This window comes from Mesoplodon bidens, assembly GCF_964165515.1.
Source record: "Mesoplodon bidens genome assembly, chromosome: 10".
Taxonomy (NCBI): Eukaryota; Metazoa; Chordata; class Mammalia; order Artiodactyla; family Ziphiidae; genus Mesoplodon; species Mesoplodon bidens.
The window spans coordinates 43,494,742-43,633,784 of record NC_138172.1 but is presented as its reverse complement, the minus strand read 5'-3'; the positions used below and the strand labels follow the sequence as shown (position 1 = coordinate 43,633,784).

At 43.8% G+C, this 139,043-nt stretch overlaps 1 protein-coding gene across 1 annotated transcript; it reads left to right on the top strand.

Annotated features, from left to right (window-relative positions):
• Nucleotides 1-27,944: 27,944 nt before the first annotated feature.
• Nucleotides 27,945-117,163, top strand: SCN10A (sodium voltage-gated channel alpha subunit 10; the record flags this gene model as incomplete). The annotated part of the gene is made up of 26 exons (XM_081247357.1): nt 27,945-28,214; nt 29,739-29,857; nt 33,806-33,886; nt 54,525-54,653; nt 55,243-55,334; nt 57,507-57,728; nt 58,130-58,193; nt 64,565-64,706; nt 64,851-65,048; nt 65,735-65,905; nt 72,173-72,281; nt 74,627-74,865; nt 77,503-77,676; nt 89,516-89,875; nt 92,102-92,548; nt 93,923-94,063; nt 95,695-95,818; nt 96,833-96,987; nt 100,029-100,202; nt 104,172-104,294; nt 105,561-105,845; nt 106,570-106,623; nt 107,463-107,604; nt 107,861-107,961; nt 112,949-113,219; nt 115,956-117,163. The coding sequence occupies 26 exons, from the start codon at nt 27,945-27,947 to the stop codon at nt 117,161-117,163; spliced, it is 5,595 nt and encodes a 1,864-aa protein (XP_081103483.1).
• Between the last annotated feature and the right edge of the window lie 21,880 nt (nt 117,164-139,043).

Sequence of the window (139,043 nt, the reverse complement as noted above, 5' to 3'; positions counted from 1 at the left end):
GTGGTGAGGCCATGGACATCATACTTTATGAGGTGCTATTATGTGCATTAGCTCCTCTGAGGCTCACAGCAGCCATGGGACATGGTCAAGCCAAAGGTATTTATTCTCCCCCAATATAGGTGCTTTCCTACCTGAGGCCAGCCCAGAGACAGGCTGTGCTATTGAGGCTGCTGCTGGAAAGAGTTTAAGAGCAGGGCCAGGCTCACCTCAGGTTTCTGATGGTCACGCCACTTACAGCTTAGTCTCTATGAAAGTGTTCCCCAGGGCTATCCTTAACTACTGGGACTGAAGTAGCCAAGGCAAAGTAAAGTTGTGGCAGAGGTGGTGAGGGGCTTACCCAATATCCACTCTCCTCTTTCGTTAGTAAAAGAAATCTGATTTTATTAGAAGTGTCAAAGTGCCTACCTTAAAAAAAATACAGGTTTAGGGCTTCCCTGGTGGCGCAGTGGTTGAGAGTCTGCCTGCCGATGCAGGGGATGCGGGTTCGTGCCCCGGTCTGGGAGGATCCCACATGCCGCGGAGCAGCTGGGCCTGTGAGCCATGGCCGCTGAGCCTGTGTGTCCGGAGCCTGTGCTCCGTGGCGGGAGAGGCCACAGTGGTGAGAGGCCCGTGTACTGAAAAAAAAAAAAAAAAAGTTGTTTTAAGTGCCCACCTTAAAAAATACAGTTTTAATTCTACCTTGAACCTAGGACTAGACTTGCTCTAAGTTCTGGCCAATGAGTTATAGGGACATTGCTGAATGAGGCTTCTAGATAAGCTCCTTAAAAGAGGGGGCTAAATCAGTTGATATATGCCTTTTTATCCTTTACCACCACCTCCTCCTACCTGCCTGGAATACAGATGTGATGGTGGGGCTTCAATAGTCATATTGTGACCATGAGGCGAACTAAAGAATAGAAGCCACGTCCTCAGGATGGCAGAGGAGAAAGATAGAAAGAGTGTGAGACCTGAGGGGATCATGGCTCTGCTGCACTAGCTCGGAACCACCTACTTCTGCACATCACATTACGTTAGAGAAAAAGAGATGCAGATTCTTTAAGCCAATCTTTAGTGAGTCTCTGTTTCAAGTGATTGTGGGGCATTTCTAACTGATACAATGGTTCTGTCATCAACTTTGAAGGGTGACACAACATTTCCTATGTATTCCATTCCCAGAATGAAATAATAGAATTTAAATTGAATTTAAAACGACCAGAAATAGATAAATTTGAACCAGAGAGGGTGCTGCTGGGTCTGTGAGTGCAGTCTTCTCCCAGCCCTGTGCCATCCTCATTGCAAGGACTCTGCTGCTGTCTCTGGGCAAGAAACATGGCAGACAATGGCAGCTGCATGGGTCTCACATCCACGCTACCCAATAGTAGCGGGGTGACCTTGGACCCACTCCTCAGTCTCTCTGAGCTTTAATCATTTTAAAAATGAAGACAATAATGACCATACCTATTTCATGAGGCAATTATGATCCTTAAGTGAGATATGGGTCAATTAGTATTAACATTACTATGTATTAAGTATTTATTGATGTATATTGTTAGATTTTGAAGGGTTTTAATGGGGATACAAAGATGGCAAAAGAGTAGTCCGGTTCCCCCAAGGAATCCCCAATCTCATTCCTTTAGTCTTCATTCCTTGCTCTTATTGTCTGTCTTTGATTGTTAGGAAATCATTTGGATGCTGCCAAAGAAACAGCTCTGCATCCTGGGACCCAGCCCCACAAGCCTCTGGATGGACATTCTCCTGAGAGTCCATTTCCCAGGGTCCCTGGGGACTCTGCAAGGTGAGTTCTGAATGGGTTTCTATAGTGCTCTGGAGAGTGCAGAGGTCTTTAAGAAACTGGTCACCTCAGTGTCTTGCCTGGTCTTTCCATTTTGTCTTAGAAAAGTTTGTCCCTAAGTCAGTTTCCTTGGCATTAGAATGAGAAAGATAAAACCACTAGTGACTCAGGGCTGCTGTGAGAGCCCAAGGAGGCTTGTAGGTGAGAGATTGGGTGTGCTGCCCATCACCCAGGGACAGTCAGTGTCCGTCCTCCTTCTGGTGAGTCTGCCTGTGGGTCCTGGCCCCATGAACCCCTCCTCTGCATCTCTCTGGCTGAGGGTCCACCTGCCAGGCCCCCCTGCTGCTGCCCAGAAGGTTGGTCGTGGAGAAATGCAGTAGCCCCCATGGTGCTGGGCTTAGAGGAACAGGAAGAAGGGGGAGTCACATGAATAATTGCAGCAAACTGACACTTACCCAAGTAGATGGGTCACTCCCTGGCAAGGCAGTGAGGGCAGCGCCGCCTCTGATGTCTGACTGTCTGAGGCCCATCTGTGCCCACCCCAGCACTGCTCCCCAGAGAAATACCTGCATAAGGGAACCTTTCCTTCCCTCTTTTCCAAGAGCTGCCTTGTTCTGCTCCAATGCCTGGTTGGGGCTGTCCCGGCACCAGCCAGGTCAGGAAGAGCCCCCCAGGTATGGGATGGAGGGAGAGCATGGTTTGGGGGCCAGGACCAGCTTCCTTCCCGTGCTCTCTCTCCACCCTGGTTGTTTAGCCGTGGCCAGAAGGACACATACACACACTTGCTTTTCCCAACCAGGGAGGCTCCCAGGTGATGGCTGAAGGGTTTTGGGGGTGAGTTCAGGGGACGACCCAGAACTTGCTTAGAACATTTCATCAGAGGAACCCGGGAGCCACTCTTTGTCCTCCTGGCCATCCCAGCCCCCCGGATGTCACTCGGCAGCTCCCTTCTCACCCGCAGCTCCACCACCTTTGTCCTCATTTCGTTCTGGGAATTAAGTGCAATAACCATGTAAGCCTCTTGGCATGTAATAAGCAGTGTCAGCTGGATCACTGTTAGTGTTGGTGCTATTCTCCCTGCTTTCACCATCCGTCATGGCCTCAGCCTTCCTCCTTGGGTCAGAACAGCTCACTGGAGAAGTCAATGCTGACTATGTCCCTGCCCAGGGCAGGGTGCACAGCTGTTGGGTCTCAAAGAAATGCATGAAAACGCTCCCCACTTTCCTAATGGCTCATGGACAAGATCTCAGTCAAGCACTGTAGTTTTAATGCTGCTGAGGGAGGGGTCTCTGGATCTTCTCCCCTGACACTGCATCTGGTGGCCACCCATTCCCATTCTGAGCTTGATGGTGAGAGCTGGATGCTGTGGTCCACGCTTATCATTAGAGGGGGGAGGACGTGTGAAGCTGCCCACTGGCGGGGCACCAGAGCTCTGGGCTGGGCTTTTTACCCCGTGTCCAGGGAGAACAGGCCTGCCAATGCTGACAGGGGTTACCTCGGTGTCTGAGAGTGTGTGCACATATGTATGTGTGTGTACGTATGTTTCCCTAGGGCTTCTAGATCTACCACACATTTTCTGATGAAGTACATGGTAATTTTATGGTTAGTAGAACCAAGTAAATTATAAGATATAGTTGGAGCAGAGGAACCAGCCCCACATCAGATGAGAATGAAAAGAGCAGGGCCAGTGTGGGAGTCATGGGTGTGGGGGATCTGTTCCTGCCCTGGAACCGGCCTGCTGTGTGACCTTGGGCAAGTACCTTCCCCTCTCTGGGCCTCTGTTTCCTCATCTGTGAAACAAGGAAACTGATTAGATGAGCTCTTGGTTCTCTCTAGCGCCAACATTCTGTGATCCTCTCATTCTGGTGGAGACACTCTGGATCTCTTTTGGTCCCGTTACTTTTCAGACAGTTAGGAAATATGCTCCCTGGCTCTTTCTTGCCTTCCAGGGCTGGGTGACCCTGCATATTGTGCCTCAGGTTCCAGAGACCTAAATACTCCAAGGGAGCTGGTAGGGATAGACCATTAAACTCTGCAGTACAAACTCTCAGCTTCCACCAAGTCACCAGCTTTCACCTGTTCCTCCCATCCCTCTACCCAAGGAGGAGGTACAGCAGCGTCCCGTCACAGGCCTGCTGGGCACAGATCACGGAAGATCTCCCCTCCCAGAGCAGAAGGCATGGAGTGGTGCAGGATCAATGGCCTGGGTCTAAGAATGAAGTGAACATTCCCTGGAACTAGGAAGGGGATTTTCTTGAATGATAGAGACCTCAGTGCTTTGTGCACTCTCTTCAGTTTGGCTGGGGAGAAATTTTGAGCTAGGAGTAATGAGGGTGTTCAGGGGTCAGGGCAGAACCAGAGCAAAATACCCTTGAGATGTTCAAGGGAAGTTGCGTTCCAGGCCCTAGGTGTCCCAGCCCTGGCAAAAGATGTCTTACCAAGCAGGGCACCAAGCAGTCAGTTGCCACCTTCAAGAGACCATGCAGGTTTAAACAATGAGCATGACCATGGTGACTGGTGCAGGTGCAAGACCAGGGCACCTTCCCAGATGCTCCAGACCTTGTAAGGAAGGCCTGGAGAGATCACTTGCTCCCGGGAGGAGGTAGAGAGAGGAAGCGCCCCAGGGATGACTGAGATGAAGTTCTCATTCCTCGGAGGGATGGATATATGTCATTTAATGTTAGGAAAATAAAGTCATATAGCATTACTTGAGTTATAGTGCAGTAAAGCCCCTGCTTGCTACATGCTGATCCTCAAATGGTCTGAAACAGGAGGCAGAACTGATATCAGTCATCTCCCTGCAGAAGATCCTTTGCCAGTCTTGGCCCATCTCACTGAACATCCTCCACCATCCTCGGCCAGGTATCCAGGCCCCACTTCCCTTCCACAGGAGTGGCACCCACTGTGGACTGGTTTGTGTCCCCCGAAATTCATAGTTTGAAACCCTAACTCCCAATGTGGCTGTATTTGGATATAGAAGATAATTAAGAAGGTAACCAAAGTTACAGGAGGTCATAAGGATGAGGCCCTAACCTGAGAGTACTGGACTTCTTATAAGAAGAAGAAGAAAACCAGAGATCACAAGTGCACAGAAGAAAGGCCGGGTGAGAACACTGTGGGAAGGTGGCTGTCGACAGCCAGCAGGCGAGCTCTCACCAGAAACCCAACCCTGCCAGGCTTGATCTGGAACTTCCCAACCTCCAGAACTGTGAGAAAATAAACTTCTGTTGTTTAAGCCACCCAGCCTGTGGTATTTTGTCATGACAGCCCACGCTAATACAGTATCCAAAGTCTAATGCTTGACACGCTGCATCAGAATCATCCAGAGTACTTGTGAAAAATGCAGTTTCTTGGAATCAACTGCAAACCTAAAAAAAAAAGGAAGGGCTTCCCTGGTGGCGCAGTGGTTGAGAGTCCGCCTGCTGATGCAGGGGACATGGGTTCGTGCCCCGGTCCAGGAAGATCCCACATGCCGTGGAGCGGCTGGGCCCGTGAGCCATGGCCGCTGAGCCTGCGCATCCGGAGCCTGTGCTCCGCAACGGGAGACGCCACAACAGTGAGAGTCCCGCATACTGCAAAAAAAAAAAAAAAAAAAAAGAAGAAGAAGAAGAAATCTCTAGAAATAGGGCTCTGGACTATACATTTTAGGATCACCCCTGGCAATTTTGACAGCGGCTGCTGGACAGGATACTCCTGTGAATGACATTTCACAGAGGGGCAGAGAGGCTGCCCCTCTGCTGGTCCATTGCCGGGTATCCATCCATCCTCGCTCTCTACCCGCCCCACCCAGAGGAGCCCAGATACAGCCCTGCCCCTTCCAGGAAAGCTCCAGCCTGTCCAGCCTGCTGTGACCCCCACTCCAGTGAAATCCTTCAATGAATTTTCTGCTCTGAGTGCCAGGAAGCACACCCTAGGGAGATCTGAGATCGTTTGTCATGTTCTAGTCATTTCTGACCAGTGAGAGGGGTTGTGGGCCAGGATACACCTTTCTCCTTTGCATCAACAGCTGTTTCTCAACAGACACAGTTCCCACCCATCTGCCAGCTGCCCTTCTTCAGCTCAGCTCCAGCTCTGCTGTTTTATTGGCCACAGATGCAGACAGGTTGTTCTAGAATTACATGTGACAAGTGCATGAACCTTCACAGCCAAAACTGTGAGGTTGTTGAGGGAGAGGTCATCTGGGTGCCTCCCCTGGAATGCCAGCTCCATGCACAACTCCTGATACAGAGAGACTCGGTCCCAGCTGGTTCACCACCCCAGCCTTGCTGACCAGCACCTGTCTTCATCTTTCTCCCAGTGGTTGGGTCACAGGTCAGAAGGGCACCATCTCTGGCCTGGGAGAGTAGATATCTCACTGCCCCTCACAGGAAACTGTCCCCGACCCAATTCTAATCTTATTCTGACTATTGAAGTAATTTCTTTTCACTGTAGAAAACCTGGAAAGCACAGGAAATTAACTGCATTATTAAAAGTACATTTCCAGAAACCTCCTCTACCAGTGCAACTTCATTCATTCAATCATTTATTCAGCAAAAACTTGAGCTAACAGTTCTTTCCCCAAATAAGCATTAGAGAGTGAAAAAATGAAGGTCACAGAGCAATTCTCTTTCTGCATGGAATCACTAACATCATTTTTGATTTTAGATATGTAGTTCATTTCAATTAAGTATATATTATACTGAAATGCTCCTTGGACTCATATTTCATCTTGGATTGAAATATCCATTAACATCCATTCTGTATTTCCTTTGTCCATTTAGATTAAGTTATATTCAGAGCTCCTGATTCTCCAGGGCCTGGCATAGCTCTTAGAGCACACCCTGCTTCTTCCATCCCAGCTCTGAGTTTTTCCTCCAGCCGAGGGCTAAGAGGTTTGAGATCCCAAATGTTTTCTCTTCTTATAAGAATTTCTTCGGCCAACTTCTACTGAATCCACATCAGGCAATGCATTCTCCTCTGAACAGTGTTTTGTAAAGTGAAATGCCATTGTCTCAGGCTGGTGCTTTCTGATTTCACTGCCATCGCTGATTTAGGCATCTTTTCTTCTACCTATTTTTTTTCTCTTACTTTGAAATTATGAAAGTAGTTATCAATTATGACTCTAAAACAATTGTCATTTTAATGAATGTGCACCTATTTCAGAGATAATGTGAGCAACAGCGCACTTCTCCTGCCAGCACCGCCCCCATCCAATCCTATTGTAGCAAGGAACTCAGGGTACAAAATAAAATCACACTTCCTTTAGTATTCAAATTCATGTAACTCCAAGCTCTGTTCTGTTCCCTGTGAGGGGGTCTTTCTTCCCCAGGGCCACTGGCTCATACAAAGTTCAAGAATCTCAATGGTGAGTTCACTGTACTTAGTTCATCCAGCCAACTTGGAACCCCAGGGGCAAAGTGATGGTATCAATCCATTTCCTCCCAGATGACTCCTAGACCCTATGCAAATTGTCCCTCTTTCATCCCAGACACCTTCCTATCTCAGGAGTTTTGGTGGGACGTGGTTCAATGAATCTCAGGCATGCAGAACCCCAGACCTCCCAAACAAATATCCTGTTATATCTTCCCATAAAGCAATGGGCATTCCAGGTCCTGAAGGGCCTCCTTAGTGCCTATGCCTTATCCCCTTGGGTCTCAGCTAAGCTCCAGGATTTAATCTTGGCTTTAGCACTTATTAACTGTGTAACCTCTGGGACTACCTCTCTGATATCCAGGCTTATTATCTGTAAAGTCTGCACAAAAAGCATATTGAAAATGGTAGCCACTCCCAGTCATAGCTCCTGGAGCAAGAGGGTCATTTCTCTCCTGCCTGAGTCAACAGCAGCCAGCCCTTGGGAGAGGGGCCCTGCTTGGGAAGCCGATCTCAGAGTCTCAGAAAGCCGGATGCTGGGGAGGAGGGGCCCCGTGGAAACCACCAAACCAGTGCGCCTCACAGCAGGGCCGGGACCTGCGTGTGTTAGGAACGGAGAACATGACCCACCCCCGACCTCCCCACCAGAGTCAGAACCGCTGGGGTGGAGCCCAGGAATCTAGTTGAACATGCCCTCCAGGTGATTCTAATGTACACTGAGATTTGAGAACCACGCTCTAAACCATCCCATCTCACCTTTCCCCTACTGCCACCTCCCTGGCCATTTTACACCAAGGAACCCCGAGACTCAGCCACAGGAGACCAGGTGTCCTGAGTAGTCCCCAGTGGGGTGCCATTGAGCACTGCCTTCTAAACCTGCTCTTAGACCCCCTGTAATGGTCACCAAGCCAGCTAATCTAAACTGCCCTTTGCCCACAACTCCAACTCCCCCTCTCAAGATTCTGCTTCTGAAGCTCACCTTGCCATGGCTTCCGGAACAACCAGGCCCCACATCCCAGTGGCTCTGCATGACTTTCCTCTCCTTCCTGCTGTAGCCCACAAGACTACATCCTTCTCTAATCCTGGCCCCTTTACCTGAACCCTCTCTCAATCCCCTCAACACCACGGTTGAGCAGACAGACTAGTTAGATTCAAGTCCTGTCCCGCAATGGCTATGTGACTCAGGCGAGTGACTTAATGCATTTGGGGCTCTATTAACCCCTCTATGAAATGGAGGCGACAGCCTCTGTCTCTCAGGGTTGTTGTGAGAGTGGGATGATGTCCGGGCACAAGTCCTCGCCTGTACTGGCCGCTCAGTAAATGGGGGTGAGCATCTTGCTAAAGAATTAGCTGTCAGGAGGTAGAGAAGGAGAAACAGTCCACCTCACGGGCAGTGTTTACAAGGGAAGAGAAGGGGATGCAGGCACTGGAGGAAGATTACCAAGTGAGTTACATTTCAGGTCCTCAGTGCTTGGCTCCCCACTCCTCCACTTTGACTGAATGGAATTCTGCTTATAAACCCGACAAGTGCATTTCTCAGTGAGGGTATCTTTTCTTTTACATGTCACTGCTCCACTCCCTAGGCCCCAAGGACAGTCCCAGGCCCTAGCCATGGATGCTTGAGTAGGCAGTAGGTGGCTGGGGAAGGCGTGCTGTAAGCCTCACCCTGGTACCTGGGGCTCCTGGCAGGTAGCGACACCTCATGGACTGGCCTGCACCTGCATGATTGTCACATCGTCATCCCTCAATCTTCCAGCGCAGTTGTGGGAGCTGCAGTGAAGGAGGCCATTCCACCTGGAGGTGAGACACTCTGCCCAGGGGCCAGACTCTGCCACTTAGGTGCTGGGGACCTGGTCATTTACTTCACCTCTCTGACGTTTGCAACCTCCTCTTCAAAGTGGGATAATAGGTGTGCCTATCTCATAGGATGAAACGAGATGATATAAGTAGAGTGTGAAGGCCTGGAGTCTGCACACATGTCATAGGCACTCAGTAATGATAGTTATTTTTGCTGTTATTATCATCTCCCTGACTCGGGAGGCACCAAGGCTGAGAGGACTTTCCAGACCTCCTACTCCAGACCCATCAATTTTCCAGCTGGGAGAGCCGCCCAGGGCGAAGTTGTAGATGTGGGCGAGGTATGAACTGTGCACAAGTCCCCTGCACTGAGGACCCACCACCCAGTTCTGGCAGTGCTGGAGGTGGAGGCAGCTCCCACCTCTTGGGACAACCTCAGCGGCAGGCAGCTGCCTCCAGGTCCTGCTCTTCTGGGGATGGCCCACCTCTAGCGACCCACTATGGGGGGGTGTAAAAACCTGGCCACCTGCCTGATGTAGGACGCCTCTGATGTGCATCTGAGTTCCAGAGCTGCCCATGGGTCGATCACAGCTGACCTTTCCTCCTGCCCAATCCTGCCACCGCCCCTTCCTCACAGGTGCTGACCCAGGGCTGTCTTCTGTAGGCTGACCTCCCTCCCTGAGAGTTTTCCTGACCTGTGGCAGGAGGTGGGCGAGGCATCTGTCAGCTGACGGCCACGTCTCCCGACTCCTGGTTCCTGCCATCTCCACGCGAAGGTACAGAATTGACACCTTTGGCCACACCTGATGGGTAGGAGGCCCCGGACTCTGAAAGATTAGTCACCAGCCTCTGCGACCTCACCAGAATTTCTGCAGCCACCTCACTGTCCTCCCCACTGCTAATCTCCTCCTCCTTAAATCGGTCCCTTCACAGCATCCTTGGTGACCTTTCTAAGTCCAGCCATGTTGCTTTCCTGTGTAAAATGACTCCTCTTTCCCTATAAGATACAGCCTGAGCTGGGCTCAGTGCGGGGCTCCTGCCCATACCCCAGCCGTGCAGCTTCCTCTCAACTCTTTCCCCAACACCTGGAACTTTGGTATTTCATACAGCATATTCTTTCCTCTTACGTTTTTGCAGGAGCCCCTCCCTCTGTTTGGGATGCCTCCTGCTCCCCTTCTGAAATGTTTCCCAGAATTGAGCAATCCCTCCGGCTTCTTGTTCTTAGTCCCACATTGCTCGCCCCTGATGCACTGTCATTGCCAGCTTGATGGACTGTCTTGCTCGCTCCCCTTAAGGGTGGGGACTGTGCCTCAAGTCATCTTGGTGTCCCCAGGCCCTGGCACAGAGGGAATGCCCTGTACATGAAACAGCCCCACCGGGCCAAGTTCTTAAATCCACCTTCGGCTGAGGGGTGGGTTAAAGGACTAAGGCATTTGAAACTCAGTCTTTCTTCCAAAGTCTCTGAGCTTAAGAGGAGCTGCCTGAATTGCAGGGCAGTTCTGATCTGGGGATCTTACTGCAGGCAGCGTGTGCCCACCGCCGTCCCCATGGGAACCGTGTCAGGCAAAGCTCCAGCTCAGAATGAACAGCGTGCCTCGGGCCTGAACCTGGCGGGAGCCAACGTGGGCACAGGACTGGCTCGGGTCACCCGCAGCCCTCACCTCAGGGGACCAGAGGGACTGCAGCTGTAGGAACCGGGTGGGCAGGTCGCCATGGAAACCAAGCTGCTCTTCTTTCCCTGGTATTTGGAGTTCTGACAGGAAGGCCAGACTCCACAGAGCGCCCTCACCCCTGGGCTCCTCTTCACCCTCTCAGTCTGTGTCCAGGGCACATCACGGGCTGGGACTCGGAGGAGCATGGAGAGCAGAGGGACCAAGAAAGTGGCAATGACTCTCTCCCACTGCCATGATTCCTGGGGATGGTTACTGCCTGAAAGAGTTGGCTTGTCGGAGGCAAGAATCACATCTGGGGAACGTGTGGTGTCAAGAGCCTTAGAGTGGGAGACCTTGTGTTCTCATCCTTGTCCTCATACTTCAGAGCTGGGAGTCAACCTCTCCATGCCCAGTCTCCCCACATGTAAAACAAGGGCCATTTGATCCACCAGATATCCATCAAGTATCATTATTGAAAGTAAAGTATAAGCTACAAAGCCCTCGACCATGTAAGGAATTGGTGCAATAGCAGGCTAAAAACGTTATCTGTATTCAAAACAATTAGATAAATGAAAGCATGACAACTCGCTAATGGATTAAAAGGAACAATTCCTTTATTCCTTCGATTAGCCTGAGCTTAGTACCTCTCTATCCAGACAGGCATGGTGCCAGGGGCTGGAGACCCAGGATAAATCCTGGACCCTGCCCTGGAGGGACTCCCAGGCTCACAGAAAGGGTTTTTGTTGACCTACTTTGTGGCCAGCACTGTGAAGCATGCCAGAAGAGACAGCCACACTTTTCTCAAGGAGCACAAATAAAACTTCTTAGGGCGATGAACACAAGATATATGAAACACAGAAGGAAAGTAGTAACTTACTGGGGAAGAAGTCCTCCTTGGGTGTCTACCGAGGAAAGGAAGGTTCCTGGGATGAAATGGAGATTGAGTTAGAGGGGGTGAAAAATAATTCTCTGGTTGTCTAGAGCAAAAGAAATCTTTGCAAAATATGTTACTTTCTGGAAAATAATTCTCCTTTAATACACTAAAAGTGAGCACCCAGGTCCAACGTGTGTGTGGGGGGAGGTTTCCCTCACATCAACAAGCAAGTCTGGTTTGACACCCAGCAAGCTGGGTGTCTCACAATTCAACTCAATTCTGACACCATCTATGCAGAGATAGCATCAGATTCCACATGCTAAGGGCTCAGACCTGCAAGACTGCCCTCCCCTTTAGATGCCAATTGCAAGCCCAGGTTGTCACTTGCCCTTCTGACCAACTGGCTATAGAGCAGGGGTTCCCACCACCCTCTCCTTGGGTTGGATTAATTTGCTAGAATGGCTCACAGAACTCAGGGAAGCCATTTGCTCACGAGATCACAGGTTTATTATGAAAGGATATAACTCAGGAACAGCCAGATGGAAGAGATACCCAAGGCAGGATATAGGGAAGGGGCACGGAGATACCATGCCCTCTCCCAGCCCCACTGTTCCAAATCTCCATGTGTTCACCAACAAAGAAGCTCCCCAAACCCACCCCATCCTTTTGGATTTTTATGGAGGCTTTATTACAGAGGCACTATTGATTAAGTCATTGGCCACTGGGAACTGATTCAATCTCCAGCCCGCTTCCCTCCCCAGAGGTTAAGGGGTGAGATCAAAAGTTCCAGTCCTCTCATACATAGATGGTTCTCCCTGCAACCAGCCGCATCCTTAGGTGCACTCCAAAAGTCACCTCATTAACATAGCAAGAGACACCTTTATGGTTCTCATCACTTAGGAAATTTCAAGGGTTTCAGGAGCTCTGTGCCAGAAACAGGGAGATGAAATATTTATTTCTATTATAAATCACATCACATACATGCACCGCAATGTTCAAAGCAGCACTGTTTACAATAGCCAAGACATGGAAACAACCTAAATGTCCATCGGCAGATGAATGGATAAAGACATGGTGTATATATACTATGGAATATTAGCCATAAAAAAGAAGGAAATAATTCTATTTGCAGCAACATGGATGCAACTATTAAGTGAAGTAAGTCAGACAGAGTAAGACAAATACCATATGATATCACTTATATGTGGAATCTAGAAAAATGACACAAATGAACTTATTTGCAAAACAGAAACAGACTCACAGGCATAGAAAACAAACTTATGGTTACCAAAGGGGAAAGGTGGGGGGTGGGGGAGAAACTAGGAATTTGGGATTAACATATACACACTACCATATATGAAATAGGTAAACAACAAGGACCTACTGTGTAGCACAGGGGACTGTACTCAATATCTTGTAATAACCTAAAATGGAAAAGAATCTGAAAAAGAATATATATATATATATATATGTATAATGGAATCACTTTGCTGTGCACTTGAAACTAACACAACATTGTAAACTAACTACAATTTAAAAAATCTTAAAATCACACCACATAATGCATTCACTAATTTCTTAGCTTCTTATTTTCTGCGCCCCCTCCCCCCAATTTAGAATGTAAGCTTCATGGGAGCCGAACTTCATCTTTTCATTTCTATAAGCTTAGCACTCAACAAAGACACATCATAGGTTCTTTTGAAGCACTAGTAAAATAAGTAAACACACAATGAGGGCAGATAGGTATTGAACAAATGACTTGAAGAAATGCTTTATATTCTCAGTGATATAAATTGGTCACAGAGTAAAATCCTGTCATCAGGCCTTATGCGAGGCCCAAAAAGTTCAGTCATGTAGAATGTGTGTTGCATTATCACGTCTCACCAAGTGACCAGGGTAAGCCAGCCGCCAAGGAGGGGAGCCAGTCACTGATCGTTGTCTGTCTGAATTTGTATTTTCATGGGATACGTCCTCACAAGGCACATTATTGTGGTCATTTTCAGAATTATTTGTTCGATGTCTGTCTCCCGATTAGACTGTGCGCCCTTGGCACTTAGTTGGTACTCAATAAATATGTGTTGAGTGAATGAAAAACTTCATATGAGGGTATAACATGAGTTTGGTTTGGAGAGTCAGGGATCTATTCTCAAGGGAGTAATATTCAGTCTGAGGAAGAAGGATCACTAGAAATGAGTAAGTGAAGGGAAAGGGAGGATATATATAAGAAAATAAGAAAGAACATCTGCAGAGTCTCCGAGTTGGAAGACTGTGGTGTGTTCAAGCATCTGTTAAGTGGCCCAGTACCACTGGGTCATGGAAATGGGGGTGAGGTGGGGGATTGTTACCCTGAGGCTAAGAGATCATGAGAGCTCATGAGCTACTTCTAGGATCTGGGACTTCCTTGTAACAGCGATGGGCAGACAAGGGGTTTTCGGCAGAGGTGTTTTCTGATCAGATTCTATTATAAAGAAAATCCCAGGTGCTGTGTGGAGAGTGTGTTGGAGAGTGGTAGAGTGGCAGTGGGAAAAACGAGGTGCAGAGAAATTGGATAACTTGTCCAAGGACACAAACGTACCAGCATCAGAGCCCACCTTCCCTGATACCAACCCAGAGCTGTTTCCCCAGACGATGCCGCTTCTGAGAATTCTGAAGCCTGGGCTATCAGCTGGGAGGAGGAAAGAAAGTGGGAAAAGGGTGATTTCTAAAAGAAGAGAGCAGCCCTTTTATTGCTGTGCAGATTCTGACACGTGGTGATAATGGTGCTCAGTCCTGAATGAAAGGACTCCCTGCTCCCAGCCACTCACTCTTACTCACCAGACCAGGACTTGCAAAGCAGAGATCCTGGGAGATGGAGCCCTAACCATGGTCCTCAAATATTGTCTTAAAGTACCGTGTTTGTTGTAGAAAAAAAATTTTAATACAAAGAGAGTTAAAAAAAAAGGAAAAAAGAAAAATTACTCATAATTCTGCAATATACATACAAACACATAAACTTTTGGTGTCTTACCTCCCAGACAATATTCTCTGCAGATAGCTAGAATAGTTTTATATTTTCATAAAATATAACAGCCTGTTGTTAACGCCTTTGTATGAACTTGTTTTTAAAACGTAAAAAAAATTTTTATTGAGGTATAGTTGATGTACGGTGTACAATATAGTGATTCACAATTTTTAAAGTTATACTCCATTTATAGTTATTATAAAATGTTGGCTATATTCCCTGTGTTGTACATTATATCCTTGTAACTTATTTTGTACAAATAGTTTGTACTTCTAATCCCTTACCCCTATATTGCCCCTCTCTCCTTCCCTCTTCCCACTGGTAGCTACTCTATATCTTTGAGTCTGCTTAAAAACTTTTTGTCATAGAGATTCAAGCATACACCAAACTGGAGAGAATAGTGTAATAAATCCTTACCTACCCCAATTCCACAATTATCTACTCATGGTCAGTCTTGTTTCATCTTCACCCTTCCCCTCTTGAGTTATTTTGCAGTAAATCCCAGACATTTATTGGTGGAATGACATCATGTCATTCGACCATAAATACTTTGGAAGTTTCATCTTTTGAGGCAGTTCAGGCAGTTCAGATGCCATTGCCTGGGTGGAGGCATCTTGAAGAGGTTGCCAGGGGCAGAAGAAGTGCCATCCTGCTTCCCTACACCCACGGAGCTGTTGTGATGCCCAAACCCTCTAGCATCCAGCCTTTCTACAAGCTATGCCTTAGAGCAGGGGTGTCGGCCCTTCTTGGCCTGTCCCTTCGAAAGTTTTGGTTCCTGCAGGGGGGGGACCAGCACTTCATAAGAACTGAATCCTGACCTGTAAAAGCCGTTTTTTGTTTGATTTGAGAAATTTTGTGTAAATGAAGTTATAATGCAATAAAACATCCAGCCAGTTTCTTGCAATATAAACTGGCCTTGAGAAATGACTCCCATGCCAGCCCAGGGTGAACCAGGCAGCCTCAGAGTAGTCAAGATGGGCTGGGACCCCTTGGCTTCACTCCTCCCTCCCTCTTGGTCCATGGCCATGTCGACAGGTTATTTTCTCCTGCTCTTTTCTTTTTACCAAATCTGAGGTCTTAGGCCTTTTTGGTAATTTCATTTCAAACTGTTCTTTCATAAGACCTGATCTATTTCTAAGTATACATGAAGAATGGGGAAATTACTCAAATACATTTTTCAATTAAATATTTAAAATGTTTAAAGTTTTAGTTGAGGAGGGGGAACAAAAACATTTTAATAAATGTGAGTGTTTGTTCTGGAGGCAGAATGTAGAGACAAGGAAGACACCCTGTGAATCCGTGCAGCCTTGCTCTCTGGGGTCAACGGTGGGGAGTTGCCTGTCCTGCTATTCAAGGCAGCTTTGCTCCAGCCTGGGCGGCTATTGTGGATGCCAGAGGCACTGTGATCTAAAGTGCAGCTTCTTTGCTTCCTTGGGTTTCAGCATTTCCCATGAGATCATTTAAAATCACATTTGTTACTTTACCATCTAATCACACATAAGCTTCCCCACCCCCTCCCCACGCCCTGCCTCCATCCAAGGAGAACACTTTCTGGAGCACCAGCAGCCAGGGTGGATCTCGTGACAGGAAAAGGGAATGACACCCAAGAAAGCAGGATTCCTTGCACTTCCAGTTGAACGACAGTGAGGTTCCCAGCAGACAGGCTGAACCACCTCCCTGAGGACAAACAAGTGTAAGTCTTCGCAAAACTGGGGGTCCTGGACTTGCCTCCCCTCCCAGAGTCGCTCATAGCCTCCTGGCAGAACAGACATCGGTCAGTGTCTTCTTACCTTGCTTGATGTTAAGCTGAACGTATGTTCCAGGAGCTCATGGTTTCCAGTGGAGGCGATCTGGGGTAGAAGAGGTGACCTCTCATCTAGAAGACAATCAAGATTGAGCAGCAAAGGTATGACTGTGGGACTTGGGGGCCTGTCTATGGCTAATGGTGTAAAGATTTGTTTGGGGTGATATGGGAAGAATTATAGGTTTTGTCCATGATCCAAAAATGAAGCATGTTTTGTAGGCTGTTTGAATACATGACCTTCCCCAAACACCCATAGTCCTTAGAAAATAGTTACAATTAATCTGTGTAGAAGACTCTGCTGCTGCCCTTCCTCTGAAGAATCAGGGAAAAAATATGGCTAAATCCAAAAACTATCAAATATATATGCCACATTAATGTCAAACTTATGCTCTTCAAAGAGTCACATTGATATAAAGAGATGTTTTAGTAGCCAATGTAATTTCAGAAATTTTACCAAAGCTGTGGTAACAGAGGACAAATATCCTAGTAGTATTGATGAAAATTTAAATAAGAATGGACATAGAAAGCAGAGAATGCATGGTCTTTGGGTAGGAGGTGATACACTCCTTCAGAGATAAGCTTTGCCTCAAACTTTAGGCAACAAGTCCTCTTGTTAGAGAAATACAAGTAAGGTTAAAAGCAGTGGTTTCCACTCTTGGTCACAAATCAGAATAACTGGGAGAACTTTTTAGAAGCAGACTCCTGGGACCCACTCGAGGCCTACTGAATCTGAAGGTCTAGGAGTGACTGCTAAGAATCTATAATTTTTTCAATGCTCTCCAGAACATTCTGATGGGCAACAAGGTTGAGGAATGCTTGTTTTAAGATTGTGGTGAAAAAAGACAAACCCGGGTGACCAAGGATGTTTTCCAAGCTTCAGGGAGAATTCATACATGCTCAGAAAGCTGACAACAGGTCAAACCAAAGCCACCTCTACTTCGTTTTTATCCCTGAATCTGCAATCCAGAAGAACGACCCATTCAGAAGTTTCTATGGTTCTGACTTTCTTTGGCTTTTTTTCCTCCCATAGTTCAAGGGCACTTAGTGTACATTTGATTCTTGATCGTGATTTGCTCTTTGAGATTACCTGATTGGATCAGTACCAGAAAAAGAGAGAAAAGTCTGCTATGATTTTAAAATGTAGTTTGAGTTGGCTTTCCTGGACTTGCAAAATGCAGCAGGCAGAAGCAACGCCACGTGTGTATTCTGAGTAACAGCAGCCTAAAGGTTGAGCTTTCCAGCCGCATGACGTGGGAGGGAGGAGAAAATGATGGTGCGAAATGAATTGCTTTCAGTTTGCTGGAAGAATTTGTTTTGAAATAGCAGAAAGTTGGTTTCAAATGTTAGGAGGATTTTAGAGTGGTCTTAAAAAGTAATTTACGGGTTCCCTGTCCACTCACTTAGCAATCAAATACTGGTGATAATAATAATAATGATAATAATAATAGTAATGAACAAGCATTTAATGTGAAACATCAGCATTTTTTTTTGCCCCAGGCATAAAAGTGGATCTTTGCAAGGATGGTTTTAAGAAAACTATCATCAGAAGGAAATGGAAAAAGAGAAGGGTCTGTAATGGTAAATGGTGGATAAAGAGTCGTTCACAAACAAATATTGCAAAAGAAATGCTGTTCTAGGAGGAGAAAAAGCACTGATCACTGACTCTGGGTGTGCATTCCCTTGTGTCAGAGCCCAATCATGCAGAAAGACTCCTGAGACATCAGCTTTCTTATGAGCAGCAGCCCCATGGTTCCCATTAGCACCCGCTCCACCCCAGAACAGACCTGTCCTGGGTCCCACATACAAACCAATACCATGAACTTGGAGTCCATGCCTCCTGGGCCCATGAAAGAAACAATATCCCTTCCCCCTCTGCAATTGCTGTGCCCTTTCTGGTACATTGCTCGTTAGAGGGCTTGCCCTTTCTGCATAATCACTTCCTGCCCAGATCTTACCTGTCCTTCAAAGTCCTGGATAGACCTCTTTCTCCCCTAAGGCCCTCTTTCCTCTTCTCTGCTTCTGTCTCACTGTTTCATTTATGTTTCTTTGTATGGTGTATGCCCCCTATTACAGCGCCCACCAGAGTGTGAGTTTCTGAATGGCAGGATCTCAGCATCCTTGATTTGTATACCCCCATCACAACTTTGTACACACTAACAGCTCAGTAAGTGTTTCCTGAATAAAAATCATGGCTTGGGGTTCTGGATCATTTGGGAAGAAGATTCAAATACAATAGCACCTTCTCTCACCTTCCTGCTTCAAGCAAATGTGTTCTCTCCCTTGCCTGCTGGTATTAATTCTGGGAGCTTAGAACTCTTTGTCCTTGGGGAAGATGTCACTTTGGTCCATCTTGCTCATTAGACCCCCATGGTCACTCTTCTTTCCTTGCTATTCATTATCATGCTTTCCCCTGGTGCTCCAGAGAGGACTAGAGTCATGTTTCATGAACTGGATCAGAAGAGCAGAAAGAGGTCACAGTGACCACAGGCAGGTAGAGAGAACAGTGGCTAAGAGCACAGGCCTGCCGACAGAGCTGGACCTTGGGTAGTGTCCCAGCTTTGCTATTTATTAGCACATCAGGCAACTCTCCCCCTTCCTTTTGTTTCCTCAACCGTGAAATGGCCATAATAATACCTATTTCACAAGATGATTGCGAATTTTAAACAGTGGTATGTATAAAGGACTTAGCCCAGCCTATTAGCTACTATTTCTAGTATTATTTAGTCCAATGCCCTCATTTTATAAAGAAATTGAGACCTGGAATTTCAGTTTTAGTGACTTATTCTTAAAGCCCACCCATTATTTAAGGTCATATAGCTGGTTACTAGCACAAGAAGCAGGGACCCATGTTGTGAGGTATTCCCCTGCCACGTGGCACTGACTGGCTTCGAGGTGACAAGAGGGGAGCCCTCTTGGAGATGCTTTGTTCACATTCTGTAGGGAAGGGCCAAGGCACTCAAAGCCCAGCATGTATGCAACAGCAGATGTGAGCTTGACCTTACATTAGTCACAGTTCTAGGGAAAAGGGAGATGGAGTGAGTCGTGGCATTATTATTATTATTATTATTATTATTATTACTATTATTATTATTACTATTATTATTATTACTATTATTATTGTTTGAGGGGCTCACAGAGCTGACAGGCAGGACAAATTAGGGATGCTTCAGGCAGAGGAAGGCCTTGAATAGTGGGTGGGCTTTAGATAGATGGAGAAGGGGGGTTTACTGTGCACAGAGGAGGGAGGGGTGCAGCGAGGAGACATAGGCAAAGAATCAGAGAAACCTAGAAAGTGCCAACTCTGTTGACAGAAGTCAGAGGAGTGGTTACACGGGGGAGTCTTCTGGGGTGCAGGAAATGTGCTCTATCTTGGTTTTGGTATTAGTTACACAGGTGTTTGCATATGTTAAAAAATATCATCGAACTGTAAAGTTAAAATGAGTGCCTCTTATTTACTTTGTGTATGTATATATTACCCCTTCATTTTAAAGAAATCACCAAAAATAATCCCCCCAAAGAATCAGTGTTAATATTTTTATTCTTCACCTTCTGGACAGAACAGATAAGAATAATGACTTAGATCATCGATAGGCTCTGACCTTGGCTATGTCAGCCTCAAGGCTTTAGTGCCTTATCTGTAGAAATGGGTTAATAATGGGGTCAGCTTGGAATGTCCTGGTTGGCCCACTGGTTCAGTGCTTATCCAGACACTGCACTATATCTCTTGCTGCCATCTATTCCAGTCCTGGCTCTGTGGAACATCAGTATGAGGGCAGGATAAAGGGAATCCTGGAGAAACTGACAGCATGATTGATGGATATCTGGATTGTTGTCCCAGCTCTGCCTCTTTCTAGTTGGAGGACTTGAGCGAGATCCATTATCCACCTGGGTCTCAGAGTCTTTACCTGTCATCTAGAGACAGTTGTCCTTCAGGGAGATTATATGTTTTGATGTGAAATCAGATGGATTGTGTAGCACTTCTGGATCAACTACTTAATAATTATGTTCCCTTGGGGAATACTAATGTTAACAGCAAACTTAATATATGTTTCCTTAATATATGTTCTAGTCATTGCTCTAAGCACTATAGATAAGCGTTGTTCTGAGCACTTATTTAATTCTCGTGATAATCTCTTAGTGCTCTTATTATGCCTGGTTTATGGATGAGAAAACTGAGGACAGAGGAGTTAAATAAACTTCCCAAGGTCCCACAGTTAGTAATTTTGTAGAGCAGGGATTTAAACCCAGATGGTCTGGCTCCAGAATCCAAGAACTTAACCATTACATGTTGCCTCTCTACATACCGGTTTCTTAACCAATGGAAAATATTTCATTATATTGAGGGAGAGGTAAAAATGTGTTAAAAAATTTTAGAGAAATCAAATATTAGATGAAATCACATAGTGCATTTTAAAGATCTGAAACACTAAGCATGCACCATATAGGTTTTAAAATGTGACAATTTCACTGAGACCCCATTTTTACCCAGTGACAGTACTTCATGCTTTACACTGTACCAGGCACTGGGGGCCACAGAGCTGTGGACAGAATAAATTTGTTTCTGCCCTCACAGGACTTACAATTGACTGAGGCAGACAGATATTAAACAAACACACAAATAAATTTAATTATAAACTGTGATAAGTGTCAGGAAAGGAAAGGATTCTTTGGGACATCATCTTGAAGGTACCTAATTTAGAAAGGCAACATCAAGGAAGGCCTCCCTGAGGAAGTGACATTTAATCAGTGGCCTAAAAGGAGACACACTATTTTTGTCAGAAGTTGCCATTTGAAAGCAGAATTTGAGGGCCAAATCAGAATGTGATTTGTGGAAAAAAGATTCCTTCAATGCCAAGAGCCATGCAGCAGCACCAGACTTTCTGAGTACCTTTTGCTTCCCTGGAGTAAACTGATGGGCTACATTATATTGGTTGGCATTTACATAATATTCACAGTGCTCTTGCCTTAGAAACTTTTCCAAAACCCATTTCTACCTGTCAGAATTTGCATATATTTTCTTTAGAAACCTAGCAAAGAAAAAGGGGGATTATTATTCATGAGAAACATGTTTGACTCTAAAATAATTAATGTTTAAGAAGAAGATTAACAGCCATAGAATTGCCTCATGGAAAGGGGCCTCATATAGGTGCCACTGCTTTCAGGAGGTGTTCAACCAAGGCCAGACAGAGAGAGAAAATACTCCAGGGGGAGCCATCAGCCTGGGTGTGAATTTGCATATTCTTTAGGGTCTCTTAGCCCACAGTGCACTTGTGCCTCTCCCAGCTAGAGTATGTGACATTCATATTATGATACATACAGTCATAAAAACACTCTAAAAACAGTAAGCCTTCACCAGTTTCTCTCATCTAGGTTGGTCCTGCTCTTCTTCAAAACCTTCAGGCACTTGTCTTTATGGCTTAAAAACTCCATGGTCAGAACCACATAATTTAGCCCTTATTTTTTCCCAATTATTTCCTAATTGTTAGGATTCTTTTCTCCCTGAGAAGTCTGAAAGGCCCCCAGAGCAAGAAACATGGCTTTTTGTCAAGATGGAAGGGCCTCAGTGTATACCTAGACCAATTCCCTCATTGTACAGATGAGAAAACTGAAATCCGGAGAAAGATAATATACAATGACTGAGCAAGGTTTATTATAGACCTGTGGCTGTGGTTCCAGTCTTCTAACTTTTGGCCCAATGCTCTTTCCTCTGCACCACCTCATCTTCCACAACACCTCAAAGAGCTAAATGCACATTAAGCCTTTAGTAATTACTGAGAATGGAAGAATTTCTGAATATTTGACAAAATGAGAAAGAGCTAAGTCTTCCTGACTCACCCTGCAACCTCCAGCAGCTCAGCTGAACACTTCCAGGCTATGGCAGTTTGAAGAGAACCTCTGAACCTTAAAGGCACAAGGCCATGTTCATATTTGACTGTAGCCAAGAGAACACAGATCTGTTGCCTCATTCCCTAGAGAGTCAAGAAGCAAAATAAATATGAAAGGCAATCCTCTTATTCCTCCAGGAGTTGCATCCAGAAGGAAACTGAACACATCAATCATGTCAGGGAGAAATACTTCTACCAGGTGCATGATCAAACCCAATCCTGATGTTTCCTACTGCAAAGTCAACCTGTCCTTAACTAGACAAAACCTTAGTTTCCTCACAAGATCACCCTCAAAATGAGTCAAAGCCATTGCATTACTTCCAGTTTCATAAGACACCAGCACTCATGAAATCTCTAGCTTACTTAAATATACCTGATCATGTTTTAAAAACTATAAGAACTCACAGCACTTGTCAGCCTCCCTCACAGAAGAATTCTGAAGGTCTGTTAATGATATGCTCTGATAGGGACCTGTTGAAGAGGATAGGAATTCTGTTGGGGAGGGTAATAGAAGTAGGAGAAAGAAGAAAGATTCTATATGTTTTTAATAAAAACTCTTATCCACAGCATGAATTCCCTTCAAATTCTTGAGTATACTGTAATTTGTATTATCTCATTAAATAAACACTTTTATTTTGGGCAGCTGAACCATATTAAAAAGTATTCATACACTAAAGGTGGGGGATGGAGAAATAAAGTGGAAACATTATGAGTTTTTAATATTGTGTTTAATTGTAAATGATCTCAAATGTTTATTTAGTTTGTATGCTGAGAACTAGTGGTATGGAATTGAAATAGGCTAAATGGCTATTGGCTATTAAGTCACATGTATAATGGGAAATTTTAAAGTTACATTGTGCCTTTGCACAGCATTTAGCTTACAAAATGCTTTCACATACATGACTCGATTCTCCCAACAACAGTGTCAGATTAGCAGGGCAGATGTTAGCATCTCCAGTTCACAACTCATGGAAATGAGGGTAAGACAATTCAAAAAAACCTAGTTAGTGTCAGAACCCAAGCTTCCTCCCTCCAATTCCAGTGCTATTTTTTTTTTTTTCTTTTTTTTTGCGGTATGCGGGCCTCTCACTGTTGTGGCCTCTCCCGTTGCGGAGCACAGGCTCCGGACGCGCAGGCCCAGCGGCCATGGCTCACGGGCCCAGCCGCTCCGCGGCATATGGGATCCTCCCAGACCGGGGCACGAACCCGTATCCCCTGCATCGGCAGGCGGACTCTCAACCACTGCGCCACCAGGGAGGCCCTCCAGTGCTATTTTAACAAAACCACACTACCTCTCTGTTTTGTTTTTGTTTGACTAATTATAACTTGAAGTCTCTAGAACTGACTCAATCCACCATCCTGAGTTCCTGGGTCCATAACACTCCAGATCAGGTGATGAGGAACTTGATTTCTTCCTTACTGACAAAAATATTTTCCTTCATTCTGATTCTGTTTTCAGTGGGTTGGGGTTGTGAGACAAAGACCCTTAAGAAAAGAATATTTTTCTCCTCTTCAGCTTCATTTGGATCTCTGTTCTGTTGGGCAGAGATGTTTTGATTAAATGCTTGTTAGGCACTTTCTCCCAAACTTCCACATTTCTTTCTTCCTTGAATTACTCCTTTCTTCCACTTTATCTCCCACAGAAATTTGATTATTCTCAGCACTATAGCCTGACACACTCATTGAGCCCTACAGCAGTTACTCACCAAGCCTGGTAGAAAGCCATTCCCACTCAGTTCTCTCACCCATCCCCACAATTCTTGTTCAGCACCATGGACAGCTCAAGGGCATACTAGGCATTGCCTTGCTCTTTCATCAACGACTGATGGTGTATGTCGTTTTCACCACACTGTAAATACTTTTTGTTGTACTCCATCCCTGGACAACAGATCAGCTAGCTATTATCTCTGAATCATTCAGAGGTAAATTATACTCAGCAAAGATTCCCATAGCCCCATTCCTTTAGCACCAGGGACAACTCAGGACTATTCAACTTCAAAGACAACTCAGTGATATTTTTCTGTTGTCCCAGGTAGCTGAGGCTCAATCTCTGACTACTGGGCAGGAGCATGGATAATGTGGTCTCACTTTCATCACCAGAAACAGCTTATTGCACTTTCCCAGTGGCATCGCTACTTCAAATTCTATCTCTTCTTTGGATAGCTTACTCACATGTCCAGTTTCCCTGTTGCTCCAATCAGATGCCTAACAATTAAAATTTTCAGGGCAATGGACAGCTCAGATAGACACATATAAGTATCACCAACTATCTAAAATGCTGATACTTTAGGGACTGCTCTAAGTCTTCACTAATATGGCCACATCCCTCAAAACAGGGACAGTTAATTCCATATTCCCATTAGCACAGAGACCCCCGCAATATCCCTAGTGCTAAAGCTAGCTATGTTGCTCATTACACTAACTAAAGAGCCTAACCACACTCTCAGTACCATGCACAATACAGTTTCACTCAGATGTGTCAATGGCTTGGTTACTATTTCTCAGCACCAGCTTAGTCACATTCACAATCCACCCATGAAATGTCCAACCACATTCTCAGTCCTAGTGACATCCTGATAATATGCTTGCTGTTCCACCAGGCATCCAAGTCATGGGAGCAAATCCTGAAGCTGCTTATTATCATGGTTCTACTTTTTGGGTAGCCCTCATAACTAGTTTAATCATGTTTGTAGTTACACCCATACCCAACCACTCTCTTTCAGCAAATCAAGCAATGTAGTCACATCCTTTCCACCCCATGGTACTTACTCATGCTCCCCATGAATCTCCATGACTAAAACCATTCCCACCCCTAGAATAAGGCTCAGCAGTTCTTAAAACTTCTCTTCTTGCTCTTCTATGACACTGACAGATTTTATTCTTCTTCCTTTCTGGCTATAGCATCTCTGTAATGTTCAACACCTCTTACCCCCATAGACCTCCAGGTTTCAGCCCTCACTGTTCTTCTTCCACCTTGAAGAACAAATTTTATCCAAATCAGGGTGGATTTTAGGAACACCGGCCTTAAGTTGTTAGTGAACAGAAATCACATTTTTCCCCCAGTAACTTGGAATATGGTCAGTTTCTGCCCACCCTGGTCTCACAATCCAAGTACCAGTGCTTTCTCTTCCCTTTTTCCTAAAACTCAAAACCACTATTCATTTAATAAATATCTGCCGAGTATTTACTAAATGCCAGACACTATGCTATGGCCTGGAGAATCATTGCTGAACAGGATAAATGTGTTCCCTCACTGAGCTTACAATTTAGTGAGAGAAGTAGAAAAGCAAACAGCAATTACAAATCAGAGGTTTATAGAGAAAACACAGTGAGTTACAGCAGCACAAAATGGGAAGCCTAACAGAGACTTCGTATGGGGTCAGAAATGGAAGAGTTATCTGAAAACCAACAGTTAAAGAATGAGAGGGGATTAATCAGGCAAAGCAAGGTGGGGGAGTAACTTCAGGCAAAGGAAATAGAACATGGAAAGGTCTTAAAATGAAAAAGAATGGGTCAGACTCAAGGAGAAACTAATAAAAATGGTATGCCTGGTAAACAGTGCTGGAGAGGTAAGCACACAGTTTGGGTTATCTTGAGGGCTGTAGGGAGCTTTAGAAGGATTTTAAATAAGAATATAATATAACCAGATTTGCATTTTAGAAAGATCATTTGGTTACAGTTGGAGAATAGATGAAAAAGGACTAAAGAGGAAGCAAATATACATAGGGGGTCATTGGATGACAATGATTTAACGACCAGTATGATGGAGAAGCTAAAGAGACATGGAGAGAAGATACTAAGGAGATGGAATCAACAGCACTGGATGTCTTGTTGGATGTGGGAATGAAATACAAAGGACATCATGATGATAGCTAGGTTATGGACAAGCACAGAAATAGGCTATTGGGGGCCATTCACAGAGGGAGAGAGTCTTAGAAGAGAGGCAGGTACTAGAAAGGGGTGGAGAGATGGTAATAAGTACAGTTCGAGGCATGTTGAGTTTGAGGTGCCCAGTAGACATTCAAGTGGAGATGCCAAATTTGGGTCTGATCCCCATGGGCATAATAAGAGCTGGAGATAAAGACTCAGGAGTCATCTGCATATAAATGAGAACTGAAGCCATGAGTATGGATGAGATGCTCTCAGGAGGTGGTGTCAGACAGACCTGGGATTGAGAGTACCTGTCCTGCCACTTATTAGCTATGTGATCTTGGGAAAGTTAACTTTGCCACTCTAGTTTCTCATTTCTATATTAGAGATAATACCTCATAGGGTACAGTGATGGTTAATATGTCAATGCATGAAAATTGCTTAATCCAGAATCTGGAATATAGTGAATCTCTGTAAATGTTATTATCAGTGCTATCGATGTTATTATTATTATTATCATTATGCAGAATTTTAAAAAGCATAATTTAGAGCCCCTAGAGTCATAGTCACATATGGGAGAAAGAGAGGAAAAGGAGATTGAGTGTGTCAGAGCAGTTGAGGAGAGACTGTGTTTCAAGAAGGAGGAAGTAGTCAAAATAACCAGTAACCCCATCAAGATAAGAACTGAGTTCTCCCTGAATTTAGGCACAAGAAGGTCTCTGCTGCCCTTGCAAGGAGACATTTTAGTGAGGTAGTGGACACAGATGTTAAGCTGCTAAAACTGAAGAATGACCAGAGACAGTGAGTGGAAATGAGTCCTTTATGAAACTCAGCAGAGAATGGGAGGAGAGAAGAGGGAAGAACTGGACAGGGTATGTACTAAGTAAAAATTTTTAAAGTTGAAGGAGACTTGAGCATCTCTAACTGCTGATAGGAGGGAACCAGCAGACAAGTCAGGAAAGAGAAATGAGGTAGTGAGGGGATAAGATCCAAAACAGAAGGAAAAGATTGGCCTTAGCCAGAATGAGGAGTGATGTTCTCCCTGTTGTGACAGGAGGAGGGAAGATAGAAGGGTGTAGATTGCAGGTAAGTTGGAGGTTTGGGGGCATGAAGTTGAAGGAACTGTGTTTTCTTCGTGAGGTAGGCAATGTGGTCATTGTCTTACTGGAAGGGGAGATGGGGAATAGCAGTCGGGAAAGACAAACAGTATTTGAAATATCAGACTAGAAGAAACTGCTGCCTAGGGAAACCATATGATTCCTAAGTGGCATTGATGTTCCTCGTCACCCCTCAACAGTACAGATTCAGAGAAACCTGAGTTATACTCATCTAGACTGACCTATGCTGGGTATTTAGGATAAGGACAAGGGAAAAATGGTGGACCACAGGATCTGATCTGGATATGGAAAGAAGTATTCAGCCACGGACAAAGAGAAAGCAGCCTGGGGAGTCCAAATGGAGTTCAGAGAGGGGGAGAAGCATTGAAAATGTCAATAAAAAAAGGTTGTGATCAGAAAGTAGGAGGAGACCCAAGATAAAGTAGATCATGAACCAACGTCTTTGATGAATGCAGGAGAGTGCCTGCTACTCAGTGGTCATAGAAATGGGGAGAGAGGGCAGTATGGCTGGATCTGGTGGGGGGCAGGGGGTACAAAAATATGAAGGAACAAAGACTATAAGCTCATGGACAGCATAGATACCACCCTGAGGTACGTGGAGTAAGATGAACTAACCAGTCTCCCTCGAGAATGCTGCAGGGCAGTGGGGTCCTGGGGGAGCTCAGTGTGAGTTAAGAAGGGAACTGGAGAGGTGGGGGGTCGGAGGGGGAAGAGTTCTAGCAAGCATGGTGGGAGGGAGAGAGCCAGTGGGCAGGCTGTTACCTCTCTGTGGTTATGTCCACTCTCATAAGAGTATAAATTCTTCCTGAAGAAGAATGAGAAGATGGAATTCCCCTTTGGGTCTCTGGAAACTACCAACTTCCATCGATTCACCCCAGAGTCTCTGGTGGAGATTGAAAAACGAATTGCTGCTAAGCAGGAGGCAAAGAAAGCCAAAGAGAAGTCCAAGAAACAGAAGGACCAGGAAGAGAAGCCTCGGCCCCAGCTTGACTTGAAAGCGTGCAACCAGCTGCCCAAGTTCTATGGCGAGCTCCCAGCAGAGCTGGTTGGGGAGCCACTGGAGGATCTGGACCCCTTCTACAGCACACACCGGGTAAGGGCTACTGGCCGGAATGGCCATTCTCAGCTCTGGGAGAGGAAACCTCTGTCCCACCCAGCCCAGGATTCCTCCTGCACCCTGGGTGATGTGGCTGTCAGCTGGACTCAATTAGTGAAAAATATATCTAATTCACCTCCTCAATACTCTCTTTGAACCTCTATGGTATTCATGATGGAGGTTAATTAAATCCAAATCCTCAAAAGCAGTGACAACTGCTGTGTTTTCAGAGGAAGTTGGCTATTCCCTTGGATGAGTTCTGGCCTCACATCTCCAGAGGTGTTGGCTTTCTATGCAAGTGGGGAGCAGAGATCTTGAGGCTGGGGGGAGGGTAGAATAGGGAAGGGGAACCAAAATCAGGATGATTTAAACCAGTGGTCCTCAAAGTATGATCTCAAAACCCCTGGGGTTCCCCAAACCCTTTTATTGGTTTAGTGGTTTAGTGTCATTTGTCTTTTTTACTCACATTCTTTTGTGAACATACAATAGTTAACATAGAGGCTATTGATGGAGGATCACATCTGTCTAACAGCTACTGGAATGTATGCTTGTATACTCCTGTGTTTTAAAAGGTCCTATCTTTTTTTATTTCTAATATTATATATATATATATATACACACAAACACACATATGTACAAACATATATATACACTCATATATACACACACACATGGTATAAGCAAAAAGGTATAAACATTAACAAGAGATCATTAAGGTCCTCAGTAATTTTCAAGAGTACAAAAGGGTCCTAAAATAAAAGTTTGAGAACCACCAGTTTAAACAGTTTCATGACAATTATCCTGTTTGTATTTTATCTTGGATGTTCTATAAAGCTGAAAAAGTGGTGTGTGCATGTTTGGGGGTTGAGAGGGGCAGGAATCAGCCATCTCAAATATGGTTTGTAGAGAAAATAAAAAAGGTACTGAAATGACTTTCTCTCTCCTCTCACCTGCCAAGAGCGGTTATCCCCCAAAATGCTCAGAGGAGGGAACCAGTAGAGGGTTAAAAGGGGAGACCTAGGAGGTGGAGAACAGAAGGACCATCACAGACCAGGGATGATCCACTAATCAGAAGAGGAATTAAATGCAACCAGAACTTCACCCCCCTGCTGCCAGAATCCTCTCCCTGGGCATGATGCATCTCACCAACCCTGGGTCAGCTGCCTGTTCACTGGGCAATCTCAGAGGCCCATCTTGATGCACAGTCAGCCGTGGGGCCTGGGGTCTTGCTAGAAGGGTGAGGATATGGCTTTTAGCCTCTGATCCTCCCTTACTCTCTGCCCCTCCATTTGCCTCTCATTGACCCGTGGTTCCCAGAGCCCTACTTGCTCCTGAGCCTGAGATGATCTCACTTATGCTCAAACCCATGGCTGGAGGAGGATGCATGTTTCTCACTGGAGATCCACCCTCTGTTGTGGTTTTTTTTTTTACATCTTTATTGGATTATAATTGCTTTACAATGTTGTGTTAGTTTCTGCTGTACAACAAAGTGAATCAGCTTTATGTTGTGTTTTGTTTTAGACATTTATGGTGCTGAACAAAGGGAGGACGATTTCCCGGTTTAGTGCCACTCGGGCCCTGTGGTTATTCAGTCCTTTCAACCTGATCAGAAGAACAGCCATCAAAGTGTCCGTCCACTCATATCCTTTGCACAGTTGCTCCTTCCACATGTTAGAATCAAGCGGTGCCCACTGTGTCCCGTACCTTCTTTGGGGGTTAACAATAGAGCCTTCCTCTAACTGAATCCTAAAACAACGAGATCATCAAATTGAAAAAAAATGTTTGTGTTTTTAATGTGTTCAACACCCAAAAGCAGTCCCAAGACAGAGGAGGTGTTCATGCAACCCACACCTGGTCTGGGATTCAACTAGACCAGTCTGGACACATGTGTGGATGCACAAGTTGAAAAGGGGAGATTGCTGATACACCCAGGTATATTCTCATCATATGTGGCCTGTTCTTCCCACAACATAATAACCCCCCTAGGCTTCTTTGGGCAGATATGATAGGTGTGGGTTGATATCCTGTGTCCTAGCCATGCTGGAAAGTGATTGCTTATTTGGCAAAAAAGCAACTCTTGAGAAGGCAAAGAGAACAGACTGCAACGGGCAGAGCGAAGATTGTCTCAATGGGACCCCACTGGTCATGGGGTACTGCCTACAGCACATTACCCCCAAACTACTGGCAGGTTAAAAATGTCAGTAGTCTGAGGTTCATGCCATTGAGGAACGTAGTAATGGTTAGTAAAACATTGGTCAAATGTCTGTATTAAATTAATTGCTTTATGTAGCTTCAGAAGCTGCCTTGAACTTTTCTCTCTTTTTTTTTTTCAAGAGAAGCCAAACTAGGACAAACAAGAGACTTTGGCTTGGTTTCCAAGGATCTTCCCTAGTGACTCTCCAAATTGGAAGTTCCTAATAACAAATTCAGCCTTGGCTTCTCGGAGGTTGGTTTGCAAGACCAGCCTTGCCTCAGCTGCCTGGCAGATGGTAGCCAGCCTCTTAGCAGGTGTCTAGTAAAAGAGCTCTCGCCTTGCACTCTGGGGTAGATTGTTGGATTGCTGGACAGCACTCAGTGAGCTGGTAGCTCACTACATTACATTTTCCCTTTGCATGTTTTACCTTTATGGCCAACCAGTGGGAATAATATTTTCTTAATTCAATCTCGGCTTTCCTAATTCTGTAGAAGAGTATTTAATAATAATAATAGGGGCTTCCCTGGTGGCGCAGTGGTTGAGAGTCCGCCTGCCGATGCAGGGGACACTGGTTCGTGCCCCGGTCCGGGAAGATCCCACATGCCGCGGAGCGGCTGGGCCCGTGAACCATGGCCGCTGGGGCTGCGCGTCCGGAGCCTGTGCTCCGCAACGGGAGAGGCCACAACAGTGACCACAAAATAATAATAATAATAATAATAATAGGCTCCTATTTGCTAAATACCTCCTAAGCATCAACACTGTCATAGGTACAGAAACCCTTGAAGAAGGGATTAGCACCTCCATCTTACGTATGATGAAACTGTTACTCAGAGGCATTAAGTTAATTGCCCAAGGTCACACAGCTAGTTAAAAGGTCCAGCCTGTGTCTTGCTTAGGGCAGTATCAGCAATAAGGAAGTAGGCAGTTAATGGAAATGAATTAGGGTAATTTTTTCTCTAAGTATGCCATCTCTACATAGGTTTTTTTTTTTTAAATATACAATTACATAAAAATTACAAATAAAGAAAAACAGCAAATATACAAACTCCTTTTCATCCATCCTGGTTGAATTACATCTAGTTAAGTAAGAAACAACTAATTAGTAATAAAATCCCTTTAAAGAACCAAGTAACCAGTAAATATTCTTTTTATCTTCAGATTTGATGAATAAATAATTGCTGGGTGGAGTAACAGCTGGACAGAAAAGCTGTTAAGGGTCTCCTTCTCTCAAAAGTCAGCATTTATATATTTAAATTTCATGAACTTGGTAGCTCCAGCCCCCCACATATTATTCAAGGTATGGAATTCTCAATCTCCTATTATTAATATTTCACCAAAATTATAATTCTAATCAAATTTGCTCTGAATGTTTTCACAAGTAATATTATCAGAATATATCATAATTCTTTAAAGGTTGTGGAGTTGGAGATATGATTTTAATTTAACCCTTGGGTTAACGTTTCCCCCCAACCTGAACACATTTCTTAATTTAATTGCAAGTCAACAGGAAAATGTGGTTTAATTAGTAGAATTTCCCTTTTCAAAATAGATGGGCTCCTAAGTAACTGTAAAACAGGGCACATTAAAGGCGTTTACAGAAAACTCTCTAAATAGATTTAGATACTTCTGCTCAAATTGAAATTATGACAGATGGGTGGTTCACTCTGTAGGTCAAGCTTATATCTTCAGGTGTTTTCTTTAGGAAGTAATTGTTAGGAATTCAGAAAAATGTCCAATGGGGGAAATCTATCTTTGGACTTCGCCACCAACATTTCTGCCCCATCTATTTACCCGCTTCCACTCACCTTACTTTTCAGTGTCTCTATCCCCTTCTTGTAATCCATTTGCCCCCAACCTCTACTTTAAGATTCTCCCCTCTTGCTATTCAGAGTTCTCCTCAACAGCCTAATCCTGTTTGGAATCTTCTCCTTGAGCCAGCATTTTACTCCCCTGTGCCTGCCTCCATTCCTAACCAGATATCCATTTCCTCAGTGTGCCTGATCTCAGCTAAATTGGAAAAACAATCTGACGAACCTGATTGCCATGGAAGCGTGTAGCCCTCCCCTTATCTCTAACTTCCTAGGAGTATAGTAGTCCCCCCTTATCCATGGGAGATACTTTCCAAGACCCCCAGTGGATGCCTGAAACCACAGACATTACTGAACCCTATATGTTTTTCCCTATACATACCTACCTATGAAAAAATTTGATTTATAAATTAAGTAAGAGATTAAATTAGGTATGAGATTAACAACAACAATAATAAAATAGAACAATTATAACAAAATACTGTAATGAAAGTTAGGTGAATGTGGTCTCTCTCTCTCTCTTTTTTTTTTTTTTTTTTGCGATACACGGGCCTCTCACTGTTGTGGCCTCTCCCGTTGTGGAGCACAGGCTCCGGACGCGCAGGCTCAGCGACCATGGCTCACAGGCCTAGCCACTCCACAGCATGTGGGATCATCCCGGACCTGGGCATGAACCCGTGTCCCCTGCATTGGCAGGTGGACTCTCAACCACTGCGCCACCAGGGAAGCCCTGGTCTCTCTCTTTATTGTACTGTATTCACTCTTCTTCTTGTGATGATGTGACATGATAAAATGCCCACGTGATGAGATGAAGTGAGGTGAATGATGTAGCCATTGTGACAGGACATTAGGCTGCTATTGACCTCCTGATAAGTCAGAGGGAGGAGCATGTGCTTTGGGTGACCCAGGATCATGGAGCCATGATGATGTCGATGGTTGGGTGTCAGAAGCAAACAATGTTGATGGTTGGGGATCCCTGGTGGGAGGGAGTGGGAAGGCTGAGATATCATCACATTAACTCAGAATGGTGGATAATTTAAAGCTTATTTTCAGACCACCATTGACCACGGGTAACTGAAACTGCAGAAAATGAAACCATGGATAAGGGAGGCACTACTGCATTTTCCTTGTCTTTTAGGAAAAAAGAGACATTTGCAGAATGAAATTTCAGGCCATATTGTATAGTGAAATACAGGTGTCAGGGCAGAAGGACAGTTTGGAAAAGGGATTCTGTTTCCTTTCATCTTGCTCAGGGTTCTATTTTCAGACAATCTGAGTCCACATCTCAGCACCATGGTTGACAAGCTATATGACCTTGGAAAAATATTTAAGCTTTGTCAGCCTGTTTGCTTAGCTCCAAAGTGTAGGTAATAATATCCACCTGCAGGTTAGTTTATTAGAAATAATGTGGACAAAGTATTCAGCTGAGGGTAGGCACTCAGTGTCAGCTGTTATTATGTGACAAGAACATAAAGTTGATCCTAGCTAAAGAGTTATGGATTTAATCAGTTCGGCATCAAGGTGATCAGAGGTGACCTCAGGAAAACGTGGTGACTCTTAGCTTTTCCTTAACACAGGCCTCTCAGGTGGTTCAGTTTATTTATAACCATCACTATTTTGGTCAATTGTGTGGGCATGACCCAAACCGAACTTCCAGAGAGAATGGAGTGAGTAGATTTGCTGTCATTCTTGTGCCTTTCCTTTCTGTCCTCTCTTTCTGTTCCTTCACTGGGTGACATTTTTCTCTTATTCATCCTGCTGGGTCTCATTTGGGTAATGTGGAATCCTATTGCCTATCTGACTTTGCAATGCTTAGATATCTTCTCTGTGGACTTTGTTTTGTAAACACACATATGATATTCAGCTTCAAAGAGCTATAGATGAGTGGTTCTCAACCTTGGCTGCCCATCGGAATCCCCTGGGGAGATTTAAAAAATATTGATGCCTGGGTCCCAGCCCCAGAGGGTCTGATTTCATTGGTCTGGGGTGGCTAGGGCAGATGAACCCCCTGCCTCCCCACTCCACTCACCTGTTAGGTGCACACCTGAATGCAGTTGAGGGAAGTCCTACTCAGAAAGAAAAAGAGATGCAGAACTAAGAACAAATGGTCCTGCAACATATTCAGAAAATAACCCATGAATGAAGCTGTTGGCTTGTATACCTCAAAGTGACCATAAAATTCCTGAGATTATTCTATCTCCCTGGGTTAATGATAGAATCTCTGTAGTTTCAGACTGTGAAGCCTTTCCAAAAACATTCTTCACCAACCCATCTGGGACGGTTGCCCCCTGCCCAGCTCAAGCAGGGCATATTTTTGGTATAATAACAGGAGCTTTGTAGAGCTTTCTCTTTTTCCAACTTTGTAATTTTTGTCTTTATTTATTTATTTATTTATTTATTTATTTATTTATTTATTTTTCTTTTTGCGGTATGCGGGCCTCTCACTCTTGTGGCCTCTCCCGTTGCAGAGCACAGGCTCCGGATGCGCAGGCCCAGCGGCCATGGCTCACGGGCCCAGCCGCTCCGCGGCATATGGGATCCTCCCAGACCGGGGCACGAACCCGTATCCCCTGCATCGGCAGGCGGACTCTCAACCACTGCGCCACCAGGGAGGCCCTGTAATTTTTGTCTTTAGCTGACTATAACTTAATACATGCCACAATAGAAAATATGTTCCATTTCTATTAATAAATTAAAGAAGAAAAATCAAGTGGTCATATTAATTGATGCTGAAAAGTCATTTGATAAAGTTTGTTATCTGTTTATGATTAAAAACTCTTAGAAAAGTAGAAGTAGAAGGAAATTGCTGCACTCTGATAAAGGGTAACCACTTTAAAGAAAGGAGTAAACATCATACTTAATTGTGAAACACAGCAAGTTTTCTCTTTGAGATCAGAAGGAAAAAAAGCAAAGATCTCTGTTACATCAGTTGTATTCAGCTTTGTAAAGGAGATCCTAGCCAGTGTAGTAAAGCAAGGAAAAGAAATAAAGGGTATAAGAATAAGAAAAGAAATATGTATAAAATAGATAACTAATAAGAACCTGCTGTATAAAAAAATAAAATTCAAAGAAAAAAATAAGAAAAGAAGTAGCAAAGATGTCATGATTTATAGATAATATAATTATGTACATAAAATAGCCAATGTAATCTAGAGGGAAACTATTAGAATTAATAAGAGAGTATAGAAAAGTAGCTAGGTACAAATTAATATACATAAATCAATCGTATATATATACTAGCAACAAACAGAAAATAAAATAGTTTTTTTTTTTTCTGTTAGATTCTATTTATATAAATTTGAGAATGGGAAAACTACAGTCACTGGAAGCAAATCATCATATCACTTTTTTTTTTTTTTTAATTAGTTTCTGCTTTATAACAAAGTGAATCAGTCATACATATACATCTGTTCCCACATCCCTTCCCTCATGCATCTCCCTCCCTCCCACCCTCCCCATCCCACCCCTCCAGGCGGTCACATAGCACCAAGCTGATCTCCCTGTGCTCTGCGGCTGCTTCCCACTATCTATCTACCTTACGTTTGGTAGTGTATATATGTCCATGCCTCTCTTTCGCTTTGTCACAGCTTACCCTTCCCCCTCCCCATATCCTCAAGTCCATTCTCAAGTAGGTCTGTGTCTTTATTCCCGTTTTGCCCCTAGGTTCTTCATGACATTTTTTTTTTAATTCCATATATATGTGTTAGCATACGGTATTTGTCTTTCTCTTTCTGACTAACTTCACTCTGTATGACAGACTCTAGGTCTATCCACCTCATTACAAATAGCTCAGTTTCGTTTCTTTTTATGGCTGAGTAATAAAATAGTTTTTAAGGATACCATTTACACTGGCAGTTAAAAATATCAAGTTTCTAGAAATAAGACTATCAAAGTATGAGTAAAATCCCTAAAAAGAAAATTATAAAAATATTAAGTAATATTACAGAAAACCCAATAAATGGAGAGATATATTGTATTCTTAGATTCAAAGTCACAATATTGTAAGGCTCCCCAAAATGACTAATAAATTTAACGTGATTCCAATCAAAATCCCACAGGCTTTTTTTTTTTTTTTTTTTTGGTGCTACGCGGGCCTCTCACTGCTGTGGCCTCTCCCGTTTGGGAGTACAGCCTCCGGACGTGCAGGCTCAGCAGCCATGGCTCATGGGCCCAGCCACTCCGTGGCATGTGGGATCTTCCCAGACCGGGCCACGAACCCGTGTCCCCTGCGTCGGCAGGCGGACTCTCAACCACTGCGCCACCAGGGAAGCCCCCAACAGGCTTTTTTTTATATAACTTGACAAACTGACTCTAAGATTTATATGAAAATGCAAAGAGCCAATTATAGCCAAGACACTTTTGAGATAGAAAAACAAGGTAGGAGACAATGATGTGCTCTACTGGATATCAAGGTTTACTATAAGCTCTAATGATTGAAACAGTATGCCATTGGCGTAAGATTAGTTAGACCAGTGGAACAGAATAGTTGGCCCATAAACAGGCCAATGCACATACAGACCTTGAATTGGTGACAAAAGTGTCACTGCAAAACAGCAGGGAAAGGGCAGTCTTCAGTAAATGATGCTGAAGAATTAGGAATCCCAACAGAAAAATTACATTGAACATCCAACTTTACACCAAACACAAAAATCAGTTCTAGGTGGATTAAGATCTAAATTTCTTTGTGAAAGACAAAGACATCAAACTTTTTGAAGGTTAAAAAAAAAAACAAACAAACAACAAAAACCACAGAGAAGTCTCATGACCTCAGGTTAGGGAAAGATTTATTACATATGATACAAGAAGCACTAACCACAGAGGAAAACACTGATACATTTTAGGATGTTAAAATTAAGAATTTCTGTTCATCAGAAGACAACTTTATGAGAGTGAAAAAGTAAGCCTACTGAGTAGAAGATATTTGCAACACATATACCTCAAAAGTGTTTACATCCGGAATAATGAGCCCCTACAAATCGATTAGAAATGTGTCAGAGCAACCAACTGGAAAATGAGCAAAAAATTAAATAGATATTTCATAAAAGTAGAAATCCAAATAGTCAATAAACATATGAAAATATTCTTAACCTTTTTCTTAATCAAGGAGATGTGAATAAAATCACACTGAGAGATTATTATACCCTCATCAGATGAGGAAAATTCTAAATTGTGACAGTACCAAATATTGAGAAAGATATGGAGCAACAGAAACTCATATCTTGCTGGTGGGAATGTAAATTTTTACAACCTCTTTGGAAATCAGTGAATATTATCAAATAAAGGTGAAAACACACATACACTGTGATCTTTTAATTATACTGTTAGGTACATACACTCAACAGAAATATGTACTTATGGGCACCAGGATACAGCTGCGAAAAGTTCATGAACATTCCCCATAAAAGTTAAAAATTGGAAACAACCAAAATGTCCATACATTTTTGAATATATTAAATATCTGTTATATTCTTAAAGGGGGATAATGTATAGCAATGAATATGAATAAACTATATCTCCACACAACACCAAGAATGAGTCTTAAGAACATAATATTGAACAAAAAAAGCCAGACACAAAAGATTACAAAAATATAATTCCATTTATATGAAAATTCAAAAACAAGCAAAACTTAACTATTTTGTTTAGGAATGCATACTCAGGAGGTAAAAATATAAATTAAAAAGGCAAGAAAAAAATATCAAAAATTAGGATAGTAGTAACCTCTAGGGCAGGAGGTTATGGGTGTTCAAATTGTTCCATTTTGTGACATGACTAGTTGTCATACAGCTGCTCTGTACTGAATAGTGTCCCCCCAAATTCATGTGTTGAAGCCCTAATTGCCCCCCATGTGACTGTACAGGAGAAGGGGCCTTTAAGGAAGTGATAAAGGTTAAATAAGGTTGTAAGGGCAGAGCTGTGACCCAGTAGAGCTGATACCTTTATAAGAGAGGAGTGGACACCAGAACTCTCTCTCCACCATGTGAGGACACAGCCAGAAATAGCCATTAGCAAGCCAGGAAAAGGGCTCTCACCAGAACCTGGCCACACTGGCACCAGCCCCTAGAACTGTGAGAAAATAAATATTTGTTGTTTAACTACTGAATCTATGGTATTTTGTTATGGCAGCCTAAGCTGACTAATACACAAGCATTCATTTTACAACTAATTTTTGTTTCATGTGCATTTTCATTATGTATGTTACATATCATAATGAAAAGCTTTAAAACAAAATAAATGTAAAATAAATGACCATTGCATTAAATACAGAATACTGAAAAATATGTCAGAAGACAGTAACTATGTAGATAAATTGCTGTTAGAATTGTAGTTTATTCTCTCTCTCTCTCTCTCTCTCTCTCTCTATATATATATATATATATACACACACACACACACATATATATACTAAGATGATATAGCATGTAAAATTTCTATCCTTTTTAACTTCTAATGCAAAGCATTTTCTATCAAAAGTAAGAGTTATTTGGGGATTCTGGTTAAATATGGAAGATAGCATGAATATGTTTTACCCCAACCCTCTTAAAATGCCAATGGAATGACAGCATAGGAATAAGAACAGTATAAATATACAAGAACAAAGAGAAGTAAAAAGGAAAGCACAGAGGACAAAAGATGTCAAAACAATCTCAGAAGACCGAAAGTGGGTGGAGGACAGTAAATGACTCAGCAGACGAGGGCTTGTTAAATGACAGTGCCTGCAGAGGGGGATAAAAAAGGGGATCAAGGCGTTTTACCCCCTAAAACTCCAGAGGCCCTGAAAACGTTGACATGGTACAAATAGCAAAAACTGGGACTAGAAAGAGGGAAGAACATGGGAGCAGAGGATGTTCACTTATTGTCACTTCTATAGTAGCAAGAAATTTTATTTTTTTATTTTTTTTTATTTTTTATTTTTTTATTTATTTTTTAATTTTTTTAATTTTTTAATTTTTAATTTTTTTAATTAGTTTCTGCTTTATAACAAAGTGAATCAGTCATACATATACATCTGTTCCCACATCCCTTCCCTCATGCATCTCCCTCCCTCCCACCCTCCCCATCCCACCCCTCCAGGCGGTCACAAAGCACCGAGCTGATCTCCCTGTGCTCTGTGGCTGCTTCCCACTCTCTATCTACCTTACGTTTGGTAGTGTATATATGTCCATGCCTCTCTTTCGCTTTGTCACAGCTTACCCTTCCCCTTCCCCATATCCTCAAGTCCATTCTCAAGTAGGTCTGTGTCTTTATTCCCGTTTTGCCCCTAGGTCCTTCATGACTTTTTTTTTTTTTAAATTCCGTATATATGTGTTAGCATACGGTATTTGTCTTTCTCTTTCTGACTTACTTCACTCTGTATGACAGACTCTAGGTCTATCCACCTCATTACAAATAGCTCAGTTTCGTTTCTTTTTATGGCTGAGTAATATTCCATTGTATATATGTGCCACATCTTCTTTATCCATTCATCCGATGATGGACACTTAGGTTGTTTCCAGCTCCGGGCTATTGTGAATAGAGCTGCAATGAACATTTTGGTACATGTCTCTTTTTGAATTATGGTTTTCTCAGGGTATATGCCTAGTAGTGGGATTGCTGGGTCATATGGTAGTTCTATTTTTAGTTTTTTAAGGAACCTCCATACTGTTCTCCATAGTGGCTGTACCAATTCACATTCCCACCAGCAGTGCAAGAGTGTTCCCTTTTCTCCACACCCTCTCCAGCATTTATTGTTTCTAGATTTCTTGATGATGGCCATTCTGACTGGTGTGAGATGATATCTCATTGTAGTTTTGATTTGCATTTCTCTAATGATTAATGATGTTGAGCATTCTTTCATGTGTTTGTTGGCAGTCTGTATATCTTCTTTGGAGAAATGCCTATTTAAGTCTTCTGCCCATTTTTGGATTGGGTTGTTTGTTTTTTTGCTATTGAGCTGCATGAGCTGTTTATAAATTTTGGAGATTAATCCTTTGTCAGTTGCTTCATTTGCAAATATTTTCTCCCATTCTGAGGGTTGTCTTTTGGTCTTGTTTATGGTTTCCTTTGCTGTGCAAAAGCTTTGAAGTTTCATTAGGTCCCATTTGTTTATCCTTGTTTTTATTTCCATTTCTCTAGGAGGTGGGTCCAAAAGGATCTTGCTGTGATTTATGTCATAGAGTGTTCTACCTGTGCTTTCCTCTAAGAGTTGGATAGTTTCTGGCCTTACATTTAAGTCTTTAATCCATTTTGAGCTTATTTTTGTGTATGGTGTTAGGGAATGATCTAATCTCAAACTTTTACATGTCCCTGTCCAGTTTTCCCAGCACCACTTATTGAAGAGGCTGTCCTTTCTCCACTGTACATTCCTGCCTCCTTTATCAAAGATAAGTTGGCCATACGTGCATGGGTTTATCTCTGGGCTTTCTATCCTGATCCACTGATCTATCTTTCTGTTTTTATGCCAGTACCAGACTGTCTTAATTACTGTAGCTTTGTAGTATAGTCTGAAGTCAGGGAGCCTGATTCCTCCAGCTCCGTTTTTCATTCTCAAGATTGCTCTGGCTATTCGGGGTCTTTTGTTTTTCCAAACAAATTTTGAAATTTTTTGTTCTAGTTCTGTGAAAAATGCCAGTGGTAGTTTGATAGGGATTGCATTGAATCTGTAGATTGCTTTGGGTAGTAGAGTCATTTTCACAATATTGATTCTTCCAATCCAGGAGCATGGTATATCTCTCCATCTATTTGTATCATCTTTAATTTCTTTCGTCAGTGTCTTATAATTTTCTGCATACAGGTCTTTTGTCTCCTTAGGTAGGTTTATTCCTAGATATTTTATTCTTTTTGTTGCAATGGTAAATGGGAGTGTTTTCTTGATTTCATTTTCAGATTTTTCATCATTAGTGTACAGGAATGCCAGAGATTTCTGTACATTAATTTTGTATCCTGCTACTTTACCAAATTCATTGATTAGTTCTAGTAGTTTTTCGGTAGCATCTTTAGGATTCTCTATGTATAGTATCATGTCATCTGCAAACAGTGACAGCTTTACTTCTTCTTTTCCAATTTGGATTCCTTTTATTTCATTTTCTTCTCTGATTGCTGTGGCTAAAACTTCCAAAACTATGTTGAATAAGAGTGGTGAGAGTGGGCAGCCTTGTCTTGTTCCTGATCTTAGTGGAAATGGTTTCAGTTTTTCACCATTGAGGACAATGTTGGCTGTGGGTTTGTCATATATGGCCTTTATTATGTTGAGGAAAGTTCCCTCTATGCCTACTTTCTGCAGGGTTTTTATCATAAATGGGTGTTGAATTTTGTCGAAAGCTTTCTCTGCATCTATTGAGATGATCATATGGTTTTTCTCCTTCAACTTGTTAATATGGTGTATCACATTGATTGATTTGCGTATATTGAAGAATCCTTGCATTCCTGGAATAAACCCCACTTGATCATGGTGTATGATCCTTTTAATGTGCTGTTGGATTCTGTTTGCTAGTATTTTGTTGAGGATTTTTGCATCTATGTTCATCAGTGATATTGGCCTGTAGTTTTCTTTCTTTGTGACATCCTTGCCTGGTTTTGGTATCAAGGTGATGGTGGCCTCGTAGAATGAGTTTGGGAGTGTTCCTTCCTCTGATATTGTTTGGAAGAGTTTGAGAAGGATGGGTGTTAGCTCTTCTCTAAATGTTTGATAGAATTCGCCTGTGAAGCCATCTGGTCCTGGGCTTTTGTTTGATGGAAGATTTTTAATCACAGTTTCAATTTCAGTGCTTGTGATTGGTCTATTCATATTTTCTATTTCTTCCTGAGTCAGTCTTGGCAGGTTGTGCATTTCTAAGAATTTGTCCATCTCTTCCAGGTTGTCCATTTTATGGGCATAGAGTTGCTTGTAGTAATCTCTCATGATCTTTTGTATTTCTGCAGTGTCAGTTGTTACTTCTCCTTTTTCATTTCTAATTCTATTGATTTGAGTCTTCTCCCTTCTTTTCTTGATGAGTCTGGCTAATGGTTTATCAATTTTGTTTATCTTCTCAAAGAACCAGCTTTTAGTTTTATTGATCTTTGCTATCGTTTCCTTCATTTCTTTTTCATTTATTTCTGATCTGATTTTTATGATTTCTTTCCTTCTGCTAACTTTGGGGTGTTTTTGTTCTTCTTTCTCTAATTGCTTTAGGTGCAAGGTTAGGTTGTTTATTCGAGATGTTTCCTGTTTCTTAAGGTGGGATTGTATTGCTATAAACTTCCCTCTTAGAACTGCTTTTGCTGCATCCCATAGGTTTTGGGTCGTCGTGTCTCCATTGTCATTTGTTTCTAGGTATTTTTTAATTTCCTCTTTGATTTCTTCAGTGATCACTTCGTTATTAAGTAGTGTATTGTTTAGCCTCCATGTGTTTGTATTTTTTACAGCTCTTTTCCTGTAATTGATATCTAGTCTCATAGCATTGTGGTCAGAAAAGACACTTGATACAATTTCAATTTTCTTAAATTTACCAAGGCTTGATTTGTGACCCAAGATATGATCTATCCTGGAGAATGTTCCATGAGCACTTGAGAAAAACGTGTATTCTGTTGTTTTTGGATGGAATGTCCTATAAATATCAATTAAGTCCATCTTGTTTAATGTATCATTTAAAGCTTGTGTTTCCTTATTTATTTTCATTTTGGAAGATCTGTCCATTGGTGAAAGTGGGGTGTTAAAGTCCCCTACTATGATTGTGTTACAGTCGATTTCTCCTTTTATGGCTGTTAGTATTTGCCTTATGTATTGAGGTGCTGCTATGTTTGGTGCATAAATATTTACAATTGTTATATCTTCTTCTTGGATTGATCCCTTGATCATTATGTAGTGTCCTTCTTTGTCTCTTCTAGTAGTCTTTATTTTAAAGTCTATTTTGTCTGATACGAGAATTGCTACTCCAGCTTTCTTTTGGTTTCCATTTGCATGGAATATCTTTTTCCATCCCCTTACTTTCAGTCTGTATGTGTCTCTAGGTCTGAAGTGGGTCTCTTGTAGACAGCATATATATGGGTCTTGTTTTTGTATCCATTCAGCCACTCTGTGTCTTTTGGTGGGAGCATTTAGTCCATTTACATTTAAGGTAATTATCGATATGTATGTTCCTATTCCCATTTTCTTAATTGTTTTGGGTTCGTTATTGTAGGTCTTTTCCTTCTGTTGTGTTTCTTGCCTAGAGAAGTTCCTTTAGCATTTGTTGTAAAGCTGGTTTGGTGGTGCTGAACTCTCTCAGCTTTTGCTTGTCTGTAAACGTTTTAATTTCTCCATCAAATCTGAATGAGATCCTTGCTGGGTAGAGTAATCTTGGTTGCAGGTTTTTCTCCTTCATCACTTTAATTATGTCCTGCCACTCCCTTCTGGCTTGTAGAGTTTCTGCTGAGAGATCAGCTGTTATCCTGATGGGGATTCCCTTGTGTGTTATTTGTTGTTTTTGCCTTGCTGCTTTTAATATGATTTCTTTGTGTTTAATTTTTGACAGTTTGATTAATATGTGTCTTGGCGTATTTCTCCTTGGATTTATTCTGTATGGGACTCTCTGTGCTTCCTGGACTTGATTAACTATTTCCTTTCCCATATTAGGGAAGTTTTCAACTATAATCTCTTCAAATATTTTCTCAGTCCCTTTCTTTTTCTCTTCTTCTTCTGGAACCCCTATAATTCGAATGTTGGTGCGTTTAATGTTGTCCCAGAGGTCTCTGAGACTGTCCTCTGTTCTTTTCATTCTTTTTTCTTTATTTTGCTCTGCAGCAGTTATTTCCACTATTTTATCTTCCACCTCACTTATCCGTTCTTCTGCCTCAGTTATTCTGCTATTGATCCCATCTAGAGTATTTTTTATTTCATGTATTGTGTTTTTAATCGATGCTTGATTCATCTTTAGTTCTTCTAGGTCCTTGTTAACTGTTTCTTGCATTTTGTCTATTCTATTTCCAAGATTTTGGATCTGGGAAATAGAATCTTGGATCATCTTTACCATCATTATTCTGAATTCTTTTTCAGGTAGACTGCCTATTACCTCTTCATTTGTTAGATCTGGTGGGTTTTTATCTTGTTCCTTCTCCTGCTGTGTGTTTTTCTGTCTTCTCATTTTGCTTATGTTACTGTGTTTGGGGTCTCCTTTTTGCAGGCTTCAGGTTCGTAGTTCCCGTTGTTTTTGGTGTCTGTCCCCAGTGGCTAAGGTTGGTTTAGTGGGTTGTGTAGGCTTCCTGGTGGAAGGTACTAGTGCCTGTGTTCTGGTGAATGAGGCTGGATCTTGTCTTTCTGGTGGGCAGGTCCACGTCTGGTGGTGTGTTTTGGGGTGTCTGCGGACTTTTTATGATTTTAGGCCACCTCTCTGCTAATGGGTGGCGTTGTGTTCCTGTCTTGCTAGTTGTTTGGCATAGGGTGTCCAGCACTGTAGCTTGCTGGTCGTTGAGTGAAGCTGGGTGCTGGTGTTGAGATGGAGATCTCTGGAAGATTTTCGCCGTTTGATATTATGTGGAGCTGGGAGGTCTCTTGTGGACCAGTGTCCTGAAGTTGGCTCTCCCACCTCAGAGGCACAGCACTGACTCCTGGCTCCTCAATTTGGGATGATTTGTTGTCTATTCATGTATTCCACAGATGCAGGGTACATCAAGTTGATTGTGGAGCTTTAATCCGCTGCTTCTGAGGCTGCTGGGAGAGGTTTTCCTTTCTCTTCTTTGTTCTCACAGCTCCTGGGTCTCAGCTTTGGATTTGGCCCCGCCTCTGCGTGTAGGTCGCCGGAGGGCGTCTGTTCTTCGCTCAGACAGGACAGGGTTAAAGGAGCAGCCTCTTCGGGGACTCTGGCTCACTCAGGCCGGGCGGGAGGGAGGGGCACGGAGTGCGGGGCGAGCCTGCAGCGGCAGAGTTCGGCGTGACGTTGCACCAGCCCGAGGCGCGCCGTGCGTTCTCCCAGGGAAGCCGCCCCTGGATCCCGGGACCCCGGCAGTGGCGGGCTGCACAGGCTCCCGGAAGGGCGGTGTGGACAGTGACCTGCGCTCGCATACAGGCTTCTTGGCGGCGGCAGCAGCAGCCCCAGCGTCCCACGCCCGTCACTGAGCTCCGCGCTTTCAGTCGTGACTCGCGCCCGTCTGTGGAGCCCCTTTAAGCAGTGCTCTTAATCCCCTCTCCTCGCGCACCAGGAAACCAAGAGGGAAGAAAAAGTCTCTTGCCTCTTCGGCAGCTCCAGAGTTTCCCCGAACTCCCTGCCGGCTAGCTGTGGCACATTAGCCCCCTTCAGGCTGAGTTCTCGCCGCCAGCCCCAGTCCTTTCCCTGCGCTCTGACCGAAGCCCGAGCCTCAGCTTCCAGCGCCGCCCGCCCTGGCGGGCGAGCAGACAAGCCTCTCGGGCGGGTGAGTGCCGCTCGGCACCGATCTTCTGTGCGGGAATCTCTCCGCTTTGCCCTACCCAGGTATGTGGGGAGTTTCTTGCCTTTTGGGAGGTCTGGGGTCTTCTGCCAGCATTCAGTAGGTGTTCTGTAGGAGTTGTTCCACGTGTAGCTGTATTTCTGGTGTATCCGTGGGGAGGAACAGTAGCAAGAAATTAAAGAGCATTCTTTAAAGTTGATACATCAAGGAATGAAAAATAATTACATTTAACAGTACAAAGGTAAGCAGGAAAAAGATATTATTAATACAATCAGGTGATGGATGAAACAGAGGGAAAAGGAAAGAGAATTAATGGAAATAAGAGATATTATTTAAAGAGATAGCATAGTAAAGGCAATGTATTACATAGTTTTGATTATAATTATAAATGTATATTTTAAGGCAACTACCAGAACTAAAATAAAAACTCTTCTAAATTCAGAATCATACAGAAAAAAATAAAGCAAATAAAAATATCAGACAATGAAATATTTTAAAAACTATTAAAAACATAACACAAGGACTTCCCTGGTGGCACAGTGGTTAAGAATCCGCCTGCCAATGCAGGAGACACAGGTTCGAACCCTCATCTGGGAAGATCCCACATGCCACGGAGCAACTATAAGCTAGTGCGCCACAGCTACTGAGCCTGCACTCTAGAACCTGCGAGCCGCAACTACTGAAGCCTGCTTGCCTAGAGCCTGTGCTCCGCAACAAGAGAAGCCACCGCAATGAGAAGCCCTCGCACCACAACGAAGAGTAGCTCCCGCTCGCCACAGCTAGAGAAAGCCTGCGCACTGCAATGAAGACCCAATGCAGCCAAAAATAAATAAATTAAAAAAAACATAACACAAAGTAATATAAACAAAGATCAAATAGATCTATCATGTCAATAAATATAAATGGATTTGACTCATCTGTTTAAAAAAAAGTCATGTTATATAACAAAGCAGTATTGAACTCTACGTTGACTAAAAAATATACCACTCAAAGTGATACAGAAAGGTCAAAATTAAAGAATGGGCAAAGATATAGGCAAAGACAAACAGAGCAGGAGGCATGATCTTAACATCAGAGAAGGTAAAATTTAGGCCAAAAATTATTAAACAGGACAAAAATGACACTTTGTAATGCTAAATAATCCATAAACGGTAATGTATATTTTTGCAACAAATAATGTGGCAACCATGTTTATAAACCAAAACTTATATACAGGACAAGAATAAAATAGACAAAAATAGACAAGAATATTGTAAGGATAGGGAAATGTAATTAATTTCTTTCAGCCCTATGACAGATCAAATGTATAAAAAAGTATGTAAAGATACAGATAACTGGAGTAACATAGTAAGATAGATCTGATTAATATCTTTCAAACTATATTCCCTGAAAAGTAACTGTACAAATTGACCAATATTAAACAACAAAACCTTAACAAGATCCAAAAAGTAAAATAATAAAGAAAATATTCTCTGATCACACTACAATAAAATGAGAAAATAATAACAAAATTAGAAAAAAAAAAGAGACCTTTCCACTTGATAATTTTTAAAACCTCTTTTAGAGAACTCTTAGATGGGAAAAAAAAACAAACAAAAATTATAGAATTTCTAGGGAAGATAAAAATTTTAAAAACACTATGTATGTATGTATCCATTTCATATATATTTTACTGCTATCTAATATTCCATAATATATTCTTCTGTATTTCCTTCTAAAAGTCATATTTCTTTCTACATTTAGATAATTCATCCTCCCAGACTTTTGTGTGTATGTGTATGATATGTGATAGGCTTTTCATATTTTTCCATAAAGATTATTCCAACACCAATTTTAATAGATTATCATTTCTCTAGTGATTCCTTCTACTACCTCTGTCATGCACCAGATTCCCATGCATACTCAAGTCTGTTTTCCTAGTAAGCTATTTGTCACTCCTTGAGTCAACACCATACAATCTAAAAGCTTTATAATAAGATTTGACCTGGTTGATCATAGCACCCCTCCTTATTTGTCTTCTTTAAAAGTATCTTGGTTCTTCCATATCAATTTAAGGGTCAGATTTTCAAGTTCTTGTCTTACAACTCTGTTGAAACTTTGATTGTAAATGCATTGAATTTATCTATTACCACAGGAAGAACTGCCACATTGACATATATAATTGTATCTCCCAATATATGTATGCCTTCTTTTATATTCCTCCATAACATTTGACATCTTCTATAAAGTTCTTACATATCCTATCTGTAGGTACATTATCATTTTGCTTGCCCTTTTGAATATTTATTTTTATTGCTAAAATAAATTAATGTTATTAAATTTCTGTACATTGGTTTTGCATTCAGCAACCTTGCAGAACTCTTTAACAATTCCTATTTAAACAAGTATATCATCTGCAAATAATGATGAACTTGTTTCTTCCTTTATGATTCTTATACCACTTGTTTATTTTTCCTGTCTTATTGAACTGGCCAGGACTTTCATCACAATGCTGAATTGAAGCTATAATAGTGAGCATATTTCTTTTGTTCTTGATTCTAAATAATATGCATCTAATATTTCACTATTATCATGATAACTATGGGATTCTCATAATTACTCCTTATCAAGTTATGGGAATTTCTTTTCACTTCTGGTTTAAGAGTTTCATTTTGAATGAGTGTTGGTTTCTATCAATATTTCTATATTTATTATCAAATAGTCTTTTATCTGTTAATATAGTAGGTTATATTAATAAATTTGCTAATCTCTTTTAATGGTTCTAGCTTAATCAATGCTAGATTCAGTTTGCCAGCACTTCATTTGACCTGTCTTGGTGAATGAGGCTGACTTATAATCTTCTCTCATAAGCTGTCCCTTTGGGTTGCTTTTCCATCTCTCTGACTCACTGTCTCTTTTCTCTCTTGTCCCTGAGAACTCCAAATTCTCACTCTGTTCTGCAGAGCAATTCAGCTCTCTATCCCCTGCAGTGTTTCTCAATAAGTAATAGAAGGATCTCTACTGGTCACTAGAAGTCTCTCAGTAGCCTCCAAAACATTTGACAGATTCAGAAGAAAAAGGAACGCAATCATTTTATGCACAGATAATTTAAAAATCTGAAATGTAAGATTATTTGTAATTTACATAGAATTTCTGACTTTTCGTGTCCTTTAGAGTAGTGTATGAATTTCAAGGACTGACAGTTCATACTGGTTAACGTGGAATTAATCATGGGTACTTTATCTTAACTAATGTATTTTATTGTCCTATGACATTACATTTACATTTGTTAAAATTGCATTTCTCATCTTTACCACTACATAATATTACAATTCAGAAAATGAACCATCATTTCAAAGTGGTTTGCAGAAATATAACAATAGTGATGAAAATAGAAAAATAAATCCTAAAAGTAATGAATGGACTCTGTCACAGACATAAAGCTTGAATCTGTATGTCATGAGACAAGTGGACAATGGATGTGGATAATATCACAAAAGCAGATAAAAATAAAAAAACAGGGAGCATGACAATCAATAATCATAATTAAATTTTATTGGATCAATGAGCCTTTTGTTCTAGTACCTAAGTTATTATCTCAACATTTTATCAAGTAATAATAGAAAGCTACCAAAACTTCCATATTATTTTCTAATAAAGTTTATCAACCTCACTTTTAAACCAACTGACTGTCTCTAGTACAAATAAAATAGGATTTCCAGTACAAAATTGTCAAAATTTGATGTTAAAAGTTGAAAGACATGAAAACTACAGAGTCATCATTTGCCCTCATAGCAAAAACAAGCACAATTATACCCTTGCCAGTAAGATATGAAACCAGCTTCAAAATCAATGACAAATATTGTAGTTGGAAAAAAAGCGAAAAATAGTCGATAGAATTCCTTCATCAGAAATATTGGATTTCTTATAATGTGACTGGCATTTAAAAATCAATGACTGTTATGTAGGTAAACAAGCAGACATTGTACTTTATAGTTGAATAAAATGGTGAATAAATCAGTTGTCAGTATAGTTTCACCATATATGTGAGAGAGAAGTGGTCAATGACTTTTTGTCCTATTTATCATGAAGCTGATTTTAAAAGATGAGATTTCTGGCTTAATTAAAGATTAGTTTGTAAACTATGAAACACAGTTAAAAAGGGATGTTAGCTTCTACACCAATGTTCATAGCAGTATTATTCACTGTCGTCAAAAGGTTGTTTCCAAATGTCCCATCAACAGATAAATGGATAAATGTCCATCAACAGATAAATGGATAAACAAAATGTGGTATGTGCATACAACAGAATATTCAGCTTCAAAAATGAATGAGATTCTGATATATGCCACAACATGGATGAACCTTTAAAATATTATGCTAAGTAAAATTAGTCAGACACAAAAAGGATTAATATTGTATGATTCCACTTATGTGAGGTACCTAGAATAGGCAAATTTATGGAGACAGAAAGTAGAACAGAGGTTGCCAGGGAGCAGGGGAGGGAGGAATGGGGAGTAGTTGTTTAATGAGTACAGAGTTTCTGTTTGGGATGATGAAAAAGTTCTGGAGATGGATAGTGGTTATGGTTGCACAATTTTGTGAATGCACTTATTGCCACTGAATTGTATACTTAAAAGTGGGTAAATTTTATATGTATTTTACCACAATTAAAAAGAAAAGGTAGTTGAATTGATATTGAAGAAGCTCCAGCTAGATGGTCAGCAAGGAAGGGCATCCCTATACCAATGGAAGATGTTGCTTCCAATGTGGTATGTACATTATTTGTGAAAATAGCAAGCGTCCATAGCATACTTCCAGACCCTGATTCGCTGTTGAGGGACATCATGGAAGTTGTGATTACAAACTGATTGTGGCCACTTAGTATATGTTTCTTCAGCCTACACGGCTGAAACAAGTGAGTACAGGATGTTTTTCTACACTGAATTGCTCTAGCTGGCAAGCAAGAAAAGGTTTGCAGTGTTTTCCAGCAAGATATTAAATCTTTTAAAATGACTATTTCTGTGAATACACATGGCATGTCTCAGGAATACATTTAGGATTTTGAATAGTCTGGATCTTTGACTTCAGGGTCTAAATATCAGAGTTTTTAAATGATTAGACATCATGCCTTCTTAAAACTGAACAGTGGTGCAAATGGCTCAGTGGCTGAGAGTTTGACTTTTCCCCAGTACCAATGATTTTCTTCATTCATCAGGAAAAACACTTAAGGTATGTCTTTGCATAATAAAGATCACATCCAAATGCTACAACTGAACATGCAGAAATACCTTGTGAGCCAAATGTCACCAGAGAGAGGATGTGACTCCATCAGCTGCTGTCTCCCAAGCCGAGACCTTTAACCTTCTAGCTTTCAGTGGCACTAAGCTGGGACACTTGTCCTCTGGTGAAACACTGAAAATAGTCTTTGGAGAGAACTCTCTCCATAATTTCTGGATCTGCATTTGACCTGAAAGGCCAAAATATCTGTCAAAGCTTCCCAACAACCTATAATTCTGAGTTAAGATTTTCTAATTTAGAAAACATAAAGAGTGGGGGGAAGCCCGACAAGCTATGGCAGCTGACAGCTCAAACAGCTACCCAGGCAGATATAGATTACTTTGTGAATGATTTCAAACACTATTTCTCCTCTCACAGATAGGAAAGAAACATTACTGCTATGCACTTTTAAATTTGATTTTTACTTTTATTTAAGATATACAGATCCATGGTTTAAAAGGTCACATAGCTCCATAAAGATTATAACAAAAACAGCAATTTCATGTTTCTCATCTCCTCACCCCTAATCCCATATTTCCAGAGGCAACCACTCTCACCATTTGTTTACTGCTTTCTTCTGATACCTCTCTAGCTCTAAAAATATACTCAGACTACTATTTAAAAATTTTTTTCCACATTAGATATTATCTATTAGCTTTCTGTTATGGAAAAAAAAAGGGATTAGGTCCACATACAAACACTCATTTTCTCTCACACTCCTCTTCCCATTATAGTTATATCATAATTTTTGGTTAGATAATCAGACAATATGTACATTGTCTGACTACATATATGATTATATAATAGTATTGCTAAGCAAATACTATTCACAGCTGTATCATGCAGTATACTTTGGTTACATTTCCTTTTTGCACAATGTTTTTGCTTTCTCTGAAGTTAATAAGGATTTCATTTCTTCATTTGCTCAGTTTTCTGTATATTCATCACTAATTTCTGTATTTTTATCACTAAACTCTTCTCCAGATATTTAATTATTGCTTAAATTTACTTGAACGTATCAGATTATCCATCAGTTTCCATTTTTCTTGGGAATATCCTTGGAGTCCCTCAACTCCTGCCTCAATCTGGTCTAGATGTTCCCTAGGCCTGATGTACAGCTCTTTTCCAGAGATTTTTCCTTCTCCGTCCTCTTTTGGATTCCATTTGTCACTCCCCTGCATCCCATATATTCCTCGTTATTTGTTTACTTCCTTGTTTTGGTGGAGCATATCCTCTGGTAACTTTCTTAGATGGGTAGGTGGGAAATAAATTTTCTGAGACTTGGCATATCTTATACTAGCCTCATCTAAACAGTTTAGCTGGGGAAGCAGCTATAAATTAGAAATTATTTTCCTCAAAATTTTGAAGACATTGTTCCACTGTCTTATAACCTCCAATTTTGCTATTAAGAAATCTGATGGTATTTTGATTCTCAATCTTTTGTATGTGACCTGTGATTTTCACTCCTTCAGAAAAAGTTAGGCTCTTCTCTTTGTGTACAGTATTCTCAAATTTTGTGATGTTGTGCCTTGATATGAACCTTTTTCATTCATTTTCCTGCACACTCGTGGGTATTTTAGCTGAATATTTAGAGCCTTCAGTTTAGGGAAATTTTCTTATATTATTTTTTTGGTACCCATGCCCCCTGCATTGAGAGAGTAGAGTCTTAACCACTGGACTGCCAGGGAAATCCCTAGATCACCTATTAATCAGACATTGTACCTATTAGTCTAATTCTCTAATTTTCATATTTTTAATCACCTCTTATTTATTTCTTTTTGTTCCACTTTCTGTGAGATTTCCTCAACTTTATTTCTAGCCCTTCTATTAATGTTTTACTTTTGCTATCATATTTTTGTTTTCAAAAGTTCTCTTTTGTTCTTTGAATATTCTTGTTATAGCCTTCTATATGTATCCAGTATCTTCTCATCTCTTAACTCTCTAAAAATATTAATGATAAGGGTTTTTTCCTGACTCTTCTTCTATCTGCATTGTCCTTTTCTCTTTTTCTTTCTTTCCTGTTTAGTTCTTTTAGTCTTTGGTGTTAGAAGTAGCCTTCAGATTCCTGATGCTCATTGGCTGGCTGTCCATATTAAAAGTGCAGCAACTTCTTGAGCTGTTAACCTGACTGACAGGCTTCTAGGAACTTACTGAGGGGAAGAAGTGGGTGGGTGGGAAGGTTGTCTGCCTTTTAGTACATATGTAAATTTTTCCTTTATACCCCTGTTTCAGGATGCAACTCTCTCCCTCTTGTTCAATCCAGTCTATTTCCAGATCAGAGGAGGCAGTTCCTCCCGGAATGGTTGGTGTGGAGGGGGATTTAGAAAGCCCAACTGCTTCTTGTAAAGATTTTCAAACTGCCCTTTCAGCCCCTCTTGCCACTGTCTCCCCAGGCCCCACTTTCAGAGGTATTTAGCATCCCTAAGTCCTAAGGAGCTCTGCCATGTGGGTTGGCTTGCTTCTGGGAACTCCCTACTTCCAGCTAAGATTTCAGCTTTCTAGGGTCTTCTCTGTCAGTTACCACTCATCCGTCTTCACTCTAATTTCCAGAGTGCTGTTATGTTCTCCATTATCATTGCCCTAGTGAATTTATGCTTTTAAAAAAATTCTTTTTACTATCATTTAAGAAGGATTTCCAAAAGGTTAGAGGTAAATACATGTCTTCAATCTGCCATATTTAATCAAAAGTCTTTTCATTTTTCATACCAGGGTTTACATTTAGAATTTTATAAGTTTTTAAAATGTAATGTATCCAAAATTAGGTGTGATTTATGCATGCATCTGAATCCCTTTGGTCAGTGGTTCTAAAAGGGTAGTTCCTCAGGCCATCAACATTAGGCTCTGCTGGGAACTTGTGAGAAATGCAAATTCTTGGGCCCTACCCCAGACTTAATGAGTCAGAAACTCTGGACTTGCAGCCCAGAAATCAGATGCTTGAACAGCTCTCCAGGGGGTCAGATGCGTGCTAGAGTCTGAGAGCCACTGCTGTTGGTGATGGAGGGATTCTGAACACTTGAGAAACACTACCCTACTCTCAACCTAAGCTTCAGATCCATCTCTTCAAATCCAAACCCACAGAGTGCCCAGCAGAGTGGCTGTTTTGAGATGACTTCCTCTAATAGGATCCATCCTCCTGAGAAAATGTGTGTGAGCTCAGATGCTTTTTTCTTCCATGACACCTAGTTGTTTACTGCCTTAGACAGTAAACAGACCAGGATCCCTGAGGCCAGAAATGCTGGCAGACCAGGCACGGTATGAGAAGAAAAGAGTCAGAAGTAGAGAAGTTTGGAGAGGAGGGATGTAGTTGGGCCTCCTCCCTCTTCCATATTTTCAGCCATCAACAAGTTGAGAGAGGAGTTGCCAGCTTCCCTCAGGGCAGAAATCCTCAGGGAGCCTCATGGAACAGTAGGAACTTTGTTCTGAACCTCATGGTGCCAGAGGTTCTCACCTGCCATCGCCCTCTGCCTACCTTCAGAGCAGCAGAGGCTGCCGATCATCCCACCCCACCCCGTACGTGTGACTCCTCTGAGTTCCTCCGTCTGCGTCTCATCTCCCTACCTTCCCTTCTTCCCCTTCCCCACCTTGGCGATGATCTTTGCACGTTCTCCTTTGGAACAATCACAGCCGCTGTCCCTCTGAGCTCTCTCCAAGGCACAGTTAATACTCCCTTTCCACCTTCCCTCCCAGGTATGTCTTCACTGTCATTTATACCTTTGAAGCCTTGATAAAGATACTGGCAAGAGGATTTTGTCTAAATGAGTTCACTTACCTGCGAGATCCTTGGAACTGGCTGGATTTTAGTGTCATCACCCTGGCGTGAGTATTTCTCCACACTGACTGGTATGTGCATCTGTGTAGGGCTTGTAGGTGTATCCAGGCTGCCACTCTGGGGATGTTTCCTTATCTCTGTCCAGCTTCCTCATTAGGGACTGTGTGGCCTAGGGTTTCTTTGCCAATGACTGTTGCTTTGGGAGTCATTTTCTAGGGTTAGTCCCATACACTCAGGGAGAAGTTGGAGACCTCAGATCTGAGCTGATAACTGGCCTGTCAAAGTGGATCAGACAAGGCTCAGCCTTGTACCTACCAGATATGAAGGTCTTTACCTGAGAACCAGTGCCTGAGAAGACAGGTTGGCCACACCCACATGCTTCAATATCCATCCACACATGTAGCACACGGAGCCTTCTAGATCACAATGCATCTTCTCAAAGGGGCCATTCTGGAAAATACTGCTTTAATTAAATCAGTGTTCGTGTCAGTCTATAAGTGGAAGTGCTAGTAGATTCTCAGTGTCTGTTCTGGGTCCTTCCTAGGCTGGTGTTACCCAAAATTGTCCTTATTTATGCTGCATGAATTCCCAAGTACCTATTCTTGCAGAGATGCTGACTGACTTCTGGTCCTACAGGTATGTTGGTGAAGCCATAGATCTCCGAGGGATCTCAGGCCTGCGGACGTTCAGAGTCCTTAGAGCTTTAAAAACAGTGTCTGTGATCCCAGGTGAGCCGCTTTAACCAGCACATTTACTCATAGAGCTTATGTTGGTTTCCACAGCCTAATGTCCCACTTTGATTTTCACAAGAGCCCTATAAATTTCTGGGACACGGACTACTGTCCCCATTTAAGAGGCAAAGAGACTGAGGCCCAGAGAGTAGAAAACACAATCCCAAATCCTCATCACTAGAGGCATTTGTGACCTGGAAACCTCACGTCCTGATTCTCAGCCAACACTCTGTCCACAGTACCCCATGGTGTCTGTAAAGGACAAGAAGGTCAAGTCTTCATTTTATGTTCTCATTGTGGGGTTCAGGCAAGCCTCCAGTCATATTCTCATTTATACTTTAAACCAAAATGTAAACTTGGAAACAGTGAAGAAGGAAAAAGGCAGTCCTAGGCTCTGGTGAGTATCTTCCCCATTTCCATGGATCTGAAAATTTGGGCCTCAGCCCTGTCTTTGGACCCACAGAAGAGAAAATAATTAGACAATTCTTGATTACAGGCAATTCAGAAACAAAAATAATGTACCAGGGCTCATCTTACCAGGCCTCCAATAAGTAGCCCAGTGATACTCATCATCTCCCACTGGGTTGATGGAGGGGATAGTGAGGCCAGAGACCAGGTAACAGCCCTGAGATGGGACTCAATGCTTCTGCCTTGTGGCCTGATGGGTTATCTCCCCTCCCTCACCCCTGAGAACCCATGCTGTCATCTGGGAAATAGAAATACGCTAGAGTGGAAGTCCCTTTCCACGGTTCTGTGACTGGTTCTGCAGGGAACAACTGAAAAGTCTTTGCCAACTTCCACTGGACAAGCTTCTTCATGAAGAAAATCACTGCAATAAGTAGTCAGTTCTGCTGCTTGGTACCTCTCTCACCTACTCCCAGCCAGGAAGACCCTGAGTCTTGTCTACAAGACCTGGCCTGTCCTGACCCTCCTCTCCCTGCCTCATCTCTCTCCTGTACCCACCTCACACCACATTCCAGAATCTGCCTGTGGTTCCACAGATACTCAAAGCTTTTGCTCATTGCCCAGCCCTGGGCCATGCTGCTCCTCTGTCAGGAAATCCCTCCTCCTTTCTTCACTCAACTCATATGCATCCTCAGGGCTCTGCCACGCTCTGACCTCCTCAAGGAGACTCCCTGGTCCTTCCCATCTTCCCCAGCCTCCACCTCATCTTACCCCGACTCCCAGGCTTCTGTGAGGGGCTGTTCCTCTGTGTGTCCACCTGCTCAATAATGCTATGGAGTTTCCCCTCACTCACCAGACAGCCCCACCACAGGCCAGTGCCTTAACCATTGCTCGGCTCCCAGAGGGGACCACATGGGGCAGGGTGTGCTCAATGGGTTATTTGTTGACCAAAATGACAACGCAAAGCTAGATCGCAGTCTGCTTCCCTGGTTAGAACTCTTTCTGCTACTTGGGAAGCTGCTTTCCCGAAGAAGGTGTTTTCCTTTGCCAGAGCAACAAATTATCTTTCCTTAAACAAGCAGGGGCCCCATCTTTGCTGCCAGCTGTGCTCCTTCTCAGATTCTCTGTTTCTTCCTCAGTGACTCTCAGTGTCTCTCATGGCTTCACACTGTTATGTTCATCTCTGTGTCTTTGCATCTCTGTCTCATTCTATCTCCCTTACATGTCTCTCTCTCCCCCTCCCTCCCTCCTTTCTTCCTCCTCCTCCTCCTCCTTTTCTCTTTCTCTTTCACTCACTCACACACACACACTCACACACTCACACACACTGAGGTACGTGTGTCCCCAGCCTCGAGCTGCCTCCCAGGACTGAGATAAGGACAGAAAAACAGATACCAAATGACTGGAATGAAGTTAGTAACCTCACGCCTAGTGTAGTGCCTGGAACATAGCAGGTACTCATCAATTATTTTTTAAATTGAATTGCTACTCTCCAGAATTTATTAGCTTTAAAATGAAATGCATTGCCTGGATCTCAGTTGCTTCATCTTTACAATGGGACAATAATCTCTGCCTGCCTCTCAGGCTTATTGCAAGGTTCAGATGAGAAACTGGGCTTGGAACTGCCCTAGAGTTTGTAAAATACCTCACACCTGTGTGTAGTGAGACAGTAGGATGGCTAAGATGCAAGCGTTTCAGGCACACGTGTGTGTCCTGCGTGTGGCACCTCATCCACGTGAGAGTATCAGTGTCATCTTCCCACAGGGCTGAAGGTCATCGTGGGAGCCCTGATCCACTCGGTGAGGAAGCTGGCTGACGTGACCATCCTCACCATCTTCTGCCTGAGTGTCTTTGCCCTGGTGGGCCTGCAGCTCTTCAAGGGCAACCTCAAGAACAAATGTGTCAAGAATTGCACAGTTGTCAACGAGACGGCCAATTACTCTTCTCATGAAAAACGGGAGTGGAATTTCTGTCATAGGGACCCAGGTCTGGTTGGCAGGGGGTGTGAAGCCCCTGCATACCTGTATAGACATATATTTTGATTCCTCTTTTCTGCTGAAATGCTTCTCATGAGTTCTGTTTTACTTTTGGGCCCCCCATTCTCTGTTGCCAAATTTCCTTTTACAAGGAAATGAGCTATAAATCCAGAGGCAGGTCATTCTGCCTCTGCTGAAGGAAGCTCAAAGCTGAAGCCACTGCTCAGCTTTTCTCTTCCCAGATGAGACATTTCCCCTTCCAGGCGTCCCAGCATATCCAGTGAGGGCACATGGCCAAGGGCTCTCTCCTCACTCTGGCAGAAGGCTCAGCAGGTGTTGATTTCACCACTCAAGGCTTGAGTTGAGGGTTGAGAACCATGTGAGGCTTTCAATTCTTCCTTTATTTTGCAGATTTCTACACCAACAAACCAGGCACTTCTGATCCCTTACTGTGTGGCAATGGATCTGATTCAGGGTGAGTGCCCAAGCCATGACATAGCACCAATGCCCAGCAGCCCTTTCTCCTTCTTGTCATCAACTTTTTCTGAGTGAAGCCTGGGTTGCAAGTCCTGAGGAAGATGTAGAAATTAATAAGTCTTGGCCTCTGCCATCCCAGGCTCATGAGGAGGGAGTGTATGAATTAGCTCTTGCTGTGTAACAAACAACCCCAAGATTTTGTGGCCTAAAACACCAGCCATTTACTTAGCTCAGGATTCTGCAGATCTGCACATTGAGCTGAGATCAGTCTACTGTTCTTCTGATATTGACTGGGCTCATTCATGCATCTGCAGACAGTGGATGGATTAGCAGGGGTCTGGCTGATCTAGGATGGCCTCAGCTGGGGTGTTTTGTCTCTGCTCCGTGTGGTCTCTCACCCCCGCATCAGACTAGTCCAGACTCATTCTTCTGGTGGAGGCAGGATTCCAAGAGAAAGAGTGGAAGTGTTCCAGGTCTCTTGAGGCCTAGGCTTAGAACTGGCATAATATCACTTCTGTTGCATCCTATTGACTAAAGCAAGGCACAGGCCAGTCCAAATCCAAGGAATGGGGGGATAGACTCCACCTGTTGCTGGGAGAACCTGCGACATCATATTAAAAGGGGTGTGGAGACAGAGATGGGAATAATTGTCATTTTTGCAAACAATCTGCCCCAGGAAGGAACAAATATTTATTAAATATGTTTTATGTCAAATGCTCTACATTTAATTACAACTCTATCACATGGGTTTCATTATCCTCACATAGCAGAGGAAGAAACACATGCATCAGACTTTGCAGTTTCAATTCTTACAGAGGCCAGACACATAACAACAAATGTGAGGAGTAGGCTGGGTGGGAACCATGATCATGAGAGTTCATGCTCCATCTAAAGGGGTAGCCACTTCTCAGTTCAGCTTTTCGTTGTTATGTGGAAATGTAGGTCCACTGTTTCCAGAACATCCAAGTTTTTAAGAGAGACAGGAAATTGAAATTTTTATGTAAACTCCCTTAACTATAAACATTGGCTACCAATTTCAGAAAATATCTACATATTGTGGGCCAAACAAAATATTTCAGCAATGCAAATTCAGCTAGCAATCTGCCAGGTTGTGAGCTCTGATGCATATACATAAAGATGCTATGCTGTGAAGTACCAGTGCTGTCCTAGAGGCTCCCTGGGCTGGGGAAACACAGTGAGGTGATGGTGTGAGACAGGGAGGATGTCAGGGAAGGTTTTCTAGAGGTGGTGACTGAGGTGAGATTGAAGGGTAAACAGGATGTCTCCAGGCTGGATGAACAAGAGATGGTTTGGATGGAGCCTTTATTTTTTTAATTTTTTAAAATTAATTAATTTATTTGTTTATTTTTGGCTGTGTTGGGTCTTCGCTTCTGTGCGCAGGCTTTCTCTGGCTGAGGGGAGCGGGGGCCACTCTTCATCGTGGCGCGCGGGCCTCTCATTGTTGTGGCTTCTCTTGTTGTGGAGTGCAGGCTCTAGACGCGCAGGCTCAGTAGTTGTGGTTCACGGGCTTAGTTGCTCCGCAGCATGTGGGATCTTCCCAGACCAGGGCTCGAACCCGCGTCCCCTGCATTGGCAGGCAGATTCTTAACCACTGTGCCAACAGAATGTGAGACAAAGCAAAGGGGTAGAGGGCCCCTTAGGTCTGCCTGCTGCTTTGGCCACAGGAACAGGTGTGAGCAGAAAGAGATCAGGCAACAGATCAGAAAGACTCATCCCTCCCATCTCCATGGCGAGGGGGTCTGGAAACCCGAGCCCACACAACCCCCTCCCTGGGTGGCTAACAGCCCTATATTGCACAAGTGGAGTTGGCTGGGAACTTTATGGAGTTCTGCCTTCATCAGCTCCCCAGGGAAACAATCTCAGCTAGAGCTGAGGGGTGGGACTAACAGGAGAATTTGAGCAACACAGGCCCCTTGGCCTGTTTCTTCACGAATGCACTTGGCATTTGGTTCTTGAGTTCAGGAAGAGGGTTGTTCTGATGTCAGTTTTCATTTGCCTTTGACTTAAATTGAAACCGAGGACCCATCAGTGTCCTCCTCCTGTCTGGATAATGGCATTTCTCATGAGGATGGTTCCACAGTAGCCCATGCACTGACTGTGGTAAAGCTGTGGGGTCCACCCATGGAGCCCCCCTCCAACTCTGAGAGAGACCAGCTATCCTGCTGCATAGGTCCTGACCAGGCGGGGAAGGAGTGGATAGGGCTGGGTTGTTAAGTAGAGGCCACCTTAGATGATGGGCAGAGTGAGCCCTGACAGGCACGCTGTGAGCACCGAACCTGGGTTCTGTGCTGAGCTGCAGAGAAGCCAGAGCCTTGAGCAAAAGCCCACACTGACCAGTAACACTGCAGGGAGAAAGTCCAGGGTCTCAAGTGGAGAACAAGTACCAGGAAATACTTGATGATTTTCAGCATTCTTTCACATACATTATTCTAGTCCATCTTTTTGGTAGCTTCAGATTAAAAACACCAAGAAATTTATTTCTGCTTTTTACATACAATATTTGCTATACTGAAGGCATCGTGCAAGAGCCTTTACACCGTGGTCTCATTTAATACTCTGAGCAGTTAGCTGTTGATGTGTAGCAGCTATAGAGGTGTTCTATGGCAGACATAGAAATAGGCTGCCCATAGTGTTAACTAGCAAACCTACAGGTAATGGGTTAACTAGCTCCTTGGGAGAGCAGAACCAAGAGACTGTCTTTATGTGTGGGTCTACAGAGTCCGGAAACTCGCAAATCTCCAACCAAGGTTGGAGACAGAATTGGGATTTAGTTATAATCAAGTTGTCGGGCCCTAATCAATTCTGTGGGTTCCTGGATGTGTGTTTGTATGGATGTCTGGAATAAGAAGACCCCCCAGGGCTGGTGTTGGTGGAGGAATCCTGAAGTAGAATCCCGAACTACAAAAAAGGCGTTACTGTCTCCTCAACCAGGCCATCTCACTGGGGTGCAGGGGAGCACTCACATGCCTCAAGCTTAGAGATGCTTCGCGATACCAACATACCCTCTTATTGTGAGAGAGAGGGCAGTGCAGCCCTCGCCATCCCAGTGCTCACCAGGCAGTCATCTTCAATTTGGCCTTCCTTCATAGGTCAGTCTTCATAAACTACTGGACAGTTATATTTCTCCTTTTAAATAAATCCATTGGCATCTGTGTGCTTTTAGACAGCTGACTTCTTCTCTCTGAACCCCAGCTTCCACATCTGCTTTTTTTTTTTACATCTTTATTGGAGTATAATTGCTTTACAATGGTGTGTTAGTTTCTGCTTTATAACAAAGTGAATCAGTTATACATATACATATGTTCCCATATCTCTTCCCTCTTGCATCTCCCTCCCTCCCACCCTCCCTATCCCACCCCTCTAGGTGGTCATAAAGCACCGAGCTGATCTCCCTGTGCTATGCGGCTGCTTCCCACTAGCTATCTATTTTACGTTTGGTAGTGTATATATGTCCATGCCACTCTCTCACTTTGTCACAGCTTACCCTTCCCTCTCCCCATATCCTCAAGTCCATTCTCTAGTAGGTCTGTGTCTTTATTCCCGTCTTACCCCTAGGTTCTTCATGACATTTTTTTCCCTTAGATTCCATATTTATGTGTTAGCATACGGTATTTTTCTTTCTCTTTCTGACTTACTTCACTCTGTATGACAGACTCTAGGTCTATCCACCTCATTACAAATAGCTCAGTTTCGTTTCTTTTTATGGCTGAGTAATATTCCATTGTATATATGTGCCACATCTTCTTTATCCATTCATCTGATGATGGACACTTAGGTTGCTTACATGTCCTGGCTATTGTAAATAGAGCTGCAATGAACATTTTGGTACATGCCTCTTTTTGAATTATGGTTTTCTCAGGGTATATGCCCAGTAGTGGGATTGCTGGGTCATATTGTAGTTCTGTTTGTAGTTTTTTAAGGAACCTCCATACTGTTCTCTATAGTGGCTGTACCAATTCACATTCCCACCAGCAGTGCAAGAGTGTTCCCTTTTCTCCACACCTTCTCCAGCATTTATTGTTTCTAGATTTTTTGATGATGGCCATTCTGACCGGTGTGAGATGATATCTCATTGTAGTTTTGATTTGCATTTCTCTAATGATTAATGATGTTGAGCATTCTTTCATGTGTTTGTTGGCAATCTGTATATGTTCTTTGGAGAAATGTCTATTTAGGTCTTCTGCCCATTTTTGGATTGGGTTGTTTGTTTTTTTGTTATTGAGCTGCATGAGCTGCTTGTAAATTTTGGAGATTAATCCTTTGTCAGTTGCTTCATTTGCAAATATTTTCTCCCATTCTGAGGGTTGTCTTTTTGTCTTGTTTATGGTTTCCTTTGCTGTGCAAAAGCTTTGAAGTTTCATTAGGTCCCATTTGTTTATTTTTGTTTTCATTTCCATTTCTCTAGGAGGTGTGTCCAAAAGGATCTTGCTGTGATTTATGTCATAGAGTGTTCTGCCTATGTTTTCCTCTAAGAGTTTGATAGTGTCTGGCCTTACATTTAGGTCTTTAATCCATTTTGAGCTTATTTTTGTGTATGGTGTTAGGGAGTGTTCTAATCTCATACTTTTACATGTCCCTGTCCAGTTTTCTCAGCACCACTTATTGAAGAGGCTGTCCTTTTTCCACTGTACATTCCTGCCTCCTTTATCAAAGATAAGGTGACCATATGTGCATGGGTTTATCTCTGGGCTTTCTATCCTGTTCCATTGATCTATATTTCTGTTTTTGTGCCAGTACCACACATCTGTTTTTAAAATAAAGGATTATTGAGATGATTAAATCATAGCATTTGTAAAGCACTTAGGAGAGAGAGAGGCACACAGTACATGCTCAGTTATTGGAAAGTGGTGGTTTTTTTTTTTTTTTTTTTCGTGGTACGCGGGCCTCTCACTGTTGTGGCCTCTCCCCTTGTGGAGCACAGGCTCCAGATGCGCAGGCTCAGCGGCCATGGCTCACAGGCCTAGCTGCTCCATGGCATGTGAGATCCTCCCGGACCGCGGCACGAACCTGTGTCCCCTGCATCGGCAGGCGGACTCTCAACCACTGTGCCACCAGGGAAGCCCAGAAAGTGGTGTTTTGATTGGTCAGTGAACTTGGCTGATTGTGAGTCCTCCTTTGAAAGACAGCTCTGCAGGTGATGCCAACTGGCTCAGGTTTTACTGACTCTGCCTCCCCTGGTGTCAATTTGCAAAGAGCTCACCATCTTATGGGGTCATGTCTGGGCAGCCAGCTAGCCTTCTCCAGGCCATTTCCCTTTGCATGAAACTCTGACGTGAAGGTATTATGTTACCAGGGTGGGGTGGGGCGGGGAGGGGTGGGTACCTCTTCTAGGGCCTGAGATGAGCTCTTGTCTAACGCTCAAAAATGAATTGTAGGGACTTCCCTGGTGGCACAGTGGTTAAGAATCCACCTGCCAATGCAGGAGACACAGGTTCAACCCCTGGTCTGGGAAGATCCCAGATGCTACGGGGCAATTAATCCCGTGTGCCACCACTACTGAGCCTGCGCTCTAGAGCCCGTGAGCCACAACTGCTGAGCCCACGTATCACAACTACTGAAGCCCGCACGCCTAGAGCCCATGCTCCACAACAAGAGAAGCCACCACACCTCAATGAAGAGTAGCCCCTGTTCGCCACTAGAGAAAAGCCCGTGTGCAGCGACGAAGACCCAACGCAGCCAAAAAAAAAAAAAAAAAAGTCTGAGGAAATGTGCATATTGACAAAATAAAACACTTTTTTGTAAATGAGTGCCTGAGCAGACAGCAGCAGGGTAGGGAACCCAGGAGAACTGTTCTGCCTCATGGCTCACGGTCTCAGGATTTATGGAGGTGGGGTTAGCTTTCTGGGTTGTCTTGGCCAATCATTTTGCTTGTGCCCATATTTGGTCTGACTCAGGGCCCTTCCTGGCTGCACACACATCTCTCAGTCAAGACAGTTTCCATCACGAGGGTTTCTGGGAGGTTTGCAGGACTATTATGGGTTGGCGCCTCCTCCGTCCTTTTTTCCCCTCCCAAATTCTTCTGGTTGGTTTTGGCGGCAGCTTGTTGGTTCTGTGTTCCTTATTGAGACCTCTTGTTGTGAGACAACTCATGTAAGCGGTTCTAACCTGGCCAGGACGGGTGGTTTCAGTCAGTAATTCCCTAACATTATCGTCCCCATTTAATGGGCAAGAGAAACAGAGACCTAAAGAGTCTGAATATCCAAGGTCACTCAGCAAATAAGAGGTAGGCTAGGCCTTGAACTCCAGTCTTTGACTTCAAACCCCCAGATCTTCCCACAGCCCTGGACTGTCTTGCCCCCAGTAAGTGGGAGGCTGTGCAATTGACAACCTTCTCTGTTCTTGCTGCAGCCACTGCCCTGAAGGTTATTTCTGCCTTAAAACATCTGACAACCCAGATTTTAACTATACCAGCTTTGACTCTTTTGCTTGGGCTTTCCTCTCACTGTTCCGCCTCATGACACAGGATTCCTGGGAACGCCTCTACCAGCAGGTATTGATCTGCATGTCCCTATACAGACTTGGTTGGAGGCTGGGGCATTGGCTGCATGGCTACATTCTTCCTGGAGGACCCTGACCATGTCAGGGGCCCAAGTTCTCTAGCTACAAGTCTCTCTTCTTTCTTTTGAATCTGCAGACCCTGAGGGCTTCTGGGAAAATCTATATGTTTTTTTTCGTGCTTGTTATCTTCCTGGGGTCTTTCTACCTGGTCAATTTGATCTTGGCTGTGGTCACCATGGCATATGAGGAGCAGAACCAGGCAACCATTGATGAAATTGAAGCCAAGGAGAAGAAGTTCCAGGAGGCCCTTCAGATGCTCCGGATGAAGCAGGAGGTCAGTGAGGGGTGGATCTTTGTGAAATCTGTTGCAGGTTGTACATCGTTGGGCAGATATCTGGAGTAGCCTCTTAGAGTAAGACTGTCATTTTAGGGAACCATAGGAAGATTCATCTTATCTCAGGGACCATCTTAGGTTAGATTTTCTCAAGAAAAATGAATGAAGAGCCTGTGCAAGTGATTCACTGAGGGGTGCTCTTAGGAGGAGACTGAAGGAAACAGGATGGGACAGGGGAAGAATTAAACAAGGAAGTGGCCTCAGCTAGATACTACCTTTGGCCTGATCGCATGGGGAGCTCCAGGGCATGACTTGTTCCACAGGGTTATCCTTACCTGGAGGCAAGAACGCCGGCCCTTTGTACCTCCAGCCAAACGTATAGTCAAAGAAAGTTTTCTGCAAATCCTGCAGCTGTAACCCATTAGTAACTAACATTCAAGCAGCTTGAGATGAGGGTACTGACCTGGTAAAAGATCTGGACAGGGCATCAACAGAGTTTACTACAGGGTGTGAATGAGGGAGGTGACCCAGAGGTGACTCCTCCTGCCATGTCTTAATCCAACCACCACCCAGGTCCTAATCCTGATCTCCTCTGGTTTAGATGCCATCACCTCTGTGACACCCCATGTCTGGGGGACACATATTTATGCTAAGCTCATCCAGATACTGCTGTTCTCTCCTTTCAGGTGCTGGCAGCCCTGGGGGTTGACACAGCCTCTCTCCACTCCCACAATGGATCCCCTTTGGCCTCCAAAAATGCCAGTGTGAGAAGGCACAGAATGAAGCCAAGGGTGTCAGAGGGCTCCACAGATGACAACAAGTCACCCCAGACTGAGTCTTACAACGAGCACAGAATGGTAAGGAGCTCAGGTTTGTGCCTTAAAGGTGACCCACCTTTCCAGCTGCCATGGACGATATGCAGAGAGATATCTGGAGGCACAGAGACTAGGAGGAGGTTTTGATAATCCAGACCCTGCCTGCCACGCCCCCCAACCAATGGTAGCCTAAACTAGGACAGGGGCATTATGGATGGGGAAAAGGGTGGATTATAAAGACTTTTATGGGGACTCGAGGGAATAAACAAGATTGGGACTGTGGAATGTTGAAAAAGAAGGGAGAAGTCCAAAATGCCTCCCAGGTTTCCAGATTGGGCAGTTAGGTAGGTGGTGATTCTAAGGCAGTAGCACTGGAGAAGAACCCTGGATTGTTTGTGACCTTGAACATGCTGACCTTGAGGTGTCTGTGGACCTGTGGACATCAAGGGTCAGCTTCCTTCTGACACTCTGATCTGCAGTTCTGGAGCAGGAGTGGGGTCCTTGTTCGTGATGCTGAAATCATTTACAAGCTTCTTTCTGACCTCATGCCTCAGCCCCTGCAGCTCAAATTCTCCCCTACTGTTGGCACAGGAGATCCCAGCACCTGTCTCTGTGATAACAATCCAGTCTGGGAATAACTTCAGTACCTCACTTCAGACCCTGTAGCAATTCTCCCCACCATCATCACCCACTACCTCCTACTCCAAGATTCCCTGTACTCACCAAGTTTCCTCCCACCAGCTCCTTCTCCCTTGAAAGTCCTATGTACCCCAAATATACCCTTTCCACAGGCCTGAGAGATAATAACCCCTTTGTGGTAGAGTAGATCCCACAATAACAGTATGGGAAAGGGGATCAACATGGCTATTTTTCAAGGCTGCTGACGCTCACTTCCCTCCTGATCTCTTTTCCTTGTGCTCCTCTGAAGGATGTTCTACTTTTTGGAATAGGATCTCTACAACCCCCAGACTTCCATGTGCATGGACATACACAGGCACACTCCCATGCACACTGACCTCTGTGACACGGACACTTCAGCATTTATCAGAGTCTGTGCCCTTCCCTTCCTTGCTCTGCCTCTTTTGAGCAGCACCTGATATGGACAGGGCACAGTTCAGAAGCTGTTTCAAAGGGGATTTGACTAGGGCTCTGACAACCATGGAACAGGATGAATCACAGCTTCCATGGACATGTCAGTGACACTCTGAATTGGGCTTTAATTTCTTCTATTCAGTCAGCCTCACACAGATTAGCACTTGGATGCCCAATAGTTGTCTGGTGTGTGTCTGTGTGCTTGTGTCTCCAGCTAGGTTTACCTTCAAAAGGAAAAAGAGGAACCATGTTTTGTTAATTCAACAACACTAGGTGCTTGTTATAAAGAGTTGACTAAAACACAGTCCATTTCCCAAGGACTTCCATTTGGGTGGAGGAGGAAGATATAAAAATAACTGTGTATTGAGTGCTTTATTAGGGACACATAGATGGTGTTTGGGGAATAGAAGAGGAAACATCTACTCTTATGAGGGTGAGGGTGTATCAGGAAAGGCTTCATGGAGGAGGGGATAATTTAAGTGAATAGTAAATAGTGAGTAGGGGGGTCCTCCAGTAATTGAGGACTGGGAGGGTTTGGGGAGGAATATTTTCCAGGCAGAAAGGAGGTCATGTTTATGCAAAGACAGGGAGGCATTGTTTGGGTACTTCCTTAATACTAACTGATTGACTGGAGTCCATTCAATAAGACATCCTCTTCCTTCTTTCCCGGGTGTGTTATTGTAGTAAATAGACTATAGGAAGTTTTAATAAAAAGCCATTTTCTGACCAGCAGTAATGAGAGAGAGGTTGGGGGTAGCACTTAGGAGAGAGACACAACAGGGGTTTCAGGGAACACACAGGAAACCAGTTGGCTTGCTTGGAGGATGCATTTTAAGGCACATCCGATACTTAGATTCAGAGCTCATTGTCCACCATTTGTCAAGTAGGTTAATTGTGAAATATTAGTTGGTGGCCAAGGAGGCACTGCTTGTCAAATACGGGACCAAAATTTTCTTCTTAGTTTCTTGGTTTGCTTAGTGCCCAAGTGCATATAACTCAGTTGTCCCATCTTTAATAAGGATATGCCAATTCTGTTCCTTTGCTTCAAAACTAGGAAGGATTCGTGGATTTTTATGAGTTCAATGTCCTTGGACATATATTCTAGGCAAAAAACGCTGTGTTTTTTGTTTTTTTAATTAATTAATTAATTAATTAATTTTTGGCTGTGTTGGGTCTTCGTTGCTGCGTACGGGCTTTCTCTAGTTGCAGTGAGCAGGGGCTACTCTTCATTGCGGTGCACGGGTTTCTCTTGTTGCGGAGCACAGGCTCTAGGCGCGCGGGCTTCAGTAGTTGTGGCTCGCAGGCTCCAGAGTGCAGGCTCAGTAGTTGTGGTGCACGGGCTTAGTTGCCCCGTGGCATCTGGGATCTTCCTGGACCAGGGATGGAACCCATGTCCCCTGCATTGGCAGGCAGATTCTTAACCACTGTGCCACCAGGGAAGTCCCTAGTGCTGTGGGGGACTTTAATACTGAATTACAGTGATTGCTGTTGAACAGGACTGGGCTCCAAATGATCAAGAAAGCAAATTTCACTTCTGTGGGAGAGGGGGATAGGTCAGGAGAGCTTTAATTGACAAAGTGTCCCAACTTCAGTAATTTAGCAAATAAAAGGAATTAAGGAAGGGGGAAAAATTCAGCATTATGATCAGAGTTTGAGAGGAAGTCAGTATTTAGATTTTAGAAACACTTTCTATGAGCTGAGGACAGAATTGATAACTTGTCTGGTCAAGATCGTGGTCGTGGGAACTAGCCAACCCAGCACACTAACTCTCCAGGGGTTCTGGGCCTCTGAATTAGCTCCTTTCCTCTGGCAACTGTACACCACACAGTTCCCTTGGAGGAAGATTTTGATGGGAAATGTTTATTGATTTGGAGGAATGGCACTATTCTTCCAGGAAATTAGGCTGCAACTCTCCCTTCAATCTCCCCATTGTTGACTGTTCAACGTTTGCCTCGAGGGATCCTAGAAGCTCATTATATTACAAAGCTCTTATCTCCTCCTTTGCAAAACAAACTCTCACACGCATATAGGCTGGATCTAATGAATTGTCGAACCTAATTTTCAGAAAATAAGAGCACTCATTTGTTCAACAACCCTTTACTAAGCTTGTTCCTGTACTGGTGTACATAACTGTCTACTGAAGTCACAACTCTGCATTGAAGCAGGGAACTTAAAATACCTTTGTCCAGCACCATGGCCAAAGGCTGGCAAACAACTGACCCATCTGGGTGACAAGGTTGTCCTCTGACACATCCTTGGCCATGATGACCTATTTGCTGATCTTGAACACCTTGCAATCTCTTTTTGATCTTGGACCTTTCCCAGGCTGTGTCAAGAATATTCTTTTCCTCTCTTTTCTCCCCATGTACACCTAGAATACCCCATAGGTCTGTGTCTTTAGTTTTCCATGGGAAGGTCACGAGGCTGAGGGCAGGGAGGTGGGAGTGGGGGTGGGTGGGGGGGAAGTGTGGGTTCCAGATTTGCCTGGCTAGCCATAGCAGTGTGTTCCATTTCCAGGCCCCTGGCCGAGACATCTCATTCCCTGATGGGGTCACAGATGATGGAGTCTTTCCTGGAGACTGTGAAAGCCATCGGGGCTCTCTGCTGCTGGGTAGGGATGCAAGCCAGCAAGGCCCCCTCCCTAGGAGTCCACTGCCTCAAACTCCCAACCCTGGCTTAGGGCGTGGAGAAGAGGGACCCCCCACATTGCCCACTGGTGAGCTTGCCCCTGGAGCCATCGAAGTCTCGGTGAGTTTGTGAATGCTCCAGACTCTTTGGGGCTGCTCTCCGGCTAGAGGCCTCAGGCCAAGAAGCCCTGAGTGTCACCCATGGAAGGATCCTTTAGACATCACTCTGCCCAGCACCTCCCATCTATCCCCATTTTACAGACAAGGCAGGTGAGACCCAGAGGGAGAGATTGGATTTAACTGAGATCAAACAGGTTTTCTGGTTTACTCTGCAGGATGGTGATACAGACTATTTTCCAACTGATATCATTTTTTTCCACCAGAGTTTCTCTGTCCCTACTCACTATCACTGCTTCAGAAATAGGCCTGTTTGCTTCCTGGACGAGCGTGAAAAAAAATTAAAGGTTCTTCTCTTCTTGCCTGTGACTCTGTGAAAACTACCTTGGGCTTGACAATTAAGACTCAGAGAAATCCTGGGAGGGGCCCCGGACAGATCTTAGCAGAAGCAAAGTATCCCTGACTTTAGTTGGAGAAGCAATAACTTGCCAAAATGCACAAATTAGGCAACAGTGACTAACTGGCCAGCACTCTTAATAGAATAATCACAGAGTGTAATGGCAAATCAGGGACTCCTCATTGGATTGGAGCTGTGATTTAATTTAAGCTCTCCCTCCAGCTTCAGTAATGATGCTTCTAGTGTTTTTTCATTTTGTTTTTTGTTGTTGTTGTTTTTCGCCCTCTGGCTAGCCCAGGACACACAGTGGTTTACAAACCGACTTGTGAGCTGACCATTATATGGCTCTAGTGACTTGGATAAGTCTTACAGTGTTACCTTAGCTCCATCTCTGACTGGATGCATGGGGTTCAGGGTCCCAGCAAGAAACAGATGAACCACTGCAGTGGGCAAGTGGAGAGGGTTTATGGAAGTATTTACAGAGATGTGCGCTGGGCTCAGGAACTAAGAAGGGGCAGTGAGGCACAGTGGGAAGCTGTAATAAGCCTAGGCTGAAGGGGTGAGGGGAAGGACCAGAGCCCAGCAAGCCCTGCCCCTTTATGTGAGAGGCAGCCTGATGGAAGGTGGCCCAGCCACAGCCCAGCAGGGAAGAAGCCAGCTGGCAGATAGCCAGCTCCTCTCTCCTCCCAGCCTCTGATCTCCTGTCTGTGCCTCCCACTGGCCAAACCTGACCAGAACCAGAGAGGGAAGGTGATGCAGTTTGCTCAGGTCACTCTCCGTGGGTACAGAGCAGGGCAGAGATGGTAGAGGGTAGGTCTCCAAGACCTACCAAGAGAATCACCAACCCAAAGTCCTCAAGTCAAAGCCAGGCTTCAGGGTCCTCTTGGAGGTACTTTAACTCTCTAGAAAATGCCTCATTCAGGAAACCGTGTTATTATTCTGTGGATTACCACTTTCCTGGATATTCCAGCCTTGATTCATTTTAGTGAAATTATCTGGCTAGTGCAAGATTAACTCTTTAATCCCTTCCATGTCACATGGACCTGAACATCAGTCACAGCTGTGCCACTTACCAAGTGAGTCACCTTTAGCAAGTCCCTTAAATTCTTCAAGCCTCCATGTCTCCCCTTATAAAGACCTTATAAAAAGGTTTCTAAATGGCTGAAGGGTTAAATGGAATCACAAAGTGCCTTCATTTATGTACACATCTGATCAATAACAGCAGTAGATGCTAGAACCTTTTGTTGAGTCCTCATGGTTGAGAAATTTCTAAACTTTCTTTATATGTGCTATATACATATGAGCTTCACCTACAGCAAATGCTCAATAAATGCTTGTTGAATTTGAATTCTGAATGGTTAGTTCAGTGCTGAGACAGCTACAATGGGCCTGGGACTCCCCACATCCAGGGTAAGTGTGTTGACTAGAGTTAGGGCCCTGGCACAGAACCCAGACAGAACTTCCAATAAAGGCCCAGAGAGAGAAGAGTCAAAAGGATTGTGTCAGAAACTAAGAATTGAACAATCAAGACACACAAATATTCCCTCAGAAAGAGAGACCATGTGGAATTGAAACTGGGTCATATGTTGGGAAGAGAAATGGGCCTCTTAGGAGGGAGGTCAAGGAAGCCTATCGTGGAGTAGGAATTCTCTGTAAATGTCATATGTGCAGCCCGGCAGAAGTCCAATAATGACTGCCCGGCCTGATGCCCCTGCAACTCCCACTACCCTTTGGTAGAAACCTCAGAGACCTTTGAGGCAGCCCCCTCCCCACCCTGGTGCCCAGGAACCTGTCTTAGGGAAGGACTCTGCAAAGCCTCAGGTGAGGCCAGGGCATCTGTTAGCTATGAACTCAGGCTCTGGTTGCACCCCAGCCCCGTGTCACGCTGTTACTCACATCTGAGCTCTTACCCCAAGTTCATGGAGTAGCCCCTTTACTCCAAGCGTGACTGCAGAGGACCGTAGCTTCACTGGGCAGCTTGCAACCACCCGAGACAGGCCAATAAGAGGCTGAGTGATCTGTTTTTGCCACTGAAGACTTTAGGGGAATGTCTTGACACTGTTTGTGTCCCAGCAGGCATCTGATGCAGGACAGAAGACTTACTTGACAGCAGAATACTTGAACGAACCTTTCCGATCCCAAAGGGCAATGAGTGTTGTCAGTATCATGACCTCTGTCCTCGAGGGTAAGTATTGCTCATTGGAACTTCCACTCACTGTGCCATGAGGAGTCCCCATATGAGCAGAAGATGGGATGCCCCAAACCTGTGTCGAAGAGCACCCATCTCTGTGTCCTGGGATACTCCTCATTTTTATGCCCTTGTCCCCATTACCCTTTATCAGTGTGGTTTTTAAAATGTAGATAAATTTTCAAAAACAATAGATCCAGTGAATGAAATGCTCTAGTTCATTTCTTGTTCAAATTAACATCTGCTTCATATGTATTCACAAAACTAGATTTTAAAAAGTGATCCAGCAGGCACAGAGAATTTCAAGCTACCACTCAGGTATGCAAGAAATTTAACAGTCTTTAATTTTCAAACATGGAAAAATTGTTCCCATGTGTTTCATGGCAGTGATTTTTATGGTTATAACTTAATTTTTATTTATTTATTTATTTTTGCGGTACGCGAACCTCTTACTGCCGCGGCCTCTCCCGTTGCAGAGCACAGGCTCCGGATGCGCAGGCCCAGCGGCCATGGCTCACGGGCCCAGCCGCTCCACGGCATGTGGGATCCTCCCGGACCGGGGCACGAACCCGTGTCCCCTGCATCGGCAGGCGGACTCTCAACCACTGCGCCACTAGGGAAGCCCCTATAACTTAATTTCTGTCTCAAGCTCATGCTGAACATTAGAAGGCAATTTAAGTAAATTAATCCTTCAGTTTAACTAAATCCTTGTCAATTCAGGGTTCCATCAATCAGGTGGGAATCCACTCAGCCTCCCCAGGGATGGATCTAAATTCTAACTGCTTACACCAAGCCACAGGGTGGAGGAAGAGAATGTCCATCTGGCACTCAAGTACCAAAGAGCATGGCTATATCCTTCTCACCCTGAGTATAAGACCTGTCTCCTTATCCAGCCTTTCTTTTGCCTCAGGGCATGGAAAACGTGGCCTTAGTCATATCCAGTTTTTCATCTCCTCTGGTCAAATTTTAAATGTCCTGAGCTGGAGGATGGGGAAAGGAGTTTGGATGTTGGTGTGTCCCTGAGAAGGGGCCCTGTGTACTCTCCTCCCAGCCCTGGGCTGAATTCTAACTGCAGGGGAGGGCATGGTGGACAACAGACAACAACAACAACAAAATGTTTGAGGGATTTGAAAACAGATCCAATCTGTACCTTACTTTCTAGGTGAAGCCGGAGGTGGCAAATCTTAGACAGAGACCCTCATGCCTAGCATGACAGAGAAACCGTAGGGTAGAATGGGCCGGTAACGTACCTGGGTAGAGAAGAACTGAGGCAGCCTCAAAGGGTGCCCTGTGGCCCCAGCATGACAGGAGAGTATCTGGATGATCACCTTGTTCCCACTGAAGGCTGCAGAAGGAGAAGAGTGAGAGGCAAAGAGGGAACAGCCATCTCCATGGCTCTCCCACCAGCGACAACCAGATGGGAACATTGATGACTCAAGTGAAATACACTTGGCAATGACTTAGGACCAGCTCAACCCTCCACCAACCTTCAGCTCCCCAGAACTCAGACACAACTTCAGATAACGAAGTAGTAGCAGACATTGAATTAACCAAAACAAAGTCCCCTGGTTGGAGACTTGAAGTATAAATTGAATTCAGTTACAGGAGAAAAAACCCCATAAGCTACATTTCTTGCATAACTGAGTTTGTGTTTTGAGAAATGTGTACCGATTCTAGTAACAACAGTATTGTTGTTATTTTTGCTCATGGATAACTATTTAATAATTACTCATCAGCAGAGAGTGAGGATTAGAGAGGTGGAGGAGGAGGGAGAGGTTGGAGGAGAGGGAAGGTAGAGAGAAATGCTGGTCTGGAAGATGGAAGGAATGAAATGGAGAAACACGGCAGGATTTCTGGGCAGTGACAAGCTGGGACCAGTCAGCGTGGTTGTGGATTTTTTCCAACCAGGTTCAGTTGGTTGGGCGCAGGTACAGAGTTATATCCATGTTGGGTTTATTCAGAATTGGGGTTTTGCCAGGCAAGTACAATGGAGGGGGGAGAGGGCAAGGGAACTGAGGTGTCTGCAAGGGAGTATAAAGGGGGTGGACATGAAATGTAAGCTGGGTAAGTTGAGAAGCAAAGACATGACCTGGATGGTTAAAAAGTGTACGGATGGATGGTTAAAAAGTGTATGGTCCATGATTTGGAGGACTGAATGGAGACAGAGGTTGGGTTGCACTTGCTAGACTACAGGGGCTCAAAAAGGAGGAAAAGGGTGAGTGCTGAAGTGGAGATGAGAGGTGGTAGTTATAAGTAACGACAAGGTCTAGAGGCTGGCCATGGGGTGGGGGTCTGAGTCCATGCCCGGCTGACAGCTGTCATTGACCACACCTGTGATGCAGAACTCGAGGAGTCTAAACAGAGGTGCCCACCCTGCTTGACCAGCTTGGCTCAGAAGTATCTGATCTGGGATTGCTGCCCCACATGGGTGAAGCTTAAGACCCTTCTCTTCGCGATTGTGACGGACCCCTTTGCAGAGCTCACAATCACCCTGTGCATTGTGGTGAACACCATCTTCATGGCCATGGAGCACTACGGCATGAGTCCCGCTTTCGAAGCCATGCTTCAGATTGGCAACATTGTGAGTGCCCTGGCAGCCACTGCCTGTGCTGCCAGAGCTGTGGGGCTCTGGGTGGGGTAGCAGCATGCCCTCATTCACTGGAGTGTTGATCTTGCTGGCTGAGAGCAGTGTGGGAGATGGGTAGACACTGAGTGCAGGAAGTCAAGTCTGGAGGACCACGCTGAGCTGCTGGGAATTGCTTTGGGATGAATGAGCACAGGGAAGTGGACAGAGAGAGCCCTGACCTAGGGGCAGCTAGCCTCCCCTTTGCAGAACTTAGGACAGCCACCTGAATTCTCAGCATTGCAGCTGCCACTACCTCGAAATGATGATAAATGCCACTTTCCCATCTAAAGACAAACTATGGACTTGCAAATTTCCTTCCAATTTTATTGCTTTTGTGACTTCAAAACACAGTGTCTGTGGTTTTTCAATGCTGTCATTTAAGTGCAGAAGAGTGGGGGAGGGAGGGGAAGATAATGAGAGAGAGGGAACCTGGGATCATGCTTGCTGTTGTCACAAAAGTGTCAGGGAGTCAGAACTTTTTAAAAAATCTGGTTCAGACAGGACTTTCCTTTAAATTTTCCTCCATAGCTTTGTAGTATAATTTTCTTTGAACAAGACAAAGTCCATACTGGATTTCCCTACATGCTGAGTAAAATATCAGACTCAGAGGAGAACTGTGCTCAGCCTGTGCCCCACAGGAACAGTAATGATAGCCAACTTTATTTGATCACCTACTCAAGACCAGACATGGCCTCAGATGCTTCTCATGGGTTATCTCATGTTATTGTCACAAAACCCCGATATGGTAGGTACTATTATTATGCCCTTTCATGGATGGAAAAATGGAGGCACAGGAGGTTAACTAATTTGCCCAGGGTCCTAGAGGTGAGTAAGAGACAACATCAAGATTTGAACCCAGGCCAACTGGTTCTGAAGCTCACACCTCTCAACTCCTGGGTGCTAAACCCCATCACAGGACCTGCTAGTGTGTGTGTGTATGTCTATGTGTGTGCGTGTGTGCACACATGCACTCAAGAAAAGCAGAAGCTGCGAAGGTCAGGGTCCTGCCTCCATGTCCACACCACTGTCCACTCCACTGCAGGTGGCTTACTACTTCCACCAGGACCATACAGCTCTTCTAACTCCTTGTAGGCTGCAGACTTAGGTGGAAGGAGGGGTCCCAGAGGAAATGTGACTGCTCTTCTCTAGAAATCTGCCCCTTTCCCAGAATCCAGGGATGTGAAAATGATGCCAGTAGGTTCTGGGATACTGTGGAGCCAGCGTGCCTTACGTTTCAGCAGCACCTAGGCTAAGAAGACACATTCTATGGAAAGTTGATATGAAAAGGGGAAATGGAAAGAGAAGGGAGAGCTTATTGCCAAGAAGTCATCATAGACCCCAAAGGGTCAGATGGAAGAGACCTCTGAGCCCGCACCTTGTTTTACAGTTGGAGAAGTTGAGGCAAGAAAGACCAAAGGCCTTTACCACTGTGACAGAGCCCAGTGACATTTTTTAAAAAGAAAGAAAGGCAGGCACTGTGTGGTGCTTATGATGAGTCAGGTGCTTTATAAGTGTTTTCTCAGCGTCGCAACGCGCTATGAGGTAATCACCACCCTCGCAGCACAAAAGAGAGCCTTAAGACTCAGAGAGGTTCAGTATCCTGCCCAAGGTAGCACAGGTGGGGATGGTGGAGCCAGAGGTGACCCAGGTCTCTCTAGGGCACAGGACCTCACTGCCCCACCCCCACACCACGCTGACTAGCCTACAAAGGGCACTCAGTAGATGCTCTTTGCATCTCACAGTTGCCGTCTTGTGGCATCAGTCAAGTCCCTTAAACTCTCAGCCACTTCCTTCTCTGTAAAAGGGATGTAACTACCTCTGTTTCCCAGGCTGGAGAGAAGCTCTGATGAGAACAAATGAGAGAAAAACACCTGACTCTGGTCTTTGGTTTCTTCCTTACCTGTCACCCTTCCCTGCTGGTTGTTGTGTGACCCAAGCCTGGCCCTGACCTCTCTCAATGTCAGAATTCTATACTGTTTAAGACCATTAAAGATACTCAGAGCTGAAAGAATCTTAGAGACAATGTATTATTATTGTTCTTACTAATAGCTATTATTGATTAATGAAGTACTGTCTGCCAGGACCTTTGCTAAGAATTGCGTATGCATTATCTCACTTTAAAGCCCATTATACAGATGAGGAAATTGAGGTAGAGAGGATGTACTCCTTGTCCAAGCTTATACAAGCTAGGAATGGCTGAGGTGACATTTTTCTCTGGGTCTGTGTTGCCCCACGATCCCTGCTTTTAAACTACTGAACCAGATTGACTTCTCATTTACATAATTATATAATATTTATTATCCTAATGATTATTCACTTACTCCATGTCCAACACCATTCAAACGGAAACACTGAAGCATGGAAACACTAATGTGTATTCCCTGAGCCCTGGTCCAGAGATTTCTCTCTGCTGCCACACTGAGTGTTCCCATCCCCAATCCGTCAGGAGCCTGCAGATAATATAGAAACGGAATAAAAACGAGGTAAAGGGATTTGCCACTTTATAAACATGACATTTTCCCCCTGCTCTATTTGTCATTGTCCCCTGACCCCACAGACCCTGCTGAGATGGATCCCTGTTTCTGTCCACAGGTCCTTACTGTGTTTTTTACTGCTGAAATGGTCTTCAAAATCATAGCGTTCGATCCATACTATTACTTCCAGAAGAAGTGGAACATCTTTGACTGCATCATCGTCACAGTGAGCCTGATAGAGCTGGGTGCAGTCAGGAAGGGGAGCCTGACGGTGCTGCGGACCTTCCGCCTGGTAATGTGCTCTCTTGGCAACTTGGGGAACCTCCACGTGGACATCGAAGGAGGCTCCCCGCTGGAAATGGACTCTGTCCTTTGGGGACCCCACCAGCCAGCCTCCTCTTCCTCTTCGTTCCCTGTGGGAGGAGGCAGGGCATGGGTCCTGGGAGCCAGAGACGTGGTGCTTTGCACTTACGCAAAGTGGGGGTGTGCCCTTTCCTCTCTGGGCCTGGGTGCCCTCATCTGTACTAAGAGACTTCCTAGCACCCTCTTGTTCTCTTACCAAATAACAGTAAATGATAATCATAGCAACTACTCGTTCTTGAGTTCTGACAATGCATGAAGCACAGAGCTAAACCCTTGACGTAACACATCTCATTTTATGCTTACAGCACCCTGAGAGAGTTGCTTTTACTATCCCCACAGATAGATGAGGGAAACTGAGACAGAGTGGTTAAATGATGGCCCAAAGTCTCCCCGCTGCTGAGTGAGCCTCAGACCTGCATTTCAAAGCCAGGCTGCCTGACTCCAGAGTCCCAGCTCTGATCATCCTCTGATTCCCTTGGTCCCCATATCATAGCCCCAATGTCTCACCCACCTCAAAAACTGCCTCCTACTAGCCTCCCGTCCTGGCTCTTCTCCCAACTCAGCTCCAGGACACCTTCTGCAGGATGGGTTCCCTTATTCTTAACAAAAGAGATGTCCCCCTGATGTCTGTGTCTGTAAGGCAAGTCACCCACCTTGTTTTATTTCTTCAAGAATATCGTGGCCCCTGTACTTCATTTTAGAATCAATTTGCCAAGTTACATACCCACATACACACAAAATTGTTGGGTTTGGGTTTTTTTTTTCTATTAGGACTGCAGTAATTTATAGATCAGTTTGGGAAGAAATATAACCTTTATGTTATGTAGTCTTCTGATCCACAAAAATGGCACACAATCTGTTTATTTCAGTCTTTGAATAGTTTTATAATTTCTCCATAAGGGACTTCCTGCATATCTTTTGCTAGATTTATTCCTAGATATTCCCTAGTTCATTACGCTATTTCAAATGAAACCTCTTTTTAAATGTTCTTTTGTGGGGTTTGGGTTTTTTTTTTTTTTTTTGCTAGCACTTTGCTATTTAATATTTTTGGATCCACATAGCTCTGTTATTAATTCTCATGATTTATCTATGCAATCTTTTAAATTTGTTAACAGAATCATATCATATGCAAATGATGAGTTTTGTTTCTTCTTTTCTAATCCTTATACCATTTGGTTCTTTTTATTGCATTTCTGTGCTGGTTAGGACATCCAGTACACTGTAGAAAAGATGTGTTAATAGCACACATTTTTCCTGTTTTCCTGATCTCAAAGAAAATGCTTTCAGTGTTTCAGCAAGTCTGATATATGTGGCAGGTTTTTTAAGAAGATTTTTTAAAAAACTCCTTTATCAGTTTAGGAAGTTCTCTTTTGTTAAGAATATTAATCATGAATGGATGTTTAATTTTATCAGACAGTTGTTCTGCATGATTAAGATAATCACATGATTTTCTCTAATCTGTTAAAGCGGTGAATTATACTAATTGATTTTCTAATGTTAAATAAACTTTGCATTCCTGGGATAAACCCAACTTGACCATGATACACTTTTTATACATTGGAAGATTCAGTTTGATAATAATTTAAAAAAATTTTTGCCTCCATATTGATCAGTAATATTTGACCTGTAATTTTCCTTACTTGCACTGTCCTTGCTAGGTTTTAGTATCTAGGCATCAAGGTTATGCTAATCTCCATAAAAAGAAGTGAGGAATATTCCTCTTCTTCTACACCCAATCTTTGGGTAAGATTGGAATTATTGTTTCTTGTAAGTTTGGTAGAATTCACTAATTAAGCCATCTGTAAGTCAAGATTTTTCATTACTGATTTAATTTTCTTAACGGCTGTGAAACTACTCAGATTCTCAAATTGGTTTTGGTAAGCTATATTTTTCTAAAAAGATTTCCTTCTTATCTAAATTTTTAATTTTATTGACATTAAGTTGTATATGCTATGCTGTTACATTTTAATGCTCAATATCACATGTACTTATGTTATCCTTTTCTTTCTTTAAAAATAGTGATTTGTGCTTTCTTTTATCTATTTTTATTAGTCTCGCCAAAGATCATCAATTTAATGTCTTTTCAAAGAACCATCTATTAGCTTGTTGATCCTCTCTACTTCATTGATGTTTTCTATTTCAATTAATCCTGCATCTTATCTTTTTTTTTCTTTTTTTTTTTTTTTTGCGGTACGTGGGCCTCTCACTGCTGTGGCCTCTCCCGTTGCAGAGCACAGGCTCCGGACGTGCAGGCTCAGCGGCCATGGCTCACAGGCCCAGCCGCTCCGCGGCATGTGGGATCTTCCCGGACCGGGGCACGAACCCGCGTCCCCTGCATTGGCAGGCGGACTCCCAACCACTGCGCCACCAGGGAAGCCCCCCTGCATCTTATCTTAATTGCAGCTTCCATTCCACATATTTTATTCTTTACTAACTTCTTAGGATGGAATTTTCAGCCTATTTCCTTTTCCAATATATTCATTGAAGACTTCAATTTCCTTCTAAGAACTGCTTTAATATGTAGAATTTTCCTTAATTAATTTATTTATTTTTAAAATAAATAAATAAATAAATAAGTCTATTTATTTATTTACTTATTTTTGGCTGAATTGGGTCTTTGTTGCTATGCGCAGGCTTCCTCTAGTTGCGGTGAGTGGGGGCTACTCTTTGTCGTGGTGCACGGGCTTCTCATTGTGGTGACTTCTCTTGTTGCGGAGCACGGGCTCTAGGCATGCGGGCTTCAGTAGTTGTGGCTCGTGGGCTCTAAGCGCAGGCTCAGTAGCTGCGGTGCACAGGCTTAGTTGCTCCGCGGCATGTGGGATCCTCCCGGACCAGGGCTCGTGCCCATGTCCCCTGCATTGGCAGGCGGACTCTTTTTTTTTTTTTTTATTAGTTTCTGCTTTATAACAAAGTGAATCAGTCATACATATACATCTGTTCCCACATCCCTTCCCTCATGCATCTCCCTCCCTCGCACCCTCCCCATCCCACCCCTCCAGGCGGTCACAAAGCACCGAGCTGATCTCCCTGTGCTCTGCGGCTGCTTCCCACTATCTATCTACCTTATGTTTGGTAGTGTATATATGTCCATGCCTCTCTTTCGCTTTGTCACAGCTTACCCTTCCCCCTCCCCATATCCTCAGGTCCATACTCAATTAGGTCTGTGTCTTTATTCCCGTTTTACCCCTAGGTTCTTCATGACATTTTTTAAAAATTCCATATATATGTGTTAGCATACGGTATTTGTCTTTCTCTTTCTGACTTACTTCACTCTGTATGACAGACTCTAGGTCTATCCACCTCATTACAAATAGCTCAGTTTCGTTTCTTTTTATGGCTGAGTAATATTCCATTGTATATATGTGCCACATCTTCTTTATCCATTCATCCGATGATGGACACTTAGGTTGTTTCCAGCTCCAGGCTATTGTGAATAGAGCTGCAATGAACATTTTGGTACATGTCTCTTTTTGAATTATGGTTTTCTCAGGGTATATGCCTAGTAGTGGGATTGCTGGGTCATATGGTAGTTCTATTTTTAGTTTTTTAAGGAACCTCCATACTGTTCTCCATAGTGGCTGTACCAATCCACATTCCCACCAGCAGGGCAAGAGTGTTCCCTTTTCTCCACACCCTCTCCAGCATTTATTGTTTCTAGATTTCTTGATGATGGCCATTCTGACTGGTGTGAGATGATATCTCATTGTAGTTTTGATTTGCATTTCTCTAATGATTAATGATGTTGAGCATTCTTTCATGTGTTTGTTGGCAGTCTGTATATCTTCTTTGGAGAAATGCCTATTTAAGTCTTCTGCCCATTTTTGGATTGGGTTGTTTGGTTTTTTGCTATTGAGCTGCATGAGCTGTTTATAAATTTTGGAGATTAATCCTTTGTCCGTTGCTTCATTTGCAAATATTTTTTCCCATTCTGAGGGTTGTCTTTTGGTCTTGTTTATGGTTTCCTTTGCTGTGCAAAAGCTTTGAAGTTTCATTAGGTCCCATGTGTTTATCTTTGTTTTTATTTCCATTTCTCTAGGAGGTGGGTCCAAAAGGATCTTGCTGTGATTTATGTCATAGAGTGTTCTGCCTATGTTTTCCTCTAAGAGTTTGATAGTTTCTGGCCTTACATTTAGGTCTTTAATCCATTTTGAGCTTATTTTTGTGTATGGTGTTAGAGAATGATCTAATCTCATACTTTTACATGTCCCTGTCCAGTTTTCCCAGCACCACTTATTGAAGAGGCTGTCCTTTCTCCACTGTACATTCCTGCCTCCTTTATCAAAGATAAGTTGACCATATGTGCGTGGGTTTATCTCTGGGCTTTCTATCCTGTTCCATTGATCTATCTTTCTGTTTTTGTGCCAGTACCACACTGTCTTGATTACTGTAGCTTTGTAGTATAGTCTGAAGTCAGGGAGCCTGATTCCTCCAGCTCCGTTTTTCGTTCTCAAGATTGCTTTGGCTATTCGGGGTCTTTTGTTTCTCCAAACAAATTTTGAAATTTTTTGTTCTAGTTCTGTGAAAAATGCCAGTGGTAGTTTGATAGGGATTGCATTGAATCTGTAGATTTCTTTGGGTAGTAGAGTCATTTTCACAATATTGATTCTTCCAATCCAGGAGCATGGTATATCTCTCCATCTATTTGTATCATCTTTAATTTCTTTCATCAGTGTCTTATAATTTTCTGCATACCGGTCTTTTGTCTCCTTAGGTAGGTTTATTCCTAGATATTTTATTCTTTTTGTTGCAGTGGTAAATGGGAGTGTTTTCTTGATTTCATTTTCAGATTTTTCATCATTAGTGTACAGGAATGCCAGAGATTTCTGTGCATTAATTTTGTATCCTGCTACTTTACCAAATTCATTGATTAGCTCTAGTAGTTTTCTGGTAGCATCTTTAGGATTCTCTATGTATAGTATCATGTCATCTACAAACAGTGACAGCTTTACTTCTTCTTTTCCAATTTGGATTCCTTTTATTTTCTTTTCTTCTCTGATTGCTGTGGCTAAAACTTCCAAAACTAGGTTGAATAAGAGTGGTGAGAGTGGGCAGCCTTGTCCTGTTCCTGATCTTAGTGGAAATGGTTTCAGTTTTTCACCATTGAGGACAATGTTGGCTGTGGTTTGTCATATATGGCCTTTATTATGTTGAGGAAAGTTCCCTCTATGCCTACTTTCTGCAGGGTTTTTATCACAAATGGGTGTTGAATTTTGTTGAAAGCTTTCTCTGCATCTATTGAGATGATCATATGTTTTTTCTCCTTCAACTTGTTAATATGGTGTATCACATTGATTGATTTGCGTATATTGAAGAATTCTTGCATTCCTGGAATAAACCCCACTTGATCATGGTGTATGATCCTTTTAATGTGCTGTTGGATTCTGTTTGCTAGTATTTTGTTGAGGATTTTTGCATCTATGTTCATCAGTGATATTGGCCTGTAGTTTTCTTTCTTTGTGACATCCTTGCCTGGTTTTGGTATCAAGGTGATGGTGGCCTCATAGAATGAGTTTGGGAGTGTTCCTTCCTCTGAAATTGTTTGGAAGAGTTTGAGAAGGATGGGTGTTAGCTCTTCTCTAAATGTTTGATAGAATTCGCCTGTGAAGCCATCTGGTCCTGGGCTTTTGTTTGATGGAAGATTTTTAATCACAGTTTCAATTTCAGTGCTAGTGATTGGTCTATTCATATTTTCTATTTCTTCCTGATTCAGTCTTGGCAGGTTGTGCATTTCTAAGAATTTGTCCATTTCTTCCAGGTTGTCCATTTTATTGGCATAAAGTTGCTTGTAGTAATCTCTCATGATCTTTTGTATTTCTGCAGTGTCAGTTGTTACTTCTCCTTTTTCATTTCTAATTCTACTGATTTGAGTCTTCTCCCTTCTTTTCTTGATGAGTCTGGCTAATGGTTTGTCAATTTTGTTTATCTTCTCAAAGAACCAGCTTTTAGTTTGATTGATCTTTGCTATTGTTTCCTTCATTTCTTTTTCATTTATTTCTGATCTGATCTTTATGATTTCTTTCCTTCTGCTAGCTTTAGGGGTTTTTTTGTTCTTCTTTCTCTAATTGCTTTAGGTGCAGGGTCAGGTTGTTTGCTCGAGATGTTTCCTGTTTCTTAAGGTGGGATTGTATTGCTATAAACTTCCCCCTTAGAACTGCTTTTGCTGTGTCCCATAGGTTTTGGGTCGTGGTGTCTCCACTGTCATTTGTTTCTAGGTATTTTTTAATTTCCTCTTTGATTTCTTCAGTGATCACTTCGTTATTAAGTAGTGTATTGTTTAGCCTCCATGTGTTTGTATTTTTTACAGATCTTTTCCTGTAATTGATGTCTAGTCTCATAGCATTGTGGTCGGAAAAGATACTTGATACAATTTCAATTTTCTTAAATTTACCAAGGCTTGATTTGTGACCCAAGATATGATCTATCCTGGAGAATGTTCCATGAGCACTTGAGAAAAATGTGTATTCTGTTGTTTTTGGATGGAATGTCCTATAAATATCAATTAAGTCCATCTTGTTTAATGTATCATTTAAAGCTTGTGTTTCCTTATTTATTTTCATTTTGGATGATCTGTCCATTGGTGAAAGTGGGGTGTTAAAGTCCCCTACTATGATTGTGTTACTGTCGATTTCCCCTTTTATGGCTGTTAGTAGTTGCCTCATGTATTGAGGTGCTCCTATGTTGGGTGCATAAATATTTACAATTGTTATATCTTCTTCTTGGATCGATCCCTTTATCATTATGTAGTGTCCTTCTTTGTCTCTTCTAATAGTCTTTATTTTAAAGTCTATTTTGTCTGATATCAGAATTGCTACTCCAGCTTTCTTTTGATTTCCATTTGCATGGAATATCTTTTTCCATCCCCTTACTTTCAGTCTGTATGTGTCTCTAGGTCTGAAGTGGGTCTCTTGTAGACAGCATATATATGGGTCTTGTTTTTGTATCCATTCAGCCAATCTGTGTCTTTTGGTGGGGGCATTTAATCCATTTACATTTAAGGTAATTATTGATATGTATGTTCCTATTCCCATTTCCTTAATTGCTTTGGGTTCGTTATTGTAGGTATATTCCTTCTGTTGTGTTTCTTGCCTAGAGAAGTTCTTTTAGCATTTGTTGTAAAGCTGGTTTGGTGGTGCTGAACTCTCTCAGCTTTTGCTTGTCTGTAAACGTTTTAATTTCTCCATCAAATCTGAATGAGATCCTTGCTGGGTAGAGTAATCTTGGTTGCAGCTTTCTCTCCTTCATCACTTTAATTATGTCCTGCCACTCCCTTCTGGCTTGTAGAGTTTCTGCTGAGAGATCAGCTGGCAGGCGGATTCTTAACCACTGCGCCACCAGGGAAGCCCCAGAATTTTCCTTATTGTTTGGTTCTAAATATTTCCTAATTTCAAATTTGATTTATTCTTTGACTCAAAGGCTAATTAGCAGCATGGTTCTTAATTTTGAAATATATGTGGTATTTCTAGTTATCTTTATGCCATTGAGTTCTAGCTTAATTGTATTATACTCAGAAAACACACTGTGTGATTTTAATACTTTGAAATTTATTGATAATCTCAGTTTGGCTCAGTATAGTGAAAATGTTCCTTATGCATTTGAAAAGAATGCGTCTTCTGCAGTTGTATAGTGCAATACTCTGCATATATATCCATTGGGTAGAGAAAGTTCATTGTGTAGTCCAGATATTCTATATCCCTGCTTATTTTTGTCTGCTTGTTTTAGCAATTACTGAGATGGTAGTGTATAAAAATATCTTTCACTATGATTACGGCATGATGTTTCTCCTTACGGTTCTATCTGGAGGCTATGTTATTACATGCATACATATTTTAAGTTATTATAACTTCCCAGTGGAGCGAAACTTTTATCAGTGAGAATTGACCTTGTTTATCCCTAGAAATGCTTTTTGCCTTAAAAGTCTCTTTTGCCTGATAGTAATTAAACAACTCTGTTTTCTTTTAGTTTGGAATTTGCCTGATATGTCTTTATCTATCCTTTTACTTCCAGCCTTTGCATATCTTTAAGGTTGTTATATGTCTACTGTAAATAGTATGCAGTCATTCTGGATTCTTATTCAATCCACTCTTTGTCTTCTAACAAAAGCATTTAGTCTACTTATTTTATTGTGAATACTGATATATTTGGATGCGTGTCTATCATTATATTCTCGGTTTTCTATTTGTTTCCTCTGTTCTAGCATTTTTGTTCTCTCTCTTCTTGATTTATTTTGGACTGTTTGTTTTTCCTTGTTCCATTTTCCTCCTTTATTGGTTTGGAAACTAAATACTCTGTTTTTATTCTTTGAGTGGTTACCTTAGAAATGACAACATGTATTGTTAACTTAAAGTCAAAAGTTAGCTAAAATCTTTACTTTTCAGGACAACTTTTTATTCCAGTTACCCCTTCCCAACTTACTATCGTGTTAATTATTTTAATTTTATCTTGTTTTAAAAAAGCTATATGACTTAATTGATGATAAATAATTCCAGATTTGTACAAACACTACTGAAAATTCAGTAGCTTAGCCCAATAAAGGTTTATTCCTCACTCATGTCATAGTCTGATGCAAGCCAGTCAGCTCTAGGTGGGACTCCTTCTAGAAGTGACTGTGCCATATCTGAAGGCCTGTACAACCTTCAAAGCTTGCCTCCTGCTTGTGGAAAGCTGGCAAAGTTTACACAGTCAAAAGCTTTTTTAGTCAGGGCTCATGGTTTCTTTTGCAATACAATTCCTTCAAAACTTAGATGGTTTCAGACCTCTGTGTGTGTTATACATCCAGAGTGCTTTCTTTGACAAAGTTCTCAGTTCCGCTTTGTTTCTTTCCTCTCTTGTCCCCCTGCCTCTCTCTGCCTCAAATGGTGGCTACACCATTAATAGCATCTTTGCTAAGATGTGCTTCATTTCATTGAAAACTTTAACTGGTCTTGAACTCATAAAGACTTAATCCCATTGCTCACTCCTTGAGATCTAAAGCAGTGTACTTCCCTAAACCTTCAAGACTCTAAACTTCTGGATTATTTTATTTTATTTAAGTATAGTTGATTTGCAATGTTGTGTTAATTTCTGCTGTACAGCAAAGTGACTCAGTTATACATTAAATTTCTGGATTCTATTTCCTTTTATTTCTTATCAATCAACCTAATATTCCCTGAACTCATCTCTTTCTTGTAATGTCTTGACAAATGTAACCAACTACAACTGACACGATACTAAGGTTCTGTTTTACAGACCCTTTGCCTAGTGCTACTGGCTCGTGATCTGCCCCAGAATTTTTGCAGACAATCATTTTGCCCCTGCAACACAGATCAACACTTTCCAAGGATTCTTCTATCAGTTTCCTTGTTGTACACCATATGATCACTAAGCCAGTGCCACATATCCGATGTGTTGAAATGGCTCTCTGCAATGTACCAATTTCTACATTAAGAGAAGTACAACTAGTTGTAATGACAATCTCTAAATCTGTGAGTTAACATAATAGAGGTTTATGTTTACAGCATATTCAGTGCTGGTTGGGAAACTCTCCTGGTTTATCTGCTCCAAGTAGTGACTCAGTGACTCAGGATGGTGTGATGTCACCACCATCTTCAATGGGTGGCCTCCATGGTGGCCATAGGAAGGGAAGAGAAAGTGCATGATGTTTTATGGCTCTGCCTGAAAGTAGTGTACATTACTTCTGTCTCCATCTCCATTCCATCAGCCAGAACCCAATGATATGACCTCAACTATTTGCAAGTAAAGTGGGAAAACAGTCTCCCTTTGTGTCTGAGAGGAGTAAAAGTGAATGGTGACCATATAGCCAGTCTCTGCCCTACCCCATGGAACTTTACTGTTGTGTCTATTCAATGTTTGTTTAGATTCACTCTCATACTTAGCGCTTCCTTGCTGTTTATCCATTCTTGCACATAATACGTTCCTTCTGGGATCACTTTCTTTCTGCCTGAAGTACATCATTTAGAATTTCTTTCGGTGAGTGCCTTCTGGCAGTAACCTCTCTCGGTTTTATCTAAAATTTGCTGTTCAATTTGCCCTTGTCTTTGTTTTTTTCTTTTTAATTTGGTTGTGCCGGGTCTTAGTTGCTGCAGGAGGGCTCCTTAGTTGCGGCTCGCTGACTCCTTGGTTGTGGCATGCAAACTATTAGTTGTGGCATGCATGTGGGATTTGGTTCCCTGACCAGGGATCGAACCTGAGCGCCCTGCATTGGGAGCACAGAGTCTTAACCACTGCGCCACCAGGGAAGTCCCATGCCCTTGTCTTGAGAGATATTTCTTATGGGATCTTGCCTTAATGGTGGGAGAAATTCTTGTTATACTGTCTACCTTAGGCAGCCCTGGGATGTGTTTCCTGCTTGCTGTGCCTCATGAGACCATTAAAACTTATGCTCAGATTCATCAGTTTTGCAAATGTCTTCAGAGAAAAGCTGACTTCAGCAATCTGTTTATATCTCTGAATTCCCATAGTTATTTAATTTTTGGCCAAAGAATTACTTACTTTATTGACAGATCATTAATGCACTTAAGATTTTATTATCTAGCATTTTAAGTAACTTTTTGATGGAAAGGGGAACCCAAGGGGGGCCCAATATAGTCTACCATATTACTTCATCTTCTGATATTCTTCACAAGTTCGAGGCCCATTTCATCACCAAGTGGTGACCTCCTCAGTAGAGGGCAGATGTTAGACTTACCTTGCATTCTATTCCAAAAGTAAGGCATCCTCATTAAAATAAGTTCCAGATTAGATCTAAGGTGAACACAGACCGCCCCCCATCACAAAGAAAAATGCGTATGGAGCTTCCTGCATAAGAGGATTAAACCTTGGGACTTATTGCTGTGTTGGCTGATAAAACTGCTGCTACTGTGTCCAGCACAGCATCCCAGCTCCTTGGCCAGAGCCTGGCTCTTAGTAAGGGCTCCATAAATACCCCATGACAGCTGAGCTCACATATTTCTTTCTAACAAATTAGAGAACCACACAAATGTATTTTTTAAATGTTTAGACATCTTTATGCATGGTGCTTTTGTTCTCCTGTGGGGCTTAGCACATTTGGTTTTACAGTGAAGACTTTCTGGGTCTTTGCCTTATCTCTGCAACTAAACCATTAGTTCCATGAGGACAGGAGTCCACAGACTTCTCTCCATATACCTCACAGGCTAGTACAGTGCTATGTATGTGTGTGGCTGGTGTCCAACAAAGTAGGTAGATTGGTTGGTCAATTAAATAAACATATGAATCCCAGGTTCATGAAATCACAGATACTTGCCATTTCAGAGATGGTGGGAGTAAAAGATGTTGTCCAAGGCCTCAGGATGAGAAATGCCCCAAGATGATGGGTAGCCAATACCTCTAAAATGCAGTGGGTTGTGCCCTACCTGCAGGAAGCTAGCCTCTCTTCAGGTCAAAGGTGGGCTCTTCTCACACATTTATGAGCTCCATCATACCCCACTCCACCCCATAGAATAGATCTACATTCAGGAGGCTTGTGGCTATAGAACAGAGTACACGTCACATGACCAACACCCCAATATGAGACCCCTGACTTTGCCACAGTCAGTGGAGCATATTAGTAGTACATAGGGACCATAGAGGGTTGGTCATATTTTTGAGTAACTGGTGACATAGAAAGAAAGGTCTTTGAAAGCAGCTTCCCAGGATCAACCCATGTTAATGGAATGAGCTACCTTGTGCTTTTTTTGTTTCTGGCCAAGACTTGAGATGAAAGGTGATGGAAGCAGCCACCAGGACCTGACACAATCTCTGTTTCTCTGCAGCTGCGGGTCTTCAAGCTGGCCAAGTCATGGCCGACCTTAAACACGCTCATCAAGATCATCGGCAACTCGGTGGGGGCTCTGGGGAACCTAACCATCATCCTGGCCATCATTGTCTTCGTCTTTGCTCTGGTTGGCAAGCAGCTCCTCGGGGACAGCTACCATGACAACCGGTGCAAAATCTCAGCACCCAACGAAGAATGGCCACGCTGGCACATGCATGACTTCTTCCACTCCTTCCTCATCGTCTTCCGGATCCTCTGTGGAGAGTGGATTGAGAACATGTGGGCCTGCATGGAAGTCGGCCAGAAGTCCATCTGCCTCATCCTTTTCTTGACGGTTATGGTGCTGGGCAACCTGGTGGTGAGTGCATGGGCAATGCAGGAGACTTCCATGTTATCCTAGAAAGTTTGACGTTGCACATGTCTTGCCCACATTGTACCTCCCTGACTGAAAAGTCTTCACACTTTTCCAAGTTGTGTGGGACACATAAGAACTATCTGTTGGGAAGCAGCTGGAATAAGCCCATATGACAGAGCAGGAAAGACCTGATGTAGAATCCCAGCTCCACCTCTAGTAAAGTTGGGTGACCCAGCACAAGAGATAATCTCCCAAGCTTTAGTTTCCTTAAAATCAAGAAAATAGTGCTTACTTATGGGCTTACTGGGAGAATTGAATTACAGGAACAACATACACAAATTGCCTAGTGCAGTTTCTGGGCCAAGGCAGGAAGTCAATAAATGGTAGTTGTTAGTTGTTGAAGGAAAATTTCCCTTCTCCATTCTAGGGTTCTCAGAAGGTATTTCTGTGGGGGGGGGGGCGAGTAGAGTTACATAGGTTCTAGCTAGGAGCAGGAGGGGAGGCACAATTGGACAAGAGGAAGGAGAGGAGCTGGATCATGGACAACATCCAACACCATGACAATAACAAAATCCATTCTCAGGTTTGGGGGGAGCCCCTCTGGAGGGCTTTCTCCCAATTGGCCCCAGCACCCCTTCTCTGGCCCAGTCTGGCTCCTTGTCCTCAGTTGTCTCCACTCCCTCAAGTTCTGGGTGCCTTTGCTCTCCCAGCCTTGACCAGGGTGAGGGGAGGGTGTTATTTTTAGGAACCCCTTTCTTTTTTTTTTTTTGTGGTACGTGGGCCTCTCACTGTTGTGGCCTCTCCCGTTGCGGAGCACAGGCTCCGGACGCGCAGGCTCAGCGGCCGTGGCTCACGGGCCCAGCCGCTCCGCGGCATGTGGGATCTTCCCAGACAGGGGCACGAACCCGTGTCCCCTGCATCAGCAGGTGGACTCTCAACCACTGCGCCACCAGGGAAGCCCCCTTTCTTTTTTTTTTTAAATTGAAGTATAGTTGATTTACAATATTGTGTTAGTTTCAGATGTACAGAATAGCGATTTGGGTTTTTTCCATTATAGATGATTACAAGATGTTGAGTATAATTCCATGTGCTATACTGTAAATCTTTGTTGCTTATCTATTTTATGTATAGTAGTTTGTAACTGTTAATCCCATACTCCTAATTTATCCCTCTCCCCTACCTTTTCCCTTTGGTAACCATAAGTTTGTTTTCTATATCTGTGAGTCTCTTTCTGTTTTGTATATAAATTCATTTGTATTATTTTTTAGATTCCACATATAAGTGATATCATATAGTAATTTTCTTTCTCTGTCTGACTTATTTCACTAAGCATTATATTCTCTAGGTCCATCCATGTTGTTGCAAATGGCAGTATTTCATTCTTTTTTATGGCTGAGTAATATTCCATTGTATATATAGACCACATCTTCTTAAGCCAGTCATCTATTGATGGGCACTTGGGTTGCTTCCACGTCTTGCAGGCGCCCCTTTCTTATTGCCCTGGAAGTCAACCAACTTGAATTATTTTCCCATAAGAGTTTTACAGATAAGAGAAAGCTAAACTAAGAGAGGGGACGAAAAAACAAATCCAGACTCTTCAAAGTCTTTCCCAACAGGGTCCCTGAGCCAGAGGTGCCTTCTGCCTGCTCTCCTGAGTAGGGGGCTGGACAAAACTCCTTTCTTCCAGGCTGAGCTCCCCATCCCTGCAGTGTCAGAGAGGCCCCTGACCCTGAGGCAGGAAGTTTGCCTTTCCAAGCACTTTTACATCCTCATGCCATTTCCTCTTCACAACCACTCTGACAGGTAGGGGGTCCCCACTCCCTGCTTAAGGGGGAAGGACACGAAGTTGGAAGCAGAGAGGAGATGTGCCCAGGATTCCAGAGTGAGCAATAGAACCCAGGGTATGGCTGATGAGAGTGGTTCTGGGCAGGCCCATGCCTTCTCCTCTCTGTTGTCCCTGAATGTCCCTTTGCTCAGCAGGGGTGACCCTCCTCTATGGTGGAGAATGTGCTTCCAAGCCTTGTCCACGTGAAGCAAGTTGCTTGGGGCATCCCCTAGGCTCCTCTCAGTTGCTGGCAGAATGTCTGTTCCCCCAAGAAGGAAAGCATCTTGGGTGGGCAGGGAGAGGCCCCACTGTGGCTGTCCTGCCACCCAGCTGCTGACCTGGTGGGCCACGGAGGGGGTCAGCTCATCGATTGAGGGATCTTCCTTTCCACGCCTTCTCTCCAGGTGCTTAACCTGTTCATTGCCCTGCTGCTGAACTCCTTCAGCACCGACAACCTCACAGCCCCAGAGGACGACGGGGAGGTGAACAACCTGCAGGTGGCCCTAGCGAGGATCCAGGTGTTAGGCCGGCGCACCAAGAAAGCCCTTTGCAGCTTCCTCAACTGGCCCTTCTTGCTCCCCCGGCCCAAGGCAGAGCCCCAGCTGGTGGTGAAACTCCCACTCTCCACCTCCAAAGTTGAGAACCACATTACTGCTGACACGGCTGCGGGGAGCCCTGGAGGGCTTCTGGCTCCCAGAGGCCCCAGGGATGACCACAGTGACTTCATCACCAATCCTAACGTATGGGTCTCTGTGCCCATTGCCGAGGGCGAGTCTGACCTCGATGACTTGGAGGATGATGGTGAGGAGGATGCTCAGAGCACCCAGCAGGAAGTGATCCCCCAAGCGCAGGTGAGAGTTCTCCCACGGGACAGCCACAGGAAGCAGGGAGGGGACTTAGGGCTGGAGTGACAAGGGGCAGTAGGGAAACTTTGATGAAGAGGTTTTCCAACCTCAGGGCTGGCACAGCCTTGAAGAGCCCCAGGCAAGCCCGGCATGAGACCCTTTCACATAAGGAAGCACAGGCCATGCCAAGCTTTCTGGAGGAGGTGACATTTAATCAGGGCCTGGAAGAAAGGGTCAGAATTCACCAGGCAAGCAGGGAGCAGGGGCACTGCTTGAGCCCCAGGCCACTTGGAGTTGCTTGAAATTGTCTTTCATATAGCTGCCCCATTTGCTCCACCCAACCCAGGCTCTGTGCAGGAGGTGCTAATAAGATTGCTCTAAGAACAGGATGTTGTCCAAGAGCAAGTCTCGTCTCATCTTCACCAGCAGCCTAAAAAGTCCTGATCATTATGTGACTCATTCATCCAGCTTTTCCCGACAGGGGATGTCACAGGGAAATGACACTTGTTCCTTTGGCACCAAAGAATTTGAAGCATATTTTTGGGTAATATATATATATATATATATATATATATATATATATATATATATATATTTAAATGCTTTGCATAGTTCCTTTCTACCTTAAGCTGATAAATCAACCCTCGTTAACCTCTTCTCAACAACTCAGGGCATGCACGTCTCCACAATGTAGGAAGGCAGGGGTCCCTGTGGGACCCGGGGACAGAGCGCTGCTGGCCAGGCCACTAAGTGGCCTCAGACAGCTGTGCTTTGTGTCTGTAGCTCTTCCCTAGCCTCCATCCCTTGCAGCTGTCACTGCTCTTGTGTTCCAGCAGCTGCTGTTATCAGCTGCCATATTTTACATGCCTTTGTCTGGGTGACAGCCAAGGGCAGGGCGTCACCATCCCCAGAGTAAAGGACATAAACTCTGTGACGCTGTTTCCACTCAGAGTCATTTTCAATTACTTTGGGGGTTCTTGGGGTCTCCAGAGGGCAAAGTTCACTACCACTCTGACCCCTGGACAAGTGATAATGGTCATGGCTAACATCTATGGAGCCAAGCACTGCTTGTGAAGTGCTTCACAAGTATGAACATATTTAGTCATCAAAATAACCAAATGAAGTAGATCTTGCCTTCTTAAGTTTGCAGATGGGAAAAATGAAAATAAGAGAGGTTAAATAACTTGCCTAATGTCACACAACTTGTAAGTAATGACGCCAAATATTACACACAGGTCTATCTGGCTGTATGTATGTATGTTCGTTGCATATATTAGGTCCTTGGCTCTGGCAGATGATGATGTGCACTATCTCTTCAAAGTTAGAATTAGTTAGCTGAGGGTGGGCCCAGGTGCCCAAGTTGGGGCTTTCTCTCACTAGCAGGAGCAGCTGCAACAAGTCGGGAGATGTGAGGACTACCTGCCACCCAGGAGCTCAGGTTCTGGAATGTTCTCTGAGGACCTGGCTCCATACCTAGGTGAGAAGTGGAAAGACGAGGCTCCTGCTCAGGACCCTACAGAGGTAGGTATGTGAGCTTCCTGGAGAGGTTAAACAGCCTGCCGGACAATGACCAGTGGGATGGAGGGGATTGGAGGATAGGGCTGGGCGTGGGGTATTCCAGACTACACTCAACTACACTACACATGAGCAGAGGCTCATGTCTCATCTTGGGAATTTTTAAAGTCCTTCCAAACCTCTGGGCTAATCAGCATGATTTCACCGGGAAGAATGAGGTTCCATAGACTGGGGGACCGAGGACCTGTTCCTCAACCTCTCTGAGCCTCCGTGTCTCCCTCTGGGAAGCTGAGTGGTAATGGCTACTTGGTAGGATTCTTTTGAAGCTTCAATGAGATGCTGCTTGTCAAATGTTTAGCTCCTGCCTGAAAAGGAATAAGTGCCCAGAAAATGACAGCCAAGAAAAAAGGAAACAAAAGACAGTGCACAGAGAAAGTTAAGTATCTTTCAGAGCCAGCAGATGAAAGTCGGAGTTGCTGTGGGTGAGGAAGTCTTCCCTGTGACCATCTCCCACCTCCCACCCCCGCTTTCTGTTGTCCACACTGTCTTCTCGGGCCAAAAGCAGACTGGTGCCGGGGAGAGGCTGTCTGTACTGAGTGCTGTACTGACAGACTTACATAGACTGAGCAGGAAGAAGATCTTATAAGAGGTAAAAATAAACTTGGTGGTTTCATTACAAATCTTTAAAGAAAATAAGCTACATTGAAAGAGGTATCTCTAAAGGTTTAGCATCTGTAATAGCACTGTATTAAATGCAAGAAGTTAACTTCACACCTAGCCACTGAGTGCCGATGGTGACAGGCACCGGGTAAGCAAAGATAAGGAAGACATAATTCATCCCAAAGTTATCAAGCCCATCAGCTTGAGGAGTGCCAGCCACTGGCTGTGTGCCTCTGGGCAAGGCTGACCCAGCGGGGTGAGAGAAGAAGGTGGGATGAGAAGGGATTTGAGGGCTCTGGGTGAACACCAGCCTCTTGGTTCCAGTTGGGTGAGGGTTGCCATCTTCTACACGTGGAGAACATGTTTCTGCTGAGCATTCTAAGGACTCTCCTGGCTAGTTTTCTCTACTCAGTGTTTTCAGTACACTACTGCTGGGGATTGTTTTTGTTTTTGTTTTGATTTTGTCCATGACCCTAGCCAGGCAGGGAGGATCTGACAGTGACAGATGGGGACCCACCCCACCATTTGAGTCCATTAGCCAAGCGATCAGGTTTACTAATATGAGAGCAGCTTCAGCTCCTAATTGAATTCATCTGGAAACATTATAGGACTGAAGCTGCCAGGAGGGCAACAGGGCCCCTGCAGCATTGCTCCATGATTAAATATTCAAGCCCAGTGAAGGCTGAGAGTCTTTATGGGTGTAATTACCGTGTCTCGGGCCATCGCCAGCCCTCCATCAGGGGCCTGGAGGTTTAAAGCCTCACACAGCTGAACCTCTGGGGCTCTTCAGAGAGCATGACTGTTCTGGGGCTCAGCTGGCAAGGCACCGAAACAGAAGGGACGCCATGGTGGGTCCAGCCCTGAGGGGCTCTCTCTGCATCTCAGAGCTCTGAGCCAGTCGGACCTGTGGTGACAATGTGCAGATTCACTGGGCCCCTCAGAGAGCTGGGTTCACTGCTGGGGCTTCTGCCCTGCAGGGAGTGGATGACACGAGCTCCTCAGAAGGCAGCACTGTGGACTGCCTGGATCCTGAGGAGATCCTGAGGAAGATCCCTGAGCTGGCGGATGACCTCGATGAGCCAGATGACTGCTTCACAGAAGGTAGAGTGGCAGCCACAGACCTCCTCCACTTGACATTCATTAGGGCCAGAATCCAGCTCAACAAGTACTCATCTGGTCACCTCTGTGTCCAGGGTTCTGGCCTGGGGTCTAGGGGAGACAGGCAAGCAGTGCCCCTTGCTCCTCACTCCCAAGCTTGAGGGCCCAGCATCAAACACAGATGCCAGACTTGCAGCAGCTGACTGGTGGGATCTGCATCTCGTGCCATGTCAGACATGGCAAACAGATGCTCTGCCTTCCTCATCACCCTCGAAAACACCTCACTGAGTTATAAACCAGCCCTCTTGAGGTTGAAAGGGAAAAGGTAGCCACCACCATAAACCCTTGACTTGGGAAATAAAAGGACTCAGAGGAGGGCCATGATGCACCTGTGTCCCTGCATCTCCTATGTGACTCTTAAAGGCAGAACCTGCATCTTACTCTTCTTTTTCTTCCAATGTTTAGAACAGTGAAGCCTGTTATATTCTCAATAGATATTTGTGCAATAAGTGAATAAACATATAGTTCATACTGTGAAAGTAAGTGTGGCCTAAATAATTAAACAAACAAAGAAACCACTTAATTGAGTTTCCACTTTCACGTGACCCTTAGCTAGGCTGCCCCCGGGCCCCATTCCAGCCATGTGGAGACCCCCCCCAGTTCAGCACAGGCTCAAGGCATAGCCCCTCAGACACCCCCAGGCTCAGGCCCCATGTCTTGTCAAAGCTCCAGAGAAGGTGGGATAAGGATAAGGACTATACTATCATCTGTAGGGAGGAAGATGCTTGGGAGGAGGTGAGAGTGGGCAAGACCAGTGGTGGAGAGGGACACCTGAAGGGCACGATGGAGAGACCGCCTGAAAGGGACCCCACTTCTCTCATATTCCAGGAAAGAATTCTTTTCCAAAATAGCGGCAAGTGTGTTTCTCTGCAGAGTGGTTTCCCTTCAGGGCTGGAGTCAAAACATGCCTCCTGTACCAGTGGGGCATCACTCACCATCAGTCCCCTCTCCCCACAGGCTGCATTCGCCACTGTCCCTGCTGCAAAGTGAACAGCTTCAAGTTTCCATGGGCCGTGGGCTGGCAGGTGCGCAAGACCTGCTACCTCATCGTGGAGCACAGCTGGTTCGAGAGCTTTATCATCTTCATGATCCTGCTCAGCAGTGGAGCGCTGGTAAGCAGAAGTAGGGGTTCCATGCCACAAAGCCCTCCAGGTGGGGTCTCCACCATCCAAAGGCCCTGGAGCTGCAGCAGTGGGCTCCCCTGATTCCTGGGCTGAAAGTCCCCAACGTGTGGCTGGAAGGCGAGCTGCAGCCCAGCATGAGGACTCCTCTTAGCAGGAGGGCATGGTAGGTGCTTGAGGGGCCCATGTCATGGCCTGTTACACCTGGCTGCTTGGATTTCAAGCAGTGAGTGTATACGTCCCACTTTATTGTTGGGGAAACTGACACTCAAAGGGTTTATGGGACTTGTCCAAGGTTACCCAGTTTGTCAGTAGGAAAACCTAATTTTGCCTTCATTTGATCCCAAAGTCCCTGATTTTCCACCTTCTGACCTCCCAACACAGTGCCCTTTTCTGAGGGCCCAGTACGAAGAGGACCATCCTTCCCTGCCCTGTCAAGCCGCTTGCAAGTACTGCTATCACTCACTCAAATTGCATGGCAAATCATTACAACAGCACTTCTCAAAATTTAATCACCCGGGGAACTTGTTAAAATGCAGATTCTGATTCAGTAGATCTGGGGTGGGGCCTGAGAATCTGCATTACCAGCAAGCTCCCACATGATGCTGACACTGGTCCACAGGCCACACTTTGAATAACAAGGCCTTACAGTCCTCTAGATTCTGTTAAGAGACTTCCTAAGCCCCTTGCTGGGTGTTGAGCTTTGTAGGACAAGGAAGGATGTTCTCTCTGCACCATGGCGTAGGCTCACTACACAGTCTCAACTAATCTTCCCAATGAACCAAGGTAGACGTAGGCACAGGAAGGGACTCATCCTTGGCTGTCCACATTTTATGGATGAGGACGTCACAGCCTAAAGACACGGAGGGACCTGCCCAGGCTCCCAGCTCATTAGTTAAAGGGAGGACTAGCATCCCACTCTCTTGATTCATGGTTCCCAGTGTTTCCACTTGTCTTGCTCCCTGTGTGCCATTTACTCCCTGAAAACAATCTACGGACCATCTGGGCACCCACTTAAATGCCGTATTTCCCAGGAAGGGAGCCCAAACTGCTCAGGGTGTTGTCTCAGCCTTAGGGAGGAGCAAAGGCAGGTGAGAAGGTTTGATCTGAGAGATGGAAGGAAAGCTAGGCCAGCAAGGGCACAAAGCTGAGGGAAAAGTGTCTCACGGAGCAGGCTGGCCGGCCTGCCATCTTGGAGAGGGGGTGGCAGCGTCTGATGGTGCCCACTGCCCTGGCACAGGGTGGTGACGGCCCCCCTAGAATAGCAGTCTCAGCACAGTCCTGAGTGCAGAGGCCACACTGCGGGGCAAAGGGAGGCTGGGCAGTGCATTCTCCACACCTGCCCTTCCCTCTGTCCTGCAAATGATAACCTCAGTCATTTGATGAGGACTAAGTGCCTTCTTCATCACCTCCTTCCCTTGTCCATCTACTCCCCTTCTCCACACACCCCTGCTGCTCCCCTGCCCTCCCATCCCGGCAGGGAGCTCACATCCTAAACCAGCTGCTGGCCCCACCCCAGTGCTCTCCCTCCCCTCCCCATCTCCTTCCCCAGGGGACTGAACTGGCTGGCACCAAATTTAGTCTTCCTAATGCTTCTACTTTGAGTACGTTTAAAAAAAAATAGCATGAGTTTTTATCTGACAAAGTAAAGAGAAAAAAAATACTTGGAAATTATAGGAAAATGCAAAGAAAAAATGTCACCCATTTTCCTATCACTCAAAGAGAATCTCACTTTGAAAACATTTTGGTGCATTTCCTTCCCATCTTTCTTAGGCATGTAATACATAAATATTACAAAACGGAAACCACATTTGTGCATTCTGTAATTTCTCAGTAAATTTTTTCAGTAATATGGTCCTCCTACCTCATTAAATGACTGCAATGTAACTAACCCCCAAGCTCACTCCTAATAAGCATTGAATATCCTATGCACACTCCTTTGGAAACATTGGCTTATTTCCCGTCTTAGGTCTAGCTTTAGAAGTAGAACCAGAAGCAGGAATTCTTGTGCAGTTTGTGGAGGGTGTGCTTTGAGCTGGAGCATGTGAAGGAAGTAGGACAGAACAGGGAATGGAGCTGGGAAAAGACATGGGTTCCCATGAAGCCCAGCCTCAGCCTGATCCCACAGGACCTCTGAAACATAAAGGGCCTCACGGGACTGTCCCACCTTGAGGCAAGGGGATGGTCAGACCCTGGCTGCGGCTGCCCCCAGAGGGGTGATATAGTCTCCTAAGGCGGAGGCACTTCCCTTCAGCCCAGGGACGTGTCCTCAGGCAACAGGGGCGTTCACCAGCCTTTAGCAACCAACGTTCACAGCAGCTGGGGATGGTCATACTGGCTCCTTAAACAGGATCTAGGTGGGACACCAACAACATCTAGTGTCCTTAGGATACATTCTTGAAGGCAGAATTGCTGGATTTCTAAAAGCTTTGAGTCATGTTACCGAGTTGGGGTCCCAAAAACTGAACCAGTTTTCACTCCGCCCAGCTGTATACGAGAGTAGCTGATTCCCCACAGCCAAACCGACTGCGGGGTTCCCCCCGACCATCCACTCCCATCCATGCCCTTTCCTCTTCATCAATCTGATAAAAGAAAAATGGCATATTCTCTTCATTTGAATTTCCTTGATTACCAATGAAATGCAGCATTCTTTTTCAGAGTTCACTGTTGAGTCTTACTTTCATTTTCGCGAACATCCTTTGTTGCTTTTATTTTTAAACTAAGTCACTGTTAGCAATCCCTTTGGTTCACTTCCAAAATCCAATTAGAGAAGGTTTCCTTTCTCACTTGTGTTCAGCTCCCCTGCAAAGTATAAGCAGGGCTGTGTGTCCCTGTTGGCTCCGAGGAAGTCCTCGTTTGTATCTCGCAGGGCCTCCTCCACTACCCCACCCTACCTCCCAGAGCAGAGAAGAAAAATGAAGCAGGCAAACTGGTTACCAAAGCTCTCTCAGGGGCTGACTGGGTCCTTCCCTGTCCCTGGGCCCCAGTGCTGTGGGTCTAGGCCGCCTACCATTTTGCTCCTTTCCTTCCAGGCCTTTGAAGATTTTTACCTTGACCAGAAGCCCACGGTGAAGGCCTTGCTGGAGTACACCGACAGGGTGTTCACGTTTATCTTTGTGTTTGAAATGCTGCTCAAATGGGTGGCCTATGGCTTTAAAAATTACTTCACCAATGCCTGGTGCTGGCTGGACTTCCTCATCGTGAACGTGAGTGTCTCAGTGGGCACTTGTGGGCTTTGGGGTCCTTTCCCCTGGCTGATGACTGCAACTAATGCAAAGGAAGCTTGGAGGCCTGGCCTTCAAGGGTGACTCCAAAGAGAAGTCTTAGCAAGGGGTCTGAGAATAACCCTGCGTACCTGTGATTCAGATAAGATCCAGGCAGTACACGATTCCAACACAACAGTGACATTCAGGTGAGTCTTCAGTTCCTAGGTCTCCATCCAGAAAGACTACTTACTACCTCTGTATTTTACATCCAAAGCAAGATGGCACATGACCTTGCATCCATTGTCAGGGCTTCTAGACCTAGGGATGCTGAGGACTTCCTGGCACAGAGAACCTGCCCTCCCACTGACTCAATGATCCCCAGCCCTGGCTGCACTTTAGAATCACTTGGGAAGCTCTTAAGAACACAGTGAACAAACACTACTCTTCCCAGAGATTGGAGTCTTACTGGTCCTGGGTGGAGTCCATGCATCAGTATTTTCTAAAAGCCCCTGGGCATGTCCAATGTGTAGACAGGATTGAGAACCACTGAGCTTAAACCAGTGGTGTCTCCCCAGTGGCACTAAAAGGGGCAAAGGGTCCCTTTGGAGAGGTGATGAACTGGAGCTCATGTGTTCAGATGAACCTGTGGCCACTAGCCCTGCATTAGGGGATTTACCAAGTGCCTCCCACACATTAAACTTGAGATTTCTCAAAGGTGTGAGGAGACCGTCCTCAATAAAGTCTCCTAAGAGCTCTCCTAGCCCCCAAAGCCCGGAGTGAACTCCTCCTCCTCTTAACCATACAGTCCTCTATCTACCCAAGCCCTTGCAGTCTTGGCTTTTCAGGATGGCTGCCTGAGCTATTTGTTCACTGCTGCATGTCTGAGGGTCCCTGCAGGTGGGGGAGGTACGTGCTATGTTTGCCTCTGCTTCCCACACTCCCACAGCCACTGGTGCCAAGGTCTGCACATCAGAGGTGTTAGGAAATGTGTCTGTATTTGGTGCTTGCCTCCTGAAGCTGGATGGCGTCCAGTTCAGAACATTCTGTCCAGCCTCCTGTGTTGGCAGGTCCTCCACAGCAGGTCTGTGCACCCAATTCTCTTCTTTCCTGATACCAATGTGCTAGCAGTGTCAGGCCACTGTACCACAGGGATTAGCTGTGAGGCCTGCAATCTGAGTCACAGGTGACAATTTTGTACATATCATATAATTATTCATAAATGAAAGGAAAATTTTATTCCAGCTACCCACTCTTGTTAGGGGCAGTCACTTCTAAGTACTCACTAGTTTCAGTCCTTATCCCCTGATGTGGTCACCCACTCATCCATCCATCCATCTGCCTACTAATTCTTCCTTCTGACCATCCATCCCTCCTTCCATCTATCCAACCATTCACCCTTCCTTTTTCCTTCCTTCCAAACATCCATTCATGTTTACTTCTTGTTTATCCTGTCAGTCCTCTCCTTCCATCCGTCTATTCTCACTCTTCTTTCCCTCCTCCCTTCTGCCCATCTATTCATCCTAACCTTCCTTCCATCCCTCTATCAATTTGTCCTTAACCCTTTTTTCTTTCTATCTTTTGACTTGTCTTTCTATTGAACTATCCAGTCATCTAACCTACTATTCACTCATTCAAGCACCTTCCATCCAATTTTCCTTCTGTTCACACATTTTCCATCTTTCTATTCTTCCTTTACCTCATCCATCTATCCTTCCTTTCTTCCACCCATCTGTCCACTCACCTCTTTTTCTTCCATTCATCCATCCACCCACCCATTCTTCCATCCAGTCAACCTTCCATCATTCTCCAATCTCTTCCATTCCTCTACCCATCTCTCTATCTTTTCATTCATCCATCATTTATCCAGCCATCCATCCTTCCCCAATTCATCCATCCCATTCATCCACTATCCATGATTTTATATTTTATCTTTCTTCTTTGCTTTCTTTCTTCCATTCTTCCTTTCAACTCTCATATCTCTCTTTGTATCATTTAGTCCATTCTTCTATCCAACCATCATTCAACTTTCCATCAAGATTTCTTCCTTCTTTCTTTCCTTCCTTCCATCCATCCATCCCAACATGCCTCTATTTCTTCAATTTATCAAATGCTTAGTTATATCAATAACTACTGCATATAAGATTGTTTTATGAAGTGCTTTGGGGGGGATAGAAGCCAAGAAATAAAAATTCCCTATCTCCAGGAGTTTATACTTTACTCTTCTAGCAGATAGGACAACAGAGAGAAATAAACATATGATGAGGGAGGATGTGGTGAGCACTGCTGGAAATAGTGTCTTAAGGACATAGAGACATGAACCTGCTTCCACTATGGGGGTTGTGTAGCTGGGCAGGCTTCATATAGGAGGTGGCATTAGATATAAGGCTTAAAATGAGCAGGAGCAACAAGGTGCAAAAAGGACTGGGGGTGGTCAATCTTAATTAAAGAATGACCCTGGGCAAAGGCACAGACACAGGTACATTTAGGGAACAACTTGATTTGGGTAGGATACGTGGGTGAAATATGACTGGAAAAGCAGGCTGTGGCCATATAATACAGGCTAAGGAGTCTGGAGCTTATCCTGAGATGATAAAGCATCAGTGAAGGTTGGGAGTAAGAGAGAAACATGATCATAATCAAATTTGCAGAGGAGAATGGATGGGATGGATGCAATACGGGAGCCTAGAGACCATTTGGGAGGCTTGTGGCCTGAGCAGTGGGAATGGAGCTGGGCTTGGATGGGAGGGCTTTGTTGGAGAGGCCCTAGCTCCTAATTGCCTCAACTGCAGATTTTGCACATGAGGCAGACTTCCCAGAGGCTGAGCAAAAGACTGAACAGGGTCCAGCATGGAACTGGCCCCAAACCTCCTGCTCTCACTAAGCCAGGCAGCTGGGTGCCACCTGCTGGTGTCTGGAGCCTTGCCTGTTTGGAGGAAGGGGGTCATTTCCATTCCAGTTTTCTGTCCTGGTGGAATAAGCCACAATTCAGAGAACAGGCATTGTTTGGGGCTCTAGCACCCAAGTGTAAACCCTTCCCTTTCTGACATCCCCTCCTAGCTGTCAAGATAAGCTGAGCCTGAATTCAGCCCACCAGTCGTGGTGCAGTTGGGGGTCTCCCAGGATTGGGTCACAGTCTCTGGCAAGCTCAAGCCAATGCACAGGGTATCTCCCTGGCACCTTCAAAGTTCCTGGAAGGTGTGACCATTTTTCCATGTAAGTTTGTGCCTTTGCAGTCCTTGGTCCAACACTTTAAAAAAATGCAAAACTGACCAACCAACAGGGACTCACAACTCAGTCATTATATCTCAGCTATCTGTCAAAGCTGAATCTCCTGGCCCCATGCCAGTCACTCTTCCTGAAAAACTGCAGAGCTGTGAGGGCCTCGGAGTTCTCTTAGTCTGATTCCTCATTTTACAAAGGTTGGAAGTACAACCTGCACTAACAAGGCACTGACCCAAGGTCACAAAAATATCAGGGTTGAGAGGGAACTAGACCCCACCCAGTTCAGGACTCTTTCTTCCTCACTTTTCTCAGCACGTACAATCGAGACTCACTTTATATTCCTCAAGATAGACTTCCTGCATACCCCCCATGAAGGGCCAGCATCTCTCCAAGTCTCTGAAAGTCAGTCAAATTTTAAAGGCTGTTGGGACCTGGCTGGTGCCTCTAGAGAGGAAAGGGAAGGCTGATTTACTACACTGGGAGCTTGATCACCTACGTACAAGGGGGTGGCGATGTGGGAGACTGAGATTTTCTTGGCCAAAAGTTCAGATAAATGATGAATGAAATCTTTAATGAAAGAGAAGAGATTGGACTCTCACTATACCTCTCGTTGGAGTTCGGAATAAGGTGGGAGCCAGGATGATGGCTCTGACAGAGTAGGGAGTGGGAGGGATTTCCTGTCTCCATCCACCAGGGTCAACTTTCTGGAACCCTAGGGTGATGCTTTTGCTCTCTGCCTGCACTCAGATCTCACTGACAAGCCTTATAGCGAAGGTGCTGCAGTATTCTGATATGGCATCCATCAAAGCCCTTCGGACCCTCCGTGCCCTGCGGCCACTGCGAGCCCTGTCTCGATTTGAAGGCATGCGGGTAAGACCTATCTCCTAACTGCTCTGGTCTGCAGCATTTGGTACCCATTCCCCCTTTACGCCCTCCATACTACTGACCCTGAGCTCCAGGCCCTACCCCCACAGGTCAGCTCAGGGGTCCCCACTTTCTGCTGTCACATTGGTGGTGCTGCAGTATCCTAACTCTCCTAGTTCTCCTTCAAGTCGCTCTGTAAGCCCGCTTCCCTTCTCACCTCAAACATCACATCTACCAGGACTCAGACCTCACTCTCTCCTGCTCTTAGTGAGGCAATCCTGCTTCACGGAGTCACAAGCATCTCTTACCTCAATCTCCCCACCCTGTCTTTTGTCCCTATTGCCAAAATCTCTGGAACACCCCAAGCTCTTCATCTTTCCATGACAAATGAGCCTTGCCTCTGACACTCCATTTAAATGCAGTGACATTAGCAGCTCAGCAGCTCAGTCACCACCCACTGGAATGCATCTTCTCTCCAACCCAGCAGAGTCATTGGGTCCTATGGATTCTCTCCTTTTATCCATCCCTCTCCTCATCCAAGGCTTTTAGCCGCCACCTCGCCCTCACTGTCTTCCTCAGGATGGAATGCTCACAAGTCTGGCCCTTGTCTTATGGGGGATGAGGGACTGCTCATTTTTTCCCCTCCCCTTCCACATAATTATGAAAGTCTTCTGGTACAGAAAGCAAGGTTTGCTTTCTTCCTCCACCACTGCCTCAAAGAAGACATCGTACCTTCAAAACAAAAGTGGACTTTTAAAATTAACTTGTACCTTTACAAACGCTAGGAGCTTATGATTGAAATACTTTGATGTTTATTTTATTTTATCTCCAGGTTGCTAATTTACAAATAAGCAAGTTTGTGAATATGGATTTGGGTTTTCACTGATTCTTGACCAAAGCACACTATAAACTGTATTTTATAAACATATAGTTTATAAAATAAAGCAAAGTTCTAGAAGTCTGTATGTGCAAGTACAAAACACACACTGGCACCCCTAAATGAGTATGTATGTGCTTGTAAATATGTCCATCTCCTCAGTCCTAAGGAGAGACACTGAAACCTGCCCTGAATGAACTTTAGAGAGAATGTATAAACCCATCCTCACTGCCCAGTGTCTCTGTCTTCTGAGTCTGAATTATGGCTCTAATTAACCCACTTCTCTTGCTTCCACTGGCTCATGAAGCAGCCCAAGTGAGGGTAGAAAGAACTGGGATCGGGCAAGAAGGGTGTGGCATAGGTGGGGTTCCAGGTCTTTCTGCCTTTCCCCCCAGGTGGTGGTAGATGCCCTGGTGGGCGCCATCCCCTCCATCATGAACGTTCTCCTCGTCTGCCTCATCTTCTGGCTCATCTTCAGCATCATGGGTGTGAACCTCTTCGCAGGGAAGTTTCAGAAATGCATCAACAAGACCAGTGAAGGCTTTCTTCTTGTGCCTTGGACTACTGTGAATAACATGTCTGACTGTGAACGTCAAAACCACACTGGAAGCTTCTTTTGGGTCAATGTGAAGGTCAACTTTGATAATGTTGCAATGGGCTACCTCGCACTTCTGCAGGTGGTGAGTCCTGAGATCAACCGTGTCTCTTCCTTTGGCTGCTCGATAAAGTGGAGGGCCTGGGGTCTCCCAGAAGATGCTATGTGGAGACTTTGCAAGGGGTAGCACTCAGTGTGAAGTGAGATTATTCCCTGTTCCTACAGACTGCACCATGAGGCTAGAGGGCCCTACCAATGAGTGTGATCTCCCAGTAGTGCAATTAGACCAATTTGGGCTAATAGAAGAGAATAAAGGGATAGGCCTGCCGTGGGGCTATATAAGGTGATGACTTAGAATTCACTACTTGTACAAAATAGACCTGGTATAGCCACACAGACTGAACAGTCTTCTATTGCAGATCGTCTCCTAGAGGGTAATAAATTATGTTCCAGTCTATTGTAATGATAGATAATGCTTGTAATGATGACAGTCAATAACATTCATGCTTCCATTCATTCATTCATCCTTTGCCTTCATCCACTTGTTCATTCAGTGTTAATGCAATTGCTTATACATTTGTCATGCAGTTACCCACAACTTCCTGCACTCCACCCTTTGTTCATGCATTCGTTCAACAACTAGTCCCTGAGTAGCTATGTAGTGCCAGGCACTGAAATCAGAGACATGTCAGAACTGGCTTCCAGGGGGCCAGTGCTCTATGAGAAAAACAGACAAATAAGTGAATCAAAACAGAGGCCAATGTAGATGGATGGGCAGACACTGAGTGGCCTCTGTTCCTTGTTTCCAGGCAACCTTTAAAGGCTGGATGGACATCATGTATGCAGCTGTCGATTCCCGGGAAGTGAGTCTCAGCCCGTGGTGCCTACCGCCTCCCCCTCTGTGCCTCCCGCCCACATTAGTCTATTTGAAATGGAGTGAAGGTGGCCTTGGTGCTGGAAGAGGTGATCACCCAGCAGTCTGGCACTATCCCCCCCTGGAGCAGTGTCCAGCTGGCCTTCTGTTGGATATTTAAGCTGACCTAGTCTCCTAGGCTTCTCAAGTTCTTCCTCTGTTCACCATTGAGGAAATTATCAGATAACCTCTAAAGGACTGTGCATGAGGGCACTCCCTGGGCAGAGGCAGGGCCAAGGGCAGTGGCTAGCTAGAACAGTGGAATTTCAGGTACTGTCACGGCAGCCAGGTGGAGGAGATGGGTGCTGTTGGGGAAGGACCCTTTCCTGCTGGGGCACAAGACACCGCTGATGCCCTGCCCCATATCCCCTCAACCCACCTCTAAGTTCACTCTCATCCTTTGTTTCTTATTCTGTCTGAGATTTGATTTTCTTCAGTGCCTCAGAGCTGGCTCAGCAGCTCTTCCCCCAAGGGCAGAGGACTTCGAGTCTACAGGGGCAACCCTCACAGATAAGCTCTGGGAGTCTGTAGATAAAAGCTCTAACTTCCCTGTCCCTTGGAGGTACAATTCTGAAGTGTGTTCTACAGTCCTTAGAGCATGGAGTGCCTGTTGCCCATGGTAGTGGTGCTGCCTTTATCCTGTTCCTGCCTCCCCCTCTCTCACTTCTGCTTCCTGGGATCACCTCCCAAATAAGCCACCTGCAGCCAGGTCCTTGTCTCAGGGTTCTTTGGGGTAAACACAAGCTAAGATACCCCCTCGTCCCCATGCCCCCATTTGTCTGCTCACAGGTGAACATGCAGCCCAAGTGGGAGGACAACGTGTACATGTACTTGTACTTCATCATCTTCATCATTTTTGGCGGCTTCTTCGCACTCAATCTCTTCGTTGGGGTCATCATTGACAACTTCAACCAACAGAAAAAAAAGATAAGTGGGGCTTAGGTGTTTCTGTGGTAGTGATGAGTCTTAGACTTACCGTTGGTCCCCGGGCCTCGTGACTGAAGCAACACTAGTCACAGCCCCCATGCCTGACCAGGAGCCCAATCTTGGCCTTTAGCACCAACACCAACCTTTGCCCCCTGATTGCAGGCTTCACCCCTGTCTGGGGTCTGGGCCCAGAGAGGGCTGAAGGCTGCCATCTGGGGGCAATAACAGTGGTGTGTGTTATCCTATCTCTCTGCACTTAGGGGGCCAGGACATCTTTATGACAGAGGAGCAGAAGAAGTACTACAATGCCATGAAGAAACTGGGCTCCAAGAAGCCCCAGAAGCCCATCCCACGGCCCCTGGTGAGCCCCAGAGCTCGCCTCTCTAGCAGAGAGTGTCTGGAAATCCAACCTGACAGCCCATGCCTGTGCTGGTAGGCGTCTGGCCAATGCTCTCTGTGGAGGAGGAGATCTGGGTTGAGTTTGAGGATGAGGTAATGAGAGTTCCCAGGCCCAAGGAAGAAAAGTCTGCAAGAAGCAACTCTGATCTTCTGGAGTGAACATACTCCTGCAGGTGTTACAGATAGACCTGTTTAGGGAAGTGCTTGAGTTGCCCAACAGGCTTAAGTTTCCAGCACCAGATCAGGAACAGATTAGGCTAAATGATAGTAAGGATGGTTAGAGCCCTGAGATGAAACATTTGTGGTTATGCATTTTGATGTAGGTTGCAATGGATTGCCAGCCTCACCCCACATTCTACCCCATGCCTACAGGAAGACAGAGAGGAAATAGCTAAACCCAACCACCCTGGGATCCTGGGCCCAGTCATGGTCATGGTCAGGTGACACAATAGGAACCAAAAATTATCCTACTCTAGTGTTTAAAGATTGACCAAAACTTAGAGGCATACTCCCCTGTGATTCCTTTATTCACAAAGATCCATGGCACAATCCCATTAGCCCTTCCCCACACAAGGGCAAAACCTAAGGACCTTTAGCAAAGGTACAGGCCTTTCCCTAAATGAATCAGGGAGACTTACATTCTGTTGGCCAAGACATTAGAATTTCTAAATCAAGGCATGGGGTTTGCATAAGATACTAAAAACTTCATGAGCACAAAGTCTTAAAAACATTTATAGGAGGAAAAGAAAATGCTATGACCTTTCACATGCTTTACTTGGAAACAGTGGTCACAAATGTATTACTATTCTCCATTCTGATAAGAAGTGTTACAATGGGGAGTGATAAGATGTTCAGACTTCTGTAGGGGCAGAGGTGTCCTTCCAAATACCTCATAAGATCAAGATAACTGGGGTTGAGTTAGCCTGAGGGAGAGTCCCTAAGGCTCAGGGAGTATCCCTCCAATGTCCAGTGGGCAGGAACAGGCACAAAATTAGAAGATGTAGGTGAAAGGCTGAGCCCAGCCAATCAGAGTCAAGCAGGGGTTATGGGAGAAGGATCCTAAGACCTAATGAGAAGCGAGCAGTTAGGTCTCTGCTGACCTTTTCTGGTGGCTGGACTGATATTGAATCCACATTTGAACAGACACCAAGGTGTTCTGTGCTGGGGTCAACCCTTGGCAAAATCATGACAGTTTTGGGTACCCTTCCCTACATACTTGCTCCATCTCTCTATAACATCTCAGCTTCTCCCCTCTCATCAGCCAATCTGACAGGCCACCATAGCTTCCTTCTCTCAAGGAAGACAATTTCCTTGGGACAGGGTGAGCTGCATTTCCAAAAGCGACCCTGGAAAGGACACTATCTTAATATAAAGGTAGGAACCTAATGCTGAAATTCCAGGCACTGCAGTAGGAGTGGAAGTCAGTGGTTGGGCAGGAAGACCTACAACAGAATCATCATGTCTCCTAATCAAGCCATCCCCAAGGTCCTCCAAGGTTGGCACTGGAGGAGGTCTTCCATACGGATAAGCGAAGTGAGACCTCATAGCCCAGCTGTGCTCCTGACATTAGCCATCCCTTTGGATGGGAGGGGGTGTATATTACTAACTAACTATCCACACTATAATAGCTTTAGTGGAGGAACATGGCTCTCTCCTTAATATTCTGGTCGAGGCATGGCAAACATTATTTCCTTTGTTCCCTTTAGCATAGCTGAGGCAAGGCTGGAACATTTAAACAAGACTTTGAGGTTTGGGGATACCAAAAGGGAAACTAGCAGATCAGGGCCCAGGCAGCAATTGGCATCTGGCTGCTCTCCAGAGCCCACGAGCCTTGGCACATCCTAGCTCCTGGCCGGCATCCATATGGCAGGCAAAGTCTTGGCACCCACCCCACAGTGAGACAAGCCTGATCATCTGCCCTCCACAAAGTCCAGAGCCAAGAAAGAAGCCCAAGCAATAAGAGAAATGCCCACTCCCTCCTAAGACTCACCTTCCCAGCTCCAGTTTCCTCCTCACTAGATTATTGGCACTGGAAAGGCCATCTTCTTCCCTGAAGGGTCCCAACAGGTTGAGCTGGTCAGGTAAGCTGAGCATTGGCACAGGACTCTGCTCCACAGGTGCATGGGTGACAGTTCATGGTAGGACCAGCCTTGGATGACATAGGGACCTCCAACACAGGCATGTACATACTACTCCTTGCCACACGTGAAGCCCAAGTTCTAAATCTTATGCTTCATCCATAGCAGAGACTAAGGCTTCCACAAGACTGGGGAATTTTATTCTATAACATTCCCTACTATAGAAACCACTAAAAGCAGGTTTCACATACTCCACTTTATAGGAAAATAATTGGCTCCAGAATATCACATCATCAGTCACCCACTTCATCATCTCTGAGAGCCCCAAGGGTTGCAAAGAAGTGATCCCTGCCCACAAGCTAAGCCAAGAGCAACTAGAAAGCTGCTCCACTACCCAGCAGCTGAATATCCAGGGCAAACTTGCTGCCCAGAACTTAGTAATGTTACCTGCTCTGTTTAATTAGAAGTCGTGAATGGGCCTCTTTTTTTTTTTGCCATTTTCAGTGATGAAATGAAAGCTATTAGTGGCTCAGCATCTCAGAAAAGACATGAGCCAGCAGCCATGCCTGGAGCCAGACCCACTCTGATTCTTTGCTCAAACCCTGCAGGGTAGCAAGCCATCCCCACCATGAAGCAGAAAGCAGGAACCAACCTCTGTCACAGCCCTTCTCCCCTTTGTGGCTCCTGGGAGCTCCCTGGTGAGACTCATGACAGGTTCCTTTCTCCCTCACAGCCACTCATGCAGAGCCCTGTACACAGACACATTCAGGAAGTGCCTTTTGTACAGAATTAAATGTAATCAACCTAGTGGAGTGGCTTTATAATTCTGTTTGAAGTGTGTGTAATTCAGAGCTGTCCGTTCTGTCATCCATTCATTCATCTGCCTATTGATCATCTGTTGCATTCCAGATACTATGCAGACACTGGGGATAGGGCAGCGAGATGTTCCTGCCCTCACAGAGATGACAGTCCAGTGACACAGGAAAACAATTAGTAAAAATCACGCACATATTAATTCACAGGCTGGAGAAATTGCCAAGGGAGAAAGAATGGGGTGACGAGCAAAGGGTACATAGGACTAAACCTTGAGGAACGCTAATATCTAAAGGTTGAGTAAAGAAGACTCAAAAAAGAGCAGACAGAAAGGCAAGAAAAGAACCAGGGAAGTAAGGCCTCTGGGAACCAAGAAAAGAGAGTTTCAAGGCAGAGGGGACCGTAAGCTATGCCAAACCAGTATTTTGGACGTTACGAGTGATCTTAACAAGCACCATTTCAATGGCAGGATGGGGACAAAAGCTATGTTGGAGTAGGCTGAGGCGTGAATGGGAAACAGTGATTGCACACAACTCCTTCAAGAAATTTAACTGTGAAAGTGAAGAGAGACGTAGGCTGGTAGCTGGAGAGAGATGTGAGATTCAGGAAGATTTTTCTCTAAGTTAGGAAAAACTAGGTCATTAGATATTTAGGTAAGGAACCGAGAGCTAATAGCCAAGAGTGGCCAAGTGTGGCCAAGAGTCTCACTCATCAGTAATGAAGCAGAGGGACCAGGAGGTCAGTAAGTGGTAGCAGTGAAGAGGGGGCAAAGGAAGGATAACTTGAAGACACAGGCATCAGAGGAGGAAGGGTTTTACAAGACACAGGAGGAGCAAAGGTCTGGGAGTGACAATGGGGAACAAGAGGGACCTCAGCTCTGCCCCCAGCCCTGGGGTCCATGGCGTGAGGAGAGTGAGCAGCCACTGAGTAGGAGGAGGAGTTTGCAGATCAAGGCAGGTGAGTTCCACAGAGCTCAGAAGTGTCTGAGAAGGTGAGGGTGGAGGATGAGGTTGGAATCAAGAGCTTACAGACCAGTAAGATGTTAACAGCACAGGAAAGTCTAGAGGGCCACACCAGGAAGATTTTTTTAAACACCATAAAAATAACCCCCTAAAAATGATCTCTTGGTTGTCCAGGCCACTCTGCCTCTCTCCAAGAATGCAAACAACCAAGACCTGCTTAGACATCTGCACAGCCCGGGAATAAAAAGAACATTTGCAGGAATCAGTTGCACCACTACACTTGGCTTTACCCTCAGATAAATACTTTTTCAAGCAGTTCTTGGACTCTCTATGCAGGGCACTACAGGAACACAAAATTAAATAAGACATGGCTCTATGCTCAAAGAGCTCGTTGTCTAGTAGAAAAGAGAAGTATACATGAAACACTAGAACTCAAGACTGACTGTAAAGGTTGTGGGAGCCCAAAGAAGGGACAGAGCAATGCGGTGTGAGGTGACTGAGGAAGATTCCCTGGAGGACGGGATTGAGGAAGATTCCCTGGAGGAAGTGGGGCTTAAGAGAGATGGATCACTCAAGGCTATGGGGATTGATTGATTGATTGATTTTACCTCTTTATTGGAGTATACTTGCTTTACAATGTTGTGTTAGTTTCTGCTGGACAACAAAATGAATCAGCTATATGTATGCATATATCCCCATATCCCCTCCATCTTGAGCCTCCCTCCCATCCTCCCTATACCACCCCTCTAGGTCATCACAAAGCACTGAGCTTATCTCCCTGTGATATGCAGCAGCTTCAAGGCTATGGGGATTTAGATGGCCAAGAGAAAGGACTGGAGGGGCACTGCAAGTGGAGGGAAGAGCATGGACAAGGACAAGGTGCCTAGTGACTTCATGGGGCCAGGAGAGGCAATGAGGTAGAAACAACTAAGAGTGAGATTTTGGAGGGTTAGGACTCTGCTTCTGTTGGGACGTGGAGTGTGAGGGAGACAAAAGAGACAGACTTAAAAAAAACCCACCTGTGAAGAACACAGCCTCTCCAGATGCCTGATCTATGTTGTCAAAAGGCCTGATGTACCATCTCTTGTTTTCTCAGAACAAGTACCAGGGCTTTGTCTTTGACATCGTGACCAGGCAAACTTTCGACATCATCATCATGGTCCTCATCTGCCTCAACATGATCACCATGATGGTGGAGACTGATGAGCAGAGTGAAGAAAAGACAAAAGTCCTCAACAAAATCAACCAGTTCTTTGTGGCCGTCTTCACGGGCGAGTGTGTCATGAAGATGTTCGCCTTGAGGCATTACTACTTCACCAGTGGCTGGAATGTGTTTGACTTCATTATCGTGGTCCTCTCCATTGGAAGTAAGTGGGCATCGCATGTGGTGGGGACACCCAGCCTCTGCTTGGGCTTGTTTTGGCTGCTCTTTCAAAACCAAGGGGACAGCTAACAAACTTTTAAAAACCTACGTTGTATGTTAGAGGAGTCCAGTATTTGCTGCTTTGCAAGAGCAGCAGATTTAAAATGCCCCGGGCCTCTCAGTGAAATGCAGAGGTTCCACTAGCCTTCTCCATGCTGCCATGAAGGGTATTCAGGCACCTACTGTGTGTGCAGCCATCGCCAGAAATTTGGGAGCCGATAGGGAACAATCACTCACAAGAAAACCTAAGATGATGGAGTTTCCAATGGGTCTTATCTTTATGGCCTTCAAAGCAGAGAGTGGGTGGTGTGGTGTGAGGTGAGTCATAAAATACTTTCTGGAAAAGGAGGTGGTTGCCAGAAGAGTGAGGAAAGACTAGAAGGAGATTGTTCAAAGGAGATTCTTAAGTCAAGGGTCTGGAATTAAATCTCTGTATAACTGTCCACTTAGGGAATATGAGTGACAGAAAAGTCAAGGGACCATTGCCAAGAGATCAATGCTATTATGATCTAGTCTGGGTGTTGTTGAATGACAGGCTCAGTATTTGGGGGCCAACGGTGTTCAGAGAAAATGAATGGAGTCAGAGGTTAAAGTGGGGATTGGAGCCACCATAATTGAGTGCTTGCTGAGTTCTGAGCACTGGGCTGGGATCCACGGATCTCCACAGCAGCCCTGGGAAGGAGTGTTACTATACTCATTTTATACATTTAATATGGAGCCTCAGAGATTAAGAAAGTTATGCAAGGTCATATAGTTTGTAAAGGGTGGAGCTGAATTTAGACCATGCTAATGTTCTTTTTAATAAACTAACAGCCTCCTACCGACCAAGATACTGTCCCTGGCCTTCATGTGGTTTCGCCAAAGTTGGATCCTATAAAGGCCAAATCCCAGCACGCCAGGTTTACTTTGCATTGTAAATATATCCTGACCTATTATATCGTGACCTGCTTACTTTTCATGTCAGGGCATAGCTGTAGATTTTATTTTCCATTGATTTAGCATCAAGAGCTAATGGCATCTGAATACAACTCGGTGGCACTTAATCTCTCTGTCCTGGTGCTGAAACACAGCCTTGGGTTGTGTTTGTTTGGGGAGTTTAAATTTATTTTTGTTTTGTTTTATTTTCCTATTGCTGCTGGGTTTTCCAGGGGCAGGACGTGGGAGGTTTGTTTTGTTTGTTTGTTTGCCTTCCAAAGTGAGAGACTCTAAAGCCCATTTTAAATTTTATATTAGAGAAGGGAGCTTGCTTATGTGACTTCCCGTATCAGTACTATAGAAATAAAATATACTCATAGTACTCCATTCTATCATGGGGACACCTTAACTACCAATTCCTATGACCTACACGGCAACACCCGTCACTGGACAGAAATCACTCATAACGACAGCTCGAAAACAAGTGCAAGAACCCACTAGCCATTCTTCCACTCTCCCTCCCTCTCCCCTTCTTCCTTTCCACCTGTAAGACATGTATTGATTGTCTAATTGTTACAAGTGTGAAGACTCATTCTCCCTTGTAAAGGTAGGCTAGTTGGCTGGCAGAATCTTAGTAGATTATAAAAACACATATGTATCTCATACTATGGGAAAATGCCCCAGTTAAACTGGACTTTAAGAGAGGGGTTTCATAAAGATTTCATAATACAAAATTATAATTATCCCAATTCTCCTCCATTTCCTTCCTCCTTCCAACACAATACTGTGACCACCCATATTCATAGGACAAAAGGCGAGTAGGAGAATGGGATCAAGAGCACCCTGGTGAGGAGAGAGAGCTTCTATCATACCCCTCACCATTTCTCCTGAGAGGTTTTGAATCCTGTTTGACCTAAAGGCCTTGCCTAATCTTTGGTGGTCTTAACAGGCCTCCACAGGTCCCCAAGACCAAGCTTCACAAATCTTCAAGTTAGATATCACATAGGGAGATATACACACTCTTGTTCATAGTTCGGGTTAGGGGGCTATAAATGACCTTAAACCAGCCCATCTCTAGGCCCTAACACAGAGTTCAAACACAGCTGGAAATGAAAGAAACAAATAAAATCTATTATGCAAACAGCTGGCCATTCAAAACCATTCTGTTTTAGCTGTCAGCAAGTTGCCCAATTCCTCAAGGCCCTTATAATTAATACTAGGCTCTGTACAATTATCCACAGGACCATGTGCCAGGAACTGAGTCAATCTTCTCAGTAGGAGATAGGGAGATGAATCACAGTGGGTCCCAAACTTCACAGAGCACAGGACCAGGGTGGAAGTAAAGGCATGACCCAAAGGCTGAATTCTCAGGGAAGAGCCGGCCGGGTCTGTGTTACAGACGGAAACAGACAAAGGACTGTGAGCATGTGGAACAGGGTGCAATCACTTCCAGCTGAACTAGGCTGCAGAAGTTGGGTTTTGACCATGTAGGCTGACTAAGAATGTATCTGGATGGAGGGAAAGATAAGAACATGGTGGGAAAGGTGAGACGTACTCGAGGGAGACAGGATTTATGCAGTGGACACTTACTGAGCCCCTACTTTATGCTATCCACTGTGCCAGGCTCAGAGGGTCCAGAGTCCCTGAATATGGATGCTCACTTGGAGGTCCATACCAGGCAGAGAAGAGGGGGTGTGATCCAGCCCACCTTGTCAGGGCTCATGGTTGGAAGTACTAATTAGATCATTTCCCCTCACTTTTAAAGGCCTGGTGTTTTCTGCAATTCTTACATCACTTGGAAATTTATTCTCCCCAACGCTTTTCCGAGTCATCCGCCTGGCCCGGATCGGCCGCATCCTCAGGCTGATCCGCGGGGCCAAGGGCATCCGCACGCTGCTCTTTGCGCTCATGATGTCCCTGCCCGCCCTCTTCAACATTGGGCTGCTGCTCTTCCTGGTCATGTTCATCTACTCCATCTTTGGCATGGCCAACTTCGCCTACGTCAAGTGGGAGGCTGGCATTGATGACATGTTCAACTTCCAGACCTTCGCCAACAGCATGCTGTGCCTCTTCCAGATCACCACGTCAGCAGGCTGGGATGGGCTCCTCAGCCCCATCCTCAACACGGGGCCTCCCTACTGCGACCCCAACCTGCCCAACAGCAACGGCACCAGAGGGGACTGTGGGAACCCTGTCGTGGGCATCCTCTTCTTCACCACCTACATCATCATCTCCTTCCTCATTGTGGTCAACATGTACATTGCGGTGATTCTGGAAAACTTCAATGTGGCCACGAAGGAGAGTACGGAGCCCCTGAGCGAGGATGACTTTGACATGTTCTATGAGACTTGGGAAAAGTTCGACCCGGAGGCCACCCAGTTCATTACCTTCTCTGCCCTCTCAGACTTTGCAGACATGCTCTCTGGCCCCCTGCGAATCCCAAAACCCAATGGGAATATATTAATCCAGATGGACTTGCCCTTGGTCCCTGGAGATAAGATCCACTGTTTGGACATCCTGTTTACCTTCACCAAGAATGTTCTGGGAGAATCTGGGGAGTTGGATTCTCTGAAGGCAAATATGGAGGAGAAATTTATGGCAACTAATCTTTCAAAAGCATCCTATGAACCAATAGCAACCACCCTCCGGTGGAAGCAAGAAGACATTTCAGCCACTGTCATCCAAAAGGCCTATCGCAGCTACGTGCTGCACCGCTCCATGATGATCGCCAATCCCCTGCCTGTGCCCAGGGCTGAGGAGGAGGCTGTGTCACTCCCAGATGAAGCCTTTGTTGCATTCGTGGCAAATGAAAACTTTGTGCTTCCAGACAAATCTGAAACTGCCTCTGCCACATCTTTCCCACCATCCTATGACAGTGTCACTAGAGGCCTTAGTGATCAAGTCAACTTAAGCACATCTAGCTCGATACAAAACGAAGGGGAGGCTGCCACTAAGGAAGCCACTGGGCCCTAGTGAGGACCCTCCAGCATGGGCATGTCCAGCTCTGATGTGTCCTTCTGCTCTGTGACAACTTACCACCACTGCTCACCAACACATGCCACTGGTCACAATGTCAGAATGGGGCAGGAAATACAGTTGGTACCCACCTTTGGAGAAACCCTCACACACCAACAGGAGTCAGAAGCCAAGGGCATCTCCACTGTGACTTCCCTTTTAATTTTCAATATCAGATGATGGGTTCCCTTACTTTCCAGAAAATGTCCCTGGTCCTTTTATTTTGATGGTGACCAGAGCTTATATTTACCAAGACAAACACCTCAGGACCAGAACTTCCAAAGATATATGGCAAGGATGTTGCTAAAGGTCCAAGGTCATCCTCTGTGAAACACCACACAGAGATTGGCAGTGTTATTTAGGATTTTGCATGACTGCATGCTGAGAGCTGCCAGACAGCTGCTCCAGCCCAGGGTAATACCTGTGGTCTATGTCATGAAAGGCCTCTGAGATACCCATTAAAATTAATATTTTTAAAGGTATGTCAAAACCAATGTTATATCCTAAAGCATCATTTTAAAAAGTTATGTGGGGCTTCCCTGGTGGCACAGTGGTTGAGAGTCTGCCTGCCGATGCAGGGGATACGGGTTCGTGCCCCGGTCCGGGAAGATCCCACATGCTGTGGAGTGGCTGGGCCCATGAGCCATGGCCGCTGAGCCTGCGCATCTGGAGCCTGTGCTCCGCAACGGGAGAGGCCACAGCAGTGAGAGGCCCGCGTATCGCAAAAAAGAAAAAAAAAATTATGTGACACTGACATGTCATAAATCACTTCTCCTTCACTTTCAGGGTTCCTGATATTTTGCAGTTTGGGTTCAGGCTGGGTAGACAGGAAGGAGCACTGTCCTGGGAGCCTGTTCTCATCCTAACTACCTCCCACTGCTTGCCTGGCTGACCTGGGCCAAACTCATTCCCCTCTGAACCACTTCCCCATGGTGGCGGGGGGCAGAGTGGACAGTCTTTGCAGCCTTTACGTTTCACGTTGTAGAACTCAGCGATGCCCTGTCCCAATTTAGATGACGAAAATACTCTCCCCTGAAGCGGCAATGGCTAGACCTTTCTGCTGTATGGCCAAAAGACAGCTTTTGAATATATTCTAGAGGCTGTTTCACATCTCATAGACTTTAAGGATGGAAGTTTTCACATTCCCCTCGGACCAGGACTCCATAATTAGCATAATCAAAAATAAAGGGACATTTTGAGAAAGATGATCTGGGAGACAAAAGGTAAGGCCAATACTTTCTTTAACTCATCCTACAAACGTTTTTAAGTATCTATTATATGACAGGCACTGCTCTAAGCACAAGACATAATGAGAGTTAAGCCCCAAAAGATTCACTGGATTTATGCAGTGAATGGAGGAAGGGTTGTCAAGGGATGATATTCAGGCCAAAGTCACATGGCAGGTCTTGAGATGAAGGAGATTAAGAAGTTCGTGTGATAGCATAAGACATAAAGTGTCTTAATGAGAGCCATGACTGTCTATTAACTCTTGGGACATTCCCTGACATGATGACAAGGTTCAGGTCAATTCATTGATATGTATTTTATCGCTTCATAAGATTTCCCGTTTATTCAATTACAGGGACTAAAGACTGGTCCCCCTTACAGGCTTCATGGACACAGATTTTTCTGGGACCACACAGAAAAATCTATCCTTTCTCTATCACATTTGGCCCAGCAGAGACCAAAGCGGCTTTCAAAATGCTTGTTGGGGTTTGCAAGCACCCACAGAAGCAGGTTAATAAGATGATGATGGAATAGCTGAGGGCACAGGCTGACCCAGTACAGATCAGCTGTTCTCTGGATGCTTGGTTTGTATCTAAAAGATGAGTTCAACCAAATGGCACTGGACCAGAGAGCACACATATTCACTGTGCAGCTACTTCAACAGCTAAATCTCATGCAGCCGATGAAAATGCCCTCGGAGAGGATGCTTGCCCAAGTGTTTATAAGACAGCTGGGTGGACAGAGAGCTTGGGGACTGGCTTACTTTTACAGTGTTTTGTGGAAGAATTAAATGTACCCAACCATCAGACTAGTTTTATTAAATAGATGATATTATTCTCAAAGATATTCTTGTTACATATTTTGTCCCAGGTTGTGAGTTGAATTGTGTCTCCCCCAAAAGATAAGGACCCCTACCTTAAACTGTATGGTACCTAGCAATCTGACCTTATTTGTACTTAAAATCAGTTCATCTATATTTGAAAGGCAAATCTATAAACGTTTTAGAAGATAATATAGGAAACTCTGTGACCATGAAATTTTAAAAAGGCTGATAAACTTGACTACATTAAAATTTAGAACATAAATTCATGAAAATAGATCATTAAAAAGAATGAAAAGGCAAGCTGTCAAGTGGATAAAATATATAAAACACTTACATCCAACAAAAGTCTAATATTCAGAGATTTTTATTAACATCTATAAATCAATACAAAATAGACAACACTGTAGGAAAAATGGCAAGAGATTTGAAAAGGCACATCACAAAGGAGGAAACCTGAATAATCAATAAGCATATGAAAGAGCACACAAACTAATTAGTAATCAGGGAAATTCAAATTAAAACCATAGTGAAATATCACTACACACTATCAGATTTATAAAAGTTTTAGAATCTAACAAATGTCAACTGCTGGCAAAGATGTAGAGCAACAGGAAGTTTAATGCACTGCTGGAGCATGTAAATTGGTACAACCATTTTGTAAAACAGTTTAACTTTACTTAAACTCTTTACATATACTCGTGACTTGGGTTTTCCACTGGTAGGTATGAAACCTAGAGAAATCCATGCACACATGCTCTAGGAGACATGAATAAGATTTCTTATTATCATTGTTCATAATAGACCCAAATTAGAAACAACCTAATGTCCATCAGCAGTAGAATAAATTAATAAATTGTGGTACATTTTTAAAATGTAATTTTATGTGGTAATGAGAATGAGATATAGCCTTGTACAAGTTTATGGATGAATCTTAAAAACATAATATTGAGTGAAAGAAGCCAGTCACCAAACTATATATACTATATGATTTTATGAGGTTCAAAATCAGGCAAAATTAAATATACCGTTTAGGGATGCATAAAAAAAAGCAGGGATTTGTCCATTAAAGGCAGGGTAGAGGTTAGTAATAGGCGGAAGGAGGCATTGTGACTAGGTCTTTGGCAATGTTCTAATTTCCTTCCTAGGTGGTTCTCTTTATAAGTGCTGTCTTTATAACCATGTGTTAAGCTAAGCATATATATCTAATTGCAGTTTTCTGTGTGTGTGTTATAGCTCACAAGTTAAAATTTTTGAATATCTTAGGTTAGATTCTCCTCCCTCTTCACAGAAGTAGTTACTATCTGCTGCTTTGAATTGTGGTGTTTCTGTCTTGGACTTGGATTATCTGAGCTGAGTTGTAAAAGGATTAGGAGTTCTATCATAGATACAGAAAAGGAAATTCTAGAGAAAGGGAACTTTCGACTATCAACCTTATTCAATAACCATCATCTCTCACAAGTATTATTTCAGTAGCCTTACAGCTTGCCGCCATTTCTACTCTTGTCCCCAGCAGTCTATTCTCAAACAGCAGCCAGAGCTCAAGATCCACCTGTGGCTTCTATGTACTCCAAGTAGACGTTATTACCATGGTTTTACATAATTTAGCCTGTACTCCCCTCTGACCTCATCTTCACCCCAGCTCTCTGTGCTTCAGCCACACTGTCTTCCTTGCTGTTCCTTACACATACCAGGCATGCTCTTGCCTCAGGGCAAAGGGCCTTGGAACTTGCTTTTCCTTCAGCCATTATATCCACATAGGTCACTCCCACATTTTCTTCAGTTCTTCCCTTACTAACCTATCTAATTACCAGCCCCATCCAGCACTTACCGTGCTCTGATATGTTATATATGTACTTTCTCATTGCCTGTCTTCCCCACTAGAATGTAAGCCCTGCGAGAGCATGGACTCTACTTGCTCACGGATGTATCCCCAGCACCAAAAACAATGTCAAAGTAAATTCACGATATGTGGCTAATTTTTTCTTCTTAATCTGTCCAAAGTTAGCTCCTCATGGCCCAGTACCCAAAGGCCAGCCATACCATAGACAATAGCATAGGATAAACATGTTAACTTCAATAAAAATCTCTATTTAGAAAAAGAGGATTTCCTGGCGGTCTAGTGGTTAGGACTCTGAGCTCTCACTACCAAGGGCCTGGGTTCAATCCCTGGTCAGGGAATTAAAATCCCGCAAGCTGGGCTTCCCTGGTGGCGCAGTGGTTGAGCGTCTGCCTGCCGATGCAGGGGACATGGGTTTGTGCCCTGGTCCAGGAAGATCCCACATGCCGCAGAGCGGCTGGGCCCTTGAGCCATGGCCGCTGAGCCTGCGTGTCCAGAGCCTGTGCTCCACAACGGGAGAGGCCACAACAGTGAGAGGCCCGCATACCGCAAAAAAAAAAATAAATAAATAAATAAAATAAAATAAAATCCCGCAAGCTGTGTGGCATGGCCAAAACAACAAAAACATTTAGAAAAAGAGAAACCACATCCAGAAGTGCCAGTCCACAGTATACCTGGGAGTATGTACTGCTGGCCTTGACAGTGGAAGGATTTCTTGGTCCTGCTTCTGGGAGCATTCCTCATCCACTGTCTTACTCCCTCATGAGACAGGAGCACTGGGAAGCAATTTCTTCTAAGGAATGAACAGCTTATTGTACTTTCTGTTGGTTACCAGTGAGCCCTGGAAACTGTTTTCAGGTTTGAGCAATCTTGGGCTGTTATTTCCCTGGACTGAAGTTTCTGTGGCAATACAACTCGCTTGAAACACTAGTATGATTTCGATCTCTCGCATTTTACCAACTCATTAGATCTTGTCAGGTTATGGTCCTTCAATCTAGAATCGGGACTGGATTTTACTGCCTTTTAGCAATAGATGATTTGCCCTCCTTCACCCCTCAGCTGAATTGCTTGCATCCTGGCCTCAGGCAGCCACCATACAGAAATATTGTTTAAAAAAAAAAAAAGAATTGGCTTGGGTGTAGAGGCACAGCTTACCTGCCCCTACCCCAGTCTGTACTCCACTGGACAGCTCCTTAAATTGGAGTAATATCTCCTTTGCCCTGTAAGAGTACAGGAACAGGATCCCTTGAGGGAGGAGGGGAGAGTGTCAGGCTTCTCCCAGCTCCCATTCTTACCTCTATCTCTGTATTTCCAATCATCAGTATGCTGGTAAATAGTTTAACAATTAGTTCTTCACAAGAAAAAAGAAATCCCTTATTTGTAGCATATTTTGATTTATCTGATGTAAATACTCCCACCATGGCCTATGTCAAGCTACCAATGTGACATCCCTGAAGGCAGATTTGGGAAGAGATGTCGACCTGGGTCAGTATAAGCTGGCTCCAGCACACCACTGTTTCCAACCTCCCTGCTTTTCCTCCACCATTATTAGCTTGGGACAGAAACCTGTTTCTTCTACTCTCCAAGGCATGATTATAAGATCTTGGGTTGCTGGCCATAGTTAGAAAAGGCCTCCCTTTCCGCTCTCATATGAGCCAGTTTGACAACTCTTTTTTTGTGTGCCTTTACTAAGCATGCAAGAAGTAGCCCACACCTTTCCAAATTCTGTAGATTTTTCTATCAAGGTCCTTCAACTCCTGCTGTGAGAGGTAGGTGGTCTGAATCTCCAGATATAACAAGCTACAGCTAAAAAGCATAATAGAAATTTCCAGTGTCCCACCCCATTTCATCTTGGCCAGTGTCGCACTTTAAGGTCTATTAATAGTAACACCAGTTTCCATATAACAATTTCTATGTTGGTAAGAGTTATTTGGTTACAAGCAACAACCCATTCTAGCATAAAATGTACTGGGACTTCCCTGGTGGTGAAGTGGTTAAGAATCCGCCTGCCAGTGCAGGGGACATGGGTTTGAGCCCTGGTCTGGGAAGATCCCACATGCCGCGCAGCAACTAAGCCTGTGTGCCACAACTACTGAGCCTGCACTCTAGAGCCCGCGAACCACAAATACTGAGCCTGCGTGCCACAACTACTGAAGCCCGTGCGCCTAGAGCCCGTGCTCCGCAACAAGAGAAGCCCCCTCTCGCTGCAACTAGAGAAAGCCCTCGTGCAGCAACAAAGACCCAACGCAGCCAAAAATGAATAATAAATAAATAAATTTATTTTTTAAAAAAAGAAATGTACTGGAAGGCTATGGGGAAGTTCAGAAAGAAACTAAACACTGAACATTCAGCAAGTACAGCAGCAAAGGCTGGTCAGGTTTCTGGGTATTAGGCACCAATAGACAATCTCTTCATGGGGCCAGGACCAATCAGTTCCTACTTCCCGCCCCCCCACCCCACACCCCTGCTGCCAGTGTCCAGATAGGATTCAGATTCCAAGGAGAGAACATCTGATTGGCCCAGCTCCAGCAAGAAAAGGGAGGGGCATTTTGATTGACAGCTCCAGCAAGACTGCAGTCAATTATCTCTTCCCACCCCTTATGCCCACCTTCCCCCACCAAAAGTTAAGGCACTGTTACCAAATGGAAGAAGGAGGCTAGGCAGACAAAAATGCCTGTTGAGTGTTACAAACTTCGAGTTAAATTCATGTTTTGTAAAGATCACTCTGGCAACAGTGACAAATTACAGAGAAGTTGAAGTTGGAAGCAGAGAGATTAAGGAGGGGGTATGCCAAACGGATTTTTGAGTTTCTCATGCACATTGACTAAAAGTCACCAAGTCTGCTCAGATAGAAGCCCCACAGCATGGACTGGGGTGCCAGCTTCCATCTTCACCTCTGGTGACAGGTCCAAGGCCTTTTCCTCCAAATAAATGCTCCCTAGGACCCAAATATCAGTCATGTACTCTGGCTCTGGAAAATCACTCATATATTGCCTGAAGTGGAAATATGTTTGAGGTGTGTTCTCCTCAGAAGCCCCAGATGAATCATCATCCAAGTGAGTTCAGGCAGAGAAAGCCCAGATTTGCCTGTGGGCATCAAATCTATACCAAGAAAGTTTGTGTCTACTGTTGACCCTTTAAAACACCAGTTCTGACAGTAGAACCAACAACCACAACAAAACTTGGTCAACATGGTTCATTGTACAAAGATAACAAATTCTAAAGGGGTATGCGTGAAGAGGACTCATTATTTTTTCCTGAGCAGAACTGAGTTAATTGATTATCAGAAATGTGGCTGCTCTTGCTTACAGATTTAATCATATTACAAAGTAATATAAAGGTATGTGTGTGTGTGTGCCTGTCGAATAATGATACTTCTTGTAGTTAGAACAGCGAGCCCAGAACCACTTGGAAGCTGAAGCTGTCTGCAAATGATCCATACAGAAATACTCAACTCATCGGCTAAGCAATTTGGTGCTCTGGACCAAGACCTGGATGAGGGCAGAAAGTCCCACTTTGATTCCAGACCTTCTCCTGCTCACATGTCACAACTTCTCTGAAAACCTTCTTTATCTACACAATGGGAATTAAGATTCCTGCCACATTGAACTCACCAAGGAGGTTTAATGGAGATAAAAAAATGCCTTCTCTGCCCACTGAAAGAAGCAGGAAGATAAAGGGGGAGAAATAAGAGAGCCCATCCTGCCACACTGTGTCCCAGGGTGGTCCTCACATAGGGCAGTGCTGCACCCCTCCCCCACTGAGTACGTATAGGGGTGTTGGGTGGGAAACACTGTGCTTCACATGCAAAGGAACATCTATAACCACACGCAGGGTCCTCCCTGGACAAAACCAGCACGTTGGTGGTCAGGATAGAAAGTAGCTCCTCCAAAATCCACTATGGGAAGCCATGCTTGGATCCTACTGTTTCGACTCTGTAGCAGGTACTATTGGTGCCCCACACCACATTCCTTGCCTCGTCTGATTTTGAATAGAACTATGCAACTTTTTGTCTCAGGGCTTTCTCCAAAGCCACTGGGCTTTTCCCCACACAGGCATCGCAGCCCAGAAGTGCAGGGTGAAGGGGAGATGTTGACAACCTTGAGGACAGTCCTCAACCAATGCAAGACAAGAGTTGGAAGATAAATTAATATCCTAGGCTCCTATACCAGGAAGGAATAATTCTGAGTCAAGTTTCTCAGAGAATCCATAGAAAGTCTGAGCCCTCGTTGTAGGGCCAGTCTTTCACAATCCTGAGAGTAAGGGCCCCCTTAACTTTTAACTCTCTAGGTTCACCCTACCCCTGCCCTGCCCAGTTGCTCACAGCACTAACCATCTTTGGGGGGAGTTTCTCCCTTCCTTAGCTAATTCTCTCTCTGCTTCTTCACTTTTGCCTCCTGGGATCACCTCTGAAATAAACCTGCCCCCAAATCCTTGTCTCAGCTCCTGATTTGGGGGAAGACAGATTAAGACAAACTCCAAGATAGTCCCCTGCTCAGTATTAGGAAACTTTTCTCATGCCGTCCACACGTCCATCATCCCATCTGCAGGCTTGCTGTATATGGCTCCTGGACAAAGGTCTGCAGGAAAGGAATCACTTCCCCTAAGTTACACGGGGTGTGCAAAGGGTCCCACCCAGAAGTGATACTGTGATCTCTCCTCCTAGCTCCCTACCCATCACCCACCTGCTTCTGACTGATGAGACAGTTAAGGCTCCTCTCCCCACCTTCTCAAGCACTACTGAAGATTTGATTTTGGTGATAGCTGCCTTGGGAGCAAGTAGATCCTTGCCTCCCCTTCAGAACTGTTCTATGATGAATAAAAGTTTAATTACAAGCTTGAGTTTCAGTTTCTCACCACGTCTTGTAAACTGACAAGATTCTTGACGAGTCCACAACCTCTTATGGCGCCCTTTTCCATCAGTTTATTGTATTGGGCTACTTTGACGTTCCACAACTTGCAACAAGACTCTCCAAACTGGGCCTTTACCCAGAAGTTGTCATGGTGCCTTTTTCTGGCACACAGCATTATATTGGGCTGGCCAAAAAGTTTGTTCGGCTAGTGAATACATCATTCAATAAAATTCTTGGTGAAAATGCAAAATGTGTCTTTTAGTTTTACTTAAAACCGAACGAACTTTTTGGCCAACCCAATACTATGTGACTATCGGTTAACAAGGAGCTTGGCTTGTGCCACTCGAGCAGCAGAGGACTATGGGAGAAACTCCCTGGCTCCTGCCTTGGTGTCCACCCCATAAAAGAAATCAATGAGCAGCCAAAGCTCTCTCCTGACCACTGAAAAATAAGGGGTCAAACTGGTGGCTTCATTCCAGTGGCATCATTATGTGTGGACTGTGGTGCCACCTAAGTCACCCACTGTCCCTTCTTTGGACAGAGCCTGCACCATGTTTTACATTGTTCTAAATCTCTCTGGATAGGGATCTCTTCGAGGACAATGCCGAGCACTTCTAGATGTCCTTATCCTGCCAGTTGAAACATTTCCTGCAGCAACCAGTTCTCAAAATCCCTCCCTGGATCTCTCCCAAAGAGAATTCATAGACTAAGACAAACTTCACCCACAATACCCTGCCATGGTGTGGAGAGGACTGCTGTGTCCATCCTGGCCCTCCAAGAGCTGATGTCAGGTCAGAACTAGATGTGCAAGAGATTTACTGGGAGAAACATTTATAAAGAATAAAAGGGAAGGAGCAAGAGTCGGCAGAGAGAGCCTCAGACTGCGATGCAGGTCTGCCACTGTGAAAGGAGAGAGGGAAGGAAGGAAGATGAGACAGGAAGAACCTCAGACTACAGTGCACCTCTGAGAAAGTCGCAGCCAAGTTGGTGGGCAGTCCCAGAAAAAAGACTGCCCAGTGAAGGATTCTTTGTAGGCAAGAATGGCCCAGCTCTTGTTCCCCCACCATCTTTAGTCATGGATGGGAGCAGCACAGGGAGAACATAGCTTCTGCATAAATGTTACAGTAGATCCTGAAGGTGCCACAGTTGGAGGTCACCAGAGCAGATACTCAGAATATATTGTCTGAGAATCCTGAGGCCTCTTGGACCAGAAAAGATGTTTTCTGTTTAGATCTAGCAACACCTCCTCCCTGAGTGCCCACAGTCATCATGGATTGCCCTGAAGCAGAGGCGCCATTGAAGAAGCCTCCACACAATATTTCTGATATTTTTCCAGATCAGTACAGAGAAGTAGGCTTACCTTCTCCCCTCTTGCAGGGACTGTGCCTTCTCTTCTAGTACTGTTCACCAGGGTGGGAACTAGAGTGAGGCAAGCAAGATGCCCTGGGCACAAAATTTAGGGAAAGTGCTCATTCTCAAGTGCTGATCTTGCACTTGTATAAACCTGAGAATTAAATTTTGCACGCTGACACCTTTTTGCCTCATCCTGGTTCACCCCATGACCGCTGCTTCTAACCTATTGATCTCTGAAGTCTCATCAGCAGTAACAATCTGAGGATATTCTCCACCATTCATCAATGTGACGGCTGCTGGCTCACTGTCCACAACCCTATTCCTGTCCTCAGTTACAGAATGGTTTGTCCAATACACAGGTTTCTCAGATCCAATGATCATATCCTCCACCCTACATTCGCTACCTACTCGGTGGTCATATCCCGAACCTTGTCATCACTATCAGCAACACCAGTCATATAATTTTGCCAACTATCCCCTCTCCAGTACGCTTACCTTATTACCTCCACCGAAATAATTCTTCAAATGCTGTAGGTCTTCCATCCTTTGCCTTTCCATCACTCCCATTCTCTCCTTACCCACTCTGATGTCATGGTCTATCTTGATAATCACATGCTTCTGAACACTTTCAAATCTTTTGTCACTTTCTCCTGCATCCTACTTGTCCAGTGAAACCTTAACTACTCCAGTTAAACACAAATTTCTACCCTCTCTGATCCTGCTCCAGAGAGTTCCTGGTCTCACTTCAGTTTCACAACCACAAACCTTAGATGGACTCTAAATACTGTCCAATGATCCTATTGTGTTTCCCTAGAAAGTTCATTTTCCTACCCACCAAAATGCTGTTTTGTGCCTCCTTCTCTCTTCTCAAACCTCCAACCCTCCTAACCCCCGAATTCTCCCCCTCCTTCATTCTCAGTCTATGCTCCCAATTCTTACTTCTCTATTCAATGATGCAACTTCATTTTTGTCATTCACCATTCCTTAAATTATTTTACTTTTTTATTGAAGTATAGTTGACGCACAATATTATATGTTATAGGTGTACACTATAGTGATTCAAAAAATTCAAAGGTTATACTCCATTTATAGTTATTATAAAATTTTGGCTATATCCCCTGTGTTGTACAATATATCCTTGTAGTTTATTTTATACATAGTAGTTTGTACCTCATAATCCCCCACCCTCAAATTGCCCCTCCTCCCTTCCCTCACCCCACTGGTAACCACTAGTTTGTTCTCTATATCTGTGAGTCTGCTTCCTTTTTGTTATATTCACTAGTTTGTTGTAATTCTTAGACTCCACATATAAGTGATATTATACAGTATTTGTCTTTCTCTGTCTTACTTATTTCACATAGCATAATATCCTCCAAGACCATCCATGTTGCTGCAAATGACAAATTTCATTCCTTTTTAATGTCTGAGTAGTATTCCATTGTGTAAGATCTTACAGAAAAACCTGAACAAACTTTTTGGCCAACCACATGCATATATGTATATACCACGGCTTCTTTATCCATTCATCTGTTGGTGGACACTTAGGTTGTTTCCGTATCTTCCATTTGTAAATAATGTTGCTATGAACATTGAGTACATTTATGTTTTTGAACTTGTGCTTTTGTTTTTTTTAGATATATACCTAGGAGTAGAATTGCTGTGTCATATGGTAGTTCTGTTTTTAGTTTTCTGAGAAACTTCCATATTGTTTTCCACAGTGGCTGCACCAATTTACATTCCCACCAACAATGGACGAGGGTACCCTTTTCTCCACATCCTCGCCAACATTTTTTATTTGTGTTCTTTTTGATGACAGCTGTTCTGATAGGCGTGAGGTGATATCTCATTGTGGCTTTGATTTGCATTTCCTTGATGATTAGCAATGTTGAACATCTTTTCATGTGCCTGTTAGCCATCTGCATTTCCTCTTTGGGACAGAAGATGTAACACTTCTGAATGAAATCTTGGATTGTCCCAGAACTTTTCTGACTACTCATGTAATAAGAAATCCGTTGGTCACTTTAAGTCCCAAAACACAGTTGATGTGATATTTAGCATGTCAGTCCTGTGTAATAGCCACAGTTTACAACTTTATTCAGGTTTTTGCTCCTCCCCCTCCCTCAGTTGAGGTGGGCTGCAGCAGGCTGCCAGCTGCCGGGAAGGGGAGTTGATTGCTTTCTCACTCACTTGCCTACTCCTACTTCCTGGATGCTGTCTCTGACTCCAACAGGGTTTGGGGGTTGGAGAGAGAAGGGAACAGGAAAATTCTCCTGCTTTCTGAGCCTGGCCAACATTTAAAGATGACTCCCTGGGAGCTTTTATGAATTCAGCTAAAAGCTCTGGTTCCTGGAGATCTCTCACCTGCAGTTCCTTTGTCTGGAATAATATGCTCTCCTCCAGCTCATCTGCCTACTCACTTCCTTCCACAGCCCTGAGAAACCCTGAGGTGGTCCACCTCCAGGTTCTGTCTGCTGACGGGCCCTGATAGATTCATAAACTCACCCTCTTTCTCTCTCATAACCCACATCTGATGCATGGGAACAGTTGCGGGTCTGACAAATTCTGGGAGGGCCTCTCTGTCACAATAGAGTCACCTCTCCTTCAGCATCCCTACCAACAGCTAGGGAAGCCCATCTTTAGCTGTTTAATGTCCCAGGCAGGAGTCAAACACCAGCCAGTGCACCTCCCAGTTGCAGGGGTCCCAGATTTGGCCTCTTGAAATCCTCCTCATAGGGTTCAGATAAAAGGCAGGCACCCGACCCACAATGCATCTCCAGTGGAGGTGGGGATGGGTCTCTGTACTCTGCCTCAGCCCACTGTAGCCCCTCCCATCAAAGAATAATCCTCAAAAATCCTTCCACCTTCAGGCAGATTGCCTATCTCCATTTTCATTTAGTTGTTCTTCTGGGGTTTTATCTTGTTCCTTCATCTGGAATATATTTCTCTGCCATCTCATGTTGTTTAACTTTCTATATTTGTGGTCTCCGTTCTGCAAGCTGCAGGATTGTAGCTCCCCTTGCTTCTGGTGTCTGCCTCCTGGTAGGTGGGGTTGGTCCAGAGGCTGGTGCAGCCTTCCTGGTGGGAGGGGTGGGTGCCTGTCCACTGGAGGGTGGAGCTGGGTCTTGTCCCTCTGCTGGGCAGGGCTGTGTCAAGGTGTGTGTTTGTTTAGAGGCAGCTGTGGGGTCAGGATGACTTTTGGCAGCCTGTTTGCTGATGGGTGGGCCTGTGTTCCCGCCCTGTTGGTTGTTTGGCCTGAGGGGTCCCAGCACTGGATCCTGCAGGCTGTTGGGTGGGACCAAGTCTTGACTCCAAAATGGCAGCCTCTGGGAGAGCCCACAGTGAAGAATATTCACTGGGACTTCCACCACCAGTGTCCTTGCCCCCACAGAGAGCCACAGCCAACCCCCGCCTCCCCAAGAGATCCTCCAAGACCCACACGTAGGTCTGGCCTAGGCTCCTATGGAGTCACTGCTTTACCCTGGGTCCCAGTGCACGTGACACCTCATGTGCACCCTCCAAGAGTGGAGTCTCTGTTTCCCCCAGTCATGTGCAGCTCCTGCACTCAAGCCCCGCTGGCCTTCAAAGCCAAATGCCCCAGAGGCTCCTCCTCCCAATGCCAGACCCCCAAGCTGGGGAGCCTGAAGTGGGGCTCAGAACTCTCACTCCTGTGGGAGAAACTCTGCGACAGAATTATTTACCAGTGTGTGGGAAATGGTGGGTATGGGATTTGATTATATATCAAAAATACCTCTCCTATCATCTCATTATGGCTTCTGCTTTGTCTTTGGGTGTAGAATATCTTTTTTGCTAGGTTTGAGTCTTTTTTTGTCAATGGTTCTTCAGCAGTTAGTTGTGACTTTGGTATTTTCGTGAGAGAAGGTAAGCTCAAATCCTTCTACTCTGCCATCTTGTCTCCTGCCATCTCTGAAGTGTTGGCATAGGTCTGTTCAACAATACATTCAATTTTCAGGGTAGTTGTAGGACTTCCAGAAAAAAGAAAAACACACCTAAAGCATGTCTCACAGCATATATAGGTGATCCATGGTTTTAGGATTCCTCTAGTTCCAAAGAACCCCAGAATATTCTCAGGCAGGACTCAGGTGGCCCTTCCACACCTGGACCTCGAAAAATTCTTCCACCTTCCTCCAGACAGCCTGACTCATTTATCCCTCAACGCAGGTTGAATTTAAGAGTCATATAACTACTTCTTCAAAAATTTGTATCTTGGTCTAGCACCTCACTTTAGCATGTCAAATTTATTATATTTTGGTGTCTCAATCAACACTTACAATTTAACATCCTGTTACACTTCATTGAAGGAATAAAATGATCAGACATCTTCCCACCAGTAAATAGATGAATCCACCTGCCTCTATAAGCATTTTCTCTTGTGTTCCCTCCTCCTAAAATGGAAAAAGAGTTTCTGCTCAAATCGAAAGTCAGTCTGTGCCCTGGATCACATAACATCCTCATCCACCCTATAGTTATCCCTCTTCCTTCATCATCAATGTCATCATTCCCATCATCCTTCAAATAGGTTCTGTGTCCCTCATCTTAAAACACACATACTGCCTTCCCTCTTCTCCCCACATCTCACTCCTGTCCCATCTCACTGCTCTTCTTCACAGCAAAACTTGACTGAACAGTGATTTAGACTCACTCTCTCCACTCACTTAACTCTTGTTTGTTGGTTTGTTTGGTTGGGGTAGAATTTCTTTCTTTCTGATTCTTATTCTAACTTTAAAATATAGAGAAAAGTAGATAGCCTCATCCACCAGAGGGCAGACAGCAGAAGCAAGAACTACAATTCTGCAGCCTGTGGAAGGAAAACCACACTCACAGAAAGATAGACAAAATGAAAAAGCAGAGGACTTTGTACAGATGAAGGAACAAGATAAAACCCCAGAAAAACAACTAAATGAAGTGGAGATAGGCAAACTTCAAGAAAAATAATTCAGAATAATGATAGTGAGGATGATCCAGGACCTCAGAAAAACAATGGAGGCAAATATCGAGAAGATGCAAGAAATGTTTAACAAAGACCTAGAAGAACTAAAGAATAGACACCTGGAAGAATTAAAGAACAAACAGAGATGAACAATACAATAACTGAAATGAAAACTACAATACAAGGAATCAATAGCAGAATAACTGAGGCAGAAGAACGGATACGTGACCTGGAAGACACAATGGTGGAATTCACTGCTGTAGAACAGAATAAAGAAAAAAGAATGAAAAGAAATGAAGACAGCCTAAGAGACCTCTGGGACAAGATTAAATGCAACAACATTCGCATTATAGGGGTCCCAGAAGGAGAAGAGAGAGAGAAAGGACCAGAGAAAATATTTGAAGAGATTATAGTTGAAAACTTCCCTAACATGGGAAAGGAAATAGCCACCCAAGTCCAGGAAGCACAGAGAGTCCCAGGCAGGATAAACCCAAAGAGAAAGACGCCGAGACACATAGTAATCAAACTGACCAAAATTAAAGACAGAGAAAAATTATTGAAAGCAGCAAGGGAAAAATGACAAATAACATACAAGGGAACTCCCATAAGGTTAACAGCTGATTTCTCAGCAGAAACTCTACAGGTCAGAAGGGAGTGGCATGATATATTTAAAGTGATGAAAGGGAAGTACCTACAACCAAGATTACACTACCCGACAAGGATCTCATTCAGATTCAATGGAGAAATCAAAAGCTTTACAGACAAGCAAAAGCTAAGAGAATTCAGCACCACCAAACCAGCTCTACAACAAATGCTAAAGGATCTTCTCTAAGTGGGAAACATAAGAGAAGAAAAGGACCTACAAAAACAAACCCATAGCTTACCATTCCCCCTCCCGATATCCTCAAGTCCATGCTCTAGTAGGTCTGCGTCTTTATTCCCATCTTACCCCTACGTTCTTCATGACCTTTTTTTTTTTTCTTAGATTCCATATATATGTGTTAGCATACGGTATTTGTTTTTCTCTTTCTGACTTACTTCACTCTGTATGACAGACTCTAGGTCCATCTACCTCACTACAAGTAACTCAATTTCATTTCTTTTTATGGCTGAGGGAAGAGATATGGGAACATATGTATATGTACAACTGATTCACTTTGTTATAAAGCAGAAGCTAACACACCATTGTAAAGCAATTTTACTCCAATAAAGATGTTAAAAAAAAACCCAAAACCAAATGCATAACAATTAAGAAAATGGTAATAAGAACATACATATTGATAATTGCCTTAAATGTGAATGGATTAAATGCTCCAACCAAAAGACACAGGCTCGCTGAATGGATACAAAAACAAGACCCATATATATGCTGTCTACAAGAGACCCACTTAAGACCTAGGGACACATACAGACTGAAAGTGAGGGGATGGAAAGACATATTCCATGAAAATGGCAATCAAAAGAAAGCTGCAGTAGCAATACTCATATCAGATAAAATAGACTTTAAAATAAAGAATATTACAAGAGACAAGGAAGAACACTACATAATGATCAAGGGATCAATCCAAGAAGAAGATATAACAATTATAAATATATATGCACCCAACATAGGAGCACCTCAATACATAAGGAAACTGCTAACAGCTATAAAAGAGGAAACTGACAGTGACACAATAATAGTGGGGAATTTAACACCTCACTTACACCAATGGACAGATCATGCAGACTGAAAATTAAAAAGGAAACAGAAGCTTTAAATGACACAATAGACCACATAGATTTAATTGATATTTATAGGACATGCCATCCAAGAACAGCAGATTACACTTTCTTCTCAAGTGCACACAGAACATTCTCCAGGATAGATCACATCTTGGGTCAGAAGTCAAGCCTCCGTAAATTTAAGAAAACTGAAATTCATATCAAGCATCTTTTCCGACCACAACTCTATGAGATTAGAAATCAATTACAGGGAAAAAAATGTAAAAAATACAAACACATGGAGGCTAAACAGTACGTTACTAAATAACCAATAGATCACTGAAGAAATCAAAGAGGAAATCAAAAAATACCTAGAGACAAATTACAATGAAAACACGATGAACCAAAACCTATGGGATGCAGCAAAAAAATTCTAAGAGGGAAGTTTATAGCAATACAAGCCTACCCCAAGAAACAAGAAAAATCTCAAATACACAATCTAACCTTACACCTAAAGGAACTAGAGAAAGAAGAACAAACAAAACCCAAAGTTAGTAGAAGGAAAGAAATCATAAAGATCAGAGCAGAAATAAATGAAATAGAAACATGGAAAACAATAGCAAAAGTCAATAAAACTAAAAGCTGGTTCTTTGAGAAGATAAACAAAATTGATAAGCCTTTAGCCAGACTCATCAGGAAAAAGAGGTAGAGGACTCAAATCAATAAAGTTAGAAATGAAAAAGGAGAAGTTACAATGGACACTGCAGAAATACAAAGCATCCTAAGAGACTGCTACAAGCAACTCTATGCCAATAAAATGGACAACCTGGAAGAAATGGACAAATTCTTAGAAAGGTATAACCTTCCAAGACTGAACCAGGAAGAAACAGAAAATATGAACAGACCAATCACAGGTAATGAAATTGAAACTGTGATTAAAAATCTTCCAACAAACAAAAGTCCAGGACCAGATGGCTTCACAGGTGAATTCTGTCAGACATTTAGAGAAGTGCTAACACCCATCCTTCTCAAACTCTTCCAAAAAATTGTGGAGGAAGGAACACTCCCAAACTCATTCTATGAGGCCACCATCACCCTGATACCAAAACCAGACAAAGATACTACAAAAAAAGAAAATTACAGACCAATATCACTGATGAATATGATGCAAAAATACTCAACAAAATACTAGCAAACAGAAACCAACAACACATAAAAAGGATCATACACCATGATCAAGTGAGATTTATCCCAATGATGCAAGGATTCTTCAATATACGCAAATCAATCAATGTGATACACCATATTTACAAATTGAAGAATAAAAACCATATGATCATTTCGATAGATGCAGAAAAAGCTTTTGACAAAATTCAACACCGACTTATGATAAAAACTCTCCAGAAAGTAGGCATAGAGGGAACCTACCTCAACATAATAAAGGCCATATATGACAAACCCACAGCAAACATCATTCTCAATGGTGAAAAACTGAAAGCATTCCTCTAAGATCAGGAACAAGACAAGGATGTCCACTCTCGCCACTATTATTCAACGTAGTTTTGGAAGTCCTAGCCACAGCAATCAGAGAAGAAAAAGAAATAAAAGTTATACAAATTGGAAAAAGAAGTAAAACTGTCACTGTTTGCAGATGACATGATATTATTCATAGAGAATCCTAAAAATGCCACCAGAAAACTACTAGAGCTAACCAATGAATTTGGTAAAGTTGCAGGTTACAAAATTAATGCACAGAAATCTCTTGCATTCGTATACACTAACAACAAAATATCAGAAAGAGAAATTAAGGAAACAGTGCCATTCACCATTGCAACAAAAAGAATAAAATATCTAGGAATAAACCTACCTAAGGAGATAAAAGACCTGTACTCAGAAAACTATAGGACACTGATGAAAGAAATCAAAGATGACACAAACAGATGGAGAGATATACCATGTTCTTGGATTGGAAGAATCAATATTGTGAAAATGACTATACTACCCAAAGAAATCTACAGATTCAATGCAGTCACTATCAAATTACCAGTGGCATTTTTTTACAGAACTAGAAGGAAAAATCTTAAAATTTGTATGGAGACACAAAAGACCCTGCATAGCCAAGGCAGTCTTGAGGGAAAAAAACGGAGCTAGAGAAATCAGACTCCCTGACTTCAGACTATACTACAAAGCTACAGTAATCAAGACAATATGGTACTGGCACAAAAACAGAAATATAGATCAATGGAACAAGATAGAAAGCCCAGAGATAAACCCATGCACCTATGGTCAACTAATCTATGACAAAGGAAGCAAGGATATACAGTGGAGAAAAGACAGTCTCTTCAATAAGTGGTGCTGGAAATACTGGACAGCTACATGTAAAAGAATGAAATTAGAACACTCCCTAACACCATACACAAAAATAAACTCAAAATGGATTAGGGACCGAAATGTAAGACTGGACACTATAAAACTCTTAGAGGAAAGCATAGGAAGAACACTCTTTGACATAAATCACAGCAAGATCTTTTTTGATCCACCTCCTAGAGTAATGGAAATAAAAACAAAAATAAACAAATGGGACCTAATGAAATTTAAAAGTGTTTGCAAAGCAAAGGTAACTACAAACAAGACGAAAAGACAACCCTCAGAATGGGAGAAAATATTTTCAAATGAATCAACAGAAAAAGGGTTAATCTCCAAAATATATAAACAACACAAGCAGCTCAATATTAAAAAAACAAACAACCCAATCCAAAAATGGGCAGAAGACGTAAATAGACATATCTCCAAAGAAGACATACAGATCACCAAGAAGCACATGAAAAGCTGCTCAACATCACTAATTATTAGAGAAATGCAAATCAAAACTACAATGAGGTATCACCTCACACCAGAATGGGCATCATCAGAAAATCTACAAACAACAAATGCTGGAAAGGGTGTGGAGAATAGGGAACCCTCTTGCACTGTTGGTGGGAATGTAAATTGATACAGCCACTATGGAGAAGAGTATAGAGGTTCCTTAAAAAACTAAAAATAGAATTACCATATGACCCAGCAATCCCAGAGAAAACTGTAATTTAAAAAGACACATGCACTCCAATGTTCATTGCAGCACTATTTACAAGAGCCAGGTCATGGAAGCACCTAAATGCCCATCGACAGACAAATGGATAAAGAAGTTGTGGTACATATATACAATGGAATATCACTCAGCCATAAAAAGGAAAGAAATTGGGTCATTTGTAGAGACGTGGTTGGATCTACAGACTGTCATACAGAGTGAAGTAAGAAAGAGAAAAACAAATATCGTATATTAACGCATATATGTGGAACCTAGAAAAATGGTACAGATGAACCGGTTTGCAGGGCAGAAATAGAGACACAGATGTAGAGAACAAATGTATGAACACCAATGGGGGAAAGTGGCGGGGGTGGTGGTGGTGGTGGTAATAATTGGGATATTAGGATTGATGTATATACACTAATATGTATAAAATAGATAACTAATACAAACCTGCTGTATACAAAATAAATGAAATAGAAGTCAAAAATATATAGAGAGAAAAGTCCAAATGACAGTTCCACAAACACTCTCTCATTTACCCATTATCTAATGGTTGATGGTATTGAACATCTTTTCATGTCCTTATTTGCCATGTGTAAATCCTCTGCAGTGAAACATCTGTTCATGTCTTTTGTCCATTTTTCAATTTGATTGTCTGGGTTAGTGTTACTGTTGAGATTAGAGAATTTTGTATATGTTCTAGATAGGAGTCCTTTGTCAGGTATGTGGGCTGCAAGTATTTTGTCCTTGACTGTAGCTTGTCTTTTCATCCTCTTAACAGTGTCTTTTGCAGAGCACAGGTTTTTAATTTTGATGAGAAGCAATTTACCAAGTTTTCCTTTTATGGATCATATTTTTGATGCCAAGTCTAAGTTCTGAAATTTTTCACTTACATATTTTTCTAAAAGTTTTTTAGTCTTACATTTACATTTAAGTGCGTGATCTATTTTGAGTTAATTTTGAAGACTTGGCTTAGGTTCATATTTTTGCCTGCAGATGTCCAATTGCTCCAACACCATTTATTCAAAAGGCCATTGAATTGCTTTTGCACCTTTGTCAAAAATCAGTTGGACATTTTGTGGGGTTTTTTTTTCTGAGTTCTGTATTCCATTCCAAGGATTTTTGTGCTTACCCCTTCACCAATGCTACACTGTCTTGATTAATATGGCTAGGTAGTAAGCCTGAACATTGAGGAGAGTGGTTCCTCCCATTTATTTTTCAAAATTATTTTAACTATTGTAAATCCTGGGCCCTTCCATGTAGAATTTAAAATAAACTTGTCAATGTCTACAAAAACTATTGCTGACATTTTGAGGAATTGCAGTGAATCTATAGGTTAATTTGGGGGGAATTGACATCTTTACTGAGTCTTACAATTCATTAATATGGTATGTATCTCCATTTATTTAGGTCTTCTTGAATATTTTTAAATCCACATTTTGTAATTTTCAGCATATAGATCCTACACATGTTTTACTAGATTTACATATAAGTATTTCATTTCCTTTGGAGTAATTATAATGATAATTGTGTTTTAATTTTGATTTCCATGTGCTCATTGTTAATATATAGAAATGTGATTGTATTTTGTGTGTTGATCTTGTATCCCGTGATCTTGCTTAACTCATTGGTTAGTTATAGGAGTTTATTTTTGTATATTCCTTGGGGTTTTCTAATTAGTAACAATTTACCTGCAAATAGGGATTTTTCTTTCTTTCTAATATGTATGCTTTTACTTCTTTTTCTTGCCTTATTGCACTGGCTAGAACTTCCAGTACTATGGTGAATAAGACTGATGAGGATGGCCATCCTTGCCTTGTTTCCCACTCTTAGAGGAAAAGCATTCAGTTTTTCACCATTAAATATGATGTTAGCTGTAGGTTTTTTGTAGATGCTCTTTATCAAGTTGAGGAAGTTTCCTTCTATTCCTAACTGAGTGAGAGTTTTTATTATGAACAGGTATTGGGTTTTGTCAAATGCTTTTTTTGGTGTCAGAAAATATGTTCATATCATTTTTCTTTTTTAG